The sequence below is a fragment of the Acipenser ruthenus genome, chromosome 4 (genome assembly GCF_902713425.1).
Source record: "Acipenser ruthenus chromosome 4, fAciRut3.2 maternal haplotype, whole genome shotgun sequence".
NCBI classification, from domain to species: domain Eukaryota; kingdom Metazoa; phylum Chordata; class Actinopteri; order Acipenseriformes; family Acipenseridae; genus Acipenser; species Acipenser ruthenus.
The window spans coordinates 102,157,224-102,301,402 of NC_081192.1; the positions used below are offsets into that span (position 1 = coordinate 102,157,224).

At 37.6% G+C, this 144,179-nt stretch overlaps 2 protein-coding genes across 13 annotated transcripts; one reads left to right on the plus strand and one right to left on the minus strand.

Moving 5' to 3' along the window:
• Positions 1 to 15,607: 15,607 nt before the first annotated feature.
• On the plus strand, positions 15,608 to 33,840 carry LOC117399777 (presequence protease, mitochondrial-like). Of its 2 annotated transcripts, none has more exons than XM_033999150.3 (27): positions 15,608 to 15,849; positions 16,161 to 16,263; positions 16,655 to 16,761; positions 16,993 to 17,144; positions 17,249 to 17,363; positions 17,617 to 17,713; positions 18,136 to 18,296; positions 18,664 to 18,790; positions 18,973 to 19,061; positions 19,802 to 19,930; positions 20,065 to 20,178; positions 20,375 to 20,471; positions 20,668 to 20,802; positions 20,948 to 21,086; positions 21,315 to 21,431; positions 22,178 to 22,307; positions 23,684 to 23,804; positions 23,892 to 23,968; positions 24,343 to 24,508; positions 24,688 to 24,788; positions 27,067 to 27,187; positions 28,068 to 28,136; positions 29,184 to 29,296; positions 29,824 to 29,949; positions 31,273 to 31,418; positions 31,669 to 31,771; positions 33,501 to 33,840. In XM_033999150.3, exons 1-27 carry the CDS (start codon positions 15,803 to 15,805, stop codon positions 33,592 to 33,594), a joined length of 3,096 nt encoding a protein of 1,031 aa, XP_033855041.3. In that variant the 5' UTR covers positions 15,608 to 15,802; the 3' UTR covers positions 33,595 to 33,840. The 2 variants fall into 2 exon arrangements, with proteins under 2 accessions (XP_033855041.3, XP_058879265.1); XM_059023282.1 differs by having other exon boundaries at positions 16,686 to 16,761.
• Positions 33,841 to 34,561: 721 nt separating this feature from the next.
• LOC117399558 (ATP-dependent 6-phosphofructokinase, platelet type-like) lies at positions 34,562 to 74,443 on the minus strand. 11 transcript variants are annotated; one of them, XM_033998822.3, is made up of 24 exons: positions 74,170 to 74,442; positions 62,469 to 62,542; positions 61,857 to 61,934; positions 60,620 to 60,809; positions 59,896 to 60,061; positions 59,437 to 59,481; positions 59,212 to 59,320; positions 58,773 to 58,868; positions 55,102 to 55,194; positions 54,397 to 54,522; positions 53,852 to 53,916; positions 53,236 to 53,305; positions 52,870 to 52,887; positions 48,791 to 48,937; positions 47,341 to 47,411; positions 46,285 to 46,372; positions 45,309 to 45,461; positions 42,893 to 43,057; positions 41,968 to 42,029; positions 39,677 to 39,788; positions 39,068 to 39,167; positions 38,610 to 38,615; positions 36,400 to 36,505; positions 34,562 to 35,303 (listed from the first exon to the last, which is right to left on the minus strand). In XM_033998822.3, the coding sequence occupies exons 1-24, from the start codon at positions 74,258 to 74,260 to the stop codon at positions 35,147 to 35,149; spliced, it is 2,388 nt and encodes a 795-aa protein (XP_033854713.1). In that variant the 5' UTR covers positions 74,261 to 74,442; the 3' UTR covers positions 34,562 to 35,146. The 11 variants fall into 11 exon arrangements, with proteins under 11 accessions (XP_033854713.1, XP_033854716.1, XP_033854719.1 ...); XM_033998825.3 differs by lacking the exons at positions 38,610 to 38,615; positions 45,309 to 45,461; positions 58,773 to 58,868 and adding exons at positions 43,711 to 43,863; positions 58,402 to 58,497 and having other exon boundaries at positions 74,170 to 74,443; XM_033998828.3 differs by lacking the exons at positions 45,309 to 45,461; positions 52,870 to 52,887; positions 58,773 to 58,868 and adding exons at positions 43,711 to 43,863; positions 58,402 to 58,497.
• Between the last annotated feature and the right edge of the window lie 69,736 nt (positions 74,444 to 144,179).

Below are 144,179 nucleotides of genomic sequence, written 5' to 3' on the forward strand. Positions count from 1 at the left end.
CTGAGGTGCCAGTGTTGGTAGTAGCACAGTTATTTCCATGTTATTACATACATGTAAATCACTATTGTTCAGAATATTATCTGCAGAATTGTCCACATCTGCAGCTTGTACACAATAACATGTTTATAATAACTCTCCCTGACATGTTTAGAAACATATTTGCAAATCTCCCAGTAAAGACAGTGTATTTGTATACATATCTAAATATTGACTCACAGGAAACTCATGCTAGCTGTGTGACTGTATATTGTTCTTCACCAATATACCACAGATACCATGTCCTGAATTTTAAGTACAGTATCAAATAAACAAAATCAAAAGCAATAAAAGCCAATGTGTCCCTAAGACATCTTTTGATTGAAATGGTTGGTTTGCTTCGGTAAAAAAAAAGGATTCTTGGGAGTTACACAATGAACATTTTAATTCCAAGGACAAGTTTACATGTACTTTTGAACTGACATGGTATCCAAGGCAACGGGATGCTCGCTATTGGAATCACTCCCTTTGTATGTGGCACTACAACTATGAACATTTCTCTACCATTTGCTTTTACATTCCCTGGTTCTGTGGAATAGCAGTTCAAATATTACAGCTTTGGGCTAGTGGCTACAACTGCTCTCATTCTGATCTCTTATCTAGTCTAATACATATATTCATATAGACCTCTACCAATGTTTTGTAATATTTGCAAAGATACTGTGTCTTGCATACCACTGATGATGGTGTAGTAAAGCATAGTGAACGTGTTATATAGGATTATACAAGCACGGTAAACTGGGAGAAATATTTATGAAAATAATTCGTAATAATATAGAACCCGCTTTTATTAGGAAATTGCTATGTGAGGATGAAAAATATATTTAGCAGAATCCCCATACACTATATTCAGCAAACCTGATTAAACATGAGTAACTATAACCATGGCAAAGGTCATTCAGGCATATTGCATTTTGCATTCAAGAATTTATGATCTTGAAGGACCAAGCGTGTATAGGACTGAGTGGCAGTAAATTTTAGAAACAGGAGGGCAGACAGCCTCCAGACACCGAAGGTGAAGAACATGAATACGCCTTTTCTTTAATCATTGGCAGTAATGCCATATAAATGCAGGGACATATTTTGACCTTTGACTTTTGTTGTGTTATCCATGTTTGTGTTTTGTATGCGCTGTTCAAGTTTGACACGTTTGACATATAAAAATATGACCGTTGATCCTATCTTGACCTGTGGGTCACTATAAACCTGTTTTATGCATACCTTTAATTTTTTTTATTGTGTTCCAAAAAACCTGAAAGAAAAAAATATATATATTTGTGAAGAAAGGAATTATTATTATTGTTATTATTATTATTATTATTATTATTATTATTATTATTATTATTATTATTTATTTCTTAGCAGACACCCTTACCCAGAGTGACTTACAGTTCTTGATAATACATTTCAAGAATCAAAACAACTTATACGACTAATCTTTTAAGCAGGTATTAATTAATGGGAATGATATATTTTACAAAGAAATAATCTGTAATAGTTTGGGGTTCTGATAAATACAAATACAATTATTAACACTGGCGGTCACAATTAATGATAAAGTGCAGTGGTACCCATAAATGTGGAGCGACAAAGGGTGGACTTTTTACTGACCATAAGCTCATGGTTTAGAGATGCAAAACAATGTATACACAGGTTGGTATTAGATGATGCAATCTCAAAAGACTGAATGGTACTATGGTTGTAGTGTGTACTAATTTACATTTCTGAAGTGCATGAGCCTATAAAAACACAGTATATTCAGCCTATTTGCTTTCCAATGTGCAGTCATTGTTCAAACAACATCTATGCACTGCTTTATTTTGCAATTAAAGCTACAGCCATCAAGAAATAGTTACCCCCAGTATGCAGAAATGACTCACCTACTGTAAATGTCTAAGAATTCCCGAAACTTACCTTTATATCATGTCAACATTTCATTGTGAAAGAGGCTTTGTAGCTGACCTGTGAACACCAGTGCACTGCATAACAGGGCAATTACATTCAGTCTCCAACACTCCTTTCCCTTCAGAAAGGCTTTGCAAGACACACGCATGGTGCGTGCCAAAACATACATGATTTAATTTAATTATGCATGATGCACATAAGATATTGAAACTTGCCCAAGGTTTTCCATGGCCGGACATGACCTGGACAAGGTTTTTGCAGGTAAGAATATAATTTGATAAATTACACACATAGTGGTTAACCCTACACAGCTGCCAGTAAACTAGTCTATCCCTCATATCTTAACCCTGTGAGCGCCCTTTGGGACAGGGGTTCATGTGTGCTCGATCACACCGGATCCCAGATCCGCTACCTTCAATTCAATTGAGAATTAAACGATTTTTAAGTGATGAACCGTATGAAGATTATGTTAAACATGGTGACGCAAAGGTCAGCTTGCAGCTACCAACACCAACAATAAGGCATGATCCGCAGGCAGACGAGAACTTGAAGCATATACAGGATCTGTGACACAGAGAAACTGCAGTTTAAGCACTTCAGCGAACTTTAATAAACAAAAGTAACATAAAATACAAAACAAAAAGGCACACAGGCCAAAATAAAGGTTTAAACAAACACAAAACTGTTTAGGCTGGGCAGAGCCTTCACTAATCTTTACAGGTACAAAAAATGGAGCCTCACTCACTCACTCACTCACCCACCCACCCACTCACTCACTCACTCACTCACCCACCCACTCACTCACCCACCCACCCACTCACCCACTCACCCACTCACTCACCCACTCACCCACTCACCCACTCACCCACTCATCAAAATCCTTCTTTACACACCATACCAAACTAAAGATTTCTTTCCCCTTATATCCCATGTGGCTGGAGCCTAATTAATCATCAATTATTCAAGAAAGGCTCCGGCCACATTCTCACATGTTTTTGGGAGGGATAGGAAATTAACCCTATCCCTGCCAACCACCACCAAAACACCACAAAACACTATTTACAAGCAAGGTCCTGCCCTGCCACAGGAGATTATGTAAATCAAGGTCAGTACATTAGGTCTAGAAATAAAAATGCTATCGCTCTTTCTTAATTTAAAATTTAAAAATGAACCCCAAATTGCGACCAAATCCTTGCTTACCCAATTAAAGCAGGCTGGTGAGACTCCAGACATGACCCCAGCCATCTCCCACTTGGACTGACTTGAAAAGCGATCTGAAATCAGGCTTGTTTATTTCCATCAGCAGCAGATCCATTTCAATTGGGACTCCTTCAGCCCCAGTTAGGATTGCTGGCTGGCAGAACCCAGCTGACGGTACCTGTAAGCCTCCAATGCACTGGACATGGGGGGGTGGGGGCAGATGGATCTGGTAGCAGCCCCAGTTTGATACTGGGAATGAGTTGAGAATGCATATGTATATGCATGTGGTTGCAAATCATTTTTCAGTATAATAAAAACAAAATTGCATTTTTAAAAAAACACCATAAGACAGCTGGGCAGCAGATAGACTGGCAAATAACTTTTTACATTTCTGGGATAAGGTTTTTTTAATGTACTGTATATACAGGGGTCATGTAAAGGTAAATTACTTTTGACTTTGAAGTATAGTTTAGTAAAAACTGCATATAAATCAGCATATTTTAACATATATTTAATAGTATATTCAGAGCTCCTAACCTCTTTTTTTTAAAATGCCCACATTCTTGTATTCCAGATATAAAAAGGGCTATTGTCACTGATGTATTTTTTCATACTAATTTATACTTCTATATATCAGGGCTACAACCACTGTTTTTATGTATGTATATATGCTTGTATATGTTTGATGTTAATACTGTTTACATGTAACTATGTTGTCCACTACTAATTGAAACAGATGGTTAACTAGATTATGTTTTCACAGTATTTAATCCACAATGTACAGTATTACATTAAATATGTATTTTAAATAAAACTGTGCCCTATTAAAGTTACTTGATTAGTTTCTTCATATTTAAATTATTTTAACTGCATACTAAAACCTCTTGGGGAATGTTTTTATTCTGGCATAAATTAATTGTGTGCAATATGTACCCTAGAGGCCCTTAAACATCACTCTTATTAAGAGCACAGCGACCACAAACGTTGAGGCTGATTCTGACATGACAGATAAACCTACGGGTTGCAGCCACTTGCATGAATGACTTAAAGGCATAGGTTGCTCCCCCATATAATTGCCTATTGGGAATTTTAATACCAGCCAATTAGTTAAGAGTTTTCATGCTAAGTAATTACCATATTATTGGAAGAGGCAGGAGTGTAAAATAAACACATCCTCACACATGAGTCACACTCCCTTAAAACATCTGTTGAATTTATGAAATCTGGTTTTACATAGTTCAGAAGGGGGGGGGGGACCTTCCTGTAAACATCTGTTAAAAGAGCATTAACAGATTTCCAAATATACTTTCTTGAACTAACCCCTAAGGAGCAGACAACTATGTAATGCTATCCAAGGTCTCTTACACATTCTCATTTGATTCATTTAAATTATTTTGTTTTAGATGTAAAATATTTTGAAAATGAATTGCAAGTGTGGTGCCAGATATAGTGCATTGATGAATGGCTCAGATTCAAATTATATTGCAGTGCTGCCTTCAAGGACAGTGAAATGTGGGGAGGGACACTCCACAATGCATGGCTCTCTATACAATATCCTGTCAGGTACCCCCCATCCCCAGGTTTAGGTTGGTTTCCATGGAAACCTAGACACCACCTGAAAGGCTAAGTGCCCTAGTTGTTTTTTTAAATAGACTAACTGTGTTCATTTTTGTTATACAGTACTGTGACAAGATTGGCAGAGGGTGAGGCTCAGAGACAGTTTGAAGTTCAAAAATAAAGTTTTTTAATAAACAAAAATAATCAAATAAATAGGCACAAGGGCCAAACAAAAAGGTTTTAAACATAAAATAAACACAAAACAAAACTTACAAAAATAAAGGTTTCCAGGCTGTGCGTTGCCTTCACTGGATTCAAACACAAACAAACAGAAAAACAGCGCACACAAAACACTGGCTACTTCTCCTTCCAGAACTCTCCCCTAATGGGAGGCTGAAGCCTCCTTTTATGCCAGGTGGCTCAGTCCTTAATTGAATAATTCATTAGTTGATTGCTCCCACCTGAAGCAATCAATCTGGGCAGGGAGGAGAATTTAACTCCTTCCCTGCCAGTATTTCTAAGGGCAGAGCCCTTCTCTGCCACAAGTACATACCAGTTATAGCAATTATTATTAAACACAAGTAACATGCATATTAGACAGTCTGTTTAATTCACAGGACTGCTGTTTTCTTATTAAGTTACTGTATGAAATAGAATACACATAATTAATATCTGTTTTAGCTTTCATAACGAATATATGGTTGTAAATACTTCACAGTGTTCATAATTTTAGACATGCGATTATTTCAAAACAACTCTATCCAACAGTCTCCAGCACGGTTACTAAATATATTATATTTTCTATGATAAATGGTGTTTACTCTTAATTATACTATCTGTAATACGGTATACTAAAACTATTTTTTATAAAATAGTGTGAGACGTCATTATAAAAACTGGGAATGTACTCCAAAGATGATAGAAGTATATTGTATAAATGTAGTTGATGCTATAAATATATAACTTGGTGTTCGGGTGCAAAGCCATCATTTTGTCCATGAGAATCACATGATCTATTGCAGATCATCTATTATGTTTATATCTTTAAATAAAGTTCTGTATTATTTATATTTTAAGACCAAATAGGTACCTTGGTTACATCATGTAATGTAAAGTGGAGGAGATCTGATATAATGGCCTGTGATCCTTTTCATTTCTTTGCACAAAATAAAATTCCCAATTAAAACAACTGTCAATGCTTTATTTGTTTTTATCACCAAAGGCTATCTGTCAAACAGTCTCTTAAACCTTTAAATACAAATGCAAAAATCTATTAATGGTAAATGTAAAGTGTGTTTACTACAGCACATAATTGATTGCAAAGAGATGACAAAAGACCAAGAGGGATAATGAGTTGGTTTCTTATGTTTAAAAAAAAGAATGATCTTGATTCGGATCTGAGGCACACCACTGAGTCTGGAGGTGGGACATGGGAGGGGGTAGTCCACTGACTCCATTGTGCATTGAACCACTATTTCAGTCCAAACTGATTATCACAGAGACTCAATACACTTTGCATGCAAATCCACCACTTCTAAATAAATGTATTTCCTTTAATTGACCTGGTTCTGCATCTCAGCAGTATCTACAGAGTGATGAGTCTATTCCAGCTTTAGAACAGGAAGACGAGGGTATTTTAACAGTATGCTCTGAATGACTTGTAGAAAACCACTGACAACAGAAATTAGTCTGGCTTCCATAGCAACCTGTTTACAGAACTATTGGACCATTATATTACTAGAAGTAATAATAATAAAAAAAAAACATTCTCATTAAAATGTTGGAATGCAGCTCAATATTCCCACATAAGCCATTTATCATGTAGCTAATAAATACATTCCAGCTACATACTATTCAACTCCGCTTCTCATTTTCCAAGTCACATTTATATTACTGTAGAAAAGAATAATGCCATTTTATAATGCAGTCAATGTTTTTCACTGCTGTAATACATGTCGACAGCTCCAGGCATATAAGCCTCTAAGGAATCTAACTACATAGCTTCACAATGCATGTCATGACGTTTTCTATTCCTATCTGTAGGGCTCAAAGCTGCACAGACCCTGAGCTTCATAAGTCTTTCTCAGTCTATCCTCTGCAGGCTTTTTAATGATACTTTGCACAGTTCTGTCTGCATGACAAAGAAATACTGACCAAAATTATTTTTTGTAGTTACAAGGGATGTATTGCCAGAACCCAGTAAAGTGCCTTACTCTACAGCATATACAAAGTATGAACATCCAACACTTTCATACATTATCTTGACATGTATCTAAATGTTGCTGTTCTGTTCTTGTTAAATAATGTTTTTCCACTCTGTGTGTAATTGCTACAGAGGGATGTTACAGATGGGTAGGCAGCTTAGGTATAGTGGCTTTTGATTAATGGTATTGATAATCCTGCATGGTCGTTAATTGTGCCTGTAGTTACTAGGCTTTCAGCAGAGGACATTGTGTATCTTTCAGTTGTCTCTTTGGTCTTCTTACAGTTTTTTTCTCACTCACCCTAAGAGAGGAGGAGAGGGAATGGGGGGAAGAGGAGTAGTGGGATTGAATGCTTAGAATCAAATTGTTGCCCTTTTAGTAATTTTTGTCTCTAATGTATGATTAGTTACAGTGGTGTACATGTTGGCCCTTATAATTAACATATCATCTAAAGAATACTTACTTCTTCATTGGCAATGCTGAGTTGCTCCAATGGTAATGGAATTGCCCTTTACTTAGGGGCAATGGCAATCATAAGAGCAGCTGCAATGGTATGAGCTATTTGTAGAACAGAGCCATAGTTGTAACATTTTTATATTTTGCGTCTTTTTATCCAGTGCATAGTGTGGCACAGTAGGGGAGAGAAGAAGCAAATGTAGTCCTGGCGAGTGGAAAAACTACATTCCCCAGAAGGACACGGGGCTGAAAAGCCTATAAGAACATAAAAACATAAGAAAGTTTACAAAAGAGAGGAGGCCATTCAGCCCATCTTGCTCATTTGGTTGTTAGTAGCTTATTGATCCCAGAATCTCATCAAGCAACTTCTTAAAGGATCCCAGGGTATCAGCTTCAACAACATTACTGGGGAATTGGTTCCAGACCCACAATTCTCTGTGTAAAAAAGTGCCTCCTATTTTCCGTTCTGAATGCCCCTTTATCTAATCTCCATTTGTGACCCCTGGTCCTTGTTTATTTTTTCAGGTCGAAAAAGTCCCTTGAGTCGACATTGTCAATACCGTTTAGAATTTTGAATGCTTGAATCAGATCGGCACGTAGTCTTCTTTGTTCAAGACTGAATAGATTAAATTTTTTTAGCCTGTCTGCATATGACATGCCTTTTAAACCCGGGATAATTCTGGTCGCTCTTCTTTGCACTCTTTCTCAGCAATATCCTTTTTGTAGCGAGGTGACCAGAACTGAACACAATATTCTAGATGAGGTCTTACTAATGCGTTGTAAAGTTTTAACATTACTTCACTTGATTTAAATTCAACACTTTTCATTATATATCCGAGCATTTTGTTGACCTTTTTTATAGCTTCCCCACATTGTCTAGATGAAGACATTTCTGAGTCAACATACCTTACACTTTTCTCTATTAAATGTCATTTGCCAAGTGTCTGCCCAGTTCTGAATGCTGACTAGATCATTTTGAATGACCTTTGCTGCTGCAAAGGTGTTTGCCACTCGTATTTTTGTGTCATCTGCAAATGTAACAAGTTTGCTTACTATACCAGAATCTAAGTCATTAATGTAGAATAGGAATAGCAGAGGACCTAATACTGATCCCAGTGGTACACCACTGGTTACCTCGCTCCATTTTGAGGTTTCTCATCCAATCAGTAATTTCTGTGTTCTACATGTTAACCACTCCTTAATCCATATGCATGCATTTCCTTGAATCCTTACAGCGTTCAGTTTGAGAATTAATCTTTTATGTGGGACTTTGTCAAAAGCTTTCTAGACATCTAAATAAACCATGTCATATGCTTTGCAATTATCCATTGTCGATGTTGCATCCTCAAAAAAATCAAAGCAGGTTAGTTAGACACGATCTCCCTTTCCGAAAACCATGCTGACTGTCTCCCAGGATACTGTTACCATATAGGTAATTTTCCATTTTGGATCTTATTATAGTTTCCATAAGTTTACATATAATAGAAGTCAGGCTTATTGGTCTCTAGTTACCTGGTTCGGTTTTGTCTCCCATTTTGTGGATTGGTATTATGTTTGCAATTCTCCAGTCTGTCGGTACAACCCCTGTGTCAAGAGACTGTTACATGATCTTGGTTAGTGGTTTGTAAATAACTCTTTTCATTTCTTTGAGTACTATTGGGAAGATCTCATCCGACCCAGGGGATTTGTTTATTTTAAGAGCTCCTAGTCCCTTTAACACTCCTTTGTAAAAACTTATGAAAAGTAATCATTTAATATATTTGCTATTTTTTTCTCTTCATCTATGTTTTTACCATTTGTATCTCTTAGACATTTTACCTCCTCCTTGAATGTTCTTTTGCTGTTATAATATTGGAAAAACATTTTGGAATTGGTTTTAGCCCCCTTAGCAATGTTCATTTCTATCTCTCGCTTGGCCTTTCTAACTTCCCTTTTGACTTGCATTTGCAGTTCCAAGTACTCTTTCTGTGTTCTTGGTCCCTTTTATACGCTCTGTAAAGTGCCTTTTTCCTCTGAATATTTTTTTTTAATTGATCTATTAAACCATTTTGGCCATTTTGTTTTAGATTTTGATTTGTCTACTGTTTCATTTGTTAATTGTGTATTCAGCGTTAATTATTATGACCAGCTGGCGATCATTGAAAATTAGAGCCAGCTACAGAGAATAAAAAGATAGTTTCTGTTGTGGGTGGCTGCAGAGTGAGAAGCCCGGTTGTGAGGGTGCAACTGTAAAGAAAGGAAGTAGGAAAACCTGGCTGTTTGTGTGAGAAAACTGTGTTTGTGAAGTGTATTTGTGAAACCGGTAAGCAGAGTAGCTGCCCGGTTTGAGAGGAAGGTTCCAGAAAAAAAAGTGTTTAGTTAGTGCTAGGTTTGTTTTTGTTTTGTTTTATTTTTGTGTTTTGTAAATAAAATAGTGCAACCCCTCTGTTAAAACAAGTTCCTGTGTGTTGGGTCAGTGTTTACGTGCTGGAAAAGAGAGAGTGTGAATCTTTCACAATAGCCAATTTTCATGTTCATTCCAAACATGTTTCAGCATTCATTTGGCATTAGAATAATCAAGAGACTAAGTGATTACAAGGAGAGCATGATAATATTGCCAGGCAGTGTATATTTCACTTTAATATTGTGATAGATAATTCATATACCCTATTTAACATGGGGTCTCGGTCTCCTGTTTTGGGGATGTGGTTTGTAATACAAGAAAATAATTATTTTTCATTACCAGTACATGCTGTGGAAATGTATGGAGATCTGATAACTTCCAGCTTTACGTTCACCCCTGAGATAAGACAGCTAACACTGACCTTTGCAAACAGTTTACATCTGCTTACCGTTGCATATTCACCTCTGATCATGGCTATGAATACTGATGGCAAGTTGTGTTTATGAATGGCGAGTGACTTCACGATAGCAGGTTCAATCTAGCTATTACTTCCTCTGATGAGCCTTTTGTTAGGAATGCCTGAACTCAGTTTGGCTTAATCAACATGAAGTCATATACTAGCATCTGGAATGTAATTAAGAAATACCAAATATAATTTCATTTGGTGAAAGAACATTGAATGGTGATTACTATGGATTGTCTTTGCTGATAAGGAATCCACAGGATGATTTGGAATTCACCCAAATTATTAGATTTGTTCATTTAGTTTCCTGGATTGCATTACAGTTCATAGAAATTGCCAATGTCTTAACTCTCGACAGGGAATTGGAAGTCCTTTGGGTAGCCAGCACACCCAACTCAATAATATCTATGAAATCTGCTGTTAGGTTTAGAAGCAGATAGAAATAATTGACACATTTAATACATCTAGTATTTGTTTCCAAACACAATATAAACACTTAAATTATCAACAGTGAAAATACCGAATCTCCCATAAATAAGGCTTCTGTTTTTCATTTTCATTCATTTCATTTTTCTGCTGCTTATTTTCAGCTATTTTTGAGTTATATGTAAATGTTTCTGGTTACTTTGTTTTTTTTTCTATCACAATATTCAGCAGGAGGCAGAAAACAGGAGAGACATTCTTTGTTCTTGGTTCCAATATTCACTTTTATTTTCTCTGGGCGCTCTCTCAGCACCCAAGCAAGAGTCCACTGCTCTGCCCGCTTCACAGCATAAACAGATTCGGTCACTATCTCAGCACCCGCCAGAGTCCACTGCTCTGCCCGCTTCACAGCATACACAGATTCGGACACTATCTCAGCGCCTGCCAGAGTCCACTGCTCTGCCCGCTTCACAGCATACACAGAGTCGGACACTATCTCAGCACCCGCCAGAGTCCACTGCTCTGCCCGCTTCACAGCATACACAGATTCGGACACTATCTCAGCGCCTGCCAGAGTCCACTGCTCTGCCCGCTTCACAGCATACACAGAGTCGGACACTATCTCAGCGCCCGCCAGAGTCCACTGCTCTGTCTGCTTCACAGCATGCAATACAGGAACACAAGAATCATGGCAACCAGAACAACAAAATGGGGGAGCAAAGCCTTTTTAGAACTTTAGCTCCGCCCCTTTATTCAAATAGGCTACCAGAGCTTACACACATCCTGTTGGTCCTCAGCCGCACAATAGGACCAATGGGCACAAACAAACAACAGCCAATAAGGACAGACAAACAACGACCAATTACAGGGGAGACGCAAAAGGCGCAACACACAGGCTAGACAGTGGTAAACACACCAGCGACAGGAAACACAGAGTGGAAGGGGAACACAATTACAGCGGGAATTACAGTACACAAACACAGTAGGCCAGATCGCTACAATATAGTAACTCGACAGTACTTGCACACTTTTTCAATTGTACCTTACTACCTTTGCTGTCTTCCATAACAAAATCCTTATGGTCACGGTCATATTCTTTTGGGGTTTCTGTGTGTTTAGGCATTTTTTTTTACATTTCACCAGAATTTTCAATTCTGTTTTAAATTCCATGAGCGTGTAAATATTCCCTATCAAACTGTAATATAGCTTTAAATCTTGTGAGCAAGAACAATCCTCAGTTTCTTGTTATCTCATTTTAAATCTTGCGAGCATGTTACAATCATAAGAACATAAGAACATAAGAAAGGTTACAAATGAGAGGAGGCCATTTGGCCTATCATGCTCGTTTGGTTGATAGTAGTTTATTGATCCCAGAATCTCATCAAGCAGCTTCTTGAAGGATCAGGGTGTCAGCTTCAACAGCATTACTGGGGAGTTGGTACCAGACTTCCACAATTCTCTGTGTAAAAAAGTGCCTCCTATTTTCTGTTCTGAATGTATCTTTATCTAATCTCCATTTGTGATCCCTAAGCCTTGTTTCTTGTTTCCTTTTCCTCCAATTGAAATGTAGGAATTTGCTGCCACTCAGTGGTTGGGGTGGGTTTAAGAATTCAGAACGAATCAAAGCGATATACAAGTCAGGAAAGAGGGACTTTGCCCAACTGCAATGTACAAAGTTTTTTTGCAGGTTATTTATATATATTTTCAATCAATCAATCACGCTTTATTATATAGTGCCTTTCATAGTGGACCAGCATCTTTACGCTTTATAAGATACAGTGTAAAAAAAATGCATAATACATGAAATAGAGTGAAAAAAAATGCATAATACATGAAATACAGTGAAAAACAATGCATAATACATTAAATACAAGGCTAGGGTGTAAAAAGAATTCTAAAACATTGTGGATGCGAGAAGAAAAAAGTAGCAACAACACAGCAGCTAATAGCAGATATCAGGCTTAAAGAGCATGGAAAGCAACAGAGAACAGATGGGTCTTGAGAGTTGATTTAAAGCGAGTGACGGTGGGAACATCACGCACCAAAGCTGGGAGAGAGTTCCATAGAGTCGAAGCCATGAAGCTAAACGAGCGTTCTCCAAGTGTGGTGCACTTTTGCTTGGGGATAACAAGCAGGCCAGAGTCGGAGGACCTGAGTTTGCAGGCAGAGACGTAGCGGGTCAGCGGGTCAGCAGGTTGAGGAGGGACAAAAGGAAAGGGGTCAAGTCACCATGAACTGAGTAACTATTTCCATTGTTTTTCCGTTGTTTATTGGCTATACACCGATTTCATTTATTTATTTATTTATTGTATCGGGGGTGTTTGTATCAGTTAAAACTGAAAATCAGAAGCCCTGATTATAAACAAACAGAATATAACAGATACTGAGTTTACGCTAAGCCTTTATCACATGTGTATCTGCACCTGGGGTATTGTTGGCATGAGGGTGTTGGGGTCAAAAACACACACAGTAAAACATTTCCCTCCACCCACACCCAAGAAATAGCATTTGCAAATAAGGTACCATTTTAATGCTGTATAACTGTATTTTACATAACATATTAAGACAGTCACTGTGTCTGTAATCATGCAATCAAAAAAACTACAAAATGATATTGCAAAAGTCTACCGGAAGCTATAATAGTAGGACAGTATTTAGATTTCGAAATATAAAATGTTTCTATTTGTCAGTTTTTCATTAAGTATATGGAAAACTACAAAGCGCTACGTAATTCAATATGTTAACGTAACATTATTCAGCTGGTTTCTTTCGACTTTATGAAGCAAAATTAGTTAATTCTATAGGGTGATGCAAAACTTTTAGCCGTAGCTGTAACACACATGCAAACATACTGTATTATATAATTCAATACAAAATAAAACTGTATTCATTACAATGATATTACTGACCACATTTTCTTTAGAACAATGTCACTGCATTTCAGCCTGTAGCTCTCTGCTACCCCCTAGTGTCCAATGATGAGTAAACACTTTTATTTTAACCACTATTTAAAACTAGCTCTTCTTCTTCTTCTTCTTCTTCTTCTTCTTCTTCTTCTTCTTCTTCTTCTTCTTCTTCTTCTTCTTCTTCTTCTCAGAAACTGAATCTACAGTGTGGAGGCAGAGAGAAAATAAACACAGAAAACGTTGCCACGCTGTTTCTTTTTTTTTTTTCTTCTCTGTTATTAAGTTGCATCCCATGGGCATGAGTCCGCTACACAAACACACCACACAATTCAGCACAATTAGTCAGTCCCTGATTTATTTGTTCTCAATGGCGGGATTTCCATGAAAATGAAAAATAAGGCGCACCTTTTTCGCACACTTTTTTGGTAGTACCTGTTGGGTGAGTTGGGTTCTGTCTGCGTTCCAGTTTGGCCTTGCTGATATAGTGCAGCTTTAGTAAACTGGGGTTCTGTTGAAGAACCGCAAGTGCAGCCTGCCTCATTTGACCACCACAAAAAAATATAATACAAAAAGCAAGGGAAACAAAACAATACCCTAGACATAGCGTTACACACATACAATAAATAAATACATAAATAAATAATAACCTGTCCTTCAACTTTAATGATCACCAAATGTACAGAAAAAAGTTTACATAGAAACTGCATACATCCCCCTTTCCCACAATAAAATCTCCCCTGAAAGAACAGCACTATTAGTGTTTGAATTCTGTAGTTTTTGTGTGTTGGTTTTGTGATCTAGACACTAACAGTACATGCTAAAATAATTTTTGTGAGGAATATGGTGGGGGAGAAATCTAAGTATGTTTTAATCCAATTTCATTATTTATAATATGTAGTGTATATAATGGAGTCCAATGTTTAACAATCCTTAGAATTAATTCACTGGAAACAGGCATTGTCTAAATGGTGAATATGAAAATAATTTAAAAGGCATACCAGTATCAATCACATAAGTACTTGACACTACAAGAGTTACTAGAGGTTGGTTTCATTGGTCATGCATCTATGCAGTCATGAATCCAAAATGTCATGTGACAGACAATCACTGTTTAACCCCACATGATGATACTACCAATAACTCGTGCTAAAGAACATCCCTGAGCAAGTTACATCACAACATTACATCATAAGTGGATCAGTGGTTCTCAAGATATGTAGTAACACTAAAACAATCTTAAATAATTCAATGGCAAACATTTTTGTCTATATGAGGTCCTCAATGTCTTCAATGTTGATATTAGTTTTGGTTCTCATTTTTTTATCCCACCAACAAATGATAGTTAAAATCTTGTATTGGTCGCATTAAGAGGATTGTGTGTATGTTGGTTATTGCACATACAGTAGACATTAGCCTTGCATCACTAGGGTTGTCAGGAGGCAGGGGAAAGTGAAATTATCACTAGGGTTGTCAGGAGGCAGGGGGAAGTGAGGTCAATCCAGTGTCAGGGTGAAGAGGGTAGAGGAAGCATAATCCAGTAAAGTTTTAAGGTTAAAAGGCAATAACAGTGATAACAGGGACAATGACGTCATTGTGTTTATTTCAAATGATCTCATTTTGAAATTGCGCAATTAATTGCCGCTCCTTTTCTTTTTTTCCGGCAGCAGTTTGGTAGGATATAGAAGTGATGTTGCTGTGTACTGTTTGAAGTACACAATTTTGATATACTTAAAGACTTATCGGAATAGGACAATAGGTTTTCCAGATGCAAAACTATAAAGTGTGACACATGTACAGACGGACGGACAGTCACAGATTCTGGGCTATACTATGGAGGAAAGTCTACTATATTTTGAAGCCATTTGTGAAAAGAGCTGCTTGTGAGGTCCTTGCTCAACAACCTCAAGAAAAGTCCGCGTTCACGGCTGTTGAGGACATTCAGGTCGATGGCATCATCACCTCACATAACTTTATTTATTTCCAATATTCACTTTCTGCCAGCAGAGGGCGATTTCAGATCAGATAAGATTACCGTTATGTGAGCAATAGCCAATGGGTTCCGTTGTACTAATCACATCTGGCCAATTGGAATTGAACATACTACGAGGTCTCTGTAAAGTGACAGCTGTAGAGAAGCATGCTGCAGTCCTCTATGTGTGTTACATATAGAGACAAATTAAGGGCAGTGAAGCGCAAACTTAAAAATGCGTATAATTAACTGAATTACATACCGTCTTCAGTATTTAACTGATATTGTTACGTCTCCACAATGTTTAGGCAAACGACGGGTTTGTTAAAAAAGCTTAGACATTTAAGGTGAGTGTGTACAGCACTTGAATTGCTACGTCTTACCAAACTGTAATTCACATCATCCTTTATGTACAACTAAGCGCTGGGACTTTGTTTGAATGAGAGAAATATGCACAATGAAACTCTGTCTAGCTTAAGTTCTACAAGTCACTGTATTAGAAATAGAATCGTGATTGCATTTCATACAGACAGTATTGTTTTGTGTTATGTTGTATCGTCTCGTATTGCATTTATCTGCCTGTGTATCTATATAATGTATGCACGCGCTGCTATGTTTGCTAATTAAATTTGAACACGTATGCTCCTTTTTTAAACAGTTTTGTAGGTCAGAAACCATGGAGGTTCAACAGCAGTTCTGCCAAAGAAAGAGCATTGCTGTACAAAGCTGGGGAGAAAATCCATGGGTTTACAGTGAATCAGGTATTTCATGTTCTATACTCTCTCTGTATGAGTGGTTGAAGGGAGCTGAATAATATAAAATGAGTAATGAATAAATAAATAAATAAATAAAAAGGCAGCGCGAGACCCAAAGGTCTTGGGCTCAGTGCTGCATCATTTGACAACCACATTTCTATTTTATGTAATGTTTACAAACCGTTCGATCCGATATGCCATACTCCATAGATTATGCGACTGGGCACACTTTGTTTTTCTTTTCCAAAACTCCCATTTTCTCAAATTTGCTGTTACCATAAGCCTTGATGTATTAGTATCCAAAGAAGATTGTATATGGTAATGGCCCAATCCTTGGGTTTTATTTGCATGGGTAGAACTTTAAAAAGGCTAACTTATTTAATTGTTTATCTTGCAGGTGACTGATGTTCCTGACTTGTTTCTTACAGCTGTAAAACTGACCCATGATAACACGGGAGCCCGGTATCTGCATGTTGCAAGAGATGATTCCAACAATCTGTTCAGGTAGAAATTCCAAATATTCCTGTGCCTACAAGAAAGCTCTGTTGCGCTGGAGTGACTGAAACCAGAAGGGTAAAGGTGTGGCAGGCTTACAACTGTAAATTTGTTTTAGCAAATATAAAATGGCAACTGTTAAAAGAAAAAAAAGAGAAGTGTGTTAGCAATGACAGGCTGCATGGAATGACTTTTATATTAGAAAGTTTCACATTCAGACCTTTAAAATGTGTTTTGCAGTGTGCAGTTCAGGACCACTCCAATGGACAGTACTGGAGTACCTCATATTCTCGAGCACACAGTATTGTGTGGCTCTGAGAAGTATCCCTGTAGGGACCCCTTCTTCAAAATGCTGAACAGATCCCTCTCTACCTTTATGAATGCATTTACAGGTTAGTATTCAGATTCTCACTCTGGTCAGGCACCATGTGGATGCCCAAAGTTTGGGATCCAATACATAGATGTCCTTTCTAATTATGTTTTCTTTTACTTGTAGCCAGCGACTACACAATGTATCCATTTTCTACACAAAATGGCAAGGATTTTCAAAACCTTCTCTCTGTGTATCTGGATGCTGTCTTTTTCCCTTGTCTCCGAGAACTAGATTTTTGGTAAGACTCTTGTAAAGATGTTTCTCCATTATTACAGAGGTAGCTGCACATATGTCACAATTTAGAGTTTCACATACATCTAGAGAGCCACTTTTGTAAGTGTGAGCTGAGTTGGTTAGGATACCTAAAGAATGTGTGCAGCAAACCTTAAATGTACATTGTGTGTGTCCTTTGGCTTAACCTTGGGGGTCTTGCATACATCCTGTGACATTATAATTGCTGTATTTTATGGAATATATTTTTGCTGTTCCAGGCAGGAAGGTTGGAGGCTAGAACATGAAAATCCTACAGATCCAAATGCACCTTTAGTGTTCAAAGGAGTGGTCTTTAATGAAATGAAGGGAGCATTTGTGAGTAACCCTTAAAGATATACAGCTTTCTTATTTGTTGCTTGGAATGCTTGTCAATAGTTAATCACTAATTTTGATGATGTGTGCTGTCACTGCTGTTTTGATAAGTTGTGTTTATGCTGTTTGACTTGGTGTCAGCTGCTCTTCGTTTCTCGTTGCCAGCAATAGACATGTGTGAAATAGGCTTGGTCAGTCAAAGTGTCTTTCAAGCACCACTGACATAGAATAGTGCACTGGAAACTGGAACTGAAGAGCAGCTTCTGAACTCCTTTCTAAGCACTTAGAGCACAACAGGAACCACATGATTTCAAACATCATAAAAGGAAAGTGACAGTGTATGAAAAGTATGAACATTCAATTTGAAACTAATTATTGATGTTAAAACAAAAAATAAACACCTGTTTTGTTTTTATTCATTGAAGACCGATAATGAGAGACTATATGCACAACACCTCCAAAATAAACTGTATCCTGACCATACTTACTCAGTGGTATCAGGTGGGGAGCCTCTTGACATCCCCGAGCTCTCCTGGGAACAGCTAAAACAGTTCCATGCCACACACTACCATCCCAGCAATGCCAGGTACTGTACAGTGTCAGAGCAACATGTTTACTTGTGTTCCATTTCGTATTAGTATTGCTAATACTTTTGATATGTATTTTGTTGTTGTTGTGGTCTTTTCAAGTATACATTTTGCATTTCACTTTATTTTTGTTGCCTTTGCAGTCTTTAAGAATTAAACATGTCATTATGTTTAAAATAACCTAATTTAATATCTCTTTTCATCAATAAAGCTTGCTATTTAGTGTTAAATACACAGCATGCATTTATAGTGAATTCTTTTAGGTAGTTTTCATTTAATTAACTGTATTTTTTTTTAGAGTTCAGGGGCGTTTGGGTGTATGTATAAAATTCCTTTCACTTTAAACAGCGATATTTCATTTCTCAGGTTCTTTACCTATGGGGATCTACCTCTAGAGCAGCACTTGAAGCAAATCCAAGAAGAAGCTCTGTCCAGATTTCAGCGCACAGAACCACAAACAGCTGTCCCACCACAGACGCATTGGAGCAACCCTGTACGTGAATGAGTCCACATCCGACATAGCATAACCTTGAACACACATTTTAGATGTATAGTTTGTGTATTAAGTTGCTATGACTAAGGTATATATTAGATACAAACACTTGCAATGTACATACTGTGAGCTAATTAAGTGTGTGTGATATATTGCTGTGCTGTGTTTAAAATGTTTTACAGAGGGAGCACCATGTGACCTGTGGGCCAGATTCACTGGCTCCTGATCCTTCCAAACAGAATACAGTCTGTGTCAGTTACCTGCTTGGAGAGTAAGTAAATACAGTGTAATGAGTCTACAGTGACCACCAAACAAACTAAAGGTCTCCCTGTATTAGGACCTGCTTTCTATTGAGACCGTTTTAGTTAATCTGCTTGATGTAATATTAAAAAAAAGTGATTTGAGTTTGTGATTTGTTTTACTTGACAAGCATGAAGTCAGATCTATAAAGTGTTGGTTATAACTGGTTCTTTATTGGCAGGGGTTCAAATGCAAATCATTGGGCATTCTCGCATGTGAACCATCAGAATGGTTTGGTCCACTTTGAGATCATAATAATAATAATAACAATGAGATAGAACTGCCCTGTTTAACGGGAGCTCTCAGGGGGCGGCTCACAATTGGCCGAGCACCGCCTGGAGGAGGGAGGGGGGGTCTTAGGTCGGCCAGGGTGTCCTCAGCTCACCGCGCACCAGCGACCCCTGTAGTCTGGCCGGGCGCCTGCAGGCTTGCCTGTAAGCTGCCCAGAGCTGCGTTGCCCTCCGATGCTGTAGCTCTGAGGTGGCTGCATGGTGAGTCAGCAGTGTGAAAAAAAGCTGACAGCACACGCTTCAGAGGACAGCGTGTGTTCGTCTTTGCCGCTTCCGAGCCAGCGCAAGGGTGGTAGTTTGTATTTTTTAACTTTGGCTTGCATGCGGGCCCCGTATTTGAATCCCTGTTTATTGTCCTTCGTGTGCTTGTTTAAGAGCCCTTGACAGAGAAGCAGTATGTTCATGATACTTTCTTGTTTAGTATTACAGATACCTTTGAAGCCTTCACATTAAATCTTTTGTCTTCCCTGATGGTTTCTGGACCCAACTCCCCATTTTACAAAGCCCTGATTGAGGCCAAGATTGGAACAGACTTCTCTTCCGTTGTTGGGTATGTGGCAAAAATGATGTTCAAAAGAGAGGACATAACACTCAAAAAAAAAAAGTAGCCCTTGCATTGCCTGGTGTGAATGATAACAGCAGCAGCTGAGAAAACAAATTACTGTTTCTTTTCCTTTCTTTTAGTTTTGATGGCAGCACCAAAGAGGCCTCCTTCAGTGTGGGCTTGCAGGGGATTGCAGAAAAAGACATCGAAACAGTTAAAGAAATAATCTTCCAAACTGTTAATGAAATTATTGCGTAAGTAATCTACATGGTAAAATCGTACTGTACACATTAAAAAACAGAATTACAATAACTTTCTTAAAAAAAAAAAAAAAAGTTTCTCTAAAATTATATTTCCTGTCTAATATCCTATTGTGTGTTCTGTGTGACTAATTATTGCTCTGTCTGTAATAAATTGAAATTAAATGCCTGTACCTGTGTTTTATCTAAGCAATGGATTTGAGGAGGAAAGGATAGAAGCACTTCTTCACAAGATTGAAATCCAGATGAAGCATCAGAGCACCAGTTTTGGTCTTTCCTTGGCCTCTGTAAGTTTCTTTCTTTTTTTTTCTTTTTTAATGATGTAAAAATAATGATAAACAGCACCCTCTCCTTCGATGTTATAGTAATAGGTTTCTGTAGCTTTAAATAAATGTGTTACATTCTCTACATAATGGTATTTTCCTCTAAGGTGATGTAATGGAATGGTGGAATGCTTCTTTTTTCATTTGCATACTTTTTTAGTATATTGCTACTTGCTGGAACCATGATGGGGACCCAGTGGAGGTTTTAAAGATCAGTGACAAAGTGACCAGGTTCAGGCAATGCCTTCAGGATAATCCACACTTTCTTCAAGAGAAGGTCAAACTGTACTTCAAGGTAAATGTACTATGTGTAGCTATACAGATCGTATAAAATGGGCATGCTCAATAGTGACAGGATATTACTATAGAGTATTCCAGTTTAACATGAAACACGTGGGCCAAGTAAAAATGTGTTCATGACGTATCTAATCTCTACCTAGGATAACCCTCATCGGCTGACCTTGTCAATGAGTCCAGATGAGTCTTACTTTGAGAAGCAAACTAAGGCAGAGGATGAAAAGCTCAAACAAAAAGTCAGTGCCTTGTCTGAAGAGGACAAAAAGCTAATCTACGAAAAAGGCAAGTCAAAGAAGCACAAAGTTAAAACTGCAAGGTTCTACCTGCTACAGACTTGGTCATTTCACGCTGATGGGGAAGTAGTGTATGGGATAACACAGTAGTGGGATATGTTTTCAGATGTAGCTAATTTAATGCAGCACTGCAGAATGTAGCTTATGACATGGTGAGACAAAGACCTTTGACGTTTGTGTTGCTGTGTACATTATGCTTGTTAATTGTGTCTCCCAGGTTTACAGTTGATGGCTGCTCAGAGTGCAACCCAAGATGCCTCTTGTCTGCCCGCACTGAAAGTGTCTGATATTCAGCCAACTATTCCATTTACACCTGTGGAAATGGGAAAAGCAGGTACATTTTAAAATAGTTTGGTAAAGGAGAAAACTGATTTCGAGCAGAAATATTTTGCAAGCAATGCACACTTAATAGTGCAGCTTTATAACCACTGGCCAAAGGGGAAGCTGTCAGAAAACTCGAAATTCCTGTCAAAACCAACACTAAAGGAATTAAATAACCTGAAATGAGAGCCACCAGCTAGCTACTGTTACCAGCACCTTTTGTTAGATTGATTTGGGGGTTACTGAGGGTCTTCTGTGATGGCACAAACTCCTTGTGGTGGCATTTGAAAAACACAGTTTTAGGGACATGGTCCATTCGTAATTCATGGACGAGGCACAGGCGATGCTAGAAGAGGAACACGGTTTGGTTTATTCCACACTTTAAATCTGTAAAGAATAACAAGTCATTCGATTTCTCAGGTAAAACAAACAGCTGGAACATATATATTGTACTAGTTTTTTTCCCAGTCATATCAAAAAGCACATTTCTCATTTCTAGTGGTTAGAAAAAGGTCCCTGATAAAAGCTTTGGGGTTAAAACCTGTGTCTACTACTTCACTTGTGTGATCATTTTTACCTGAGAAATGGAATGGCCTGTTACTCAAGCTCAATATTCCACAGCATATGTTTGGAGAAAAGGTGCTTTTGTTAAAAATCCTCAAAAAGACCAAGTTAAAAGATCAGGATGTAAGCGTGTATATTTAGTGCCAGTGGGGTTGTGCTTGGGTGTTTAATATAACTCCTCCTTCACATCTGCAGGTGAGGTCCCAGTACAGTACTGTGCCCAGCCCACCAATGGCATGGTTTATTTCAGGGCAATGTGCAGCCTGAACACACTTCCCGAGGATCTCAAAATATATGTTCCACTTTTCTGCAATGTCATAACTAAGTAAGTAGGTTAAGACCTTCAAGCACTCACGTTCTTAACTGATTAAAAAATAGCTATTCTTAACATAAATTTAAAAAGGTTTTTTCAAATGAATGCAGTGTTTCTCATCAGGGGTTTAATTAAATCTTATAGTGGGTTCAAGCTTAGCAACATAAATTAATCGCCACACCAATGAAACCACGAAATATGGGCATTGACTAAAGGCCAAAATTAGGCCAGTGTAAACCACAGCTGTTTGTACGAACCGCAGGTCCACATGTCTACTTCATCCTCCATTTCGGATCTTGGTATTTTGGAAAAGTGTTTTTAGACATAAAAACAAATACTTCATTAAAGAAGTCAGTGAGGAATGTTGAGTGGTTTGGCATGTAAGGCATTTTGCCGCCTGTGTCGCTGCCATTGCTTTCATGTGGTGTTGGACAGATCAGCGCGGGACGATACCGCGCGTCCCGCGGTGACGCTTAGCGGTAACGCTCATATCAAATCCAGAGCGATTTTTTTCTGGCTGCCACGCGGTACCGTCAGTGTATTAACCAATCACAGCCAAGTGCTGACAACACGTGCTTGCTAAGAAAAATCATGAATGAAACTGTTGTCTACGGGGGTGTCCAAGCACCCTGAAGTGTTTAATCCCTCCCACATTTCATAAAAGGACATACATCTGATAAGCATCCTTCCTGCCTTTTTTATATTTCTGTAGTTCACTACTATTTTTGTATGTTTCTTTGCTAAGCTCAGATCGCTCATTTCATACACCTGCATATAGATGACAGAAAAACAAAGTTGAAAAACAAACCAGTGCTTTTATTTAGTAGATTACATATATGGGGGGCATTACAGCTATGGCCAAAAGTTTTGTATCATGCCCTATAAAATTAAAAATGTTACGTTGACATATTAAAATTACATATCGCTTTGTAGTTTTCTAAAAATTGAAAAATGTGACAATTTGAAATCTAACATGAAATACTGTACTACTATTGTAGTTTCCGGTAGACTTGAGATACCATTTTGTAGTTTCTTAGATTGCATGATGTTAAATAAAATATCGAAATTATGTTCATAGAGTTGTTTTTTTTTTTTTTTTTTTTTTTTTAATATGTCTGCATCCTAATATTCTACTAGGTGATGCAAAACTTTTGGCCATATATGTAAATTATATTAGAGTACAATAGCCTATGGTGTCAACTACTGTACTGGACTATTACATTTTTCTATATTGTAAAAAGTCAGTCGCGCAGTGCATACCGCTCCTGTGTGTCCGGGTGCAGACTAGCAGTACCGTGAAAATGCCCAGCAGTGCCGCGCCACGCCTGACTGTTTCGGGCTTTAGTCGAAGTATAATACTCTGATGTTAAAAATGTTATTCATTTCAGGCTGGGATGTGGAGTCATGGACTACAGACAGCAGTCTCAGCAAATTGAGCTGAAGACTGGAGGAATGTCGGTTTCTCCACAAATTATTCCAGATGCTACTGACCTAGATATGTATGAACAGGTAATGTAATAGATACAACAGAAGCAAAACAATGTACTGTATCTTGTTTCTTTGAGTTGAACTGTATGTTACACTTTTCCCCAACAGGGGGTGCTACTCACTTCTTCTAGTCTGGAGAGGAATGTGCCTGATATGATGCGACTCTGGAGTGAGATTATTAACACGTGAGGTTCCTTTTTGTTTTATCTTTAGCAGGTTTCATAGTGTCAACAAAGTCCTTCTGGGGAATATTTTATTTTAATTGAATGAAGGGGACCAGATTAGCGTTGCACTAGTGCTAGAATTATTGTTTACCTTATGTAGAATGTTTTGTCAAGTTGCATTGTAGTGTATACTTGATTGTGGTCCCCAGTGCTTCTATTACTATTGTATGTATATTTTTATGTCATTTTTTAAATATGCATTTATTTATTCATGAATGTATGTATTTTCTTTTTCTTTTACATTTACATGTAAAGGTGTTTTTTTTTTTCTTGTAGTTAAATTAAAAAGATTCAACTTTAATTTCTCAGAAGACTTGCTGCTCTTTCTGTTGCAGTGCCTGTTTCGATGATGAGGAGCGGCTGCGAGTGCTGGTTATGATGTCAGCTCAGGAACTCGCCAATGGGATTCCAGATTCCGGACACACGTATGCAATGATTCGAGCTGCCAGAAACCTCACTCCAGCAGGAGACTTGCAAGAAACATTTGATGGCATGGACCAAGTAAGACGTCAACAGAATGCATTTCAAACACTGGCTTGGTCATTATTTACACCCGTAATTTTGAGTTTTGATGATCGAGAAGTACAGGTTGAGAGATGTCTTTTAAAGTCTGAATGTACGCTTGGCGACAGAACAGCAGAGATAATAACACAGTAAGTCTGCTTTTTTTTTCCTTTAAGGTGAAACTTATGAAGAGAATTGCAGAGATGTCCAATCTCACCCCAATACTGCGCAAGTTTCCGCGCATTAAGAAACATTTATTCAACCCAGAGAACATGAGGTAAGGACCATGTGATAGGGGGAGTGGCATCCCCCGTCTCATGTTATCTTGTTAGACTAGTGGTTGCAAAGCCAGACCATGTGCAACAGGCAGTATAAGTGTGTATGTGGCAGCAGGGTGCCTGCTCCCACACAGATACAGCTGGGCAGAGCTGTGTGACGGTGAGGAGGCAGAGAAAGCGGTAGTGTGTGGCAGAACAATAAACTCAACAGTGCAAAGATTTGTTACTGTCAATATTTTAGTAATTACAGATGTGACCCTGAATGTGACACAGACTGTCTTTCCCATGTCAGTCCAGTCCGGTAATTAGTGCCTGCGTGCACTGTGTTTTTGTTGTTATTATTATTGTTGCCATTGTTAATAATGTGGTACTGCTGTTATGATATTTATGTGTCTTCTGTTGTGTACCAGTATAGTAATTGCATTTAGTTGAAGCTCGCTATACAAGCCATGCATCAAAACTAAACAAAAGGGTTAGCTAACATCATCTGCGACACCTGGGGTTGTTCATAGGGATTACTGAGGAGCTGGTATCTCCTGTATCATCATGATCGGTCACATTTTAAATACTGGTATATATGAAAAATAGAACAGGTCTGTGTTTATAAGCATGTATATATGACTGGCTGTTTATTGGTGACAGAGGTTTGATGTGTATTTGAATGCTGGTTATTGTTATCGCTTCTGGAGTGTCCTACAGTAGTATAAGGGGTGGAATTAGAGCCCTAGGGATCAGCCCGTGGTCAGAGCAGGACCAGGCTGTGTTAAACGCAATCGGTGAAGAGGTCAGAGTGGGCTTGTCTGATACAGTTGAAATGGAGCCCTAGGGATCAGTGTTGATCAGCCCATGGTCAGAGCAGGACCAGGCTGTGTTAAACGCAATCGGTGAAGAGGTCAGAGTGGGCTTGTCTGATACAGTTGAAATGGAGCCCTAGGGATCAGTGTTGATCAGCCCGTGGTCAGAGCAGGACCAGGCTGTGTTAAACGCGATCGGTGAAGAGGTCAGAGTGGGCTTGTCTGATACAGTTGTAATGGAGCCCTAGGGATCAGTGTTGATCAGCCCATGGTCAGAGCAGGACCAGGCTGTGTTAAACGTGATCGGTGAAGAGGTCAGAGTGGGCTGGTCTGATACAGTTGTAATGGAGCCCTAGGGATCAGTGTTGATCAGCCCATGGTCAGAGCAGGACCAGGCTGTGTTAAACGTGATCGGTGAAGAGGTCAGAGTGGGCTTGTCTGATACAGTTGAAATGGAGCCTTAGGGATCAGTGTTGATCAGCCCGTGGTCAGAGCAGGACCAGGCTGTGTTAAACGCGATCGTGAAGAGGTCAGAGTGGGCTTGTCTGATACAGTTGTAATGGAGCCCTAGGGATCAGTGTTGATCAGCCCATGGTCAGAGCAGGACCAGGCTGTGTTAAACGTGATCGGTGAAGAGGTCAGAGTGGGCTGGTCTGATACAGTTGTAATGGAGCCCTAGGGATCAGTGTTGATCAGCCCATGGTCAGAGCAGGACCAGGCTGTGTTAAACGTGATCGGTGAAGAGGTCAGAGTGGGCTGGTCTGATACAGTTGTAATGGAGCCCTAGGGATCAGTGTTGATCAGCCCATGGTCAGAGCAGGACCAGGCTGTGTTAAACGCAATCGGTGAAGAGGTCAGAGTGGGCTTGTCTGATACAGTTGAAATGGAGCCCTAGGGATCAGTGTTGATCAGCCCATGGTCAGAGCAGGACCAGGCTGTGTTAAACGTGATCGGTGAAGAGGTCAGAGTGGGCTGGTCTGATACAGTTGCTGGGGCTAGCTTCACGCTGCATTCAATTTTGTTACTGCTGCAGTTTTAAACTTTTCTTTTTGTTAATTTTGTTTGTTGTTGATACTGTGCACATGGAATAAGATGAACGTCAATGGGCTTAAACTCTTTTTTATTTTTTTTAATTTTTTTTTTTTAAACCACCACACTACTGCGTTGTTCCCTAATTTACTATATGTTACGAAAAACCAGTAACCACCCGGCAAAAGGTTCCTGTGACAAAAGACCACAAAAATATGCTGTCAGTTTTTCTTTTCTTTTTTTTTTTAAAGCTGCAGTTCATGTATCATATGGCTTCATGAACTTCTGAATCAGAATTTGGTTTATCTTATGTAAAACATATTCATTACTTTTTTTTACTGTTAATATTAAAGTATTTATCATTGCTATTTTCAAATTGCTGAGTAAGACTAACTTGATGTTAATAATATTTGCATAAGCATATTATGAATTCTGTTCTGTTTTATTTTGACAGATGTGCTGTTAATGCCACTCCTCAGATGATGTCAGAAGCATCCTTGGAAGTGGAGAAGTTAATGAATTTAATTGCTAGGAAGAAAAAGGAAAGAAAACATGTTCGACCCAACATTATTGAGGTATCTGTTTTAAACCTACCTAAAGTATTGTATTACGTAACTTATCTGTCAATGCATATTTTATTTGTAAAAAGTATTTAACTAGCTAAAACATATATGATTTACAGAACTGTATACAATTTATTTTCTGAACCAGGTCTTGCTCCATATATATGTTATACATCTATTGCAGTAAAACTGAGGCCAATGAGATTATATGTATACTGTTCTTGTTGATAATTTAATAAACAGGAATTACCAGATAGAAGATGAAGCTTTTCCAACACAGAGGCAGCAATCTTGCAAAAGTTACTTTTATTGAAAGACCTGTTCATGTAATATTGAATGAGAAACTGCCACATCACAAGCAGACCAACTCGGTTCTTTCTTTTACTTTTTGTATACCTGCTCAGTCAATTGCAGTGATTTTATGTATAGTTGATGAAAGTCTATGTGATATGGAATAATAATAAACAATATATCTACAAAATATATTAAGGGACTTCATTATATCGTGTAACTTAACTAGCGTTATATACAGATGCTAGTTAACTAGGCCATTTCTGGATGAATGTGGGAAGCATGAACTGTAAGGTATACATTGCCCTTTGCTGTCAGCCTCTGTCCTGACGGATTCAGCCTCCAAGGCAGGAGAGGATGGGGCAATGCACCCTTAGGGAAACATTGTTGGAGAGGTTGCAGAAGTAAGGCTTTGAAGAAAAGCAATGCAGGCGGAAAACCAAGACATACCACAGGTTTAAATAAGGAGACTTGTTACAATGCCTTCAGAATCACACTAAAGTTAACACCAAAAGTAGTCACAGTCTGAATGATAAGGATGCACTATATAGAACAACCAATGTGAAACGTCCCTGTTTCCAGTAAACCTTTATTTTTACAGAAACCACTGGATCCACTGGTTGGAAGTAGTTTTAGTCCAGGATCAGGTCCTAGCAGGAAACTCATTTCTGTAAGTACTGGCAGAATAAGGATACTGCATTTACCCTAAACTAGCCAGTTCTTTCTTCCTACCTCATACAGTACTTTCAGGGTGATTATGAATTTAGTAGGCCACTCTGTTATAATGTTTGTCATTCTTTTAAAATGTGGATCACATTTTTAGAAATTGATTTTACTGTCATGAGTAAAGTTGATGAGATGGAATTGACACAGTCGACATATACAAGTCTAAAGGCTGGCACACATGAGACCCAATGCGATTTTTCATTAGGCGACGATACTTTCGCAGTGACATGACCATACACACCAGAAACGACACAGAGGTGATGCAACAGATTAGAAAACTGCCAGATCAATAAAACTATATAAAAAAAGACTGGTCCATATTCGTCTACATGATGTAGTAGTTATGAGTGCCTTCTCTGAAGGTATTTCAACATATGGCAATAAATCACACACACCAGGCTTCTCCAGTGCCTTCGAATGGACTCCCATATATTACCTTTCAAATCTGTGTCTTTATAATTGCGAAGTAATTCCGTCATTTTGGATACTGCTTCACCCTGCTGGACCACGTGCATTGAAGCTGTTCTCTGATTGGTCAATTCCGTAGTTGTCGCATGACTAATTGTAAGAAATAGGATTCGTTTGTGTATTTATTTCATGTCGCCCTGGTGTCGCCTTTCGTGTCGTGTGTGGTGTGAAAGATACTATTTAAAGGTTCTATTCATTTTGTCGCATCGCTGCAGTTTCGCTTGTCGCATTGTGTCTGGTGTGTAGCAGCCTTAAGGGTATAGGTCTATTGAAAAACATTTAGAATTATTGTACCTGCACCTCCACAACTACGATTTACTATTCTCTCATAAACCATTTCAGCTCCCAACTTCAGGTTCCATTACAGGTAGTTCCAGTAGAAATGTCACTGTACATGTCATTGTCGCTTCTTCATACATCCATTTTACTACATATTATAAACCATTTGATCTAAAGACATTCTCCTTAGTTTTTGTTTAATTGTCTTTTAACAGCATGATTTACATATTTCTTCACCTTTTAGGACCCAACTTTTAAACCCTGCCAGATGAAAACATATTTTCAGCTTCCTTTCCCTGTGAATTATGTGAGCGAATGTATTCGTGCTGTTCCTTTTGCAGACCAGGATTATGCCAGGTAACTGTTTTAATAAATAATAAGAATAATCTTTATTTTGTATAGCGCAATCATGCAGCACATCTCAAAGCGCTTTACAATCTAAAAACACACTAACACAATCGTAAATAATCACACAGACTATAAATATTAAAACATAGCATACAGAACAGACATACTATAGAAATTCATAAAAGCAGATCTACACAGGCTGATATGCCAATTTAAAAAGATGCATCTTTAAGTGACTTAAAAATATCAGCATTTTCTTTTCATCCTTAATTGTCTGTGGAAGGGCATTCCATAACCTGGATGCATAACAGCAAAATGCTCTATCTTCCACAGACCAGAGCCAAGTTTTTGGGACTCTTTAAGAGCCCAGCTTCAGCAGATCGCAGGTTTAGCACAGGAATATTTTCAATTAACATGTCGGAGATGTAGCTTGGTGCCACACTGTTCAAGGCCTTGAATGTCAGCAGTAATATTTTAAAATCATTTAGTTTTGTGAAAATGGTTTATCTCATTTTTTATTTTTTATTTTTTTTAAGTCTTCAAATACTTGCACGACTGATGACAGCAAAGTTCCTACATGGGGAAATCCGAGAGAAAGGCGGCGCTTATGGAGGAGGAGCAAGGATGGGTCAGGGTGGATTATTTGCTTTCTACTCTTACAGGTAATAAAACATTTGTGTGATAAAAAGCAACATATTATGCAGAGCAGTGTATACAATTCAAATTATAAACCATGACTGTTCTTTCTCTCTTACTGCCATTGCATAGTGAGGTCAGAGTCTTACTCTGAGTTTTAATGTAGCGTTTGAATAAACATGCTATACTTCCCAAGCAAAGTAGCATATTGGCTTCACAACTGTATTATGTAATTCTCTAGGTCAATTTTGATAGTGGTTTTTACACTAGAAGAATCAACTCAACCTGGTCAGTAATTTACAAACCTGCCACCACCACTGTCAAAGCATCATATCGCAGACATTCGCATAGATCCTGTATGCTAAATGTGTTGGTGACCTTGGACTTGACCTCTGACCTGTAATAGCTACCATAATGAGGTAATATAGTGCCACATGGTTTAACCCTTTGCGGTCCTATGTCGGACCTGGTCCGACATTGCAATTTTCCCTTTCCGGTCCAATGTCGGACCCTGTCCATCATCAAAAAGATGTAAAAAACAGGTCTGTAGTCGTTTTTTTCGCCAGAAAACCATTCAATGGCCGAGTGAGATCGATAGGAGCCGAGAGAAGCCGAAAAAAAAGGGGCGTATCTCATGAACACAGATAGCCCCGGCACCACATAGATAACACGGACATAAACAAGATAGCTGCTTCTGCATCCAGCGCTCAAAGAATATCGCAGACATTTTGCAGAGCTTTTTTTAGATGTTATAGTAATAAAATAATGACTTGGATCGCATTATTGAGGAGTTTGATGATAAAACGAGTGATCAAGAGATGATCGATCGGTATGCACTACTATGAAGAGTTATGTGAAAAATACAGCGAACAAGGGGTGGGCGGGGCTGGAGATGCAGTACTGAGTGTAGTGCCTTTTAAACCTGTTTTACTGTGAGAAAAATACTTTTAAACAGTGCGTCTAAAATAAACTGCGCGTTTGAAAATAAATTGGACCTGATGCGCCTGAAACACGCTGAATAAATGGACCGCTAAGGGTTAATCGTGGTCAGTTAATGATACAGATTTTTTTTACATATCCATTTCCTTTTATTTAAAAACAAAAAAAATCATTGGATCAGACATACACATTTTTTGTTGCTAGTATTAGTAAACTGTTTAAACAGATTTTAAATTTCAGCAGGTCTATAGAAGCAACAACTAAATAGTATGGTATTCAAGTTTATTAGTCCCTTCCAGTGCATGTAATACTGGATGTGTGTATTTAATATAATTACGATAGTGAAAAAAATATATAGTTTGTTAGTTGGTTTACCTTGAGACGTAACAAATGATTATATTTAAATGTAGGGACCCAAACTCTATAACAACACTGACTGCCTTCAGGAAGGGAGTAGAGTGGGCCAAAGCTGGAAAATTCACACAGCAGGACATTGATGAAGCCAAACTGTCCGTGTTTTCAGCTGTTGATGCACCTATAGCTCCTTCCAACAAAGGTACTGTATACACATTTTCTTCTCTCAGATCAGTTTGTCCTCTATATATATATATATATATATATATATATATATATATATATATATATAGTGTCCTAGGTGTTGCTTGTTTTTAAAACATGATATTTAGTTGCCCTGTATGAAGTGCAATGTAGTTTGTAAGACACTAAAGTACTACTATATATATAAATGACAGCTACAACAGCATGCTGTATGTATAACTGTGCTCTTGATTCTTTATGTATTGTAGGCATCAGCCAATTCCTGAATGGCATCCCTGATGAAATGAAGCAGAAACACAGAGAGCAACTTTTTGCAGTCACTCACAAGTCCCTGGTTGAAGTGGCAAACAAGTGAGTTTGTTTATTTTTCTGCTTAGGTTGCAGTTTTAAAGTCAAATACAGTGGCTCTCAAAAGTATTCACGCCCCTTGGACTTTTCCCACATTTTATTGTGTTACACCATGGAATCAAAGTGGATTTAATTAGGAATTGTTTCCACTGATCAACACAAAAAAAGTCCATAATGTCAAAGTGAAAAATAAAATCTACAAATTGTTCTAAATTAATTACAAATATAAAACAGAAAATAATTGATTTCAGGTTAAATACACCTGTCTCTGGGAGGTCCCACAGTTGGTTAGTACATTTCCTAACAAAAACTACATCATGAAGACGAAGGAACATTCAAAGCAAATCCAGAATAAGGTTCTTCAAAAGCACCAATCGGGTAGGATATAAAAACATTTCCAAGGCATTGAATATCCCCTGGAGCACAGTAAAGTCCATTATTAAGAAATGGAGAGAATATGGCACAACTGTGAATCTGTCTAGAACAGGTCGTCCTCAAAAACTCAGTAATGGGCAAGAAGGGCACTAGTCTGGGAGGCCACCAAGAGGCCTATGGCAACTCTAAAGAAGTTACAGTCTTCCACGGCTGAGGTGGGAGACACTGTGCATATGGCAACAATAGCCCGGGTGCTTCACAAAACTGGCCTTTATGGGAGAGTGGCAAAAAGAAAGCCATTGTTGAAAAAAACAAATCAAATCTCAGCTAACGTTTGCCAGAAGGCATGTGGGAGACTCTGAGACCAAGTGGAAGAAGATTCTATGGTCTGATGAGATAGAGTTTTGGCCTCAACGCTAAGCACAATGCACATCATCCTGAGAACACCATCCCTATCGTGAAGCATGGTGGTGGCAGCATCATGCTATGGGGATGCTTCTCTGCGTCAGGGCCTGGAAAGCTTGTGAAGATGGAGGGCAAAATGGATGCAGCAAAGTACAGAGAAATCCTGGAGGAAAACCTGCTGAAGTCTGCAAGAGACCTGGGACTTGGGAGAAGATTTTTCTTCCAGCAGGACAATGACCCCAAACCTACAGCCAAAGCCACACTGGAAAACAAAAAGGTCAATGTCCTGGAGTGGCCCAGTCAAAGCCCGGACCTCAATCTAATTGAGAATATGTGGAAAGAGTTGAACATTGCTGTTCACCAAAGGTCCCCATCCAACTTGACCGGAGCTTGAGCAATTTTGTAAAGAAGAATGGGCAAAAATTGCAGTGTCCAGATGTGCAAAGCTGGTAGAGACTTATCCAAATAGACTCATGGCTGTAATTGCTGCCAAAGGTGCCTCTACTAAATATTGACTCAAGGGGGTGAATACTTATGCAATCAATTATTTTTCTGTTTTGTATTTGTAATTAATTTAGAACAATTTGTAGATTTCATTTTTCACTTTGACATTATGGACTTTTTTTGTGTTGATCAGTGGCAAAAACTCCTAATTAAATCCATTTTGATTACATGTTGTAACACAATAAAATGTGGAAAAGTCCAAGGGGGGTGAATACTTTTGAGAGTCACTGTAGATGTTTTAATGCTATAGAAAATCGGAAAAAAACATTTCTGAAAGAAAATTGTGAAACCTGATTTGTACTTTGTTCCATGGGCATTTGTTATGAGATGATATTTATTTTTTTCACATGTTTTGGGTAAGTCCTAGTTACTGACACTGGTGAGGTGTTTTTGTCTTTTGCTGGGGATATGCCTGTTGCCTACATGCAGTTCCCTTTTATTTCAACAGGTACCTGGGAATTGGACAGAGTACGTGTGGATTAGCAATTCTGGGGCCACCAAATGAAAGCATTAACAAGAATCCTTCTTGGGTTGTCCGATAATTAAAAGATCTGCTGCTGCTACATTTGATACTGTTGTAGGCACTCCAGATTTAACCAGAAAACAAATTTCCTAGTATCTCTTCTGCCTGCAATATCTTATAACCCAAGTATGTTTTAGTTACCTGGTGGTTTTTTATACAAATGTGTTTTGTGTATGTATTGAACTATAGTGTATGTATTAACATAATTTAAAATGAAAGTAATCATCATGTTTAACATAGGCAAATAAAGATATTCTAGTTTGTGGTTGTTTTACAATCTCAACCTTATTGATTCTCGAATGTGAAGTTGGGTTAGTATCGAAACTCATGACTTTACTTTTATATAGTGTACAAGTGCTTTTTAATATTTCTAAAGAGTTTATGATCTGACAGGAAGCACCATTTGGCAGACTAAAATAAGTGTGTTTTATAAGGTGAATGATAGTTGGTGTCTGCCTTGTTGGTATATCAGTGTCTGTGATTTCAACTGCAACTGTGACATTGTGTAATACTGTATCCTGTGCCTGGAGGGGAAAACACTCAAAAAAAACAACTAACGAACAGTCTATATGTGATCGTAACCAGCTTCCAAGTCAGGACACAAGTTTGTACACAAAATAATTAGGCAGGATGACTGAGGGAACCTCTACAGAATTCAATATGTCTGTTTGCTTTCAATAGTGCAAAGTGCACTGTCAACAAAATTAACAATATGGTCATTAACATATTACAGAGGGTGGTTACGCTGTACATTATGTGCCGTGACATATTAATAAGGGTTGACCTTGGGAAAGTTTCTACAAGTGGATCATTATACTGTATGATCTTGTACAGTGTGACAAAATCAATGTGTGTAACTTCAACTTTAGCATCAGTAGCTGGATGAATCCAGACCAATTCCTTAAGGTAGCAATATTAAACGCATTTGAATGAAATACTATTGCAAGATACGTAGAAAATGGAACACATATACACTCAACACAAGATTTTGAACAAGTTTGCAGCTTTATTATTGTATTGGTGTCACTAACACATCACACAAACTAACACCTGGTACAAAGTGCAATTACATGGACATTCAAAACGACACAAGTGGAATAAAGCAAGTGCTTTTCTGCACTGGCAAGCAGTGAAGAACATCTTGTAAATGAAAGTTGATCAAACTAGTTCCTGGTATGTCTATATTTGTTTTATAACAGGACCCTTTGTTTCCCATATCCTCCTCAATCCCTGTATCAATGTAAGTAGAATTTTGAATTTTCAGTATAAATCAAAACAGGGTCAATTAAATAATTTGGGTCTGGTTAGAACAAAGTCCTGCAGTAGAATGGATAGGAAGAGCCAAGGTTACCTACGCCTGATTTAGTGACCTTTATCTTTCAACTCACCTACAGCTTAAGGTCAAGAAAATACAATTTATTTAAAAAAAAAAATAATTAACAGGACCCTTGGGTCTAAGGAGGATAAGTGCTGGTACATTAGCGTTAAAAGCTATTTAGTTTTTTTAAGTGCTCTTGCAAAGTTGATGCTAAAAGAGATCTAAAGTAACTAAATGCTTGTGGTCCGTCCATTTAGGCAGGTACACCTTCAGACTCTTCTGGCCGACGATGGCGTACCACATGTTCCAGCTGACCAGACTCCGAGACATCCAAGCTGGTCTTGTACTTCGCCAGGATCTTCATCAGTGGGCGGAGTTTCAGCCACCACTGCTCTTTTGGAATTCTGTGACTGGTGACAAAACAGAGAAGACTCTTACAAGTCTTATTTGCAAAAAAACCCCAGCATACTGTGCTTTGAAAATATAACAAGTCTAATTCTAGCACATGTATAACTTTCGATTTATATCATCTAAAGCTTAACATTTCTTCCTAAAGCCCGGGACAGACAGGCCTGTATTGCTACCACTGCTTTCATATGGTGTTGGACAGATCAGTGCGGGACGATACTTCTGCTGAGCACGCGGTACCGTCAGTGGATTAACCAATCGCAGCCAAGTGCTGATAATGTGCTTGCCAAGAAAAATCATGAAGGAAACCTTTGTCTACGGAGGTGTCCAAGCACCCTGAAGTGTTTGATCCCTCCCATGTTTCATAAAAGGCCAGGCAAGTCAGTATTTTATACATCACCCCTGATAACCATCCTTCCTGCCTTTTTTATTATTTCTGTAGTTCACTATTTTTACCAAATAACTGGCTGTAAAATGATATATTTTCTAACACTTTAGTAGTAGGCTACTTGCTGTTAGCAATATATTGTATGTTTCTTTGCTAAGCTCAGATCGCTCATTTCATACACCTGCATATAGACGACAGAAAAACAAACCAGTGTTTTTATTTAGTAGATTATATGGGGGGCATTACAGCTATGGCCAAAAGTTTTGCATCATGCCCTATAGAATTAATAATGTTACATTGACATATTGAAATTACATATCGCTTTGTAGTTTTCCAAAAATTGAAAAATGTGACATTTTGAAATCTAACATTAAATACTGTACTACTATTGTAGTTTCCGGTAGACCTGTGATACCATTTTGTAGTTTCTTAGATTGCATGATGTTAAATAAAATATCGAAATTATGTTCATAGAGGTTTTTTTTTTTAAATTATGTCTGCATCCTACTATTCTGCTAGATTATGCAAAACGTTTGGCCATATATGTAAATAATATTCAAGTACATAGCCTACGGTGTGGTACTGACAACTACTGTTCCACACAGTGCATACCGCTCCTGTGTGTCCGGGTGCAGACTAGCGGTACCGCACCGTGAAAATGCCCAGCGGTGCCGCGCCGTGTCTGTCTGTCTCGGGCTTAAGACACTTACACAAAATCTGTCTCATTCTTGAGCTCGACAACTGGTTGGAAGACAAGAGCACGACGGCGCATTCCCAACAGACAAGCCGTATCATCAGTATTAGCGAAAACTCTTCCTGCAAGGACACGGCACCATTAGTAAAACAAATACCCAAGACAGTACAGTTCAGCAAAGCACTTCAAGGCACTGTACAACTATTAAGTAAACCATGCAGGTTACCAGATACAGTGCAGTGCAACATGCTAACATTAACATTGAATCTATCTGTTGTGTAGAACTGGCAAACAAATGTATTCCTCCATTGATAGCAAGAAATTTAAAGACTTTCAACAGCCTGTTTAATCAGTTAACAACAAACATGAAACTGGCTATACTGATAAAGAACTCCATCTTAAATTGAGAGGCTACAATGCAGTCACATGTTGAACAGCTTGGAATGCAGCACTAACGCACCGAGATGGAATTTATTTATTTATTTATTTATTTATTTATTTATTTAGTTATAACAAATGCAGATCGAATGAAACAAATAAAAATACTTGTATATTGGCTGCTGTCAAACAGTGATTAACCTACTCATGTTAACACATTTAAAAATGGTCAATTACGCTGTAGATAGGGTTATTAGTAGGGGTGGGCAACAATATGATAATTGTGTATCAATATTGTGCACGTATTTCAATATCGATAATATCAAAGTCTTCCAAAACACAGAATGATATAATAACACAATTGCAATATCAAACCTATATACATATAGACGTGAACAGATATAAGAAAAGCAATAACTTACTTTGGTGCTTTGCTTCACAATATCCATGGAGAAAAACATGGTCTTGTTATATTGTTTTAGTATTCCTTCCATGCCGTAATCAGCCACCTCACACCCTTAATATTTCTATACTTCACTGTAACACAGACTAGCTAATTTGGAAGTAATGTAATCTTTTCTGCGTATATGCTGACACGACACCTCAAAAGGTATTAAGTACGGTGTCATGCTGAATGTTGTATTATTTTTTAGATGTGTTTTGCTGTTTTAATAGTACATCTCATTTATAATACCAAAAGTTCACATTTTAAAAATACATTAATAATAATGTATGTAATCACATGGACAAAATGCAATGAATCACTTACGCAAGTGCATATATCAAAATAATCCCAAGAGTGCTTAATGCAGCATGCAAATAGCATTTGGTATCTTGTAAGCATGTTCTGAATGGAAGAAATATATATATATATAAAAAAAATTATTTAAGATGATTTTCCTGTTTATTATGTTTTTTTGTGTTGATTGTTTTTAGGTGTGTATCCCTTTAAAAAAAGACAATCCTGTTTCTTAATTAGTTGATGCCGATGCACACACTTTTTGAAAACAGGACATAGTTTCCGGTAAGGACTGGCCGGTGAGAGGAAACAGATGAAGAAATGAGAGCAGAGCACACGAGAGGGTACACAGGTAGTGGATTTGTTGTTTTTCTTGATTTATAGCTATTGAATGTTGGAAATACATTTGTTATTCAGGTTCTTAGAATAAGAAAAAAAACGCCAATTAATGTAATAAAATGGTTAAATAATACTTTAATGTGTGGTGTTTGCCTATAAGACTAACAATGATTGGTATGTATAGGGTTTGTTGTACCTTAATATAAAATAAGCTTGATTATACTGCATTTGTATTTTTAGCAGTATTAGCAGTAAAAAGTATGTCTGTGCGAGCCTACCTGAATTTGTTACAAATCCCACAATATTGTGATATGGAAATTATTAGCGATATCGAACAATATCGATATCATATCAAAAAATCGATATTGGTGCCCACCCGTAGTTATTAGTTTAATACAAGGATGCTTACCGTTAACAGGATGTAATATCATTTCTAAATAATTTATATTAAAATGAATAAATACAGTAAGCAACTTTTTACACATATCATTAAACTGGATGAATACCGTAACTAATTATGTTATTATTATTAGGGCTGTATTTGTTTTATGGTAATAAATGTCACTGCATTTCCTGGTGTAAACATAGGTATTTCAAGATATTTCACGATTAAAAACATGGTAGAATATTTTGTTTTTATGTCCACCTTTTAAAGACATTCTATTTTCACCAACAGTGAATTATCAAATTTTGTCAATGATTTTGTCAAATCATTATTATTGGTAATATTTAATCCCTCAACCCCAGCAGCAATAAATGAAACAATTTACCTTCATCTAAGGCAATCCATGCAGACCGCAACGAAAACGAGACCAAATAAAAAGAAGGAAAAGCACATTTAACTACAGCCTCAGTTACAGTGGAAAACATCTACAAATTAATTTATGACAACGTGGGTTAAAACTTCTTCCTGGTAACTCCTAGTTAGTATAAGAAAGATACAGCAAATATATACAGTAGATAGCAAATAACAACACACACATAACATACAGTAAATCCAGCAAAGCACGTTATTAAGCATTTGCATGAATCAGATACATATATACATCATTTGACATGTCATAAAACTATTCCTTGGGTTTAATCATGTACACATCATGTAATGTGGCAAGTGTATATCCAGTCACTGAAACACAAGTGAGCAGTATTGCATGATAATAGCTTGCAGTGTTTAAAGTGTTGTGAAGTTGCAAGAATCTCCTCCTCTGAGTCAATACAAACACTGTACCTTTTCTGTAGGTCTCTTTGAGTTTCCGAGAAATCCATAGCATAGCTTTAGCTGCTATCTTTGTTCCAAAGTTTCTGTCAAATGGAGAAGGTGCACCGCCCTGTAAGAATAGGATTTACGGAATACATATTAAAAAAGAACAGACAGACACATTTAAGTCACAAGAGTAGCTTTGAGGTAATGACTAACTAGATTGTAGTCAAATAACGGTGTGACTTTTGTGATTCTCCAGTGTTGTTATACTGGCCCATCAGTAATCTCAGGATCAACAAGTATAGTATGGTTTGTTTAAATTTATTTTAGTTTGGTCAAAACAATAAATTACTATCTGAAGTAATATAGTACCAAAATTTAAGTTATTTAGCACATAAGCTATTGAATCTATTGGCCAACTGCACAAACGACTGAATGACATTGACCTTTGGAGTATCTGAAGGTATTTATTGATCTTTAATTACCACAAACATTATCAATTGAAACAATGAAATGATTTGTTTTCCATGACACCACCTTTAAGATTTTCACATATTTTTTCCTAATATGCACATGTGTAGTCTTCTTGATTTATAAAGTGTAATGCCTTAACGGGAATGGGAGATTCTTACATACCTGCTGCATGTGACCAAGAACATTCTTCCTGCAGTCAAACACACCCTTCCCTTCCTCAGAATAGAGCTGATAGATGAAGTCAGTTGTGTAGTTCTCATTGGAATTCTCGTTTCTGCAAAACAATTGGAAATACACGACTTAAACACGATAGCGTTTTTTAGGAATAAACTTGCCAAAATACTGTCAGACAAAACATTTTTGGATTGTTGTGTCAGAGTGGGTCATAATATAATTCTGGGTATGAAATTAACAGAATTGAAATATACAAAGGGGGGGTCTTAAGTCGTTCTCTATGTCTACTCGGTTTCTGCTCACAAATTCCCCCACTGACAAAGAATGCTTTTGGACAAGTGTTTTATCTTTTCCTGTCATTGAATGAATCGTTTAGGCACCAGCAGTATCTTGCAGAAGGCAAGCCAGACAGTTTTAAATATGCTTTGACATCTCGGACAAAGAACAGACAAATACAGCCGACAGGGGGCGAAGCCACGGACCAATTGAGAACAATGGGCTGTCTCTGAACGAGAACAACCAATAAAAACACCCCACATAAATAACCAAACACCAATCACAGGGTTAGTTTGGTTATTTATGTGGGGTGTTTTTTATTGGTTGTTCAGGGTAGTAAGGACAACAAAACCAGCCATGCGACTTTCAGAAGCGCTGGAGTTTCCCCATGAGAGAGCTTCCCATATGAGCTTTCCATGCTTGCTTCCCATGAGCTCCCCACACTAGAAGTGTGCCCCACAGAAGGAACAGCGCTCCAGGCAAGAAAGAAGAAGTGAGCTCCACCCACTAGAAGTGGCTTTGAGTTTAGAGGAATGAAATGGAAGCTAAGTTTCTGAATCATGGGCGCATGAGTGCTCGAATTCACGGAAGGCAAGGAAGAACCAATGTTCTGAAGAATGGCTAAAATCAAAGACTGAAACAGTAAATGGAAGCATAGCCAGCAGCTGGGCCCAAGGTCATGTACTAGCCGTACAGAAGAATTGCAATGAGAACACTTCTACGAACTACATAACTTTTCAATTGAAATTGAACTTACATGTGATCAACGGAACTATTTCCAGTTGGAAAACTGCCAACAACAACTATAATGTTGCAAGACTTGGAGATCAATGAGCTGATCTCCATTTGAAAATAACTATTTGTTTACTGTGAGCCTATGCAACAATGCGTACTTCAAGCAAAGTACCATTTTCTTTCATTGGGACTTCAGAACCAAAGAGCTGCAGTGTTCATCAACACAGATTGACTTCTTTATATGGAAATCGATAGGTATTCAACATATCTAATATTAAGTACTTTATGACTTGAGTAACTTAAGTAACTGAAGCAAATGCTATCAAGTTAAGTGGATAAACTCTTCTAGGAATAGAATATTAGTTCCTGCTTTAAAGTGTGTAAGAAATGTATTTTGTTTGTTGAAATGTGTAACTCAAAGGAGTTGCCTCGTTGATCATTTCTGAGTTAATTTGAATATATAATCAATTGAGGTTGATAACATATTAGTTTGGTACATCACGTTTAAACTAAATTAACACGGTAAAACTAATTTGCTGAATTAGGTACTGGAATGTTGGATTCCGTTCTGAATGGGAAGTTGAATTAATTCTTGTGCATATTGACATGATCGATTACAACGAGAAACAGGTATTGAAAATACTAATGCAAAGTAGACACTTTGTGTGATAAGCCATATTTAATATTAGTATATTAACCACGTATGCTAATTATGTTATGGTCGTTGTAATCGTTTGACTATGAGTTCAATGAACTGTATACTATTCATGCATATGGGCAGCAGTGTGGAGTAGTGGTTAGGGCTCTGGACTCTTCACCGGAGGGTCGTGGGTTCAATCCCAGGTGGGGGACGATGCTGCTGTATGCTTGAGCAAGGTACTTTACCTAGATTGCTCCAGTAAAAACCCAACTGTATAAATGGGTAATTGTATGTAAAAATAATGTGATATCTTGTAACAATTGTAAGTCGCCCTGGATAAGGGTGTCTGCTAAGAAATAAATAATAATATCTTTAACCAATAGCCTTTCCTATCTGTGCACCCCTTTTTATTCTTAAATAAAGTATTGTTTTATATTTCTGACACGCTGTGTGAATGTCCGTTATTGTCTAAGGGAATCTGAGTTCTATATGATCCCGAATTTAAATATGATATGTCTCATTTATTAACATTTGGACATTCTTAAACAGGGCGTCTAGAGGCTAATTTATATTTAAATAAATTGTATACCTAATTCACTACAGGATGATATGTAGTATATCTGCTCACCTCAGCACCAAACCTCGCTGGATGCTTGTTTTCATCTTCGCTGTCAAGTGCTCCACATTAGCCTGCAATACAAGTGTAAATATTGATTAATAAATTATTCTTGTTCCTTAACATCTACAACGTAGTATTGTGCAATGCTAAATAAATCCAGAACATATGCACACATCTGAATCTCCCTGTTGCTTTGATAGTAATGGAAAAGAATGAAAACGTAGAGATTGCATTAAACAGTTTGAGCATTAAATCCAAACCTAGGATTCACTACTGTTTAAATAACTTGGCCATTCAAAATTACATGCCTAGATTCTATTTTAGCTCCTAGTGTTCATTTATCTGAGCATTTGAACAATGATGATAATGGTGTCAAATTTAGGCTGGCGGAACAGACCTTGAACAGATTTTTTTTCTTTCTAATAATAACTTGTTGAATCCCAACAATTGGGTCAGCTATTTATTTTTCATACAAACTGAACAGTGAACATGATAACACACATGAAAAACCTTCCTTACTAGTACATACAGTTTGATACAAACACAAACTTTAGAGCTTGAATGAAAGGACTGTGTTGTTTCATTAACAAAAACTTTTGTAATATACATCAATTCAATCACTGAAAAAAACATCCTGATTGAGGTACTGTAGAAGAAAACTGCAGTAAATTGTGGGAGTCTGCATTCCCGGGCTACACCTCAACCATTATGACAAAAAAGTATTTTTTTCAAATACATATTTTTTCAAATGTTCTGGCGTGTCCCTGCATTCTACTTCAAAAGGTCCTTAACCCAGGAGCAAGACCTCTACCTGAAAGTGATATTGAGTCCCTCCACTGGTGATTGAGTCCCTCCACTGGTATTTGCTGGGAAATCGTTTTCATGTATTTTTATTAATGGTAAAAAAACAATAGGAATTTAGTCAAAAACATACCTGAAGGTCTCGAATATCAAAGGGCTCTTCAAATATATAGGCTGCATCAGCCCCTGCAGCCAGACCCCCCACACTGGCCAGGTAACCACAGTATCCGCCCATTGTCTCAATGATAAACACACGACGCTTCGTCCCACTGGCTGACTGCTTGATGCGGTCACAGGTCTAACACAGACACAGAGTGTCGTTAAAAGAAAAAGAGCATTTTCTCTAAACAAAACTGAAATCAATTCATATAAATACGTACAAATGTCTGGTATTTATGTTACCATTTCAGGTGCTTCTGGGTCTCAACTCAGGAAATAAAGCTATTAACTAGCAACATTTAAGGACATTGGGTTAAAGCAAAACGCACACCATTTGAAAAATGTAAACGATTACTGATGTGGCATACAATACCAGTATTTTGACTGCATAAGAATACCAGTATGATCAGTTACCAGTATAAGAATACCAGTATGATACTGGTACCTGGTTAAGTCAGTTCATTACCTAACTTGGTTGTTGTGTGCGAAACAAATTCTACGATTATTTATGATGCACTTAGTTAAGAAGAAAATGTTCACACACTCCCATGACTCCCTGTTGTATCTGTTCTATTTCAATACGGCATTTATTTACTAGCATTGTGTTTATCCAATCATATTTCTACTCCATGACGTTCCACTGCACATAAAACTTGTTTACTAATTTCCATATTGAAAATGCGGGTACTTCTAAAATAATGCAATGTTATCGCTTACAGTAAATAATACAACATTTACAGAAACATGTTTAGTATACAGAAAAATAGGTACTAGGTTAAAGGTCTGCCTTACCTGCACAATGGCATTGACTGAAGTGTCAGCACCAATAGTTAAATCGGTGCCTGGCACATTGTTACTAATGGTAGCAGGCAGCACACACATAGGGATGCAAAACTCCTCATAGCGGGAACGTGCCTCAGTTAACTGCAGCAAACACTCAAATGCCTGAAGCAGCAGTATACATGCATTAGATCCATTGGAAAGCATCACCTTATTGTGACACATACATATTATTTTGAATATGTACCCTGCTTGTGGCTCTTTCCGTGTGATAAGAGGTTTGGCTTCCCATTGGCAAAAAGGAGCTAAGAAAGGTGTTGGGCAAAGACATTTATGCAAGGCGTGCAATGTTTGAAGCAAAGCTTTGTCACATTGCACTGGGGGCTCACATTGGCACATTCGCATACTGCCGTGAAGACTATGACTGGTAAGCACAGGTACTGGTTAGTTAATGACATGCCCACACAACAAAGACAGGTGGGAAAGGCTAGAAGGTGGTCAAGCATAAGTTAAGGCAACAATTCACTGTACCCTGAATCTGTTATATGGCAGAAAACATGTACAAAAAAACCCACTGTATTACTTACCACAGAAGATGTGTTTCGCCTTACTGTCTTTTCTTTAGTGACCTCAAAGGGTTCTCACTAAGTGTGATCCTAAGCCAGTCATTAGCCAGTACAAACATGATTCTGGACTACACAATTCTAGATAAGGAGACTTATTTTGACACCTTTCAAGAGTTGATTAATTTTTTATAATAACTGAACAATCGTGCTTCCAATCACCGGGAATCACAACCAGCTGAGAAAGGAGACAACACCTTGGATCGCTAGAAAGACTAGAGATCACCCTTGATGGTGGTCACATACACACATTTGCAACAAAGATCCAAATTCTCTTCATCTTTGTTTAAAAAGATCCAAATTAAACTCCTGGCACTTAATGAGAATCCTAAACTTAAAAAGCACATATAATAACCAAACGAACGCTCTTAAGTATTCTTAAAATGCTGGATTTTTACAGAAAATCTGTACATTTCATTTGAATACATAAGAGTCACCCTTGTCCAGTCCTATTGTTAGTTGCAAGGCATGCATAATAAAGTTCTTAATTTGATTTCCCTTTCAAAAAGTTGCTGAAGTAAAAAGAATTCATGCAAAGTGTTAACAGTTGTAAACGAGCAGAGGAATATGTTGAGTTAAATCCTTATGCTGACCACAGATCTTTGTTATGAAACAAGTCAGGTGCAGGCAAGACAACATTGAGGAACAGAATGTGTGACTCCACTGCATGCCTCAATCGCAACTTACCTGACACTGACAGAGACCCTGACAACTGAACTTTTCTTTACCAGCTTCACCACGTCAATACATTAGCATACATTTCATAGATTTATTCTGACATCTTTGCTTTGCAACATTTGTGCTGAAATACTAGTGTATACAAGTTAAGCTCAATGACATCATTTTGGTCCCTGTCAGGCTGACTTGCACATGGTCTCAGGGATGAGAGAGCTGATAGTGATGCTGGTAGATAAAAGGGTGAGTTGCAGTGATCCCAGTCTGGTTTAGTGGCTGTGTCAGTACGCACACCTTCCCAGACAGACTTACATCAGTAATAGCGTTCAGAGCTGTATCTGCACCAATGCTGAAATCTGAACCCGGTACATTGTTGGAGACAGTAGCAGGAACCATAACGATGGGGACACAGAACTCGTCATATTTCCCACGTGCAGCTAACAATTCCACGAGTCCCAGGTAGGCCTGCAGGGCAGAGCCAGGTCAGTGACGTGAAAAATGACACTTTAAATGACTGGAGTTACTGGCAGAGACATTGCAGGAGCCAGAGGGAGAGCCATTTCTATCACAACAGACAGGATGACACAGAGAGGTACCACTCAACATTTACTAAAACAATTTAAAAAACAACAACAAAATACATGTATTCAAAAAATATGATAGGAAGTAAAACAAATACAAAATAATAATGATACCCTTCTACCAGCATTAACAGACATTTTCGTTAAGTATTTATATGTGAACACTGTAGTAGTTCATTCAGTTTGGAGTGTAATGCTACTTTAATTTCACTAGATTGTAGAAACAGAACTCAATCTTCGACTGTTGTCAGGAAACAATGCAATCCCCATAGACACTGTATTGAGCATTCTTTTTCTACATGTGTCAAATTCAATGGCATGGTTTCATTATCATTTATAATTGTGACATTAATGTAAAAATCTTAAACAGCAGAAGCAATTGAAAATACAGAACAATGATAAGGTATAGAAGTGAGGTGTAAGCAATGAAAAGGGTTAGCCATGTTTAACATTACTGTACTATACAACATTCATTTAAAGATGTCCAATGTCTATATATATATATAAAACAGAAGCATGCTGATTACAAGTATTTTGCTACAGTGGGCATTTTTTATGTTTGTTGGAAGAACACCCTAACGCCAACAAGTGTTGCTTAAATTTAAGTTCATATATTTTTTATCATTCTTACAATATTGTAATTATAATAATTTCCCTTACCTTACTCCAATCTTTACAACTACTGTAATAACATGGAAAACACATACCTCAAATCCGCCAATCACCAGCAATGCGTTTATTTGATTTGCTTTCATTTGCTCTGCGATTTTCTCCAGGTGCTTTGCTGGAAGCGTTCTAAAAATTGAAAGGGGGATTCCAGTAATATAAATAAGAATTAAATTACTGAAACATTTCTGGTGACCATCGCTTTATTATTATACACGATAGAAACTGACGAGACAAAAAAACAGACAAGGCTGATTTGTTTACACTGGTCTATAGAATTTTCAGAGGTGTAGAAACTAATAGTAATCCTTGGCTTCAACAAATATAAACTTGGGTTCAGTTAAATGTACCACTAAATGCAGGACCCCATGCTTAGTGTACAGTACAGCTATGGTCAGTTTTGCATCACCTAGACTTTTGGGATTGAGACTTCTTTTTTTTTTTAAACTGTATGAACATAATTTAGATATTTTATTTAACATCATGTAATCAAAGAAACTACAAAATGATATTGCAAATGTCTACCGGAAGCCATAATAGTAGTACAGTATTTTATGTTACATTTCAAAATGTCCCATTTTTCAATTTATGTCAGTTTTTCGTTAAGTATATTGAAAACTACAAAGCGGTATGTAATTCAATATGTTAACGGAACATTATTAACCAGGTTTCATTTGATTTTATGAAGCAAAAGTAGTTCATTCTATAGAGGGATGCTAAACTTTTGGTCCTAGCTGTGCAGTAGATGCAGCGTGTCAGTTTTAGGGCACGTCATATGCAATGCAGAAAGTGGTCAACATGGCTTTAGTTCCTTCCTTCAGTGTTACTTGTTACTTGCACTGTCCTTTATCCGGTTATGTGGGCAGTCTGTTGTATCACACCACATCTGCTTTAAGAAAAGAACATTATACTGCTACATCTAAGGTGTTGAGCTACACTGAAGCTAATTTGGGGTGCAAGTGTTTGAACAGAATCTATCATATTTTTGTACAAAGTTACATCACACAGCCTATGTGTTTGACTAGTATATCACTTCATGAAAGTGCAACTCTGTATATTATAATTATTTTAAAAAGTTATCACAAGTCAGACTTTACCGTTTTGTGCCCAAAAGGGAACCACCTTGGCCAGTCCAGCCACCAACATCCCCCCACTTGATCTCCTTAATCTATTGGATAAAAAAAGGAAACAATGTGGATTGTCTCAGTACTTCTTGTATGTTAATACTTACATATTGATAAGGTTTAACACAGTTAAAAAGATGGAAATTAGTTAGAATATACCTCGAATAAAAGAGAATATGAATTCCAAGCAGGTATTCTCACACTCTGCTGTATTCAATACAGACTCCTGGTAGATGTAATCTGCTGACAATTACAACATGACTCTGAACACACGACAGTAGACATTAGGCTTATGAATTTTACTGTTTTGAAAATCTCAAATCAGTTAATAAAGATATTAGTACAACAAAATGTCTCATTACACTCGATAATGTCACCACATTTTATTTTTCAATCTCTGATTTAATGTTTTGTTTCTTCCAGTATTTTGTACTGTCTCAATATAGAACACTCAACTCTCTTCATGGCTGCTATCATCTCTAAGATTTAAAGCAATCACCTGCTGCTGAATTCAGGATTTCAATCAATTAACTCAACTAAATGTTCATTCACCTTATAAAGCCTGGTGCTTGTACACAGCAGTAGATTACAGGAAGGTCAGTGAAGTATGTCACAGCTAGGACTGTGCTATAAAAGGAACTTGGTGACATGTAATTGGTTTGCAGTAATCTGTCAGTTACTTATGTTATGTGCTTATCGTCAAATACTTCCCGGTCTTACTGCAGTAAGAGCAACATGCCCAGTGTACTGTCGTCAGCATAGACAAGGTCACATTAATCTCCCCCCACTCTGATAATTTGCATATTATTATTATTATTATTATTTATTTCTTAGCAGACGCCCTTATCCAGGGCGATTTACAATCGTAAGCAAATACATTTCAAGTATTACAATACAAGTAATAATACAATTAAAAGCAAGATAAATACAATGACATAATACATTGCTTTAAGTCAGGTGGTTTTAGCTGATTTGTGTATGCGCTGAATGTTTAAAAAATAATCTCTTTGTCAGGACAATTATGTGTATATCTACCCTAGGTTTTAAAATCAAATGTCATGCTTCTTATTAGCACTCTTCTCTCTATTGAAGATCTTTTGGTTATTTTGCTTGAAGTATTTTATACTTCCATTTGGAATACACAGTGATTTCTAATACAATGCAATAGATGAAAAGCTGCTGCTGCTTCCAAGTGCTTAATCACTTCATGTGTTGTAGTTCTAACTTACTCTGATGGTTTAGCTGTAATTAGACCATGTGACCTACAGCAGAGGTACCAGGATGCAGCTGTTTTTCTATAGTGCTGTATTTGAAACATTTGTTATCATATATCATAACAATGTTAATAACGCAAACAAGAGGCAATACATTTTATTTTAAAGCACTGGTTTAAAAACACACACACACACAACTGAATACAAACCTGCCCCTTAGCGAATCCTTCAAACCCGTCATTCACAGCAAATATCTTGTGCCCCTCAGTGATGCCCACCCTCACAGCTGAGCGGACTGCAGCATTCATGCCCGCAGCTGGGGCTCCCACGTTCAAGACAGCCACATTAAAGCTACTCTGGAGGTACAAATCAAAGTAAATAGTTACAGCACATCCCTGAATCTGTTCTTTAAACATGCAATACTTGAGACAATAGAACAATGTTACATTTCATAATGTATTAGACAAAAAAAGCAAGGTTCTGGGCAGTCAAGATGTCAGGAGGCGTGAAAAAGAATATTTATTTTTAAAGTCGTAATAATTAAATCAGCTTTCAAATGCAGTGTGTCACAGACTCCACTGCACACAGTAATGAAGGGGTGGAAATGCTACTGTTCCATATTTATATTGCAAGTAAAAGTTTTCAGGTTGGTATACTGATGGAAAATGCTAGGGATTTACTAGTGCCAGGCATGAATCTGCTTGCAAGGGAATGAAAAACTAAAGCAAATATTTGGAGTGATTATAAAGTATGTAGGCAACTTTAGCATGTTATAGCTGCAAACATATTGATCATATGATTGTAGTGAAATCTGCTAGGTTGCACTAATGGTCAATTACAACTATTACTATTCATCTATTTACAGACATGTTCCAGTATATTTTTAAACAATCACTGAGATTGTATAAAAACATACAGGAGTAGATGTACTAAAGTGTTGCAGCTGTCACAATCATTGCAAACGAGTCAGAAGTCTAGGGTGAAATGTACGAAACAAGCGCAATGCTATTAGCGGCTTTTTAGGGACTGCTTTGCGGCAGCAGTTTTTCTTTTCGGTTCAACCATAGATGAATATGTAATTATGCATAAATTTGCAAAAATGGGGTCGAGATAGTGCAAATGAGGATTCTCAAATATTTTAATGAGATGTACTAAAGTTGCCGGCAATTGCGACACTTACAATTGCATCAATTTGTTAAGAACTTTTGAAAGCACAGTATAAATAGTCGCAATTAGCAAACCTTTAAAAGGCAGTATGAAAAACACTATCCCCTAATCATGGCTGCTGTGATTGCAGCAAGAAGGAGACATTGTCTTCAGCAAGAACAAGTGATTTGTAGGATTAAAACAGAAAGTGTATTACCCGCATTACCCTCTGTGATTTTAATGAAGACCAAATTAAGCACAGACAGGCTCGGCAGCCACATAATTCTTGAGCTGCTGTCTGTTTTAAAATATGACCTGGAGCCTGTCACCCAGAGAAGCCATCCTATCCCTGCAGTGGTCAAACTATTGTCCATCCTGCATTATCTTGACTCTGTGTCCTTTCAGGGGGCTGTGGCAGCTGTTGCTGGCATTTCCCAGTCCGCTTTTTCTTGGGCATTGCCAGTTGTGCTCAATGCATTTTTGAGGCAAAAAAAAGCCTTGAAAACATTTTGTGTTACCGGTAGCCTACAGGCTAAAGTAAAAAGAAAGTGTGCTAGGTATTCATTCGATTTTACTAGTGTATAGGCCTGCTATACAGATTTATATTTTTACATAATGTAATATGTAGCCTAGATCGATTTCCATTACATGAGAGTAGGTGTAAAAACTTCATGCTGATATTGGACTCAGCTCTCGTCAAGATAAGCACCAACTAAGACACAGCTTCTTTTACTGTAAACTAATGTGATCCATCTGCATTTCCTTCCATCTGATGATGTAGATATCCTTCTGCCTGGTGTTGATGGTTGAAGTGTAATGCTGGCTCCAGGGATCAGCCTATTCTGCCTCCTTGGCGCATCAGCACACATAACGGCTGCAATGCTGGCTCCAGGGATCAACCACAGTGCGGCCTCCCTATCGCATCAGCATGACAGCCGTCTGGACTGAGCTGAGTAGGGTACTTCTCTGGGGTCTTCAAGTGGGCACCTTCTATCCTTGGTGTTTCACCAACTAGCCCACGACACCTTAAGAGGGCTTGACAGTGATTCTGGTATCCTAGCATCACCCCCATCCGTCACCAACTCAGCTAGGCCCAGCTTACTTACCTTTCTTTACATCTATGTTGTTTTTTTTTTACTGTGGATGAGGTCCCCAACCAGAATCTTTTCATCTCAACCACAGCCAGTTGCTGCTCCTCTCTCCTGCTTCAGATAAGTTCTTCACTATGCATCGCAACTCTTGAACACTGAATCCAATGTCTGAGAAACCAGGTTGTGGAATGTGCCACAAATCCTCGACAACCCACCTCTACTGGGTAAAACCCGGACTCTCCATCCTCGCTGTTCCGCTTCAGCAGCTAGTTGAGCGTACCGAAGTTTCTTCCTTTCATGCGCCTCATCCACAGCATCCTCCCATGGCACTGTTAACTCTACCAGGTTAAAAAGGCGTACTGATCCAGACCACAAGACAATATCAGGTCGAAGGTTAACCCTTTGCGGTCCATTGTCGGACCCTGTCCGACATCATTATAGGAACGCAAAAAACGGGTTTCTAATCGTTTTTTGTCCGGAAAAAGCCGAGAAAACCATTCAATGGCCGAGTGGGAGCGACAGGATTCGAGACAAATCGAAAAAAAACAAAAAAAGAAAAACAAGGCGTATCTCATGATTAGTCATACATGGCCCTGGTATCAGATAATGGGGCGGTCATAAGTAAACAAGCTGGCTGATCAGTGCATCAGCGCACAGAGAACACAGATATTTGCAGAGCTTTTCTGAGATGTTATAGTAATAAAATAATGACTTGGATCGCATTATTGAGGTGTTTGGTGATAAAACGAATGATCAGGAGATGATCGATCGGTATGTACAACTATTATTATTATTTATTTCTTAGCATATGTGAAACCTATAGCGAACGAAAGGGTGGGGTGGGGCTGGAGATGCCTAGTGAGTGCTTTGTTGATATGCAGGGTCTTTTAAACCTGTTTGACTGTGAAAAAAAATACTTTTAAACAGCGCGTCTAAAATTAACTACGCGTGTGAAAATAAATTAGACCTGGCGTGCCTGATGCACATTTAATAAATGGACCGCAAAGGGTTAATGGTGGCAAACTCAGGTGGGAAAATAAGCTTTGTCCAACATCTGCCACTGAGCACAATAAATGTATGTGTGTGCAATTTTATTGTATTCTTTTAAACCTGACACCTCCTTATGTCGGACAAACATGTCCAGTTTAGCAATGGGCTACTGTATGATTATGAAACGTTTACGTAACGTAATGTTATGTTTTGATATTTTTTATTTGGGGGTGAAGGTGGGGGACCCACCATAGAATCTGATGGGATTAAACTGCCTTTCATTATTTATTCGAAAAAATGTCGCACGACTCTCAATGCTAAGAGATCTCGCTAAGATGACGCAACAAATATTTAACTTGGTATAATGCGGTTCTCTTCATTAACATACTTTCTCACAGTACATACGACAAAATTTATACTTTCCGGTATGTTTGCGCTGCGACTGGCCCATCTTAGTACATCTACCCCACAGTGCTTTAAAAATCTATGCAAAAAAATAAAAAAACAGGGCTTAAAAATCACGTAGCCAAGTTTCTAAGGTAGAAAAAAAATTGTTGAGGTGCAACATCAGTCCCTGTGGAGATCAGGTGCCATGCTGCTTTTTAAGTGACCTCTTCCACATCATGAATGGTGGCTATAACAATGCTTTATAGGGATCAGAAACAGTGCTCCCTGTGCCACATAATTAAGAATCTTGTTACTCGTCTTTCCCCTTAATATCTAACAGGATGTATTGGTCTGCAGTGAATGACTATTCCAAGTGACTAGACACCCTGTATACAGTATGTGTTTTTGTACATACATTTTTTTAAATACAATTGTCTTCTCACCTCAGTAAAGAGCAACACAGGGCAGTATACATGTGTTTATACTTATTGACACTTCAGTTTGTAATCAAGCTTATTCAGTATTTTGATGAAGGCTTGAAGCTGTATGAAAGCACAGCAGCAGTAGCAGTAGCAGGGTACTGTCATGCAGTGGGGATGCTAATGTCTTAAAACGTACTCTACTAATTCTATTTAGGTGCCTAAAGCTGAACCACTGTGCAAAGAATTACGTACTCTACATGAGGGATCGTCCTGTCAAGCAGAAAGAACAGAAACATTGCACTTCTATTAGTATCAGACAGACACAAAATGGGCACAAACATGATTTTTATGTGTGTAACACAAATACTGTAAACGTTTTTCATGTTAGGATCCAAAGATGTTTCTGTTTACCTTGTAAACAAAAACACACAAAAAAAGAGGAATAAATAAAAACTGAAATCATATAACTAATATTCATTGAATACATGCATGGGATACAATGAAAGCTTACATAAACAATACACCAATTAAAGCACATAAATCAAACATAAAATTCTAAACTTCCCATATGCTCAGATGCTGTGGACTTATCATATTCTCAAATTTCAATTAACTTACAATTGGAAGTTCTGATTGTGGTTTCCGGTGTGCCAATAGCTTGTAAGTGTTTAAATTGTTCTCAAAACTCCTGAGATAAAAGAAGAAAAAAAAACAACTTGAATCTTTAATAACTTATAATAATGTCAGTGTCATTCACTGTAAAGACACTTTGTACCCACTAATGTATGTCATGACATCCTTGCTTATGATTCTGATTTCTGTAATTGTAAAACTTGAAGCACCACAAGTATGACAGCAATTATAGCACATAATACTGCCTTCCTTCTACTGGCAGTTTCCCTTGGCTTCACAGCACTCTTCTACAGTATATAAAACTGTTAAAAGATTAATGGTCCGATTGGAGTGCACAGCCGAGAGCCATCAAATTATAATAGGACTGACAAACAGAATGTGACAACCAGAAAGGAAGCATCTAAAAATATATAAATTCTGTATTCTGTAATTAGAAACTCTTCTTATCACAAAGTTAATGATACGCCTGAGGTACTAACCTGCACTTGTTGAGGTCTTAAAAAAAAACTTTAAAGTGGGGCATCCAAGAGCCAAAATGGTTTCTCCAACTACATTTAATTTGCAAAAACGTGGTTTAATAGTAAATACTGGCAATACAAACCTCCCACGTAGCCGCACAGCTTCCTCAAACTTCCTTTCATCCATGGCTTTCTGCACTTCTTGAGTCTACATGAGTACAAATATATATTTAAGGTAGTCTGCATGAACATTTTTATTTTGTATTCTGTGTTACTACTGACGATACTTTCTGTAAATAAATCACAGAAATTAGGATACAAATTAGTCAATACAATTTGGTAATCCTTTATACTAAATCAGTATCATATTTAATACATTATTTAAAAAAATATGTTTAAGATTTAAACCTTTAATACTTAATGCAAATAAAACATGTATTTCAATTGATCTAAAATATTGAAAGGGATGCTGCCATTATTTTAATTATATTGCAAAAGCTTGTTCTAGCAAATGCCACAGTAACAAGTATTTTAATACAGTAATTAATTGATACAACACTTCACAAATGCTTGAAAAAAAACAATTCTTGAATTGGCAGTCTCCTCGAGTGGTGCAGCCTACACAGGCCTCATTATCATTAATTAATGAACACAGCCAAAGATAAACTGGTCGTCCTCCAAGACTTACCATCTGTACACACTCCATTAGGGGTAGTCTGACGGCTTGGTTTCCACAGAGAGAAACGACGCATGCTGGAGTGTCAGCTGATGCCTCCAGCAGGGCAAGTACAGCCTCCACGCCCATCCTACTGGCCTAGAACAAAAAACTCACTTTTATCTGCTGTATGATTATACAGGTTTATATCATGACATCAAACATCTGCTGCATGCACACTACAAGTGGAAAGATCTAAAAAAATAAAAATAAAAACACGCCACTTCAGACAGAGTGGGTATACTTTGTGGCTATTAAAAAACAACTTAGTTACATGGAAGGGGTTCATCTTAGCAAATGTCCCTTTGTCTTTGCACTTGATTCAAGGGGACCTTTTGTAAACACAGCACATTGTTTCAGCCACCATCCTTTGGTTTGGTACTGTATTTCTTTCAAACGGAAACACCAAAATATACATATGAAATAGGAAATCCAGGTCTTTCCTTTATCAGCCATGAATTACCATGGCAACTTAGGCGGGCTATGTCTGCCTAAACAACTAACGAAATAGAAAACCAGTAAACACACAACTCTTGTAATGTTAGGACAAGAAAATCATTCTCTGCTATGAATCCCCATTTGGCTATAAAGATCTATCTGAGACTGTGATGGGATGTACACTAATCATGTCACATACAGTGCACTGATGCAGTGGTGTAAGATGTTTATTCAACTCACCAGTATTCTGTCAAAAGCAGACGGTGTTCCTCCTCTCTGGACGTGGCCCAGTATTGTTACTCGTGTGTCGAATCCCAAACATTTAACAACAAGCTGGGGAAGAGGTTTTGGATCTAATGAATTGCTCAGTTATACTCTCAGACTTTGAGTTACATCGATGTCAGTTTCAGGAGTTAAGAAATCTGGTAAATTTGCAGCAAATAAGATTGGTTGCCTTAAGCTTAGATAAGTGTTCTCAGTTGCCCTTGTTTTAATAATACTTAAAAGAGTGATAACCAAGGATTCAGCACAGGTTTCATTAGCATTAGCAACTAGTCCCCTTAAACTGTTTTACATTTTTGGGGTCTGTGCAGATTTTTCAAGATCCACTCTATAGCACTGAAAGCTCAGACTGATCTTCCTAGTACCAGGGGATCTGGATATCGTTGCTAGTGCACACTGCCTGCGATGCAACGAGCGACACTGAAGCGACACAGAAGCGATGTGAATAAAAATAGGATTGGTGTCTATTTTTGTGATTTTGTCGTGCGGCAGCTGGGGAACTGACCAATGAGGAACAGCTTCCCTTTGTACCTTCAGTAAACAATGGAGGAAGAAAAGATCACTCTTGCAGTATCAAAATACCCAGAGCTGTACAATTAAGGACACAAAAATTTTAAAGACACGACAATGAGGGAGAACATCTGGCAGTCCATTTCCAGGGAAATTTGCAGCAGAAATTTCCAGGGAAAAGGACTCAAGACCTTTAATTATTTATGTCCCGCCTCCGCTCACTTATGATTGGACTGCCGCAGAGAAAATGCAGATATTCTATTGGTTGATTTTATTTTATATAAAAAAATAAAATTCTGCACGGTCTTCCTCAGCCTTCGGTATCGTAATTTATGACGTCACAGAAACCCTAGATGAAATTATTTTCCTGTAACTCACTAAAGCCCATCTATATATATATATATATATATATATATATATATATATATATATTTAGCTCAAAGAGCCAGCTGCCCAACGTTTCGATATGTTGTACATATCTTTCTCAAGGCAGCCTGTGTTTGAATCAAAACATTGGAGGTATTTATAGGTTTTTGACAGAATGACAACTACTTGTTATTGTTTATATTCAAATCCATGATTTATTCTTACATGATGTAATGGTGTTCTATATATTGTGACATCATTTTTACTTCTATCTTTGAATCTACATTAATTCTAATTAACATTACTTTATATAAACTTATATTTATATTATCATGCAATGTTGGCTTTGAGGATTAGTCTTGATTTGGCCTCCCCAGCGCATCAGCATGCACAACTTTTGAATGAATTTTGTTTATTTATTTAAATGTTATATATTTAATGGAGTTAATTAGTTTATTCTTTTCTGTTGAGTCATGCTGGCATAATCGTGTTCAGTCTATTTATCCATTTACTTTCTTTTATTCTTCTATATGTCGCATTGTCTAATTTTAGCTGTTCTAATACTACAAACTTTACATCATTTATGTCATGTCCTTGACTGGTGAAGTGCTGTACTATTGGTTCATTCATCTTTTATTTCTAATTAATGAAAGGTGGTTCTGAATTATTTTATATAAAGTTGTTCCAGTCTCTCCAACATATTTTATTTCATCACATTTTTCACAGGCTATTCCATAAACAACATTGCTATTTTTACAGTAGGTATTAGTTTTTAGTGGATATGCGGTGTTCTTATGTTTAATTATATTTTTACTTTTATCCATGTATTTACACACTTTACATGTACTAATGCATGTATTTGTATAACCTATTTTGTCAATTATTCTTTTATGTTTACTGTGAACTAAAATATCACCTAAATTAGCTTCTCTTTTGAATGCTACAACTGGGGCCTTAAGAAATATTTTTTTTAATTTTTCTGAATTATGTAGAATCCGCAAGTGTTTCCAAACTATCTTAGAAATATTGGGCAAAAGTTTAGAGTAAGTCATTACTAATGGGACTCTTATAATCTAGTCATCTCTTTTTAGTTTATCCACTTTTCTTAACTCTGTCTCTATAATTCTTTCTTTGTATCCTCTTTTATATATATATATAATCATAATTAAACAATAGATATGCATGTGTATGTTTATGTATTTACATTTGTAATATTACATTGAAAAACCCGAACCTAATTTGAATACAATAAATTAATATTGTCAATGGTGGCGCCACACCCTATTTGAGTAAGACACATCTTAGTATACTGAACTTCACTTCAGTATACTAAGATGTGTTTCATATTGGTAGTGAAGAGAAACATTATCAAGATGCAAGGTCTGGGAAAAGGAAACTATCCACATGCACAATTTAGAGCATGCATTCTTCTATATTGATAAATAAGAAACTGTATTACCAAGGGCCTTCACTTTACTGCATGCCTGATAAAGAACAAACGAAGCAGGCTGGACAAAAGTACTGTGCACATCACTAGTTCAACTCCTGCAAGACCAGCATGTATAATGAACATGATTATGATAATAATAAACATAGCAATAACATATGGCTAGCCAAGACTGATAATAAAAAAAGCATTGTAAAACCATGCAGTAAAGTAAATTTAATGAGGCATGTGTATAGCTTAAATTACACCAGCTTTTGCCACACACAAATAGCAAAAAGTAATCATATTGTAAGTTTGCTGTAAATAGCCAGACTAATGAAAGTGAAAGCCCCTTAAAAATTATGTATTTTGAAATTACATATATATATATATATATATATATATATATATATATATATATATATATATATATATATATATATATATATATAATGTGTTGTAAAACATCTTAATTAGTTCAGCATCTATCTTAACGAGGGCTTTTGACTGACAGGTAAAACCTTTACTGAAACAAACCTGCTACCATACAAGATGGATTAACGTAGTTAAGGTATTATAAGTCAGGCTGTAATAATTGAAAGAGGCCTTCCACAAAACAAACAAAAATGTAACAAATCTGATTGTTGTTCTTATTTAAAGCAATAACCAAAGAAGTTATGAAGTCTGCTACTGTCTATAAGGAAATTTCACATTCAATTGGTTCAACTTATATATCTTAAAAAGGTAATGATACTTTTCAGACTTTTCCTGTATAAGACAGTTGTATAGCTAGACAGTTGATGAAAGTAAATAATAAATGCAAGCTTGAAGCAACTGTGGCAAACTTCTTACCGTAGCACACATGAGCATTCCAGAGGTAAAAGTAAAATATGAAGCAGCTAAACTCAAGGCAGTGGTCAGTGCAGGAGCTGTACTACAAGGTGGTTAGTACTTACATCCTTTATGTGTTCTGACGTAATAGGTTTGTTGGAAGTATCAATCGCCCCTTCCGATACAATAATGATATTCAGCCTTTTTTTTCGTGCACGATTCTAAGAGGATAAAAAAACATCACAAGACAATAAATGTTTTGCATAGGCTTGTAAAGTTGGAACACCATTCTGCTAAAATAGTTTCATACCCCAGGATTTAATTGTCCTGAGACAATTCCACCTTGCCGTAACGACAACGTGAAACTGTCAGAAATTGGTGCTCATGTTTTTCTTCTTTTGACTGGCAGTTCTGGTGGACCAGGGGTGAAACTATTCTGCGATTCTGGGCCCCACTTTGTCTCACCTGATGCTCGTTAGCATGTTCAGGTACTCACATCCTTGACAATATTAGAAGTAATAACTTGTCCATGTCTGTCCATGGCTCCTTCTGCAACTATGATAATGTTCAACCTTGAACCACGGGATCGGGTCTAAATAGTGAGAAAAATACTGCAAAAATAAAATCCCTAAATCCCAGTGTGACTGTAAGACATATGGAACATTCTGGGTAACAGAAAGTAACATACAAAATGAAAATAAAAAACAGCACCTTCACAAACCTGAAAAAAGCAATGTATCAATTACATCTATAAATCAATAACAACATTTTAAATTTAAATTTAAATACCAAAAATAAAATTTCTAAACATTACATGTTTATCTCCATACAGTAGCTCTCACATAGCTGAGAGTCAGTTCTCCATGAACAAAGAAAACTACATTATAATTTACAAACTATTGTGCATTCCAATTTAAACCCCCTAAAACATTTACCTCCGAGAGTTTGGTGCACATCTGCTCCTCCCACCCATCTGCTGGGGGCATTTCAGGGATGAACATCCAGTCTGCTCCACAGGCTAAGGCACTCACTAGAGCCAGGTATCTAAACCACAGGACCAACAAGATCCATTTACAATTAATCAAACCACGTACCAGAAGCATGTTCCTATCACCTTACCCAGCTCAGAATTCTAAAAACTATAATACAAAAACACTTACCCGCAGTGTCTTCCCATGACCTCCAAAACAAATGTCCTTTGGTGACTACAAACAAAATAGAGCATAACAGTTTATTCCCCCAAGATAATAGTATATTGCTGTCTGATTCTTACAAGCAAGTACCAACAAGTTCTTAAATGAATGTTTTAAGTTGCAAATCCTGTGCCTCCAGATAGTAAATTTTCACACGCCCATTATTCACAGCAGTGACCTTATTCTGTAAAACAAGCAGGGCCTTGAGCCAGCTGGAGGCTTCATATTTACATTCCAATCCTCATGCTTCAGAAAGTGTGATGTAACACAAGGAGACAGCAGCTAAATAGTGATGAGTGTAAACAGCATCATAAACATACACCCCTGTCATGGCTGTAAATACAAAATTAAAACTAATAACTAAACAGACTTAAGAAAAAGGACATTTGTGAATAGCACTCACACTGTATGGTTGTGAACACCCACCTTTGTGCAGTAGTCACAATTGCATCCACAACTTCAATGATTCGATGCAGGGCAGAGTCTGTACCAATAGTCATATCAGTGCCACAAAAGTCATTGTCGATGGATCCTACCATCCCCACAATGTTCAGGTGGGAGTATTTCTCAGCAGATTCTTTGTCAATTTTTCCTGTATAAATGTTAATAGAAAACTACTAATGAAATATTCACAACTGAACAACTAACATCTAAGAATTATTATTTTTTTCTGTGAACTTTACAACAAAGCTCTTCTGTTCTATTCTGTTTGCAACTGGCAATGAAAGTCTATGCACTTTACAACCCAATACCATAGACTAGCCAGTTGGTATCGGACTTTAAGATTATTGATTTTTTAGTGATACATTTCAGAAATCATTAATTGCACTTTCAAGAAAAGTACTGAGACAGCTGTTTTGCACTGTCATGTGATTTTGAAGTTTAGTTTCTACGGTTTAGTTTCACAGCGTGCATTTATTGTGACAGCATTGTTCACACTACAGGTTAGTTCGAACTGCAGTGTTCAGATTAGCGCAAGTCTATTATAAAACTACTGCAATAGAATGTTGGATTAAGAAAAGTCTACTGCAGAACTACAGCTGCAGAATGTTTAGTTTTTGCAAATCATGTGGAAATCTGCTTAATCATGAAACACATGCAAAGTCTATCAGAGAATGCATCTTTTTTGACAATACAGATATTCTTTCACCTTGTTGAACAAGCTCGTCAAGCAGTCCGCTCCACTCCTCACGGAAAAGGTTTGCTCCAGTTAAACTTCCATCTCCTCCAATCACACATAGGTTTGTGATCCCACGCAGCACCAGGTTTAGGGCAGCCGCACGGCGCCCCTCATGGGTACGGAATTCCTTACAGCGGGCACTCCCAATGACAGTCCCACCCTTAAAAAAAGAAAATAAATGTTTAATCCCCTGCAGTCTTCTTGAGCAGGGCTCCCCACAGCGTACATTAACCCATTAAGTGCCATTTGAGGACAGGCTCCTTTGCAATTGTTTTGAGCATTTTTAACTGACATCTACTTGTTATTTGAATTTTCTCTTTAACTATATTGTTTAAGTATCCTTTAAGTACATTAACAGCCCATGCTGTTGTTTTTTTAGTGATTTTTCAATATTAGTTTTCTTCTATTTCATTTAGCTGTTCTTCATCTACTGTTATGTGTCTGCTCTTGACAGTTGTTGGTGCACTATTTTTTTTTTTTTTTTATCAGGTGGACTGCTGTCTTCACTCAGCAAGTTGGTCTTGTACCAGGTATCTGTTTTTATCCCCAAATATTTTAAAGGAAATAGGTGAAATGTCACTCATTTTTGGCAGTGGTTTTGTAACTAATAACAAATAAAATGGCAGTTTGTCATGGAATTTAGAATGTAACCAATCAGGTATTTATTTTTTTTGTTTTGTTTTTTAATCGAAACCTGATACACTGTAAGGTTCTGTACTGTTTCCTTGTGCCTTGCATTACAGTTTTTTTTTTTTTTTTTCAGTTGCTTTCTTAATCTTTCACCATAGTTATTGCTGTCAAAAGTGCAATCCATGTCCAGAATTCAGAATGAAGGGTTCCTTCACTGTACTTGTCATCAGTGTAAATGGTGTTACATGAAAAGTAGTTCCACCAACAACAATCAAGCACCAAACAGTGTATGTCCTGTGAACCCTGGCTGGCTTGTAAGGTCTCTTATAGTACTTTGCATGGTAATGTATCTTACCGTGGTTTGCTATGTTTTGTTCACATGCTTTATCATAACTCTCTGTATTACACTTTGCTATGCCTTCACCATGATACATTTAAAAGGGGTTACTTAAACACTCTTATTTTTTTATTTCGATTTTTTTAAACTATTTTGATAACTTATTCTATTTGAGACAGCAATTTCCAAAAAAATGAATACTGTCTACAACGGGCCAGACTGCAGTTTCTTGCTCCTCACCACTTGTAGCATGCTTGAGACACTTTCCCATTTGGCCTCTTCAATGTTTTCCCCACCGTCCACCAAACCCTGGTATCCCTGTAGACAAATACAGAAAAGCTAATGCAAGAAACTACAAGAAAAAATCAGTAGAGTAGAAAGGGCTCAGCTGTAACATTGCTGTCAAGTCTCTCAAACAGTTTATGGTGAATAGTAGAAATACAATACTATGCATTCAGCTCGAGTTCTCCAACAGTTAAAAAGCAACGCTTGTGATGTATTATTAGAAAGGCTTGCTGCACTTCTGACAGGAAACAATTTAGCTTGTGGTCACAGGACAGTTTAACCTTTGATAAGCCATTGTAACTTTCAAGGGTTTCAAACGCTCTTGAAAAAAGGTTAACTACAAAAGGAATCCTGCTGTGGGCCAGTTTTACTATAACAAAATGAAAATGGGAGTAACTTTACCAAATGCTTAAAAATAGGTGTTTGCTTCACATAAAACTGGGTTGGAGAAAACATTACACAAGCCTGTTATATGTAGTCTGGTACCCACGGTGTGTCCCTACATGGTATACTCAGTGTTGTAGCAGGTATTTTTGTAGCATTTGGAATATGATCAAATAAACATACCTCGTGAATAAAATATACTTTTGCTCCAACATAGATTCCCACACGCACAACAGCTCGAACAGCAGCATTCATACCTGAGGAAATAATAAGAAACATTAGCACTGGCACAGGGCTTTGCAGTGCATTCTTGGGAGAGTAAACTAGGTCATTAATAAGGATTGGTTTTGATGTTCTCATAACAGCAGTAGAACTGATGATGCAACGTGCAGGTAAGTACTGAGCTTGTCCCTTCCGACAGGTATGCTGGTTGTAGATTAGTGCATTCCTCATATCTGGTGTTTTGCAGTCTTTTTGAAATTCCTCTATTAAATATGCTCATATACAGTGCCTTGCGAAAGTATTCGGCCCCCTTGAACTTTGCGACCTTTTGCCACATTTCAGGCTTCAAACATAAAGATATGAAACTGTAATTTTTTGTGAAGAATCAACAAGTGGGACACAATCATGAAGTGGAACGAAATTTATTGGATATTTCAAACTTTTTTAACAAATAAAAAACTGAAAAATTGGGCGTGCAAAATTATTCAGCCCCCTTAAGTTAATACTTTGTAGCGCCACCTTTTGCTGCGATTACAGCTGTAAGTTGCTTGGGGTATGTCTCTATCAGTTTTGCACATCGAGAGACTGAAATTTTTGCCCATTCCTCCTTGCAAAACAGCTCGAGCTCAGTGAGGTTGGATGGAGAGCATATGTGAACAGCAGTTTTCAGTTCTTTCCACAGATTCTCGATTGGATTCACGTCTGGACTTTGACTTGGCCATTCTAACACCTGGATATGTTTATTTGTGAACCATTCCATTGTAGATTTTGCTTTATGTTTTGGATCATTGTCTTGTTGGAAGACAAATCTCCGTCCCAGTCTCAGGTCTTTTGCAGACTCCATCAGGTTTTCTTCCAGAATGGTCCTGTATTTGGCTCCATCCATCTTCCCATCAATTTTAACCATCTTCCCTGTCCCTGCTGAAGAAAAGCAGGCCCAAACCATGATGCTGCCACCACCATGTTTGACAGTGGGGATGGTGTGTTCAGGGTGAATTTTTCAGTTTTTTATTTGTTAAAAAAGTTTGAAATATCCAATAAATTTCGTTCCACTTCATGATTGTGTCCCACTTGTTGTTGATTCTTCACAAAAAATTACAGTTTCATATCTTTATGTTTGAAGCCTGAAATGTGGCAAAAGGTTGCAAAGTTCAAGGGGGCCGAATACTTTCGCAAGGCACTGTAAGTAAGGATTTAGATCAAAGTTTACTTCCATCTAAAATTAACATATTTTGTAATGATCAGCGTTTTGTAAACAGTGTTTTAAATGATGCCCAGTATGCTTTGAAATAGAATGTATTTGAGATGCAGTATGTTACAATGAAAAAAAAAAAGATCCAGTCACTAACTTTTCATGATATAACTAACTCTGGGGAATTTAGCCACATGAGTGGTATAAACCAGAATACATGGATGATTCTAGTTTTTTTTTTTTTTTTCAGTACCTTAATAATACTAAACGTTCCCTATTTAATCCATTTTAGCTTGGTAGTTTTCCACTGGCAAAGGAACATTATTGAATAGTTCACTGCATGCCACAGCTAGCTCTTTGTTTGTATTGCATTGCAAACTGCTGTTGTATTCATCCATGCAGTGGCAGTAACATTTCCTTGGCAATGTAGTTAAAACTTCAGTCTGGCTTCCAGAAATGTGACCCCTTTATTTTTACACAGACAGGGAAGAATTTTACATGGAGGATGTGTTTGTGAAATGAAAATAAAAGTGTTCATGTTATCTGCTGTACAGTTAAATTAACATTCCATGTTTCTTATTAGAAAGTGTAGCAACATTACCAGCTTTGTTTTAATTTCACAATAAAATGGAGCACATTGCACTTGAAATCCTTCATACATCTGTTCACTTTGAGGGAGTACTGTACATAATGTAGAACCGATGTTATGGTGATCTGCATTGGATATACTATTTCTAAGTTCATATCAAGGTTAAATAGTTACTATAGCAGGGCAGGCACCCAATGCATTCAAACAATAAATTAAAGCAGCTAAGGCTTTGCTTCAGTACATCTTTACAAAATATTTTGCAGTCTTTGTGAATTCACTGCCATATATGCTTTTCCAAAAGAAATCATGTTTGGTCACTGCTATATGTTTAGTAATCATAGATGGCTAAAAAAAAAAAAAAAAAATGCACCATTGAACCTCAATATGAAATGAACATAGTGGGGGGGAGCTGAGCTTCTAAGCTTTCCAACGATACCGCCCCTTTCAGTCTAGCTGCTACAATGACGGAGCAATAGACTCAAAACCTAGGACTATATAATGAAGGATAGGACAGTGTGATAGAGATCGAATGATTCTTGGTGTTAGATCTCCCTCTCGACCTGTGAGAGCACTGTGTAAAAGGAACAGAGTACCCTTAACTAAATGGCACGACAACTTATTCCTTAGGGTAGGTGGAAGTCGGTCATTTAGGAAAGGGACGGAGCTACGGTACCCAAACTCAATGACCCAGACGGTAAACAACGTGGCATCTGAGGATTGGAGGAGCGGATGCGCTCGTTAACCTAGGGGTCATGAGCGAGGGTATAAATAGAGGACATAGTGTAAGTGATCTGTTCCTTGGTAAATGGTTAGTGCTTTAAACCTACAAGGATGTGTTGCAGTATCGTGAACCATGGGTTTTGTCTTGTGCTTGTTAGTGTTTGTTAACTGTCGTCTGTTTTTTAATAGACTACCAGTAGCACGATCCGGAGCTGTAGCGAAAGCCAGCATAAACCCGGACATCACTTTCACCCCTGCATTTCACGGAGAACTGTAATACACCACTTGCACTTATTCACTATCACTAGGAACTGTATTTGTGTTTTGTGTTTAGTGTTGGTGTGTAAAACTGGACTTTTGGTTACGGGTCAAACCCGGGGATTTACAAACACCGAATGATACACACCACTGTATCACTCCATCATTATTATTTACAGGTGTTTTCCATAAGGCTCGGGACATTGTTAATTAAATCAATAAACACCCTTGCACCTGGAAATCATTGTCTGTCTGTTTTGTATCCACTCTGCACTGCAGGCACTTGTAATCAATCACCACTTTGCCACAGACAGTCAATCCTGTGATGCAGTTTGGTACTCAATTACAGGCACCATTTGTGGAGCCCACTCAGTACTCATTGCGGTGATGCTGTGTTGTAGCGCCAGGACATACCGGTATTTTTTAAATAACAATACAAAATATCATTAACCCTTAGCGGTCCACTTATTCAGCGTGTATCAGGCGTGTCCGGTCCAATTTATTTTCACACGCACAATTTATTTTAGACGCACTGCATATCAACAGGACACTCAGTACTGCATCTCCAGCCCCACCCCACTTCATAGCAGTGCATACTGATAAATCATCTCCTGATCACTCATTTTATCACCAAACTCCTCAATAATGCGATCCAAGTCATTATTTTATTATTATAACATCTAAAAAAAGCTCTGCAAATGTCTGTGATATTCTTTGACCGCTGGATGCAGAAGCAGCTATCTTGTTTGTTTATGTCCGTGTTATCTCTATGTGGTGCCGGGCTATCTGTGTTCATGAGATACACCCCTTTTTTATTTATTTTTTATCTCTCTCGGACACTGAATGGTTTTCTCTGCTTTTTCCGGAGAAAAAACGACTAGAGACCTGTTTTTTACGTCTTTTTGATGATGTCGGACCAGGTCCGACATAGGACCGCAAAGGGTTAATATAAATTGACTGACTGTTATTTATGCGAATGAATGCTTGATTATGTCAAGAAACATTATGCCAGAGCAAGCGTGAATATGTTAAAAGCATTGCAAGTGCGCTGCTGTACGGGCTCCAAAAATGGCTCCACTGTTTACTAACTCCGCCCACTTGTGACATCATTTTCATATCCTTCTTTATATAGTCCTAGCTCAAAACGAAACCTAAGCTGTGAAATCAGTCATATGATGAGAGGCTTAACTTCAGGCAGTCTTAGTTCCGGCTAGGAGCACCGGATACACACACTGAATATGTCTTTGGAAAGCCCAGAGGCTGTACTTTTAAACACAAACCAGTCCATGAACCAGATAGGTGGCTTTTACGGTGCCTGAGTAAATTGTGTGTAGCCTTCGGTGTGCTGGCGCCCCAAAATGAATGGGGCTGAGTTTTAAGAGTTGAAGCGAAAGTCACCGCTTGCAAAACAACACCTAGATAGACTTAATATTGTATTTTTATTTTTTTCCAAACCTGTTTACTTATACTGCAGTGTACTTAGTTTCTATAATGCTTAACCACTTCAACACCATGACGTACGCACGTATGTCAATTGAAAACCCACATACAGTACCATGCCGTATGTGCGTACGTCAAGTTTCCCATTCTATTCTATGATCGGTTTCTCAGTCTAGCGTTTCAGGTTTCATTCTCTAAAGCAGTGCTAGTACTGTGGAATGTGTAATGAAAGTTGGGGGAGGGTCAGGTGACATTTTTATCCAATTGCGTGTCATGTAGCAATTCCAGTCTGTAGCTGTGGGTGTTTAGAAGGCTGAGATATATTGCAGGAAGCCATTCAGCTTTTACAAGTATATATATATAAATATAGTGTTTTAAATTATTATTGTTTAAACAAATAATTTACTTGTTTAGTTATAGTTTATATAGTTTTTAGTGAAAGCTAAACATGGCAACGTACGTGGTCTTTCTATAATGAGCAACGGGAGTGAAGTTGGTTCGAAGGATTTCGATACCAGCGACAGTGATGCTAACTTATCACTCAGCGATTATAATGAAGAGGATGTGGAGCCAAGAACAGTACAAACAGAAGAGCATGCAGCTACTTTACAGGTAAGCCAGCAGCAAACGGGAAGCTGTTTGGTTTGAAATGGCAGTGCTGTGACTACTATCAAAACACAGCACTGTGTACAGGCAATGTGGCAGCCAGATCCATCACAATGCCTGCGCAAACTAGCTGTGTACACGCATTTGTGACTATCCCTCCAACACAAGCGAAGCAGACACCGTAAAAAAGGTACAGGGTCTGCTACGAAAATGAAAACAAAAGAAAACACGTAAGAAAAATGTGCAGTGGTTGCAAAGACTATCCCGGGTTCTGTTGTATTGAATATTTCAATAAATGGCACAGAGAAAGTCAATACTGGCACACATTTTGATGTTGTTTGATTTTTATTTGATAATTACTGTTTACTGATTATTATCTGTTAGCAGCGTTTTTGTTTACGTTGTTAAAAAAAAAACATTTTTATCTATATTAAATAAAAACAAAACAAAAAAAAAAAGTTTTTATCTCTATATTGAATATGGGTATGTAGTACACAGCAGCATAAAGGGTTAATGAAAACCACAGTTTAAGTCATTTATTTGTCTTTTATTTATCATATGTTAACATTTTATAGTAATTACAGGTTTGAAAACATTATTATTATTATTTTCTGGTACCTGGGAAGGGGGTTCATTTTTACATCTGGAGTTGAAGTGGTTAAAGATAGCGGCCGAGAATCATGTACGAGAGAATAAAGTCTTGCGGCACTTAAAATATCCAGCACTACTTTTTTTTATTTATTTACTTAACCAGAACTACTCAGTGCTTTTGTCACTGACAACCTCTTCTTTAGAGATTGTTGTAGCGTTTCAGGCATTCTAAATTGGGTGAAAAATATAGTAGCTTGGTGTCTTAAAATATCTCTGCAGGATATGCAGGAGCAACTTGGAAAATGCATGATTCCCATGACCCTGAGCTTAAATTCAAGCCCTTATACACACACATATATATATATATATATATATATATATATATATATATATATATATATATATATATATATATATATATTTTAAATCACTATGTATTCTTTTTCTTTTTATTTACTTTTACTTTTGGTACAGCATATACTGGGAATCATACCCTATATCACATACACAAGTGGAAAAATCTTATTCTTGTTCTCCTTGTTGAATGAAATTTGTCAACTCTGTAGCACTTGTATTATTTTTTATATATACTTTCCCATTTCCCTTGACCTATGTAACAATCTCATATGGCCACTAGAAGCTGTAGAATGCCTGAATCCCTAAAGCCAGTTTGTATATAACTAGGGCTTCTGTTTTTCGGTTTTTATTAATTTCATTTTTCAGTGCTTATTTTTAGCTATTTTCGAGTTTCATGTAAATGTTTTTTTTTAGCTTTTTATATACTGTATGAAATTATATTTCTGTCAAAATATGTATAGTAGTAACTTGACTGTACTTAAACACACAGCACACTTAAATTGTACCTTCTTTCCTTTGCTGTATTCCACAACAAAATCCTTATGGTCACGGCACATTCTTCTGGGTTTTTTGGGTGTAGGCATTTTTTTTACATTTTGCCACAATATGCAATTCTGTTTTAAATCCTCTGTATCTTAACTGTAATACAGATTTGAATCCTGCAAACAAGCCTCCATTCCTAACTGTAATCTCGTTTTAAATCTTGCAAGCAGTCTTCAATAGAAATGTAGGAATGTGCTGCCACTTGGTACTTGGGGTGGGTTTAAATTATTCAGAATGAATCAATTATATATACAAGTTAGGAAGGAGGGTCATTGTCCAGCTGCACTGGGAAAGATATATATATATATATATATATATATATATATATATATATATATATATATATATATATATATATATATATATATATATATATATACACACACACACATACATATATAATTTTATAGTAGTTTTTGTTTTTGTTTATGGGAAAGGGGTGAAGTCAATGTGAATTGAGTAACCATTTCCACTGTTTTTCCGGTGTTTATTGGCTCTATGCCAATTTCATTTTTGTTTTGTATTTGGGGTGTTTTATCTTTTTTTTATCAGTTAAAATAGAAAATCAGAAGCCCTATATATATATAACAGAAAAGACAGCATTGCTTGCAGTCTAAAGCACTGTTGCTGCTAGTTTCTAATGCAGTTATTAAAGTTACTATACCATACATACACATTGATGTCACAAATAAAACAAATAACATCATTAGATTTAAACATTGCACTTAAGACAAGACTCATGTAATGAAACGCATGTTGACAATGTTTAGACTTCAAAACAGCAATAGCCCTTCCCTTTTAATACCTAAGACATGTGTTCTACTACTGTAATTTGCCTTGCTTTTAAAATAATTTAAAACCCCTTTTGTGGGATATCAGTATTTACTATTAGAGACAGTGTTTTTCTGCCATAACACATGCTGTTGAGTTCACATTCCAACTTATACGTCTCAAGCTGTTTGCCAAGCTGTCAAGGACCACATTTCCAATTACAATTCCACACAGCTAATCAAATACTCTACTACTGTTACTTGGTTACCAACAGCACACAGAAATAGCCTATTGGGGTTGTATTTGGCAAGGTTGCTGCTACTGTAGCTAACATTCAAATACTGTATACAAAGTTGTTTAATAGTGTTCAATAGAAAAGCCACATATTACTTGCAATGAGTGCTAGGCTATATCCCAGGAAGCAGGCAACTTTTTCACCATGTTTCCTAAAGACTTATATTCACAGGCCAATGCAGTGGGGGGCAAGCTGCATATAATACATTTGTATTAATCAAACAAGCATTGTTGATATTAAATTCAAACAGGGATTTATCATTATACTTCATAATCTGTGTAGTGTACTGTAGAAGCAATCTTGTTAGTAATCCGCAGCCTTGACTACACCTATTCTACATGCAGTACTCCCAGGTATTTTTCATCTTGTCAAGGCACAGCTCGATGAGGACTAGTTGATGAGGACTAGTTGATGAGGACTAGTTGATGAGGACTAGTTGATGAGGACTAGTTGATGTCTCAGTAGCCCTCTAGGCAAGTACTTAAAACAAATGTACACATATACTCTCACGTTCAGTCTTGCATTAAAAAATGCAGGGAAGTCCATTTTCTAACGCGGTGTAGCAATGGTGAAAAAGCATTCACAAATAATGCTTTGAAAACAGTCACTCGAAACTGAAACCTCCCTTCACCTCCCCTGCAATGCCAACCCCACTTAGTGACGTTTGTGTTCTCCCTCTGTGCGGGATGCGAAGTTTATCGTTTGAATCCACTGAAACACGTTGCATCTTTTGAAGGAAGTGTAAAGTCATTTTACAAAAATGTGTTGATTTACAGTGGGTTACGATTAACTGAAGATGTCATTAGCAAAGGGGCCCGGTTGTACTAACGAAGTCAAACAATAGGCCGCATTTTACTAAACATTTTAAAATGAATAAACAAACAATTACCATAATGAACATAACACAATATATTCATAATAAAATTGAGTTCTAATCTATAAACAGTAACATGTTTATGGGACTAAATAATAAAGAATAAACAAGCTGGCTTTCAGCTGCACTTCACACCATGTGACCTGGCCATTGACAATCAATCTTTCAGTTAACGACTGGCCACATTTCCAGGGATGTGTTTTCAACCCAATCCCTGCCAAAATTAACACAAATATTAAAATATAACCAAATGCTATTTACAAAAAACAAACTAAAACAAAACTAACACACAGGAAGGTCTTTTTTTAACATTTACATTTTTTATAGAATGTAACGAGACACAAAAATGTAATTAGTTAACAAGAATTATTGGGAGTTCTCAAACCTGAAAACCAGTGGTCAGTAAGGTCTGTAAAAACTGACCAATACTTACAAACAAGTCTGTTGGATACATACAGTACAGTAGGCATCTAATGCCTCCAGTCTAAACCTTAGTTGCTTGAAGCTACTGCAAAGGTCTTCACAGGAACAAATGATTATTACAACATTGTCTAGCAACAGTCCAAATCGGTTGAAAAAGGTCTTGCAAATGACGGTGCAAATCAATATTTTACAGCTCTGCACCTTATTGAAATCTATACACAGTCCCATGATAAACCATAGAGATTACAGTAGCTCTGGCATTGTTCAGGTACATATTAAACATCCCTTTCTGACCACTGTACATGCACACAGTATACAGTAGTTTAACCACATTGCTGTTGTTGTTTTAAACCAACTATTTCTATATCTTCTTAAGAGACGATGAAAGCTATCATTGGTGATCACATTCCCTCTTCCCATGTGTTACGGAAAAATTAGTCCAATCTCAAGACATACTGTACAGAAGATGTATGTATGCATATTCATATACACAAACTACTCAAATTACAAATTATACAAAGACAAAACTGCAAAACAAAAAATGCACTACATACAAATGGCATTTTCTTAGAGGTCTGGTCATGCTTGGGTCTCACCTACATAAGATCACCTATAGTACTGTAAATACCTACTAAGCCATTGCCCTGATCTGTTTCAGTAGTAAAATTCTCATTTACAAAGTTGGAATACAGGGTGATCCTTGTTGGAGGGAAGTGTACTTGGAGTAACAATTCCAGACTAGACTCAAAAGGATAAAGCCCTTTGACTAATAGACTATAGAACTACAGTACTTCAGAAATGCCAACTATAGATGCCTATACTTTTTTTTTTTTTTTTTTAAATGCACAGTATTTTGTTTTCTTGAATTGAGAGAGCTACAGCTCAAGGCATTTTCTGCAGAACTGTCATTGAAATAACCTTTCAAACATTCTGAATGGCGGGGTGGCATCAAGACTGAGAAATGCCACTACCTTAATCAATACTGTCTCCTGGGGCTGCAGTCTGCACAATCAACACACCCCCTTCCCTTCCCCAAATGTGTCAAAACGGGATTAATAACGGGGCTATAATTATAAATCAAACAGGAGTATCATATTCTTTAGACAACCCCATTACAAAATGCTAACACTGGATATCCTGGACTCGAAGTACAGTGTAGATGTACAAACAATACAGTTATACAGTGATTCAGTAAAACATTTCCTTCTGCCCAGCTCAAGTCATTAAATCATGAAATAGTGTATTAATACCTTGCATAGTTTTAATAAGGCAGCTCGGGTTCTAAACATTATATCTGTATTTCTATTTGCTGTATAACATTATTGTGTAATTGGTTCAAGCCGTCCCTGTTACTAATCCAACATAACGTATTTACTCAGAGTCAGAAATCTTTTCGTCAGGAGTTGATACCAATACTTACACAATTTTCACTTTACCATTCTCTCTCGGAACCTATAGTTTTAATAGCTTAAGTGTAACATTGGTGGGGTTCCTACATAAGCATATTGCTTACTTGTGTACACATTCTAAAAAAATCATAAACATTGTACAAGACTTCCACCATGTCTTATTTTAGTTTAGACTTCAATCTATGTTAATTGCCGTGATGCAACAGGTTGCAGCTCGCTTTCACCATGCCTAATCCTACACCGTTCTGTACGCAATTCTGGTATCATTTTTCAGACCTTTTCCAAGTCTGGTAATGATTCAATTTTATATAAATTCGTCTTTTCAAATTAAATGCTGAACTTAGCTGAAGGAAATACTGCTAAGTAATACACTTCCATATCCAGTCATATTAAAATTTCACAAACTGTGATGCTGCTTTTCCGCATTCGTGACGCAGTGTCTGAATCATCCGCAATGACTTGCATCACGTACACACATCTCGCTGTTTTGTTTTACAGCAGCATCTCATCCACCATCCAGTAACATTTAATAACGAATACATTGAAATACTTTTCCTTGCTAAACAAAGAATAGGATTTCTCCGTTGTACGTACATACAAAACGACTGTGTGAAAAGCACCGATTACATCATTTTCATTGGAAGGTAGTTTATATTAATATTGGAATGTAAGTAGCGCGTTATTATTTGACACATAAAGTAAAATTACTACCATTTGTAACTGTTGGAATGCATTGTTTTACAATACTTCATGTTACCTAATTATACTCAAATCTTATTTTATCATAGACCGTTTTTATCTTCCTAGATTTTATAGCAAGAGACTTTTCTGTACAGTACAAAATATGGCAGAAAGTGGGAGGGATATATAAAAAAAAAAAAGCCGTCTGCACGTAATCACCAGATCAAGGCTAACAACTGCAATGCAGTCATCACACCTAAAGCAATTCTGTGAAGTTAAAATAAACTGAAGAACAATTCACCTATGAAACAAGAAATTATATATATATATATATATATATATATATATATATATATATATATATATATATATATATATATATATATAATAAACAACAACAGAAATTCCCACGCCGGTGGTCTACAAATGTCGTTAATTTCCATGTTACTGTCTTTATTTTAAGATCCGGGGGGTACTGAATCTCTGTAGTTATAATGATATTAAAACAATACACATAGTTTTTCATTGTGGTTAAAGAACAAAAAAAACCGTTAGAAAATAAGTTCGGCTTTCGATAACCTTGAGAATACCATACGTTATAATAACGACACGAAATAGAATTCTGTTGTGTTTTTTTTTTTTTAAACACAAATTCTATTAGGTTCGCTGTTATCAATCAATCACAAAACCTACCTACTGCACGGTACCAATTCTCTACAAACAATACAGGCCAACCTAAATGTCGTTTTTCGACTCTGATGTTATTAAACTACTGTCATCAGTCTTTCTTGGGGTTTCTTACTGGCAGTAGAATTGGTACTGGTATTGCCATTGGAACCCCTGAAGATGCTAGAAGATTTTTTTCAACTGTCACTCCGTTTAATTAAAAAAAAAAAAAAAAAAAAAAGATTACCTTGAGCATCTCCTCCACTTGTCAGCACCGCTATGGCTTTCCCTGCACCGGAGAGGTTTTCAAAAAACTTCTTCTGATCTGGCTGCGCCATTTCCTTTTATTTTCACACTAAAAAAAATAAATACTAAAATAAAATATACTGTATGTACTTAAAATATATATATATATAACTAATATATACGACGCATTTATACGCCTATTGGCAGACAGAAGTTTTTCTAACCGTCTCAGCTTCCCTTCCTGCCTCTTTCTCACTTGCTTTCCTCGTTTCACTTCGTGAGATTTCCTTGAACAAACTGTGACCGCCCCAAATTAAAGTGACAGCACCTAGAGCCAACTGAAAGAAAGAGCACGCGTGCCCTTGAAAAAGAACATCCAATCAGATATGAGGTAACTGGCATTCGGCGTGTAAGGTGACTCGAGGGATGGGTAAAGAAGTGTGTGCATTACATACATTACAGTTGGAGGATGACTGCCCTATGTTGCTAACACTTGAAATGTATTTGCTTACGATTGTAAGTCGCCCTGGATAAGGGCGTCTGCTAAGAAATAAATAATAATAATAATAATAATACTAGTTTACTAATAAGCATATATGTCAAATGATAGTATTACAATAAAAGTTACATTTACAGTGCTGCTTGCTATCATGAAAGGGTTGAAATGCATGCAAACTATACCACTTGTTGCTTCACATAAATAATTAAGCATTGATAATATTTTACTGATTACCACAAGGCCATAGCAGACTTTGCTTTTAATGGCAGGAGAGGTACAATTTTTTTGACAAATATTCACAGCAGCAGTAGGCTATCAACATATAATTCAACAGTATTTTGATAGGTGAATGGAAGCCATATCAGTCCAGAGATGATAGACAAAGAGAAGGAGAGGTGACCTTTTTATTATTAATGTATTCTATTATTAATCACAAGCTTTCAGGACCTCAAAGGTCTCTTCTTCAGGTGAAAGTAGAAAGAGAGAGTGACATTTACATTTAAAGGTGGCTTCAGCACTTTAGTAAATAGAACCCATTTTCCTTACAGTATTAGAATTGTAGCCGTTCAAAATGAGTTCTTTTTGTTAAAGTTCTGATGCCACCTTAAATGTAAACATCAATCTATTTTTTTTTTAATTCTTAAAAACAAACAACTCACTGGACTTTGTTTTTATCAATTATTCACATTTTTGTGTACCTACATTACCTTTTTCTTTTTGATTATTTATTTATTGTATTTATATAGCACTTTTTATACAAAAGTATTGCAAAGCACTGTACAGTACATAGCAGAAAAAAGAAGAAACCACCATACATTTGTATAGCATGTCATACATACAACTGCCACAGTCAGACCATTTAAATAACAGTCTACACATAATAATACAAAAGCAGCAATTTTAAAGTTACATTAAAACCAATGATAAGAAAGCCATTTTATAAAAGTGTTTTTTTAGTTTTGACTTGAAAACTGTAATTGAGGAGCTCTACAAGAAAAAGCCCTGCCTCCTCCCGTGTTGCTTTTGTTGACCCTAGGAATAACCAGCAGCCCCGCATCCTGTGATCTCAGAGTGCGCTTTGGAAGATATGGGGTCAGTAACTCCTGCAAATAACTGGGTGCTAATCCATTCAGGGCATTGTAAGTTAACAGTAAAATCTTAAAATCAATTCTACTGCATCGGGAGCCAGTGTAAAGAGGCCAAAACAGGGGTAACATGTTCACTTTTTCTGGTTTTAGTCAGAATTCTAGCAGTGGTATTCTGAACAAGCTGCAAGCGGGATACCACACGCCAGAAACACCAGAAAAAAAAGTGCATTACAATAATCAATTCTAGATGAAACAAAGGCATGTGTGCTAAGGGGTTAAGTTAAATCAAAAGGCAGTCAAGGGAATAAATTCTTTCTGAATATAAATAGTTATAAGCCTGACTATGCCAGTCTCACACTGGTTCTTTATATTTGGATAATTGGCCAGGGGGTTGCACAGACACAGTTTATCATCCCAAAAGAATACAAAACAGACCATGGTCACGTAATAATAATAATAATATTTATTAATACAGAAAAAAACAAGAATAAGGTTTAAAACAATAAAACTATTCAAAGGTGATGCACTAGGTTGCACTGACTCTAAACAGCCAGCACAAGACACCACCCATTCCCCTTTATAATAAGAAGGTGCCAATCCTCGACTATACTTTTGGCCTATATATTGTAAACTCCCAATTCACATCAGCAAGCTTAGCAAAGACCAGGTATAGTGTCCTAGCGTCCAGAAAACCCTGCTTCAGGAATGCTAGTCTGCTGTAACATTTCGTTAAAACAATTATTTAAAATCTGTACTTTGTTTCATACTTTCATACAATTCCTCCCCTCCCACGATATGCTTTGTTGTAAACAGCATAGCTGAGCGCCCTGCTGCCTTGCGTGTATTGGAGCCTGTCTTTTAAACCCAACCTGTCATTACATGCAAGTGTTTTTAATATCTCTATCTTGATAACGTAGCACCTCATTAGTACAGCAAATGGTAAACATCAACCTATAATTGACAAACCCAGGACTGGAAGACCCAAAAAGCTGTCTAACAAGGATGAGCAATACTTGAAGATAATATCCTTAAGGAATAGAAAGAAGACAAGCGTTAAATTGACAACAGAACTGGCAGAAGGCACAAGTGTCTTTGTCCATCAAACAGTGCGAAGGTCACTCTTGAAATCAGGACTTAAAGGATGCGTTGCAGTAAGAATACCTCTGTTAAGAAAGGGGATCAAGACTAAAATGCTAAAATATGCACAAGAACACAGAAATTGGACTTTGGAACAATGGTCAAAGGTGCTTTATGGCTTCCTTTATGTCAGCCTCACCCAGTCCAGTTATATCATTAATACATGTTCAAGTATTATTATCATATTCAGGGAATATGTCCCACAACTTGTTCATAAGAAAAGGGAAGAGAGGGTTAAGAGAGTACCATTATATATATACAGTGCCTTGCAAAAGTACTCAGACCCCTGACCAATTCTCTCATATTACTGAATTACAAATGGTACATTGAAATTTCGTTCTGTTTGATATTTTATTTTAAAACACTGAAACTCAAAATCAATTATTGTAAGGTGACATTGGTTTTATGTTGGGAAATATTTTTAAGAAAAATTAAAAAAACTGAAATATCTTGCTTGCATAAGTATTCAACCCCTATGCTGTGGAAGCTCCCAGTTTACACCGATGAAAGAAATTGCCCTAACAAGGACACAATTACCTTACCATTGGCCTCCACCTGTGAACCATTAAAGTTGCTGTCACATTTTCTGGATAAAAACCCCACTGTTGAAGGATCATTGGTCAGGCTGTAAATCTGAAGGAAAATGAAGACCAAAGAGCATTCTATAGAAGTTAGAGATAAAGTAATACAAATGCATAGATTAGGGAAAGAGTACAAAATAATATCCAAGTGTTTGGATATCCCAGTGAGCTCAGTTGGATCAATAATCAGGAAGTGGAAGCTGCATCACACCACCCAGGCACTGCCAAGAAAAGGCCGTCCCTCAAAACTCAACGCTCAAACAAGAAAGAACCTTGTGAGAGAAGCCACAGAGAGGCCAACAATCACTTTGAAGGAGCTACAGAGTTCAGTGGCTGGAAGTGGAGTAATGGTGCACCAGTCAACCATATCAAGAGCTCTGCATAACACTGGCCTGTATGGGAGGGAGGCAAGAAAGAAGCCGTTACTCAAAAAGTACCATCTGTAAGCACGTCTGGAGTTTGCCAGAAAGCATGAGAGTGACCCAGCTGCGATGTGGGAAAAGGTTTTGTGGTCAAATGAGACCAAGATAGAGATTTTTGGCCAAAACTCAAAGCGCTATGTGTGGCGCAAATCTAACACTGCCCATGCCTCAAGACACACCATCCCTAACAGTGAAGTATGGTGGTGGCAGCATCATGCTGTGGGGATGCTTCTCATCAGCAGGGACTGGGCATCTTGTTAAAATTGAAGGAAGAATGGATGGAGCAAAATACAGGGAAATACTGCAAGAGAACCTGCTTCAGTCCACTAAAAAACTGAAGCTTGGGAGGAAATTCACCTTTCAGCAGGACAATGATCCCAAGCACAAGGCCAAAGCAACATTGGAGTGGCTCAAGAACAAAAAGGTGAATGTCCTACAGTGGCCCAGTCAAAGTCCTGATCTCAATCCCATTGAGAATCTGTGGCACTATTTGAAAATTGCGGTCCACAAGTGTCGTCCAACCAACCTGAACAACCTGGAGCAAATCTGCCAAGAAGAATGGGCCAAAATCACTCCGACACTGTGTGCAAAGCTGGTACATACTTACCCCAAAAGACTTAAAGCTGTTATTGCAGCGAAAGGTGGCTCTACCAAATATTAATGTGTGGGGGTTGAATACTTATGCAAGCAAGATATTTCAGTTTTTTATTTTTCTTAATATTTCCCAACATAAAACCAATGTCACCTTACAATAATTGATTTTGATATGCAGTCCCTGGTGTTGATATGTTCTAAAATAAAATATCAAACAGAAATTTCAATGTACCATTTGTAATTCAGTAATATGAGAGAATTGGTCAGGGGTCTGAATACTTTTGCAAGGCACTGTGTATATATATATATATATATATATATGCGACGACTCCGCTACCCCAGTCCATTTTGTCTTAGGAATGGAGGCTTATTCACTGGATTTAAAGATGTATTACAGTTAAGATACAGAGTTGAAAATGTTGGCTAAATGTTAAAAATGCCCATACACGAAACCCCAGAAGAATGTGCCTATGACCATAAGGATTTAATTGTGGAAAATAGGAAAGGCGGCACAACTTAAGTGTGCAAGTACTGTCCAGTTGCTACTATACACATTTTGACAGAATAAAACACCCAAGCATTTTGGAAAGTTTCCAAAAACAATAATTTCATACAGTATGTAAAAAGCGAAAGCCCCGAAAAAACTGAAAAACAGTCTGTTATAATGAATAACTAAAATTCAAGTCAGGCATGATCAAGTCCAAGACATGCATAGAAGTAATCAGGGGTATTGAGCTAATTATATTATTGTAGCGATTGAGGGATTTTAGTTAGTTATGTGTATTGACAAACCCCTTGCCTTGTTCGGGACTTAATTAAACACACCTGATATGTTGCGCTCATCGCCCCGAGACTGCTATTTAAATCAGATGCTTTGTGCATACGAGAGAGAGGAGTGGAGAGCGCTGTTACCTGCCAGGTGTGTGCTGTGGATCGACAGAGAGAAGACTGTGCTTGTTCTGCTTGGTGACCGAGACGGTGCCCAGCTGGTTTTACAGTGCTGGACTTCAACAGTGGCGCGGGTTTGCTGTACCTGGAAGCTGGATAAAGGCTGCTGGAGCTGTGTCTGACGGTCGTGACTTTGTTTCTGAATTTGATTTACCCGCGCAAGAAACGGGCCTCTGACTAATTGTTTTAATGTGTGTCCGAGTGAATGACTGGATAGGAAACAGGGTTAGTTTGTTTGGTAGATGGGAGGTGTGTGTGGGCAGCTCCTGATTTGCTGATTGGCACAGACTGATTGTGGCCCTTGCCTGTTTTATGTTTTGGTGTTTTAGTTTATATAGAGGGATTTTAAATTTCACTGTTTGGCAATAAAGTATTTTCTTGTTCATTTATTTAATTATTTATGTTCTTTTAATTGAGTTACTTTATTACGCACATTTGGGTGGGGGACGTTGTTGGTCTGGACAGAGTGCTTCTGGGGCATCTGTGGCTGCCCCTCATACTCCCTCCCTGGGCTGTGCATGAATATGTGTGTGTGTTTTTTTTTTTTTTTTTTTTTAAATAAAGCCTGTGTCATAATTTTTAATACTGCTCTCTGGGGTCCCTTATTCCTTTTGCCTCACTCTGATCAACCTGTTTTTAGTCTCTACCTGTCTGTCTGCTATCTTCTCCTGGATGCACTTGCATCACCTCAAACTCAACCTCTCTAAATCTGACCTCCTTTTCTTTCCCTCTTCCCCCTCCTTTGATCTCTCTATCTCTGTTACTCTGGAATCTACCACACTCTCTCCCTCTTCCTCCGCTAAGAATCTCGGAGTCACCCTGGACCCCTGCCTCTCTTATTCCCAGCACGTCTCCACTCTGGCACGCACTTGCCGATTCTTCATGAGCAACATCAGAAGAATCCGACCCTTCCTCACCAACTATGCCACCCAGCTCCTGGTCCAGGCCTTGGTACTCTCCCGCCTAGACTACTGCAACTCCCTCCTGGCTGGCCTCCCTGCGTCCGCCACCCGTCCGCTCCAGCTCATCCAGAACTCTGCTGCCCGCCTGGTGTTCTCCCTGCCTCACTTCTCCCACGCTACTCCACTACTCCGCTCGCTCCACTGGCTCCCGATCACCGCTCGCATCCAGTTCAAGACTCTTGTACTAGCCTACAGATGCCTTGACCAGTCTGCACCCAGCTACCTCCAGACCCTCATCTCTCCCTACACCCCCACTCAACCTCTCCGCTCGGCCTACACTAGAAGACTGGCTCTACCTCCTTTACGCTCCCCTGCCTCCAGAGCCTGCTCCTTCTCCACCCTTGCCCCGCAGTGGTGGAATGACCTTCCTACAGATGTCAGGACTGCCCAGTGCCTGACCACATACCGGCGCCTCCTCAAGACTCACCTCTTCAGAAAGCACCTGTAGAACTCCTCTGTTTTTCCCCTGGGACACTTACCACCCTTCCTTAAATGTGCTTTACTTGCTCTTATCTCCCCCTTTTTTGACTGCATTTAATCCTGTTCTTTAGAGTACTGTAATCTGCCAAGTGTTATTTAATCTGTAGTATTTTGTATTTAATTATATCCTGATGTAACTATCACTGACACATATCTGCTGTATTATTGAATCGTATTTTGTCACACTTGTACTTGCTTGAACCAAAGTCATTGTATTTATCTTGCTCTTAATTGTATTATTACTTGCACTGTGCTTCTTGAAATTTATTTGTTTATGACTGTAAGTCGACCTGGATAAGGGTGTCTGCTAAGAAATAAATAATAATAAACAATAGTAAAGCTAACCCGAGATGTCTGCGTATTAAAGGGGGTGGCAGCTCCCACGCTACCGGGTTCACATACCCATACTCAAACCAGTGATATCTGAGGGTTAGTGTGACAGGCTGGCTAAGCGGTGACGTCAGACAGAAGCACAAACGTAAATAAACTGACACCAGGGACTGCAGTTAAAGTAAGAAAAGCGCGGCTGGCCGCCGTTTTTATTAACAAATAACAAAAAGAAATAAAATATTTTAACAAAAAGAAACTTGCTCACAGAGCAAAAACAAATATGTAAACAAAAACAAGTCTCGAACACAAAAGTAAATAATAATACAGGTCAGGCTGGGCTGTAGCCCTCACTGTTCCTGTATCTGGTTTTAATTTTAGTTTTCACTCTCTCGTTCCTGCCGCTTTCTCCGCTCCTAAAAACACCCACTGAGTGCCAAGAGCTGCAGGCTTTTATAGTGACTGAGGGATTACCTGTCTATTATTTAATAATCCCCCGGTCACATTCTGCACGGCTTTTCTAATTATTCCTGGCAGAGGACGAGCACCAATCTCGCCTCTGCCAGAATACGTTTACGTAAAACAAAACAACAAAACCCACAGAATACACAGCGCCTCGCTGTCATAAATAATAAATATATAAACAAACACAAAATAACACAGGGGCGGAGGGGAATCCCCCGTTCTGAAAATAAATAAACAAATGAATGTACAGGGCACCTCGCCCTGTTACGTTAGACTGAGCGCCCGCTCTCTATACTGTATTCAGTGGGGAGCCGGGTTCGCTACATTATTCAAAGGTGATTTGTTTGAATATTTGGACAGTGTTTAATGTGATGTTTCTAATTATTTTAATGGGTCAAAGACCTAGTCTAAATAACTGATAAAGGTTGTAGTAACCGAGTTGTATCTCCATACATATATGGAGGTTTGTGTGTTTACTCCCTCTATTCATTTCAATATCATCCTCTGTGTTGATTAATTGTATTTCTTTGGAGGTTGGCAGAGTTGACCCCAGGGCTCCAGCCAGATCTCTTCATGAAACATACTTTCACTCGGGACTCCATGGAAAATACAATGACACCCTGTAACAATATCACCAAAGAACAGCCTGTGCTTCAATACTCTTTGAATTATTTATACAGATATTTTCTTTATCAGCATTTGACACTGTTTGATCCATTTTTTTTCATTATTTGATTTGTATTTTGGTTTTTAAAAGGTTTGGTACCTCCTTATTTGATTGCTCTCATATAAAGGGCTAGCATTGGCTACAGTTTACACTCTTGAGATTCATTTGGCTGTTCCAAGGGTTCTAACACGTACGGGAGAATTCTTTTGCATATCAACTTCCGAAGACGTGGAGTTGTTTCCATCATAGTAGGAAGATGGAATTTGATAATCTGTCCTTATCTGATTTTAAAGATTGTATTAGGGATTGTTTAGAACCTCCTGCTGACTAAGTTTGAACCACACATGTTTTTATTGTGCTAGTCGTACATTGTAAACAAGGTGTCGGTCTCAGTGGTTAAATCTCCTGGTTAAATAAATAAACCCTGTAACAAAGTCATCAAAGAAGAATAGCCTGTGCTTTAATACTCATTGCATTACTGATAAAGAGCTATTTTCTTTATTCAAATTTGGCACTGCGTTTGATCAATCTTTTTCTCCTTCCTTGTACAACACATTTATTCCCTCATATTGGGCAGCAGTGTGGAGTAGTGGTTAGGGCTCTGGACTCTTGACCGGAAGGACTGTGGGTTCAATCCCAGGTGGGGGACACTGCTGCTGTACCCTTGAGCAAGGTACTTTACCTAGATTGCTCCAGTAAAAAACCCAACTGTATAAATGGGTAATTGTATGTAAAAATAATGTGATATCTTGTAACGATTGTAAGTCGCCCTGGATAAGGGCGTCTGCTAAGAAGTAAATAATAATAATAATACAGTAAATCATGTTGAATGAGTCTATTTCTGGCACAACTAGTTATGTTTGTTGGGATTATGGGGCTTTTTCACCCTTTTTAATTGCTTTATTATTATATCTAATGGCCTCCTTCTAATGCACTGCATGCATCACAAGAATAATAAATATCGCTTTGATTCACAGGGCTGTAAATTAGTCGGGTTAGGGGTTGATTGTGTGCAGGGATGTAGTTGAGATGGGAACATGCCGGAACACCATTCCAGTACTGTTTTCTATAGGTTGCAGTGGTGATCCTGGCTTGATGGTTAGCAGTGGTGTAGTTGAGCTGGAACACCGTTCCAGTTCTGTTTTCTATAGGCTGCAGTGGTGATCCTGGCTTGATGGTTAGCAGTGGTGTAGTTGAGCTGGAACACCGTTCCAGTTCTGTTTTCTATAGGCTGCAGTGGTGATCCTGGCTCGATGGTTAGCAGTGGTGTAGTTGAGCTGGAACACCGTTCCAGTTCTGTTTTCTATAGGCTGCAGTGGTGATCCTGGCTCGATGGTTAGCTGTGGTGTAGTTCAGCTGGAACACCGTTCCAGTTCTGTTTTCTATAGGCTGCAGTGGTGATCCTGGCTCGGTGGTTAGCTGTGGTGTAGTTGAGCTGGAACACCGTTCCAGTTCTGTTTTCTATAGGCAGCAGTGGTGATCCTGGCTCGGTGGTTAGTCGAGCCGCAACTCTCATAATAGGCAAGCTAAGTCACATGACTCACATCTCCCACACAACTATCTGATTCCAGTTGATGCAATGAAAAGAGCATTAGCAACTTCTATTATGCAGTAACAGTGTATCTACTGTGGCTGTGGAGACAAACAAAGCCACTGACATAGACACACAGTAAAGTATTCTGATTAGATGGACAAAGACACTTTGTGGAAATACTTGTAGAAATTAGATCAATTAATCACCTATTATATGTGTTACTAGAAGTTCAGTATACAAATAAAATGAGAATTTGTATAATAATACTTGTTTAAGAGCATCTATTTTAGTGGCGTTCCAGTACCTTCAGATTTAGGACTACACCGGTGATTGTGTGCTGCTATTAAATATTTTGTGCTGCCTCTACAATCCTTTACACAGATGATGTTATAGCAATATCAGAAGATCATGGAACAACCTGAAACTCGGCAACAAGTCAGATAGGCTGAACGTTCAGAGAGTAGTTGGATCGCAAGTTTCTATTGGGTCAGATTTAGACTAAGCAATGAGGGATGTCTTGAGCCCACTAAAGCATGCAAAAATTGTGGAGGATCCAAATTCTCAGTGAGCATTTCCACAACCAGAGGCCAGCTACTGAACATTCAACACAGTTTACAGAAGTTTAAAGGTAAATGATACTATGTAGTCATGGAAGCAACCAAGGAACCTCAGACAGCGTGTATGTACTGTATCTACAGTTCATGTATTTTCAGTAGTGCAGAAATAATCTTGTTTCAATTATTTCAACACTGTGGTCCACAAGTTAACTTTGTTTTCATTGTTTCTGTCAAGAAGGTAAACTACTTGTCATACTATCAGGGGGAGAGCTTGCAATGCAGCATAATTCACCATCCAATGCATTTCAGGTCGGCTCATGTCACAGGTGAAATGAGTCTGTTGGTCTCAGCTGAGCCCTCAATACAAATTAGTCTACTTTACAAAACCATCACACAATCAGACACAATTGTTAGTCTCTGCTTTACTCAGCAGATACCCTGTATGTTGGAATTTGAGGGCTCAGTTCAGCCCTTTGTTAAGGAACATTGAGCTACATACGCTAGACAGCACCCTTTATGCGTACCCTCCTAGCTATTGCCTACCTACCTATTAGTGCTAATATCACCATACCAACAGAGACAGACAGGGTACAAAGGTGACATCGGCAACAATGGAAATCACTGTGCGAGAAATTGTTCCTTTTTTTCCCCAAAACAAAAAAATAAAGTATATATAACAGTATATAAACTTGAAGCACTGGAAAGTTTATTGGAGGGAAGCAATTATGTTTTTGAGATCAAAATTCCCTGATGATTGCAATGTCTCTGTGTGACGCTAATGTCTCCACTGCTGCTGGCCAGTCACATTCATCCCCCACCACTTCTTTAAATTCAAAATTAGAAACATGAATAAAGTTGATCACTATGACCTACATACAGACGTACGAATAGGGAGCCTCCATTAACCAGTAGAATTTGATGCTCTAAATAACTTATCCTAAAGAACGGTGTCATGATTCTGAGAGTTCAGATTTCATACGTACTCTTTTTATTTGCTCAGCACACACTCTTAACTCGGGAGATGTTAGGAGGACAGAGATGTTATAACTCCTAGTGGTTTTTGTTTGTGTGCTGGACCCGCAATCCAGATGACTTTTAGCAATCAAGAAATTCACACAGACTCATGTATTTGAAGTTTTTTACGAATCAGAGTATGATCAGTACTCATTCGGTTTATTAACTGCTAAATATTGGGTTGAGTAGTTACAGTCTACATCACATCCCCAGCTGTCAGACTATCTGGGCAGTTCTGTGTCTTTAACAGATATCAAAGTTAACACTTCAGTACATTTATATGTATTTGCAAGGCCTGCGGGCAGGCCAAGAACACATCACCCAAAGCACCCAATGCTATATTTCAGCATATTCAACAGAATACTCTCTGAATTCTAAAACATAGTGTAAATCACTTATAGCAATACATTCAATACATGTGAGATAAAAATAATTGAATAAATGCTTACCCTTCAATATAAAAGAAGTGCAGCATAAATAAAAGAAAAGAACTGTCTTCACAAAGCAGATGAAACTGAGTTCAATCAGCTTAAATGTGTAAGTCTGCAGAGATTGGACCACCTTATTCTGCCAGGTATGGGTGTGGTACTCCATTATGATTACTTAAGGGTTTTATAGGTTTTTCTCCTCATTGAAATGCATGTGGAGCCTCAATTAAATCCAATCATTAATCTGTTTAGACAGTTCTTATTTTTATTTTATTTTTTTTCAAATAATAGTTTTCAAAAGATCCGGGCCAACTTTTCAGAATTAAGTGGAGTCATGTACCAATAAATTCAAGACTTCATATTTGTCCAACTCTGAAACATGATCTCATCCCCTGTTTTTCTCGACCCCCTCCTTTATCTGAAAAGTTAGGTGAATTAAGGTTCACAAGATCCTGGTCTATAATGCAATACAAAAAACACTACTGTTATATGTGCATGTAAACACTATTTTTTATATGTGTTATATATGAGAGATATTTTAATATGTGACATCATCTGTAATTGATTATATTTTGCTAAATTAAAAGTATGTGTTTCTCTTAACCTCATATTGTGTTTCAGTATGTTTTTAATGAGTCAGTTTTGATTCCATATACTAATGTCTAACAGAGTATTTGACAAAAGATTGCCTCATACAATATTCAAGTCAATTAGTTTCATTAAGTTTAACTGGTAATAATTTTCATTACAATTATTTATTTCTTAGCAGATGCCTTTTACCAGGCTCTGACTTGTATCTGACTCTGAGAATCTGCTGTTGCAAGCAGACTTTCACAGTCCCTCCGTGATTAATGTGAAACATTATTGCTAACACTTTTTTCAGATATATGACCTATCAATGTCTGTTATGCCATAATTGTTGCATATTATTTCAAGATATATATTTTATCTGTGTTAAACCATTAATTCCATAAACCTTAAATTCCAAATCCATAAGACTTGCAGCTGTACTGGAGTGGAATGCAAGAAGGCCCCTCCTTTCTTTCATAGCCTTTACATCTTGATAAGAAAAGAGGCCCCCTTCTTAATGCTGGGCAGAAGTTTCTACCAAAGAACCATGTTACAATGACTCCATATACCAGCATTAATAACCTTAATACAGTGGATTAATAACAAGGTACATTATAGTATATTATTACAAACTAACACAAAGCACATAGCATAATACCTTTATATTCTGTAATTTAATGGATATTATAATGTCTAATGGACTTTTTATTTAGTTGGAGCAATCCTTAAATTGATTAAAGTACATACTGCTCCGGCTTCTTCAGTCTTTTATCACTACAGTAAAGTCATGAACAAGCAATAACACTCGTTAGTTTAAATAATATGTTTTCTTATTAGACCAAAATACTTAAAACATATTATTAATCCTATGAAATCAAATAGATCTTTTTAGTTTCAAATATTGTTCTGTCTAAAAAAGGGATAATCATTTATTTTACTAATTTGCAATACCTGGCATTTGTGTCTAATTTCTATTTCCCTGACCATTATAAACTACAAACAGTGTCAGTTAGCACTGAACCTTTTTTTTTTTTAACTATAAATGCCATTATAAGATAGATTTTTAATTAATTTACTTCAGTTTAACAGTTGCTCCTAGAATTTATAATATCACTTTATTTCTTTGGTGATTCCCTCTAAGATTTGAATGGATGGTCCAGTTTATTTAAATCCAAATACAGGCCAGTATTAATACATTAAACCTTTATATTCTATAATGACTGAACTAAGTTTGACCCTGTCCTTTGTTCATACAAAATCCAGCCGAAACAGGTTTTTCTTAGGACCTTGGCTGTTATGTTTTAACGTTGATTAATATGTTGCAAAGAATCCCTTTCTAATCTTGTCTTTGGAAACATAAATTTATAGGTGGGATTGACGTCCACTTTTTTAGCTGAAATTGTGCCTTTTTATCAAGCATCATGCTTTCTGAAGATAAGACATGCAAGCAGTAAATTGTTATTCTATATTTTCTTAAAAACTCCAAGGTTGCCTAAATACTTAATTGATGTCTTGACAAAACAACAAGTGGACTGACCTATTTCATGGAGCAAGGGAGCCATCTAATGGTGATACAAGGATACTGTCTTTATCCTTCTTTCAAAAAACCCCTAACCCTTTATTTTTTATATCAGAAAGTACATTTCATATTTGAAATCGTCTAGTACATGTCCAGCATATCCGCACGTTCCCAGCAGGATTCAAATTCTGTGCCAGGTTCAGCTATATTTGGTTCTGCAAACACCACAACAGGTCCCTTGATCCAAAGTTTTTCATCACAGGTGTGGATTGCCATGGTCTGGACTTCATACCTACAAGATACTTAGACATGTTTAACTGTACAAATTATTCCTATACATTTCATTTTGTTCACATGGAGTCACTTTGCAAGGTATGCCCTCCATCCAGAATACTAAAGGAGGCCAAAACTCACTGTTGTTCATATTTTCAGACACCCAGTTACTGTTTTTCTCCACATCATCGGTTAGCAGACTTAACATAACTGAATCTGAATCAATTGATGAACCGTGAACCGTAGCTACTGAGATCCTCCACGTAAAGGGGTCCAATGTTTTACTGCACAGAATAACTAGTTCAGCATCACCTGCGACAACGGCCTTTCAGGTTTCATCAAACTAGGATAAGCGGTTCTCTAGCTACATGCAAAACTCTTAAAAGATATACAAAAATACATGGCTGGACAGACAAACAGACCCCATTTATCTTGCAATTTAGACACAACATCTGATCTGTTCTAAAGGTCCTTAGCAAGTTTCATGACAATTGGACACGCAGATATACGCCTTCCTCCACTATACCCCCCAGAACTAACAGTCTAGTTTGCTCTCTAGACAGGAGAGTATTAGTGCACTCTTTCATGAGCACTAATCTCACAAGCACCAATTAATTCAGTAGCATCAATAAAATGATTTACACAGTACTATAATGGCATTTACAATACAACATTCTTAACATACATTTATGTAATTGTGAATGTTCATATGTATATGTGAGGGAGTTACGAAAATACTAAACAGAAGAGTTTCATGACGATGGCGGATACCAATATGTACACAAGTCAAAGGCTGACTGTTTTTGTGTTGTATATGGTCTGGACCCATAAATCAATACTTCTTTAATAATGCTTGACTTGGCAGCAGTGGAGCACAGCAGCATGTATTTGCATGCTGTTCACACAGGTTAAAATTAGGTTAAACTACAGCATTTAAGAGGAATTGATTCATATTTGATCAATGAAGACCGAGAAACAAGAAACAGAAAATCAGTAAAGAATCTGTTACCTGTCGTCATCATTTCACATCCTGCAGGTACTTATCGCATACAGGGTTAGAAGTACAGTACAACTCCCTTATCAACACTGCTCTCTTATTTGGGCCCCTAAGATTTTCAAACTTTATTAACTCAGATGGCCATACCCAACTTCATCACAATCTCTATGTGTGCATAGTCCATGTTCCAATCCAATTTGTATAAAGAGGTTCTGCTGAGGTTTGTAGAGTAGCTTCAATGCCGATGGAGTTGCATGGCTAATATAACCCATGTCTGGTATATGCTGTCTTGTTTATACAGTATTTACAAACCGATTCAATTCAGCCAGTTATGTAAGCCTGGTTTTATCTTTTCACTACAGCCCATGGTCCAGCCTCAAATACTGTATGGTAGACACTGATTTACAATGAGAAAATGCGTCTGTGCACTTTGGCATATTCATTGTTTACATGCAGTATATCCCTTAGGGAAACACTTCCCACTTGTATATTTTACCATTGTATTGTATTTACAGTATTTTATACTACAAAATGAGAGAATCCTGGTATTTCAGACAGTGTTACAGTATTGCATGATGTAGCTTGGTGGTCTAGCTGCAATGCTAATAACTTATTCTTACATTCAAGAGCGCTATACGTTGTCACAATACTGTCATTTGTATTTGCGTAGATAGTCACAATTGCATAGATAACTGCAAGACATTTTTTTATCAACCTGCCCCAGTAATCCGTTACTGTGATGGATGAGCAGCCATCAATGAATGGAGTGTACATACAATCATATGTTGATAATGACAAACTTCAGTTTTTTACATCACCCAAACAGTGATGCTGGGGTTTGCTATATTTTGTGCAGGTCTGACTTGAAGAACATGTTTCATAGGAGAATATCAAATTATTTTAAGGAGATAACGGAAACACAAGCTTTAGATTAATTTGAGTAAATCAGACCTCCAAAGCTTTCAAATGTTATCTATATAGCCTTCCGTTAAACATGGGTCTGTTTAAGTATCTATTTCTGATGCTAAATTGTGATGCTGGGGTTTCCTAATGATAGAGTTGTGTTTTAGGTCATTGTGGTGTAGCAGTCTCGATCAAGGCTGGTGTGCGTTCTTGGAATAGTACAGACTCACAACTGCAGTACAAGCGCTTCTTGCTTACTTTAATCAAACAAACAAAGCAAACAAAATCATTTAAACAAAATCCCTCCTTACTATTCAGGCTGTGCAGTTGCCTTCACCTGAACCATCTCTCCAAAGCAAAGGGTTTGTATTGTATTTTTATAACATGTGACCATCAATTAATCAATCAAGACCCAGCCACATTCCACACGTGAATACTTGCATTAAAAAAACTTAAACTGTATTTACATCAAACACACCAAAACCACACTATTTACAGGTGCAGGGCTTACACTCTGCCACAGTCATGCAAGCACGTACACTCATGTCCACACTGCAGGACATCGCTCAGTAAGAGCGGTTGGTGCCAATGTGTTGTAATGACCTCTCTACAGTAACTGACTGATGTATTACAAAGAGACATCTGTCTGTTCCACAAATAGAGCCTCCATGTTTGTCATAGGGGATAGCATTTTGGTCTCGGAATCTGAAGCCAGGGTTGATGCTCAGTCCCTACTGTACCTCTCCTTAACTTCTAAAAAGCAACATTTTCAACATTTTCTTTCTGTTTTTGTTTTCCAGATTTTTTTTTCACTGTCCTTCATATGAAGTCATGTGTTACTGCCACAACAGTATTAGTTCACTGAGAGAAGTCTAAAATTTACTTCTTGTGTTGCAGGTATATTGAGACCACCCACGCGAGCTGCATTTTGCAGGTCAGACCTGCATTTTCACATTAAAACCTGCAGACCTGAGACAGTGATTGTACAATCCACAAAACCAAATGTATATATAAGATCACTGCTTGAGTGACGTAAGAAGTTTGTCATTATCAACATATGTACACTCCATTCATTGATGGGTGCTCATCCATCACAGTAACGGATTACTGGGTTCTTAATTCAAGTTGAAAATTATATCATTTTAATTTAATCAGTGTTTTTCTTTCATTGATTTGAAATGTATTTAATAATTTAGATCAGATAAATCATTGTCCAAAATGTTCACGAGGAAGGGGGATACTTCTTAAAAAGCATGTTATACACAATGCACTCTATCCAGCTTCTGGTCAATGCAGGCACCTGTGTGTGTCTAAAGAGAGGAGTGGAAACTAATACAAAGAGATCAATCCTTTTTTTAACGTCTGTTAAAGTAAGATTGTGGAACACAGAATGCAATTATATGTACTTGCAAAGTGCATGGATCCTCCTGCCACCTTGTGGTTGTAAGTATGAATGAAACAAAAAAGTACAGTACGTTTTATTAGAGGCTAAAATGCAGAAAGAGATTGCATTGTTTGCAGCTTACAGACCATTGTTTCAACATGACTCTTATCCTTACTAGAGAACTGCATACAACAGGTATTTTAGTATGACAGAACCTTGACATGGTCTGATTGCTTATGCCCGTTCCACACAGTGAATCACTGTCAATGTTCCAAACAATTCTTTATGGACTATCGCACTCATGAAAGCTTTCAAGACTTCAAAAGGTAAAGTCGAAATGTCGTGTTTCCATACTTTTAAAGTAGAAGTGGTCACTAGATTCTTCAAAAACAGTGTGGTCGGCAATAGATTGTAGCGTTCTTATAAGCAATGCATTCCCCTGTTGGAAACAGTTCTCCTTTAACTAACATTCCGTTTTATCAACTCTGAGAGAACAGCAGGTCCAAGTGTATCAATAGGCCACGTTACATGAGTGTTTGCTTTTCTCGAGACATATATTTCTTTTCTATGGGTAAATTCAGGACTTTCTTCCTATGCATCGGGACGCGGGACATTTGCTAGGAAATCGGGACTGTCCCGACCATATAGGGACTGTTGGCATGTATGCATGTGTAAGTGGGCATTGATTTCACGAGCTTTTCCTGGAATCTCACAAGAAATTGAGACTTTCACGGTAAAATACTGAGACCGTTTTTTGGGACACTTTCATGAGCTTTACCTGCCAAGTTTCACGTGTATTGTTGATTCACGTGAAATTATCACAGATGTAAACTGGCCTAAAGATGTTTGTATCAATCTACTTACGGTATTAATATAGTGTACTTTTCATTTATAGAAAATCCTGAGTCAACCGAGGATTTGGCTTATGGACCGTTTAGCATATGCATATAAATTATACCCATACACAGAGGAATTTGTCTTGATAATTTCTCTTTTTCTTTATTTAAAATGTGTTATTTTCCTATGTGCAGTGACTAGTCATGTTGAATCAGTACCATCATGCTGGACATCCATGACAGCCCTGCCTAAACCCTGTACATACTGCTAGTGACTGTACATACTGCTAGTGACTGTACATACTGCTAGTGACTGTAGAGACATCTAGTGGTAGAAACTGTAAGTATAAAGTTCTGCCGGCTGTTTAGTAACTCTTCAATTAAAGAAGCACAGCACTAAAACTGATCTATTAATCACACCTTAAATAAATTGCATAAATTGTTTTGGGGATTGTCATATTAGAAATAATAATTGTACTTCTGTTTACATTTTTCATACAAGCTAACGTAAACCACAACAAAATCACAAGATTTTACTACATTGCTCCCGTTAAGCATTTACTGCACCATGTCTTGAACTATATGTCAACTTGGTATATAAGTCACACTTCTGTGTAAGTCACTGCCACCCTTTTCAGGACATCTTGCCTAGAAAATAGACTTATAGTATACACCAAAGTGTACAGTGTGTGTACTAGGGATACAAAGGGCTGGGATACTGTCGTTTCTCAGTGTGCAGTTCTAGACTGCCATTGTATTATAATAACACAATGACACTGACTTGAAAGTTACTTTATATTTGTAATATTATGCTAGTTATTAAGTTTAAGCATTTTGAGGTTTGGATGTATTTCACTGTTCATTTCATTGCCATAGAAGTAATTGCAGGAAATACTCCCAAAGTAAAGCCTGTGTGTGTGTGTGTGTGTGTGTGTGTGTGTGTGTGTGTGTGCATGTGTGTGCATCATAGTACATTAAAGTTATCTACAGTAAGAGCAGAGCTGGGAAGGAATTAGTGAATTGTTACATTTAATTGTAAATTGTTGGAACATAACCCTTGAAAATTAACAGAACAAATTAACTGAATTGTGGAATAGCACTGGCAAATTAACAAGTGTTTTGCAAAGGCATAGCTTTAATATTAGTATTATTTATATATCCAATACAGCAAAATCTGAAAAAAGCTTACAAATATAATATTCAGTGTATAGAATATTTATTGATCTTATATTATGAAAATGTAGGCACATTTAACTAAATGTTTTTTCATCCATCCACACCTCTCTTACAAATAAAAAAGAAAGACTTTTTTTTTAAATTGATGTTTATTTTACAATTATAAAAACATATAAATACATATTTCTTGGTTTGATTAATTTAATAAATATATAAAGTCTCTTTAATTATTTTTAACCAAAAACAGTTACAATTACAAATAGTATACACAAATATTAGCTTTTAAAATATATGACATATTGAAATATAATTCACGTGATAAAAGTATTACAGTAATAAATCAGCGTCGGCCTCCTAGGCTGCATCGTTCAAGTCTCTGAAGCATCTCTCTGGTTGTTGCATGTACAATTTCCCAAGCACAGCGACTGTTAGCCTGCACAAAATAGGAAAAAACAAATGCTTTCAGTTTTTTATATGGAGGTAATTTATAATGTTGCTTTCTTTTTTAAAATGTGTGATATTGTGGTGTTACAAAAAATTACACTGAGGCCTTCATCAATGTTATTTGCTATCATAGTGTGTTTATTAATACATTTAACAGGTAAATATTACTATATGAATACAAGAAGATTCAACTAATTTCTTAAGAATACAGAAAGTTGTCACAAGCAGTGAAAATAATTAATTGATAGTTTATCATGTTTTGTAATAAATTGTCTGCATAATGGCCATAGTGCGGTTTTAAAAAACACACTGGGCCTGTATTTTATTTAGTAAGAATCAACAATGTCATTATGAGGACATTTACTGTAATGACACCTGATTTATATTTAATTTCAAAATTACATTTGTTTCCATACTACCTAAAGCCCCTAAAATGTCCCTACAGCTATGATATTTAACATAAATGAAGGAAAAATGTGCAGTATTGAACTTACCTTCATTGTTAGAAAGGTATCCATTTTGTTGAAGCATTTGGTCACTGGATCATGGCTGATTCGGGAAGGATGATTTCCCTAAGAATTCAAGAACAGTTATAATGTTAAGTGAAATCACGTAGAGTAACGGGACAATGCACTGCACAAACAGAGTGGTCTTTCTTGGGATATTAAACTCTCTTATAAAAGAGAAAACTAAAATAGTCCCTTTAGAATCAAGAACCGCATAACCCATCAAATTCTAATCAATTTAAAAGGTGTTTTTATCTTTCAAAAAAGGGCATTGTGAATTATAAACATGAATTAAATGTAATTATGGTTACACCTTTCTGCTTACATGTTAAAGTAAAGTGTAACAACATCGCAATATTATACTGAAAACTGCTGCCTTAAAGTATTTACATACATTAGACTACCCATTAGCGACTATCACAGGCAAATGAATACAACTGAAAACCATTGTACTTACACAGGGATGAAGCTTGATTCGTGCATTGACCACTCCATTGATGAACTTCATAGCAGAATCATAGGGGAAGGGATGTTCTTTCTTGCCATAAATCCAAGCAGTCTTATTCATGATTTCAGTAATCAATACTGTGTCATGTTTAACCTGTATAAAACAAGAATACAAAAACCTGTAACTCCAATGTTGCAATGCTTCACATTTCTATTGAGGCTTATATAGATTATATAGTATAAATATAAATTAGCTTACCATTTTTACCATTGCTTCGGGATCACATAGATGCTTCTTATCATAATCAAATATGCAGTGTGGAGAAATGATTCTATTCTGTTGAAAAAATCACCAAAAAACAGAAATTAGCTGAACCAATGTCAATCATACAATTACATCATTGCATCTCAGAATTCTGTTTGCAGGGTTTATTAATCTTAACTTCTATATATACAGTAATATATAAATACAGCACACAGTGCACTCTTATTAATTCATGGCAACAATATTTTTTAAAAGGTACAATTAAAAAGTCTAACGTCAAGTTAACATCTTCAGCAGTTTGCTGGTTTTATTTTAAGATTTCAAATGATCTATTTACAAGCTTCTCCAGGTCCTTCAAGAGATCCTTCCATGGAATCATTCCAATGCACTGTTTGTTAGCAGACAGAGCAGAAGCCGCCAGGCAGACGAGAGCAGCAGGAAGAGCAATGTGGACCCAGCTCATTTTTATGTCCCTGAAAAACATATAAGTTAAGTGAACAACTACGGCAACTTGGTTATGAGGTTTTATTTTCAAAGAACCATAGTGCTGTACAGACTGTGCTGTCCCTAACATTCTGTTTTGTACTGGTGCAGTGCATCACTAGATATGCATAGCACTTACTGAATTGTAAAACATTATGTACATTAATAACCTGTACATTTGCCTAGCATAGAGTAAAGTTGTAGAAAACAGTCTTTTGTATCAGCCTCAAACTCAGCTTGAAATGGGATGCAAGCTTAGTGGATTGCACCATATATTTCCTAAGAACAACATCAGAAATCTGTATTACCTTTCAGGTGGTGTTCTTCAAATGACTTGTCTTGAATGGCTTGTCTAAAGCTTGATCTCAAGATGTTTTTGCCCCTGTTGTCATGAGTCCTTTTATACATCTTACTCCTCCTTGGGGATAGTTCACACCTTCCAGGTTTACCTAAAGTGAAACACATTCTTTTTTTCCACCTGTGAATTATGCAGGTACAGTTATTTCCAGAAAGCAATCCCACACAGGAAATCTGTGTAGGTGGAGTAGGTGTTTACTCGTCCATAAAAAACTTTACATTTACAGTTACACCTGTATCTGCAAAAACATAACTTATGGATACCATTTCTTACTTATTTAATACATCCATCTAGTTTCAATACACAATGCTTATGTTTCTTTTTTTCTTTTGCACATATCATTGAAACAATTGTTTTAATAATAACACATGTGGAATATTAGTTTTATCATGTAAAATCTCTTGGAATTACAAGAAATGAGTAATCACTCCAAAGCAAATAATGACTTAATCCAGTCTGTAAATAAAGAAATGAACTAACTGAATAAATAAATATATACAGAGGTGGGAAGTTGAGATGCAAAAATATAAAGCTGCTGTGGGGGGAATAAAAAATCACCACAGAGTAACGATAACAAAAATGGTAAAACCAAATGATTAGTAACAAGATTATAAGACTACAACCGTGGCTCATAAAAGGCATTTTAGCTGACAGCTGCAAGTGTTATTGGCCTAATTAATTACTATTTGCACCGTTTGTCTTGCGGATTGGCAAGATTAAAAGCGGCAGCATATATAATTTTCACAGGAAACATTCACAGGTATATTCAATTATTTAAGTGTTTTAGGAATATTTTCTATTGCACTTCTATACACATCTAATAAACACATGTACTACATTCCTATCTAGTGGCTCCTCAGGAATTTACAGTTATGCTGTTTGAATCTCCTCAATATCCCTAATTCTAGTTGGATCCTCACAGCAGCCAAGGTCTCTTTGTCTGAACCCTTCTTAAACTCATCAGAATCTAAAATCCTGTAAGGGGGACATGTCAACAATAGCTGTGGTTGGCAATTCAACACGTACTGTAAACCTGTTACACAGGCATGTTAGCTTTTATTGTTATTAACTGTTATCATTAGGACAACCAACATCAAGATTGGAACATTTTACGTTAAAGAATATATTTTATTTGAACATTTCTTCTTAAGTAAATACTGTATATTACCAGTACATATATTACCACATCATCCTATAATGTTACTTTCCTCACAACTGGTCCAAAGATATGAAACATATCCTGTCCATCCGCTTTCATTGTGGTTATTACTGACACACTAGCGCTCTGCAGTCAGAATGAAACTGGAAGAATATTCCCTCGTATGTTGGCAGTGCTTGGCTACTAGCAAAGACCTGGCAGAGGCCCATGAAAGGAATTCTTGTAAATAGGATGGGGATGCGGGCAGAATTTGGGTTCAGGAGGAAATAACTGTTTGTAACCAGCACCATGGCAACTGATGTCACACCTAATTGAACACAATTATTACCTGCTCTTTCAGGCTAAAATAAGTGCTATTTAGTACCAGGTGGGTCAAAATGACCACCTCTAATAAGTTTTCAGCTTTATTTGACCCTATTTCACCCTAGTTGTTTAAGGTTAAATCGATCAGTTGTACATTATTGTAAAATGTTTTATAAACTGTGAAGGGCTGTTTTAAAAACACAAGCTGACTTGTAAGTAAAGATGTGCAGTAGAATTTAGCTAGCCATTTCAAAGCAATGAAAAGATGGTCAGAGGTGGCCCTTGATAGCAAATGTTGAACAGTAGTTTTGATACTGAAAGAAGTGCTGGACGGGTGAATAATGCAGTTAAAGGACAATCAGCAATGATTTTTTTTTTAATTAAATTGTGAACACTCAAGTTGATTTTTAACAACCTTATTATTACTCCTATATATTTAAGTAGCAATGTGTTAGTTGCTATGCCAGTTTCATGAATATGAACAAAATTCAAGCTTTTAAAAGAACAAAATATTAACATTGTGTGTAGGTTCTGTATAGCATGTATCACCCAGTTTCATTTCACTTTTCAACACTAATTCAAAACAAGACAGACTACTCTCTGCCCTGCATATAGCATTTACGATATGAGCTAATGCTAGCTGCTTGAACCTGGCAGTGACAAGGGGGGAAAGAGATACAAGTGAAAGACAGGCCAGGCTGCTTTTATTTTTACAGCAGCATGTAAGTAGAAATAAACAGGCTGTGAGTTGTTTTATAGTCAAGTTATAAAAAGTGAAATATAGCAATTTTCAGTCTTGCCAGTCAAAGTGTTGTGCTGGTGTTGCACTTCAGTGGCTTCGCTGGCCTCCCTTGACACTGCAGAGTCAGTTTCATTTTCTTGCTCCTCACAAGGAATTCCTCAACCTGACGTTTGCAGTTTATCCCCAGGGAACAAGACCTTGTTGGCACGGCAGGTGTGTTCTACTGTAAGTCGCTTCCACGCTTCCGTTACAACATGAAACCGCTGACTTTCACTTTCATTTTCCAGTCTCTACATGGCTTTCCTTGAAGCAGAGATTAGAGAAAGATGTTGTTAGAACTAGACTGAAAGTCTATCTCTCCTCCTAAAGCTTTCAGCCCTTAAAGGTGTGTTCCATTATGTAGTATGTGTGTGAGTGTGTTTTATTCTCTTTGTTTTAACTCTTTAGATTCCAATTTAATTTTCATAACGTTTTGGCAAATTGTGCAGGGGAGATGTACAAGCAACTTACCTCAACACATGCTTCATATATGGTCTCTAAAAGTATACTTAGGTTATACTGTACTGTTATCTATATCTATACTATTGTGTTGTTGTTGCTTGTATTGTATAGAACAGGTGCTTCTTAAAGGTATACAATGAAAGTAACCCAACACTGCTCAGTCATGCAATTTACATTCTTGGGTGTATATATATATATATATAGGGACAATGTGTCTTGCTTACCACCGTTTAGCAGGGTGAATACCAAAATTCTTTAAGTCAAAATGAAAAAAACACCTGCTAATCAACCACAGGTATCCTGGTTTCCCTGGAACTCGCAAAGCCTGCTGGGAAGTGTGGATTTTACCCTGTCTTTAAGGCTGTTGGAGTACCCTGTCTCACCCATTGGTTATAGAGGGGATAGGCTGTGGGCTATCCTAGTCATCTTCTCTTTCAGGGAACCAGGGTTACATCCATAACCTAACAACAACAGCGGAACATGGCTAATAGATGTTGCAAAGAATCCCGCAGCATGAAACGCATTTAACATGAATAACTATTAAAACTGAGATTATTATTATTATTTCAATGTTTCCAGTACTGAAACAGATTACACAAGTCTACAGATCTGAAGGGACTCAATGTATGTATACTATATAGTATTTAAATATGTATCATGCACTTAAAACATTAATATATGTGATTTATTTATTTTTTTTAATCATTACTCAGTATCCGGGTATTTAAGGCAGGTACCCGGTTCTGCATTTTCTACCCGTGCCGATCTCTAATATATACACGAGCCAGGATTTGAACTGGGGACATCCTGGTTACAAGCCCTTTTCTTTAACCACCGGACTACACAGCCTATATAAACTCCTATATACTATAATAAATTATATTATATATATAAAAAATATATTTATATATAATTTTGAAAAGACACCTTCAGCACACTAGACTATTGGTAGACATCGGTATTATATTTCTTACTGTGTAATTCATATTTAATAAACATATTTTTTGTAAATTTAAAAATACACAATATGGTAACTAAAAAAAAGATGCATTTTACACAATAATAAACAGACTTATGGAAAGAGGTGTTTTTAAATGTATGTAGAACTTCTGGGAAAGCTCACTGTGCCAGTATAACAGAATATATATTTTCACATTTCTTGAGGGCAAGTTGAGACATGGAAGATATCTGAATAAAGGATGTCTCTGTGTTGTAGTCGGTTGGGTTTATATATAGACTAGATTGTCCCTGCAAGAAACTGCTGCAGGGTAAAACGTGTACTGTATTTAGGCTTGCACCTGCATTCTGTTTAAACTTGCTCTCAAATAACCGCACTGTTTGTTTAAATCATTTAAATCACAATGTGTGCTTCTTTCATATATGAAAATGTGAGACCTACAAAGTTACAGTACAGTGCCTTGCATAAGTATTCACCCCTCTTGGACTTTTCCACATTTTGTAGTGTTACAACCTGGAATTAAAATGGATTTAATTAGGATTTTTTGTCACTGATCTACAGAAAATAGTCCATAATGTCGAAGTGGGGAAAAAAATCTACATATTTTTCAAAATGATTTACAAATAGAAAAACTGAAAAGTCTTGATTGCATAAGTATTCACCCCCTTTGCTGTGACACCCGTAAATAAGCTCTGGTGCAACCAATTGCCTTCAGAAGTCACATAATTTGTTGAATGGAGTCCATCTGAGTGTAATTAAAGTGTCACATGATCTCAGATTAAATACACCTGTTTCTGGAAGGCCCCAGAGTTTGTTAGAGAGCATATCTAAACAAACACCATCATGAAGACCAAGGAGCTATCAAAACAAGTCCGGGATAAAGTTCTGGAGAAGCACCAACCAGGGTTGGGTTATAAAAAATATCCCAAACTTTGAACATTCCCCGGAGCATCGTTAAATCCATTATTAAAAAATGGAAAGAATATGGCACAACCGCGACTCTGCCTAGAGAAGGCCGTCCACCAAAACTCAGTGACCTGGTAAGGAGGGCATTAGTCAGAGAAGCAACCAAGAGGCCAATGGTAACTCTGAAGGAGCTGGAGAGATCCACAGTTGAGATGGGAGAAACCGTCCATAGGACAACTATAACCCGGACGCTCCACAAAGCTGGGCTTTATGGAAGAGTGGCGAGAAGAAAGCCATTGCTGAAAAAAACCTATATCAAATCCCGTTTGGATTTGCCAAAAGGCATGTGGGAGACACAGCAAACATGTGGAAAACGGTTCTCTGGTCTGATCTGGTCTATATGTGGCGCAAAGCCAACACTGCTCATCACCCTGAGAACACCATCACCACGGTGAAGCATGGTGGTGGCAGCATCATGTTAAGGGGATGCTTTTCATCGGCAGGGACTGGGAAACTGGTCAGGATTGAGGGCAAGATGGATGGAGCCAAATACATGGAAATTCTAGAGGAAAACCTGTTTCAGTCTGCAAGAGACCTGGGACTGGGGCGGAGGTTCACCTGCCAGCAGGACAATGACCCTAAACACACAACCAAAGCTACACTGGAGTGGTTTAAAAACAAGAACCTGAATGTCTTAGAATGGCCCAGTCAAAGCCCAGACCGCAATCCGATTGAAAATCTGTGGCAAGACTTGAAAATTGCTGTTCACCAACGGTCCCCATCCAACTTGACAGAGCTTGAGCAATTTTGCCAAGAAGAATGGGCAAAAATTGCAGGATCCAGATGTGCAAAGCTGGTAGAGACTTACTCAAAAAGACTCACAGCTGTAATTGCTGCCAAAGGTGCTTCTACCAAGTATTGACTCAGGGGGTTGAATACTTATGCAACCAACAAATGTCTTTTTTTTTGTTTAAGTAACTTTTGTGTCACAATAAAACTTTTGCACCTTATTTTGCACCTTCAAAGTGTTAAGTATGCTGTGTAAATCAAATGGTAAAAATCCCAATTAAATCCATTTTAATTCCAGGTTGTAACACTACAAAATGTGGAAAAGTCCAAGGGGGGTGAATACTTATGCAAGGCACTGTAATTCATAGATACCATTTACTGGAAATTAGTGTAGCAGCTCTGTGTTAAATGTGTTTGTATTTTATATTTCTTTTTTTTTTTTTTTTTTTTTTTAACAATTTTTAGTATTTTATGTTTCTTTAATTCAATTTGATATGAGATTTATTTTCTAAGATTCTTGATCATTTGATCACTTCTCTTTTATCCATAATGAGAAATGTTCAGTTTCTTTTTGAATTGAATTGAATTGAATGCCTTTATTGTCACTATACACATGTACAATGAGATTAAAAACCACTCCTATTTTCAGTGCCAACATGTACATAAGATAAATAAGATAAATAAAATAAAATAAATAAATAAATATAACAACATAAAATAAAATAAGTAGTGCCCAGGGGGGGAAGTGAGGGGGGCTGTAAAGTGCACAGTTCTGAGACGCTATATACCTATACTGTAAGTCAATGCATGTGTAAGTTTAAAGTGGTTATGACTTTTGGGAAAAAACTGTTCTTGAATCTGTTAGTCCTTGTTCTGATGCACCTGTAACGTCTCCCTGAGGGCAACAGGTTAAACAGATCAGAACCAGGATGGGAGCTGTCCTTAATGATGGTTTTTCCTCTGCTGAGGCAGCGGGAGATGTAAATATCCATCAGGGAGGGGAGAGGGCAGCCAATGATCTTCTGTGCTGCTCTTATTACTCTCTGAAGCCTCTCCCTGTCTGCCACGGTGCAGCTGCCGTACCATACTGTGATACAGTATGTCAACAGGCTTTCAACGGACGAGCGGTAGAAGGTCAGCAGCAGATTGGAATCCAGGTTGTACTTCCTGAGGACCCTCAGGAAGTGTAGCCGCTGTTGAGCCTTCTTGATAATCGCTGTGATGTTGTCTGTCCAGGAGATGTCAGCGGAGATAAGGACGCCAAGAAACCGGAAGGTGTGGACCCTCTCCACACACTCACCATTGATGAAAAGGGGAGCTAGGTCGATGTTATTCTTCCTGAAGTCTACAATGATCTCCTTGGTTTTCTTAGTGTTTAGAGCCAAGTTATTCTCTGAACACCAGGCTGCCAAGTTCAGGACCTCCTCTCTGTAAGCTACCTCATCTCCCTTTGAGATGAGTCCGACCACTGTGGTGTCGTCAGCAAACTTGACGATAAGGTTGTTATTGTGGGCCGGACAACAGTCGTGGGTGTAGAGACAGTACAGGAGGGGGCTCAGCACACAGCCCTGTGGGGAGCCGGTGCTCAGCGTGCGAGTGGAGGAGAGGTAGGGTCCGAGTCTCACCGTCTGGGGCCGGTTAGTGAGAAAATCCTTTATCCAAGCACATGTGAGGGGGGGAAGGCCAAGAGTGACCAATTTGGTGATAAGAATATCCGGAATAATTGTGTTTTTCTTTTTCCAGTTTTCATGAGAGATGGAAATGTTTTTGCTGCGTGGGTGGAAAGTGGTCTATTACCAGCTAGAGCTTCTACATATTTCTAAACATTTTCTGGTCTGTGACTGTCATTCATTTTGGCAACAAGCAGCCAAGATGTTATCTATACTGAATATGCACACTATTGTATAGCGTAAGACCAAACAAAGAAATACCTGTATATTAGAGATCAGTTTACTGGCAAAAGGTTAATAAGCGCCCACGCTCTCCAAAGCACCCTTCCACCCCATGCATTTTTTTCAATATCTTAAAATATTATGTTATTACAAGTCAAACATGATTAAATTAATGCAGTATTACTGATGTATATTTTGTTTAGTGTCTATTTATAATAAAATAACATTTTAAATAGTATTATTCCACGGTGAATCGAGCCCACAAACAACCTTGGGCCTGTTTTTCATGACATTGCAAAGTAGTGGTGCTGGTGCAAAGATTGTTTGGGCAACAATTTTTGGAGCACAAAGTCAGGGCAAACTTTTTTGTTTTGATGTGGCGCAAAGCCAGCGCTGGGTGCTGCGTTTGCATTTTGAAAGACAGCTCAGGCAGGCTTATTCGGAGTAGAATCGTCGGCGCCAGGGGCAAAAGGAAGTGAAATGTTGAGGTACGTAAAGACAAAATGTAAGTATATATGTATGCAATAGGGCCCAACGCGTTGAATATACGGACGCCTCGGGGCGTTGTGTGGCACGAGATGAAGTTGAACCCCCGATAAGTCAGTATATTGGACATATACGGACACCCTGAAGGGCCTTATTGCATTTATAATCCAGGTCAAACAGTAGATTTAAAAGCCTAAATCATGTTTAGGACAAAATATGATTATTTTTTTTATTAAATATCCTTACGCCAATAAAGTAGCCCCATTTATAACTTTGAACTACACACTAAGTTAAGCTGAGTAAATTAATTTAATTGAAACATGCAAAAATAAGTAAATCTTTATTTTTGATATTGTGTTGAATTGTACATTGCCACAAAAGATACACCAGGGGGTGGACTTGAGACAGCATTTGGTTATTTTTTTTTCCTCTCAGCGCAAGAAACTGTTTAAGCAGAACAGAGGGACGGGAGGTCTAAAAATAAATTCAATGCCATCTCAGATTTCAATATTTTTTTAAGGTCTGTGTTTGAGGGGTGGATAATGTGAAGACATGTCTTTTTGTGTTTTTCTGTAGCATTTACAAAGTGGTAAAAATACATTATTTGAAGTGACGAAGTCGGGGTTAAACAGTGGTTTATTTCAGCTAGGAGACCAATATAGCTTGAAATTTGATATTTTTCTTCTTGGGCACTTGTTACATTTCTATAGAAATCCCTTAGTATTTTATAAAGATTTTCTTAAGATGTGCATTTTCTACAGTCAAGCCAATTTGTTTTTTGTTTCAGCCAGTCCTGAAAGACAGCATTTTTTTTCCATTTTGCTATCTTCCAGTTAATTTAATTGTTCTTCATCCAAATCAGCATGTCTACTTACTACTTTTGGGAATTTTTTTCTGGTAATTGGTCACTCAGTTTTATAGTTACTGTACATCTGTAACTGTAAACAAGATGGCTACTAGTACTTTAAATTCTGTGAGGCAACAAGTCTCCAACTGTCCGTATCCATCCAATATATAGACAGCTGGAACCTTGCTCGACCAATCACATTGCTTGTTTCACGTTCCATTGCCAGACCTGGATTATAAACATATCTATATGTATATTTTATAAATCGAATATTTATACAAGCAAATTATAGCTGATATTTGCCAGTTACTGCAGGCAGATCTGGAAAGAGATACGGGAAGACATAACGCACTGCCTATTGCATTAAAGCTCATGGCTGCACTACCTGCCAGGTTCCTTTGAGAGGACTGAGGGTGCAGTTACTGCAGCTTTAGTGAAGTGTGCAGGGTAATGTATTCATGTCTATTATGACACTGTTTGCAACCCAAATACTCCTGCTGAACACAGGTATAATCAAGCCATCATCTCTGCTCGATCTATCATTGAGCGTACATTTGGAATGTTAAAAATGCATTTCAGATGTTTGGCTCAGTAAGGTAGTACACTACAATACAGTCCTCAGGTCAGCGATTTCTTCGCAGCATGTTGTGTTTTTATTATTATTATTGTTATTATTTATTTCTTACACAGGGCGACTTACAGTTGTATACCAAAAATACATATCAAGAATTACATTACAATTAAGAGCAAGATACAAAATACAGTGACTTCAGTCCTAATAAGAGCAAATACAAAACACAGTACGATTTTATATCGGGGCAGTTCAAGAGCAGATAACAGTGTTGATAGTTACATCAGGGTTAGATACGAGTGCAAGTGAAATACAAAATACTACAGATTGGGTTAAGTGCAGGATCAAATACAGTAAAATAGGGAGCAGGTAAGTGCAAGTTAAAGTGCATTAAAGGCAGAGTGCTATATAGACCAGAAGGGAAGAGTTGAGTTTTACAGATGTTGTCTGACGAGGTGTGTCTTGAGGAGGCACTGGAAGGTGGTCAGGGACTGGGCAGTCCGGACATCCATAGGAAGGGCGAGGGTGGAGAAGGAGTGGGCTCTGGAGGCAAGGGAGCGTAGAGGAGGTACAGCCAGTCTTCTAGTGCAGGCGGAGCAGAGAGGTCGGGTGGGAGTGTAAGGAGAGGTGAGGGTCTGGAGGTAGCTGGGTGCAGTCTGGTCAAGGCATTGGTAGACGAGTACAAGAGTCTTGAACTGGATACGAGCGGTGATCGGGAGCCAGTGGAGTGAGCGGAGCAGTGGAGTAGCCTGGGAGAAGCGAGGCAGAGAGAACACCAGGCGATCAGCGGAGTTCTGGATGAGCTGGAGCGGACGGATGGCGGACGCAGGGAGGCCAGCCAGGAGGGAGTTGCAGTAGTCTAGGCGGGAGAGTACCAGGGCCTGGACGAGGAGTTGTGTGGAGCAGTTGGTGAGGAAGGGTCGGATTCTTCGTATGTTGCTCAGGAAGAAACGGCAGGTGCATGCTAGAGTGGAGATGTACTGTAACTAGGAGAGGCAGGGGTCCAGGGTTACTCCTAGGTTATTGGCTGAGGTGGAGCGAGAGAGTGTGGTAGATTTCAGAGGAATGGAGATGGAGAGGTCAGAGGAGGGAGAAGATGAGGAGGGGAAGAAAAGGAGGTCAGATTTAGAAAGGTTGAGTTCATCCAGGTGGAGATAGCAGACATAAAGGTAGAGATACGGGAGGGGATGGTGGGGTCAGAGGGAGGGCGAGGAGAGGAAGATCTGAGCATCATCAGCATAGAAATGGTATGAGAAGCCTTAGGATGCAATGAGGGGGCCCAGGGAGCGGGTGTAGAGAGAGAACAGGAGAGGACTCAAGACTGATCCTTGGGGGACTCCTGTTGAGAGAGGGTGAGGTGTGGAGGTTGGGCCGTGCCAGGCTAACTGGTAGGTGTGGTCGGAGAGGTAGGAGGAGAACAAGTTTTTCACAATATTGCCATACGAAATGGATGTCGTATTGACCTTCCAGAGGCAACAAGCTTTTAGGGAACATAAGGTTTTTAGCCTAGGGGACACTGGGAGACGCTCCAGTTACAGTGGCAGAGGAAGAGAAAAATGAGCCCCGATGCAGGACCTTATTGTGGGCCCGACCTTTATGTAATACTTTTATAAACATAAAACATGCCAAGTTAAGTGTTCAATATTTAACAATGTTTTATTCTCAGAATGTTACCATGTATGAAACACTATACGACTACATGTAATAAGAAGCTTTTCTAGTCACCTACTTGAATTGCATTTTGCGTGCATCTTTAATTACAGTACTACACTCTTTTAAATCACAAGCTAAGCAGTTTAATCAACAGTCCCTCCAGGATTCAGCAGAAATTCACAGAATATTTCTCACACAGAAAATCTTTTTTTTTTCAATCCGAAATGCAGGCATGTTAATTTGCTTTCATTTATTTTGGTACCCAGCAGCACCCGTTAACAGCTTCTCCCTCAACTATTGTACCGTTGCCCCCATGTTATCAAAATCGGGCCCTTCTACAGTATGTAAAAAAAAAAGTCCATGTTTCAACATTCCTGTTTCATGGCTGAACACAACAGGTGCAAGAGGGTTTAAGCTCAGAAGAAAGAGCTTTTGGGGAATGCATATACATATATATATATATATATATTGTAATGATGGCATACAGTTTGACAAAACACAAGCAAACTGTTAGTTGTTTCGTGACACAGCATTACAAAAACAGTTTTCTATTCAATTATCTCTGTTATTCCCCCACTGCCACTTCGTTTGCAGCTCACAGACAAGCCTTTAGCAATGTCCTTTATTGTACCAGTACGACAGTGCTTCATTTTAACCATGCCAGTGTAACGGGAAGTGTTGTGTGATACACTGCTCTTACGGATTCTGTACCAGTCCCCTGTCGGTGAGATGAGGTTGAAAGGTCTAAAACCACAGATGCAGATGAGTCCGGCTCTCTTGAATTATGGTTAAGATGCTCGCTTGGGGTGCACAGGGTAACCGATTCACGCCCAGCCTCTGTCTCGTCGCACCTTGTAATACCTCATTTATTTAAAACGCATAAAAAGCTTTTGGGGGGGGGAAAATCTATTTCAATAATTGACTTAGTTGAATGAGAGCAAGGAGCGAGTCACCTCACTTGTCTTCAGTCGGGCAGTTTTTCTGCCACTTCTGTTAAGATGTACTACTGCTGGATACTGCTGGATTATGCAGGTTGTACTTTTTTTTTCTAGTCACATTTAATTCAGACATGGCCAATGATTTCAACAATATTTTGCTAGATATTACACAATATAAATCACCAAGTTTAAAGTCTACAACAGGGGTGTCCAGTTGGCCCGTCCAATCCCAGTCTTTGTCCCAACCCTGTTCTAAATTGTTTCATTGAACCAATTAAACCTCCATCCAGACCCTGAAGTAGTTAATTATCTGATTTTACCAGGACCGTGATTGGACACTCCTGGTCTAGAAACTAGTGATAGCAAGTCAAGTGATAGCAAGTGATTAAAAAGACTTCCAGGAGATGGTGCTAGATAGCCATGATAAAATTACTATCCAGGTCATACTGAAACATGAGACTGGACATCCCAAGCTGGTCTTCAGCAGTATGGTTTTAAAAATATCAAACAAAGGTAGCTGTGCGAAAAAAAAATAAGTACAACGTAGATGTTTGTGATTTATATCGTAATGAATTGTAAGGATTGTAGCTATGTTTAATTAACCCCCAGACCGTATCATCATGTCTGTTGTGGCTGAATTTAAATGACAATTTAATCAAGTGCTTATTTAGTCTGTCAAACAAAGGATTATGGGGCACTCTGTGAATAAACACTTTTAACACTGGGTGAGGTATGTTGCCCAGGTTGGTATTGTACTACATTATTGATCTGATCATCAGAACCAGCATACCCTAAATATAATCTAATCAGAAATGATATAAAAATGACATGCATATGTAATACAAAATAAAATGAGTACTATACACTGTTATTATTATTATTATTTATTTCTTAGCAGACGCCCTTATCTAGGGCGACTTACAATTGTTACAAGATAGCACATTATACATTATTTCACATTATACAGATATCACATTATTTTTACATACAATTACCCATTTATACAGTTGGGTTTTTACTGGAGCAATCTAGGTAAAGTACCTTGCTCAAGGGTACAACAGCAGTGTCCCCCACTGGGGATTGAACCCACAACCCTCCGGTCAAGAGTCCAGAGCCCTAACCACTACTCCACACTGCTGCCCTGTTAGTGTTTAATAAACAATAACACAGCATAAAAATGGAATATGAAATGGGCATTATATTATACCAAAGTACACCAAACACTACAGACTACGGTGTAAACGGCACAAAGCATTTCAAAAAATACATTGTTTGTTGTACTTCTTAGTGCATGTTAATTATAAGAGTAAGCAAATACTGTAAAACATCCTGTTATATACGGGCAGCAGTGTGGAGTAGTGGTTAGGGTTCTGGACTCTTGACCGGAGGGTCGTGGGTTCAATCCCAGGTGGGGGACACTGCTGCTGTACCCTTGAGCAAGGTACTTTACCTAGATTGTTCCAGTAAAAACCCAACTGCCTAAATGGGTAATTGTATGTAAAAATAATGTGGTATCTTGTAACAATTGTATGTCACCATGGATAAGGGTGTCTGCTAAGAAATAAATAATAATATATATATATATATATATACATACACACATGTATATGTATTTACTGAAATTAATGTATTAGCTCTATGTTAAACATGTTAGTATTTTACATTTCTTTAATTCACTTTGACATAGATTCTTGACAATTTGTTCACTTCTCTTTTATCCATAATGAGAAACTGTTTCAGTTTCTTTTTCTTGACACTTTTTCCAATCTCACACTTCAGGCTTGGTTCAGAAAACCACACTGTGCCAGGCTGCGTAAGTCTATCCTTGTCAAACGGTGCGCTTGTCTTACTTTAAGTGCTCTCTTTCAATCACAGAAACGAGGACCAGAGGACTCAGTTGGAAATTAACTGGAGATAGACTTTGGACAGAGGGAAGGATAAACCTTTTCCTATAGAGAGTGGTGAGGGTATGGCATGGGTTACCTAGTCATATTGTTGAGGCAGAATCACTTGGATCCTTTAAGACACAACTTGACAAAGTTTTGAGATCAATCAATTACTAGGAACTGGAACAGCATTCCTACTTCCTAAATCAAATGCAATTAATGCCACTAGATGAGCATCCAATTCATCATTCAATTTCCAATACCAACAATTAAACAACAATGTGGCGATATCAGCATCACCTCAAACTCTTCTCGGCTGTTTAGTAGCTAAGAAAGCTTAACTGGATAATGCATCATTCTGGACTTGGCCATATGTCCTCAAAGCTGAAGGTAATTTTGGTGCACATGTGGTTTGGGCCATACCCAAGAAGAAAAGGCATCCAACCTTTTTATATCCTATGGGCTGCATAAGCATCATCAATTTAAATGTGATAATCTAATACGTCAAGTGTCCCTATATTGATTGTCCTGATTTTTTACTGTCATGTGTCCCATTGCAGGTAGACAAAATCCATCATTATTGAATTCATCACAAGTCGTTTCTCCTACAATCAGCAGCAGAGAATCAGTAATGCACATCCAAGCCTGCCGTGCACTGACAAGATTGTACCTGCTTACAGGACAAGTCCTCATGTTACTGACAAACATTGATCAGACACAATTACATTAGAGAAGAATAGAGTTTTGCCTCCGCTGGTTCAATGTGATGTGTAGCATGTCTGAAGTCATTTTATTTTGTATCTTGCTCTTAATTGTACTGTAATTCTTTATGTATTTTTTGTATACAACTGTAACCGTCTGCTAATAAATAAATGAATAAATTAATAATAATAATAATAATAATAATAATAATAATAATAATAATAATAATAATAATAATAATAATAATAGTCAGTAAACGCAGCAGACGCTGTATAATGCTACTTTGTAGTAAAGTTAATAAAAAAAAGAAATATAAACTGAGTTGGTGTGTTTTAGTACAATACTACAATAAGTTGATATATTCTGTCAGGGAACCAATATGTTAACTGGTGCTGGAGTTCACAGAAAAGCAGAACGCATTGATTGAAGGTCCTCTGTGGAACATGGTTTTTATAAGCAGGACACATGATGGCAGTGTATTGTTATGTGTCCCATCAAGTCATTTTAAAATGTTAGAAATTAGGTAATTTGTGCTGATGTCAAAGAGAGTTAGAGGCATTAGAAAAAGTAGTGTAATATATTAAAGTAAATGGCATTCAAAAACAAGATTGGGTCTTCTTGCGTCTGAAAGGCATTATAATAATAATAACGGCAATAACCTTTTTTTTAATGTGCATTAAAGTGAGTGACAGCACAAAATTGAACATGTGATTCCCATACTCCCAAGGTGATTAGTATCATGTTTCAGGTGAAGGACAAAAGCTTTGTGTTTAACACCAATCCTGCTTGCTTATTCCCTTGTCTTTGATAAAGTCTTCTGATGCTCACAGCTCTTTACATGGGAGCTATAGAAATAGATTACACACTTTCTGTTCTGTCAAGCGTTTCTGTTTTTAGAATCACATTTGCACTGTTATTTTTTTTCTGTTGGTGCACTGGCCTCTAATAACTCTACATGATCCATCTAGGTCACTTAAATGATTGCCTCATTATTATTTAGATGATTATGCGTTGCCAGTCATTTAGCATGCTCAACGATTCATGTTTCATTTAGTTTTGAGCTGATACCCAAATGACCAATGCTCAGGGTTTACAAAATGTACATGATATATTGTTGTTTTGCAGATGTGATGAACTTGGCTAGTGTATTTCGCATCTTACGAACCAGGCAGCTTTTATGTAGTTTAATTGAATGCTGTTTCTGCTAATGAAACTGCCTAGGATGACTGTTTGTCCCTCAGTAATTCATGGGCTTATTTGCCAACATATTAGTTTGAGACGAGGAAGATCAGATTTATGTGATAAGGGCACCTGGCACAAGAAATAAAGATGGATGCAACCCGTCTGGGGACATTAGTCATAAAGGTGGGAGTTTAATGTGTTTTTTTTTTTTTTTTTTTGTTATCAACTGGTTTAATTACGATTGTAATTATTTTTTATTGTATTTTAATTGTTTCTCTGGTCCCTATAATGGACGTTTTAATAAACAATATTAAAAGTATGTTGAATTCGTTACACAGGGATTTTAGTTTGGAAAACCCAAGCAGGAAGAACAGAGACTTGTGACGGCATTGAGATCAGCTCCCGGTAAAGAAAAAGAAGTGGCTCAGCTGCATATGATTGCTTTACTGGTCCACTGATGAAGAAAATCACCTACATCAAAGTGTTGTTTACCAATTATTCTCAAATAATACTTTGCAGTATTTTTTTCTTTGTGGATTGTGTGACTTTTTTATATTGGCCCTTACTTTACATTCTTCTTTAAAATGTTTGGTAGTAAACACACACACACACACACACACACACACACACACACACACACACACACACACACACACAAATACACACATGTCTATATATCTATATATCTAAATCTATATAGATAGATATAGATAGATATAGATATATATAGATAGATATAGATATGTGTGTGATTAGTGTTATTTATTTAATTAAAGTAGTCAAACTGTTATAACTTATTAATTTTTTTTTTGACAGTTCAGCCTCTTCATTGACTGTTCATTCATTTACTGTATATTTGCATGTACACCGCCAGCTCTCTGCTTTCCTGTCCAACCACTCTCTGCTCGACCATCTCCAATCTGGCTTCCTCTCTGCTGACTCCACTGAAACCGCCCTCCTGTCTGTCACCAACTCACTAAAGTCTGCCCGAGCTGCCTCTCTCTCCTTTGTCCTAATTCTCCTCGACCTCTCTGCTGCCTTTGGCACTGTTGATCACTCTATTCTACTATCATCTCTTGCTGACCTGGGGATCTCTGGCACTGCTCTGGCCTGGTTCTCCTCCTACCTCTCCAACCGCACTTACCAGGTAACCTGGCGTGGAGCAACCTCCACACCTCACCCTCTCTTAACAGGAGTCCCCCAAGGGTCAGTCTTGGGTCCTCTCCTGTTCTCTCTCTACACCCGCTCCCTGGGCCCCCTCATCGCATCCTATGGTTTCTCATACCATTTCTATGCTGATGATGCTCAGATTTTCCTCTCCTTCCCCACCTCTGACTCCACCATCCTCTCCCGTATCTCTACCTGTCTGTCTGCTATTTCCTCCTGGATCCACTTGCATCACCTCAAACTCAACCTCTCTAAATCTGACCTCCTTTTCTTTCCCTCCTCCTCCTCCCCCTCCTCTGATCTCTTTATCTCTGTTCCTCTGGAATCTACCACACTCTCTCCCTCTTCCTCCGCTAAGAACCTCAGAGTCACCCTCGACCCCTGCCTCTCTTATTCCCAGCACATCTCCACTCTGGCACGCACTTGCCGATTCTTCCTGAGCAACATCAGAAGAATCCGACCCTTCCTCACCAACTATGCCACCCAGCTCCTGGTCCAGGCCTTGGTACTCTCCCGCCTAGACTACTGCAACTCCATCCTAGCTGGCCTCCCTGCGTCCGCCACCCGTCTGCTCCAGCTCATCCAGATCTCGCCTGGTGTTCTCTCTGCCTCGCTTCTCCCACGCAACTCCACTACTCCGCTCACTCCACTGGCTCCCGATCATCGCTCGCATCCAGTTCAAGACTCTTGTACTAGCCTACAGATGCCTTGACCAGACTGCACCCAGCTACCTCAAGACCCTCATCTCTCCCTACACCCCCACTCGACCTCTCCACTCCGCCTGCACTAGAAGACTGGCTCTACCTCCTCTACGCTCCCCTGCCTCCAGAGCCCGCTCCTTCTCCACCCTCGCTCCGCAGTGGTGGAATGACCTTCCTACAGATGTCAGGACTGCCCAGTCCCTGACCACATTCCGGCGCCTCCTTAAAACTCACCTCTTCAGACAGCACCTGTAGAACTCCTCTGTTTTTCCCCTGGGACACTTATCACCCTTCCTTAAATGCGCTTTTATTTGCTCTTATCTGTCCCCTATTTTACTGCATTTAATCCTGTACTTCAGAGTACTGTAATCTGCCAAGTGTTTAATCTGTAGTATTTTGTTTTTTAATCATATCCTGATGTAACTATCACTGACACTGTTATCTGCTGTATTATTGAATTGTATTTTGTCACACTTGTACTTGCTTGAACCAAAGTCATTGTATTTATTTTGCTCTTAATTGTATTATTACTTGTACTGTGATACTTGAAATGTATTTGCTTACGATTGTAAGTCGCCCTGGATAAGGGCGTCTGCTAAGAAATAAATAATAATAATAATAATGTACTCTTATAAAGCAACATGTTTAGTTTATGTTCAATGGAGACCATGTCTGTCGTGTGCCGCCTCATCTCGCAAACACTTCCAGGTTTAATAAGGCATCCATTATTTGGAGGTCTGGGAAAAGATTAACTGTCTCTAATCACAGTTGAATATACAGGGGGACTGTGGTAAAGACTGTCAGTTATTTAAAGTTTATTTCAAGTCTCCTTGTCTTATTGATAGATCATGGATGCCTAGAGATCTGTTTATTCTCCAAAGCTAAGGGAATTGCAGCTGTAACATATCATACAACTCCAGAATGGATCAGCATTGTCCTAGACTCATCCGAACAGATGTTCATGAAGAAGCAAACATTAAATCCTACTGCTAGCAGTTATCTGTACAGTACAGTTTGTCGGAGGATTTTTAACATTAAAGGCAGCCGTACCACAATGAAATGTGATGTCAACATTAGAATTCCAGTTCTTGTTTTTTCATGCGGTTTTATTTCAATGTGAAAGCCCAATCTTAATGCTGCTGACCTAGGTCACGTACAGTACATGTCCTTTGTATTCTGTTCTCTATGTTACTAAAGCTTGACAGGTGCATGCCAGTCATTCTACAGTTATGATGCATTGAGGGCTACTAAAAATATTTTTTAGTAACCCTCAATGTGTCATTGTTATGTCAGAAAACTGTTATATACTCCAGATATAAAATGCTTTTAGGAGACAGCTGGATTTGTAGGGGTTTGGGTACTCTTAACAACACTTTTAGTAGTGCCTTTTTTAACCAGTAGAGGGCACTCCAATCATACTAACAATATGTTTTACAAAAGTTTTTGTTTTTCTCTTAGTGAGGTGAGGAAAGTTCATGACTTGTATATACAACTGCTTACATTGATGACACAGGATTTGAAGATCTTACCACCCTGTACAGATGTATATACGGCACAGCTTTATACCGTAGTATTTTTGAAGTAGTCACTTTGCATTAGTTTTGCAAAATACCCACAATGCTTCTGCAGTATAACGGCATTGTGCTTAATTGAACCGTTTTAGGTGACAATTTTAAACATTTGTAGAGACAAACTAATTATTTTAAACTAGTAAGTCTAATTCTCCCCACAAATAAGGGGAATTCAGTCTTCTCATGCTGCGTTATTTCTCATTGCAAAATTGGCAAGCAATCAAACCTTTAAGTTTACATTTGCATGAAATCATTTTCACATTTTCCCTAATGCAGGGGTATGCTGGGAATCTGTGAGCCTGCATTCACACGCACAGCTCCCTGATGATTTCTTACTCAAAAAGATCTTAAAGCTTTACTGTTCTCATGTAAGTTAATACATTGTGTGTTGGGTGTCCCTTGTTTTATAATGAGTGTCATCTTGTTCAGTTTGGATTCTGGCTGCTCAAACTGTTAAATGACTTCTCTTACAATAAGAGACATCCAACACACCATTGGTACACTATTTGATGGGATGACATCTGTACAAAAACAATGTGCATGTGGTGGAAGCGCTAAGATTTAAATTTATTTTCCTTATAAAAGTTAAATTAAAAATATTTTTTATGTATTGTAGTTTTAATTGCTGTCATGATAAGGTGCAACTACTGATACTGTGTATGTCAGTGCACTATTTCAATGACCTCCGTGACTGAGGATGTGAGATACAGAGCACGAGAGACAGACGGACAGGTGGATGGAAGGCATCTTTATACTGGGCCTAGCTTTGTGTGGCTACAAAAAAACTTTTCTGTGTGGCCTTATAAAGCATGAAATATTTAGTAAGTTGTTTCGTTTTGTGTTAATTTTACCGTTTACAACTGTTTTATTCCTTTCAGAATTGCAGAATGCAAATGGCATCTAATTGGAAAGCATATAGATCTGATTAACTTTGTTAAAGGGCTGCTAGTAGATGTTTCTGCATCCAAGACTGCAGAAATTACTGATATTTTCATAGAGAACAAATGTGATTCTAGGGAACAGATCACTGGATGTTTCCTTCCCTAACTGTTATAATCATTCTGCCGTTATTAACACAATTATATTAGGTAACTATTGCAGGATGGTAATACATCCCACCAGAGCAATTGAAACACATTGCAGAATTGTCACAACAGTTGACCATGGTGGCCTTCTGCCCTGTATAGTTACAGAAGAAACTTTGGATTTCAGGGATCCATCAGTGAAGAATTATTAACTTACTGATAAACATTTCCTTTCACAAATACTGAAACAAAGCTAATAACAATTTACCCTGAAGCCTAGTGGTAAAATGGTCTCTGTGGAATAACACCAGAGAGGCAGACATTGAAAGATCAAATAGATACGACAGCACATGGGAGACTCTAAATTTGTCTAACTGTCTAGGCATATTATATATAAATAAATAAACATCTGAACAGACATCGGTTTACAACATACATATTTATAAAATTGAAACGATAGAAATACATTTTTAACTTTTCAACAGTAATTGGTTTATTATCAGATGTGCAAAAGCAACTGAACAACGTAGATAAATAAACTTAGAAGAAAACATTTTACAGAAGCACACAGCACAAGAAGTTAAAAAAAAAAATCTAATTTATTTTTCTTTTTTTTGAGAAAAGGGTATTCCTTTACCTTGAGTCTAAGGCTGTTCACAATCAACACAGATAATGCGCTTCTCTATGCCACCTTTCTGCACAGGGCTGTCCGAAGTTTTGTTTTTATTACACTTGCCAACCTGGCACTGGCGTCTCTTGTGGCTCTCAGCGGGGGTTGCCAGCTTCAGCTGTTGGTACACGCTTGGCAATCTCTCTCTGTTCCAAATGCTTCTTGTGAAGTTCCTGTGCTAACTATAAAATATATTCTCTCCTTGATATCTTCTTCTCCATGCATTCTTTGTAAACTACCCAGGAGTTGATGGCTGCTAGGTTCAACACCTGAACAGGCCACCGTCGGGAGCCAGCTTTCACGGAATACTTCCGTGCCATCTGATCCAAAACATCAACTCCATATTTTGATGCGTTTTAAAACTCCACTGTCTCTGGTATTTATTTTCACTAGTCCCAATGCTAATTGACTGGCCAAAGCAACGCAGCTGGCAAGCAGGTGCCAGCCTTTCAAAAGGCTGATTGAAAAACAATAGACTGTCAGTCATTCACTCAGGCAGATAGTAGAGACTAATCTTTACAGCTAAACACAAAGCGGACTGGTAAATAAAAATAATAAAGTAGAATACCATTCTGTATAATCACAATACACTTGTTTTCTGTGTGGCCGTCAATGTGACTGCTCCCGGGGCTTTTAGGTATAATGTAATATATCTCCTTTATTTCTGCACTACCGCATTTCATGCTTTGTGAGAATTTTTAATACATACAAACAGAAAGGAAAATGAACGCACAGCCCCATATGTGTTACACGACTGGCTAAAATGACAACCAAAAACTGCCAAAAATGACTGCCGCAGGGCTTCTAGTGTTCGTCTGGTTTTTAATAGGACATTTGGCATTATTCAGTTTGTAAATTAAATACAAATGTAAGAAACTCAACACCCCAAAACTGCTTTAGAAGCAGCCAAAAGGTTAAATTAATAACAAACTTTATTTAATCTTTCGGTGATTGCTGTTATTTCTGTGTTATGTCATTTCTTGATGTGAACTCATCCCTTGAGTGTGAAGATCCATGAGGTGAGCTTTTTGTAACATACAGGGGGAACAGCATGTTCCTACCACTGCACCACTGATCACAGCGTGCCGCATGGCACCACAGTGTCGCATGGCCGCATTTGTGAATTTTCTGAAAAACTTTGAATCGGCAACACTTCATTACTCCTGCCACCAGGTGGCAGAAGAAAATTGAAATGAGATTAAAATAACAGCAAAGGCTGCTGTTGTCTTCCATTAAATGCTTTTGACAAAACCCTAAACAAGGGTCAGCTACACAATGTAAATAGGAAGTTAGGATTGTTTTTTGTTTGTTTGTTTGTTTGTTTGTTTTTTGTTTTTAACACAGGTAAAGTTTAACCCTTTACAGTCCTATGTTGGACGAGGTCCGACATTACAATTTTTCCTTTCCGGTCCGATGTCGGACCCTGTCTGACATCATCCAAAAAATGTCAAGCACAGGTCTCTAGTCGTTTTTACTCTGGAAAAAGCAGAGACAACCTTCAATGGCCGAGTGAGACCGATAGGAGCTGAGAGAAGCTGAAAAAAAGGGGTGGATCTGAGCAATAACATAGTCCCTGCACCATAGACATAAACAAACAAGATAGCTGCTTCTGCATCCAGCGCTCAAAGAATATCACAGACATTTGCCAAGCTTTTTGAGATGTTATAGTAATAAAATAATGACTTGGATTGCATCATTGAGGAATTTGGTGATAAAAGGAGTGATCAGGAGATGATTTATCAGTATGCATGACTATGAAGAGGTATGTGATAAATACAGCGAACAAGTGGTGGGGCGGGGCTGGAGATGCAGTACTGAGTGTCCTGTTGATATGCAAATTAATTTGACCTGACGCGGCTGACAGGCGCTGAATAAATGGACCGCAAAGGGTTAATATGGGTTCCACATTTGCAACCCACCAGTCAGCTGGGACATCTCCTGCCTTGGTTGATTTGTCAAACATCATTGCCAGTGGCTTGGTGATGACCTCCCTTGTTTCTTTGAGCATTCTTGGTTTTATGCCACCCAGTCCAGGGGATCTGTTAGTCTTCAAGCCCCCAGTTCTTTGGTTTATTTATACTAAATGTGTCTAGAATTGTTTTGAGGACTGTCTGTGTCAGGAGGCATGATGCTGACGTACTCACTGGTGAAAAGTTGTCCTTTTTTGTTTTGCTGTGCTGTTGTCTTTTTTGCATGTTTTGCTTGATGGATTAATTAACAGTGTTTTGTAACTGTTTAGTTTGGAATTCTTAGTCTGTGGGATGAATTGGTCCTGAATTTCCCGCATGATGTCTCTGAACTTTGTCCATTCTCTTTCCACGGATTTCCCTTTGTTTTCTCCCAGTCTATGTTGTGCAGGTTGTGTAAAAGTCTGTACCAGACTGACACACAGTGTAAATGTGAAACTGCATTCAAAGGCAATAATCAGGGGCCCACTTCTCTATACCAATACAATGTCGTAAAAAAAAATAAAATTTCATTACAAATTGCATCGGTGTGGAGTTGAGAATCATAAGTATTTTAATTTAGCTTCAAGAAGTTTGTGTTTATATCATGTGTATTACAGAGCGCCTGTGGGACACTGATCGCTGGTGAGCACATCGGCTGGATACAGAGACTGTAAGGTCTTGGAGTGTTCACAGGTTATGAGCTTTTTTTAAAGTAAATGCAAATGCTATTTTTTGGAAATTGTAATATTATAAAACTAGCAATAAAAAAAAAAAAAAAAACTCAGTTGCAAGAAGGATCAGTTGTTGTTCGGAGTGACTTTTAGCTATTTTCCATACTGCCAAAACAATTCTATTCCTCTCCTCCTCTCCTTTTGCACTTCAAAATAGGACTCTGTGTTTTGGCTGTCGGGTTTGCTATAAGAATTACTGTGCCCTTGAAATGAGAAATATTTGGCAGCTGTGTTTGGATCACGCTTGCTTGATCCAATTGATAGTTGCCTCTTAGGGTGAGGTTATTAGATTTGACTCTGGTATATTGATGCTCTTATTGTATTAGTATTCTACACATGGAGTAGATAGATTATTTTGTTTTACTCAAACAATGATAACAGCTACTTTAGTGCTCTACAGTTGTGAAAGGGGTTTAAAAGGCTTCCCTATACACATATTTTAAAGCCAAATGAAAAAAAAATCCTACTTATTATCCCTGACAAACCTATAGTTTTCATAAGCACCTCATTGGCAGATCAAAAAGCCTGCTGCTCAATAGTAAGTGCACTCCAGCTTTACACTTTTATGACTTGGACAGTCGGCTTAATGGACTGTAAGATTCTTCCCATTTACTCTGCACAGAAATAAAAGAAATGTGGTTGGCACTCAGAAAAATGGCAAGTTCCAGTTAAATCCCTGAATGAATGGGAAATTAGATAATTATAAGGGAGGTCATCAGTCTTTTTGAATGTTCTGAGATGAAATGCTCCAGTATTCCAATAGATAGGTTGTAGTAGGAAGGCAATGATTTGACCTCTCATCATAAAATAATTACCTTGCATCATCGCCTGTCTCATTTAGTTAAGTAAGGGCAAACAGAATTTTCAGTTTCAAATGGGGAAATACAGTGCTGTACTTGTATTCAGTAATAGGGCGTAAATGTTTGTGCAAATGGTAAAGATCATTGTCTTATGTTTATACAGAAATAAAAGCTTACGATCTTTTAAAGATAACTATTGTTTTGTCAACAATCAAAACGATTGACAATATGGGCCTGTATCAGCACTTCATAGGGTGTGTGTGTGTTCACTGATAGATGGGGGATTAGAGAGACACTGGAGGGTTTCCTTGACCACGCCGCTCCAGTTCCCAGGTTTTATTTTCAGTATTTACAAGCAGAAAGCAGCAATGGTAGCTAACGGAGGGCATGCAACAGAGTGTAGAAAAAGGCAAAAATAAAACACTACCATGCTGAGGGGGCTCTAAATCCCTAAGTAATCCCTGTTCCTATCCACTTTCACCAAACCCCAACCCTAGTTACACACATGGTCTTCAGAGGAGTTGACTTAATTCCAGAACTCCGATCCCGGTTAAGACACGCTTTTCAAGATCTTACCGAGCAGCTCAGTCCTATGGCCTTGCAGCAGCCCCGAGGTGTATACCCGGGGATCTTCTGTACATGACGCTCCGCTGGGACACACCCACCTGCTGGGACATGCCCACCTGCTGGTTAGGGAATCGGCAGCTGGCCAATCACTAGCTGCTTTTCCCACACAACCAAACACAGCAGGTAGACAGTCCCAGACGGAGCGTCCGGGTCTCTAAGAAGTATTTACAAAATTAAACACAAAACTATTTACAAAAATAACCACAGAAACACACTTTTCATCTGTAACACTTTAGGAGTGTTTTGTTAATATATATATATATATATATATATATATATATATATATATATATATATATATATATATATATACAGACGTGCTCAAATTTGTTGGTACCCCTCCACAAAAAACGAAGAATGCACAATTTTCTCTGAAATAACTCGAAACTGATAAAAGTAATTGGCATCCACCATTGTTTATTCCATATTTAATAGAAATCAGACTTTACTTTTGATTTTTTATTCAACATAATATTGTAAATAATAAAACAAATGAAAATGGCATGGACAAAAATGATGGGACCGCTAACCTAATATTTTGTTGCACAACCTTTAGAGGCAATCACTGCAATCAAACGTTTTCTGTAGCTCTCAATGAGACTTCTGCACCTGTTAACAGGTAGTTTAGCCCACTCTTCCTGAGTAAACTGCTCCAGCTGTCTCAGGTTTGATGGGTGCCTTCTCCAGACTGCAAGTTTCAGCTCTTTCCATAGATGTTCGATAGGATTCAGATCAGGACTCATAGAAGGCCACTTCAGAATAGTCCAATGTTTTGTTCTTTTCCATTCTTGGGTGCTTTTAGCTGTGTGTTTTGGGTCATTATCCTGTTGGAGGACCCATGACCTGCGACTGAGACAGAGCTTTCTGACACTGGGCAGTACGTTTCACTCCAGAATGCCTTGATAGTCTTGAGATTTCATTGTGCCCTGCACAGATTCAAGGCACCCTGTGCCAGGCGCAGCAAAGCAGCCCCAAAACATAACCGAGCCTCCTCCATGTTTCACTGTAGGTATGGTGTTCTTTTCTTTGAAAGCTTCATTTTTTCGTCTGTGAACACAGAGCTGATGTGACTTGCCAAAAAGCTCCAGTTTTGACTCATCTGTCCAAAGGACATTCACCCAGAAGGATTGTGGCTTGTCAATATGCATTTTAGCAAATTCCAGTCTGGCTTTTTTATGTTTTTCTTTCAAAAGTGGAGTCCTCCTGGGTCTTCTTCCATGGAGCCCACTTTCGCTCAAAAAGCGACGGATGGTGCGATCAGAAACTGACGCACCTTCACCTTGGAGTTCAGCTTGTATCTCTTTGGCAGTTATCCTTGGTTCTTTTTCTACCATTCGCACTATCCTTCTGTTCAATCTGGGGTCGATTTTCCTCTTGCGGCCGCGCCCAGGGAGGCTGGCTACAGTTCCATGGACCATCAACTTCTTAATAATATTTGCAACTGTTGTCACAGGAACATCAAGCTGCTTGGAGATGGTCTTGTAGCCTTTACCTTTACCATGCTTGTCTATTATTTTCTTTCTGATCTCCTCAGACAACTCTCTCCTTTGCTTTCTCTGGTCCATGTTCAGTGTGGTGCACACAATGATACCAAACAGCACAGTGACTACTTTTCTCCATTTAAATAGGCTGAATGACTGATTACAAGATTGGAGACATGTGTGATACTAATTAAAGAAACTAATTAGTTTGAAATATCACTATAATCCAATTATGTATTATCTTTTCTAAGGGGTACCTTAGAAGTACCAACAAATGTGTCCAGGCCATTTTAGAATATCTTTGTAGAATAAGCAATAATTCATCTCTTTTCACAGCTTCTTTGCTTTATTCTAGGACATACCAAAGGCATGCAAGTATACATGATAAAATAGCTTTTAATTTCATCACTTTTCAGGAGGAATGAAGCATTATTTCAATGAGCTGTAAGGGTACCAACAAATTTGAGCACGTCTGTATATATATATATATATATATATATATATATATATATATATATATATATATATATATATATATATATAGATAAGACATGTTTTAAGCACAGTAACACCTTTCAGGATGTGAATCAGCTCAATCAATGCCCGCCTCCTGTTTTACAATGCACCCTGGGAATGCATTGATTAAGTGTATTGCTTACTCAACTAAAATGTATTGTATTGATTTTGTATACAGCAGTGTAAGTAATCTGTAAATAAAATGCATTATGTGAGACTTGTATACTTGTTGAATGTATTTAAAATAATAACATTTGTTATTGTTATATTGTTGTACTGACCATCTTTAGCTATGCTTTATTACACTTGCATATTTAACGCTAGCACCGGCATAGACGCTTTTTGAACAGCTTTTGCAATTAAAATTTAAATATCTCTGTGTATGTGAATATCTCGTGCATGTCCGTTCTTAAGTTTTACTAAATATTTGAATTAAATACCCATACAGCGTTTCAGCTGCAGAATCGTAAAAATGAATAAGTTATAAGCACTTGCTTCTTCAACCACCAGACCCGCAGTTTATGAGGCATATTGAAATCAATACAATATAGCCAACAGTTTAGTCTGGCTTTGTAATAAAATCAAAATCAATTTGAAATAACTTTTGGGACTGATGCTAAACGAAAGCCAGAGACTTGTATTTTACAACGCAACTAAGTACGATGTGGACATACTGGATCAAATGGCACGGCTGTATTCTGTCAAAGGTGGTATTCGCAGGTGGTCTGTGTCTGTTTTTTATAATATTTTGGACCTGGCAGCCATCAATTCTTTGGTTTTGTACAAGGAGTGCACCGGCAACGCAATCACTCGGAGGGACTTCAGCTAGCCTTGGAGCTATGGCAGAAACATTTTGATAAGAGACACTAAAGCTGGCTGGTAAATGCCCCTCAGCCTTCAGCCAGCACTGCGCCCACTTGCATATGGAATAAAAGACAATGCCAGGTTGCTAAATGCAATAAAAACAGAACTTTTGATGTCTGCACCCGTTGTGAAAAGACTGTAGCAAATGCACTGGCACAGTTGAAAAGCGTGTTTTCTGCGTAGATTGTACTTACAAGGCTGTAATAGAACTCTGAACAGACAGATAGAGCCTTTGAACTCTGTCACTCAAAGCATTTTCACGTTGCATAAGTTATGTTATATTTTTGTTTTATGCTATTTTTATAACTAGTTATTTATGTTTTATAATTTTTATATGTGCATACAGCTTTCTACACCTGTTTTCACAGAAGTTTAGTGCGTAAAGTTTATTTTATTACAGTTTTTCATGTTTATGTGTATGTGCTCTTTTTGAAAAAAATAAGAACATTTAATTTTATGTTCATAAATAAAAATATTAAGTTGTATCCGATTGTTTGTCTTTAATTTTCATATCGAAGCCGTTTTTATTATTTATTTCTTAGCAGACGCCCTTATCCAAGACGACTTACAATCGTAAGCAAATACATTTCAAGTATCACAGTACAAGGAATAATACAATTAAGAGCAAGATAAATACAATGACTTTGGTTCAAGCAAGTACAAATGTGACAAAATACAATTCAATAATACAGCAGATAACAGTGTCAGTGATAGTTACATCAGGATATGATTAAATACAAAATACTACAGGTTAAACACTTGGCAGATTACAGTACTCTGAAGTACAGGATTAAATGCAGTAAAATAAGGGGCAGATAAGAGCAAGTAAAGTGAATTTAAGGAAGGGTGATAAGTGTCCCAGGGGAAAAACAGAGGAGTTCTACAGGTGCTGTCTGAAGAGGAATGGGCAGTCCTGACATCTGTAGGAAGGTCATTCCACCACTGCGGAGCGAGGGTGGGGAAGGAGTGGGCTCTGGAGGCAGGGGAGCGTAGAGGAGGTAGAGCCAGTCTTCTAGTGCAGGCGGAGCGGAGAGGTCGAGTGGGAGTAGAGTGAGCGGAGTAGTGGAGTTGCGTGGGAGAAGCGAGACAGAGAGAACACCAGAGGTAGATTCCAGAGGAAGAGAGATAGAGAGATCAGAGGAGGGGGAGGGGAGGGAAAGAAAAGGACGAGTGCATCCAGGAGGAAATAGCAGACAGACAGGTAGAGATACGGGAGGGGATGGTGGAGCCGCACATTTTGTGGGTGTGATGGTTGTATGTAGTCCGAAATCTCGGCGGTTCTCGGTGTTAAAGGCCAATGAATCTATAAAAGTAATAAAAACACACATAGTGTGAAGATGTACTGGAAGTGAGTAGATACATTGTATTGAAGGAGATAGTACCTCGTGGTCCTAAGCACTTTGTAGATACATTGTATTGAAGGAGATAGTACCTTGTGGTCCTAAGCACTTTGTAGATACATTGTATTGAAGGAGATAGTACCTCGTGGTCCTAAGCATTTTGTAGATACATTGTATTGAAGGAGATAGTACCTCGTGGTCCTAAGCACTTTCTAGATACATTGTATTGAAGGAGATATTACCCTGTGGTCCTAAGCACTTTCACTACTGGTGTACAAATGATTATGGATGCATTTTTTTTCTTCTATTTTATCTATTTTTTAAAGATATATATGAATAATGCATGAAACCAGATAAAACTATGTTCCATCTGGGCTATTACTGTAGGAACTAAATGCTTTGTTTTTATACAAATAAAGAACAAAACAGCATTAAATGAGGTCACAGCGCATAACTATGCAAAAACCCATTAAGTATTCAAAGATTGGCTGGGCAGCTGATTATCTTTCATCAAGGCACCTAAGTAATACCACTCTAATAATGAACTATTACATTTCCAGGGCTGCCTGAGACACAAGTTCAGACTGAGGCAAGTTAAAGCTAATCAAGTACAACAGGCTTAGATTAGTGCATTTAAATTCAAGTGACAGAAGTGTTAAACTGTGCTGCAGTCCGTTTACTGCGGTGCTGGCTGGTGGAATGGAATTGCACTGGAAGTATCTAACTCTTTTGGGACTTCCCGCTTCAGTACTTTACCAACCATGCATATGGAGACACTAATGACAAAGAGGCTACCCACCAGGGAATGCAATTCCGCACAGGCATTCTTACTGGAATGGATTATTTCAGCCTCGTTGGTCACAGATTCTGGAGTTTTCCAGCGATTCATCTTACTATTAATAATGTCAGAGAATTTTAGGCCTCTGAATTAAATAATGATAAATAGGAGCTGCTGAGTGAGCTAGGCCGAGGCAGTGCTGTTTATTTCTGTGTGAAGTTCTGTCAGGCCTGATAAATCGGATCCCTGAAATAGTTTATAAAGGACTGAATTGATGTGGCGGTGGGCGAGAGAGATAATTAATGTTACGAAATGTGCCTGCTACCTGGGTTAGATGAAAGCTAGGAGAAGTATTTTATATAAATTGTCTTGTGTAGGAAATGGTGTAAATGGGAGGTGAGGGAAACACAAAGCAAAATAATGGTCACCAAAGCCTTGTGCGGGATGGAGGTCAGAGAGGGAGAGATGCTCTACAAAGACCCAGAGTGGTGGGCATGTGCTGATCACTCATAATGGCAAGAAAAAGGCTGTCCTGTACAGAAAAAAAATGAAAACTATTAAAGGCACTCTGTGCAGTGCTGGCTTTAGTGAGTCAGCAATTATTACTCAGAGATTCTCTCAGACTCAGGCAAAATAAAAGTGAATGGCTTGTCTTCTTCCTTCTTTTGTGTGCTGGACATTTGTTCTGAAAATGATATTTTTTCAAAAACATGTTGAATTTATTGATGCACAAATGCAGTGGCGGCTCATGCCCTTAGATTAGCTTCTTAAAGTGGGGCTGTTTTACTGCATACACTCACCAATTATGTTTTTAGTAAACAAAAGACCAGAGAAAAGTACAAATATTAGTTAGCTTCACATATAATAGCACATACATGTATAAGACTGTATATCATGTTCCACAAAACAAATAGCCTTTTTTATTACTTTCATCTAATGAGATTTTGGAGGTTTTTATTGTACAACTAACAATCCAGTTGGCACTGGAAATTCCTATTTCTTTCCCAGCATAGTACAAGAAGCCTGCCTCGGAGTGCTGACTTACTCTGACAACAAGCCTTTCACACATAATCTGTATGTTTAGTAGGGGTGTGCAGAGAACCCGTTACTCATACTTGTAATCAGACTGCACTCGGAAACCAATACTCATAGGAACACTGATACTCAGAGTTTACTCCACCACTGGAAGTGGGTAATTGTAATTATTTATTATCAAATTGTATGGGACGTCCGTGATGGGGTAGTGATTAATGTACACAGTTGAAGCGGAGACCACTTAGACCAGATAGCAAATCTGCAAGATGGATTTATTTACTAGTTATTTTGGGGATTATTGTGAAATTGTGGGTGTTTGTGAACAGTACATAGTAAAGTATGATAAGATCAAGAGACAAGACAATAAATCTGCAAAACAGACTCTTTATTATTTGACTTATTTGTGGGGGGGTGTAGGTATTTATTGTGATGGAGGTGCTTGTGTACAAAAAAAAGATTATTTTTCAATATTAGGCTAATGGCTGTTTACTGAGTCTAAAGCCTCAAAATGCACTGTGATAGAGTCCTGGTATACTTGCCTCAGGTAGCCGAGGAGAACACAGACGAGACTGAGGTAGAGATTGACGTTGATACGCCGACACAGGCGCACGGGATTTACTCAATAAACATAAACAAAAAGTAAACAATAATGTCATGTGACGCTACCAGCGATGGTAGCGCACAGAGGACGATACATGACTGTACAAACACTCAAAATAAAACACAATACAACAAACTCTAAATCAAAGGTGTCGTGAAAACGGCAGGCCTTGCAGCAGCCCCGATCACAGCGATCTCTATGTTTTTATACTGACGCTCTGCCGAGACACGCCCACCTGCCTGCTGGAACAGCTCATTGCTTTCAGCTGCTGCTCCACACAGACAGGTAATCGTCCACGGCGGAGCGCAACATCAATTAAACAGTTAATTCAATCACAGTATACAATAAAACTACATATTTCCCATGTGTAGGGGCTTCCGCCCTGCCACATGCACAAACACATATTTTCAAAAAACCTTTGAAAGTGATATTTGATGTATCTCCACTGAAAAAATACAATGCATTTGCATTGTCCTTTACACAAAGCACACAACTTGTTGGGAAAAAACAACTCAAGGAACGTATTCTGCCATAAAAATAAATGGTCTTCTTAAAAGCTAATGCAAAAGAGACAATGCCTTGTGTATGAAAAGTATATTACAAGCGGAATTATTAGTTTGTTTACAGGCATGTAGCTTATTAAATGTGTTTGTGTGTACTGCTGTACAACATTAAATAATACTAAACTCTTTAATAGGTTCTTTATTTGCAAATATAGCAGACTAAAGTGTTTATGAGACACACAGAATAGATGTTGACTGTATGTGCATTTTAACAGGAAGACACTCAAAAATAGCATACCTTTATTAAGATGAAATCGCTGTCCTCTTACAGATGGACACAATATACAATTGCTTTGCTTTTAACACATTGCATTCAAAGCACACAGTAGTAGTTGGGTTTTTGCAGCAATGGATGGACAACAGTACATGTTGAAAAAAAAAAAAAGTGCTACTGTTAAATATATATTTACTTTCTGTACCTTATGTTGACTTTAACTTGAGTTTATATTTGATTGTCCAGCTTTGTATGCTATGATTATAATGATTTATTTAAAAATTACATTTTGTTCCTATTCTGGGTGTAATAAGCAATTATCTGTCAACTTCTTAAATTTACAACTAAAAATGAGTGATTATTGCTCTGTTTTACATAATCGCTAAGCATGCCAGCAGTAGACATCTGTCAGTTTGCAAGAAAGCAAGTTAATGATGCCCAGTTGTAATCAGTTATTCAGCGTGCGTCCTGCTTGTGCTGTGCATTGATCGCACAGCTTTGTTTAGTGCACCCCCTTTAAAAGTTTCAATCCTGCTGCATCAGCAAGGCTGGCACGCTGTTTTCTTTTATGCTGAGTAGGAACATGTTTTTATAAAATCTTCAAACAAATGGATCAGTTCAGAGGTTACAGGGAACAACTTTGACTCGTTTTTCTTAATACTGCTGACCTAAAACAAGTAAACATGCTTTATCGTGGACCAGTGTATTATTATTGTATTTAGTAATGTCGATTCAGTGGTCAATAAACCACCCCTGGGGTAAAACACCAGTGGTATTAATGCAGTGTTTAACAGTATTTAAATCTGCTGCTGTTTAGGTCAATACCTAGGGCATATTTGTGTTCTGCTTGCACCACTTTCCTCTTTTTTAGACCAGGGGAAAAACAGATGGGTAAAAGCTATAAACAAATTAAACAATTCTGAAAACTCTGAACTACTTCTACCTAAAGTTGTTTCTTCTGAGTTTTTTTTTTTTTTAACATATGTTTTTTACTTGGTTTTTGATTGGTTCTTCCCATCCACCACATTGCTTTACCCTGCTCTCCCTGGTTCATATGAAATCTTTTGCGAGCCCCTGCCATGCAATGTGTATCAATATTGTGACCCCCACACGGCATTACAATTCCACACATAGGAAAAAAAAACATATACATTTATATGGCTGTTTGTCTCTGGGGTTGTGAGTTGTTCATGTAACCTAAGAAGAAAGGTTGATGTTGTGGACGTTTGTCTCCAATGCCCTCAAGATATGTCGCACATCTCCTGCAGTGGAAAAAAAAAATCTTTATACTAGATGCCAGTTTCTGTGAAACATCAATTCTTATTACTTGGCTGAAGTGCTAATATTTTGAATGACATTTAATGCCTAATCCTCTTACCTTAATCGCTTTCTTCATTTCCTCCGGATACCTATAGAGATCTTTGCCCTAATGTTCACACAGTAGATGTCATGGAACATTCTCCTGACAGGAATGGGTTATTTTTGGAGAAATTTAAATTCATTGATACCTTTTATCAATATCATCAAAGTGACTTAAAAAAAAAAAATAAGTACAATTTTAGTATATTTTGTTTCATTCTTTGTACATTTCCATTTTCCATTATGTTTGTGTCTTACTCTCACCACTGTTGTTGAATGCTAAGGGGCAAGGCAACTGTCTTTGTTTTTTGTTTTCTTAATTCCAGTCATATTAAGCTGTAACCTTTCAAAACTGTTAGGTCCACCTAACCTAAACTAAGAGCTCTTTCTTTGTGGTGTTCACTTATGAGGAGTTTTCAAAATGATACATCACTTACCTTTTAGAGAAAAGTATTTATTTCGAGCTTTTGTTTCTTCACTGAAACATCATTAAAATCTGTGAATTGTGCAACAGCTACTTGATACAATCAATTCAGTTCCTTTGCAGCTAAAAAAAGGAGTCCTGCATGTAGGCTGAATAGAGGTGTTGAAGGCAAGCTGGATGGCCCTGTAGATCGCAGGCGAATGTCTTAACCACAAGCCTAAATATGTTAAACTGGACTAATTATTAAAGAGACTAGAACAAATTACCAAATAAATCCAACAGTTCTAGTTGGATAGACAGTTATCAAGTGGAGGTCTGTGAGTGGACCGGGTGAGAAGCTTTGTTTATTTACTATGTGTCTCTAACTACGGCAATATGTCAGCTAACTGCATGGACAGATGTTGTGGCTCTTCACCTTGCTTTGATTGACGTGTAATCACATTGAAGAATAGTCCTAATCTGTGTTTCCAGCCTGAGCAGCGCGGGCTGTAGGCTGTCAGCATTATTATTAATGAATGAATGAATTCTTCTTCTTATTATTATTATCTATCTCAAATTGTTTTTTTGATAGTACTTTTAAGACAAAATGTTAAAGTCGCAGAAAGCTTAGCTGTGGCCAGGCAGGGATGATTGGCTTGCTTGTAGAGAGGGGGGCGGGTTTTCCAGGAGCCGGGGAAATCCAGGATAACAGCAGTGGAGTTACTGTAAAGCAAAAATAAGCAATGGTTGTTGCAAGCAGTTGGGGTGGGAACTTCATCATTTAAAGGGGGCTTTGAGTAGTTTATCAGTGAGCCATTCTTAGAAGAGACATTCAGGAGGTGTATCATCAGACAGCTTTCTTTTTTTTCTTTTGATCAGTGGATATGGGCTACATCAGAGGCCAGAACTTGTGATTCAGCAGTGGCATCTGAAGTTGATGGTTGTGGTTGTGTTTTGTGGAAAGCTGCTAAGCTGGAGGGAGAAGGCCTTGCTCCTGCTCTTTGAACCATACCAAGGTTCCAAAAGTATAGACACATTCAGACTTATCAGCCTTTGTAATTAGAGTAACTTTATTATTAAAGCAATTGGACAAAGTAAGCCCTTAGTGCTTCATTACATTGCAATGGATTTTATTTGTTAAGACTTAGTAAATATATATTTGTTTTCCAAATGTCAAGAATAATGTGATTTATTAACAACTGCACATGTTTGCAACAGTACAAGTTCACACTGAGCACCTCCATCTGCGTGACAGGGCTCAATGAGGAGGCTAGAACAAGCAGAGGACCTCAGGTGTGATTCTTGCACATTCTAATGTTGTTCTTCAGATCCCCAATTGTCTGGGGGACTGGGTTAGTTGGAATATTTCAAGTCAAATGCCTTTGCTAGCGGCCTGATTCTGTCTGGCATACATCATGATGAGCGCCACAAATCCATCTCTTGAATATTTACACATCATTGTTTAGTCTATCCTGCAAACACAAAGACTATCCTTTAGGTAGTGTTATTCCTGGCGTTTAAAAAAAAAACCTGTACACAGCCGTTCACATGTAATGGTATTGTTTCTGTCTGAATGTTTTCTATTTTATCAAAAGCATTTTAATTGGGTGCTATTGATATTTCCCTCGAAAACCTTACCCCCAAATTATTTCCATTTTGTAAAGCATATGTGTCTATGCTTGTTTGTCAACAGATTTAAGCCAAAGGGATTCCCAGCTATCTGAAGGACAAACCAGACACAGCATATCTTAAATGGATATTGTGGTGTCTCTAGCTGTTCGTATTAAATGTAAACAAAACCTGTGTGTATTCAATGTGTCCTGTGTCACATTAAAAATAATAGAAACCTCACTTTTTTAGCACTGTCTGCGAGGAGACGGCAATGCATTTGAATATGTTTTCCAGAGATATGTGAATTACTTAAGATAGCTTGTATATTTCATACCTATACCCAGCCTCCACCTGTGCATCAGGTTGTCTTTTATTAAGCCCCACGACTGTGGATGAAAAACATACACTAACTGGACCAATTCTGTATTGTTGTTCTTTTACTATTTCATTGGCATGTATTCTTTCAGTATTCCATTGGAATATTTTCAAAACTTTTCCTCATTAACATTTTAGATTAGCTTTACATCTTTTTTTACCCCATTTTTCTAATTCTGCACAACATATGTTAAACATTGAAGACAGAGCCAAAAGGAAAGGCTTCATTCAGAATGTATTTCTTATTTATTTATTGTATTTATATAGCACTTTTTATATAAAAGTATCACAAAGCACTGCGCAGTACATAGCAAAAAAAAAAAGACCCAACCACAATATATTTGTATAGCATGTCACACATACAACAGCCACAATCAGATCTTTTAAATAACAGATGTAAATAACAGTACAGTACAACAGCGCATATCTGACCCCCTGTGGACTCGGGTATAGGCAGATATGTGAAAGTCAGATTTGCGAACATCTATAGAAAATGACATTTACACATCCATAAATAGGTTAGTGAACAAAAACAACACTCAAACTGCTTTAAACATGGGGAAATCCTTTGCTTTAAAAGTAAGCAAAGAATTATACTATAGTGTTATTTTACTATAAGCCATCGCCACATAAAGCTTTAAAAAAAAATACAAAATAAATGGTAAATGTACAGTAACCTGCAAATGATGGCTTCTTTCTTAACTCTAGAAGTCTCTGCCTCCCTGGTTCTGCTTTCTTAATACCTCCATCACGGTACTTTGCGCTCTTTCTTGCTATTGCCAACAGCCGATAAGAAGCTTGGTTTAAATATTGCTTCATCTATTTTAAACAAGCTCATGTAATCCCACATTTCCTTTTAGTTGGTTCTGTGAGCTCACTAGCATAACCTCTGTTTTATCTGAATTCAACATTAGAACATTCTGTGACATCCAATGCTTGATGTCTGTAAGGCAAGTAGCTAATAACACCCAGGCAGAAGAAATTCCTGGTTTAACTTTAATCTTTATATATTACTACTAGAAATGTTGCACAATTATAATTAGCATTCATAATGCATTCCAGTGATCAAAAATGTCCTCTGAGAAGACGATTTAAGACATTATTAGTGCACTAGTTCACTAATCATGTATGTGACAGCTGTGTTTTATGTCTCTGATCTAGTCTGTCTTGTCTGTTTTGTCAGTGTCACTCAGTGTGTGATATTTTCCCTCCTCACACAGACAGCTTGTCCCACAGCTCCTATTGATGTCCACCTTTGCTCACAGTTATCATCTGCACACAGCCAGGCTTCGTTTTTAATCAGGGCAGCAGGGATAAATAAAACTGGATGGCTTTCAGTTCCAATCACATCCTGTTTCACCATGCTTCAGCCAACAGGTTCACGAGAAATAATGGATTTTTATCTGTGAAAGCAGAAGCTGAGATTTCATATTTTGGATGGCTTTTTTTTTTTTGCTTATGCAGTCTTGACTGCAATTTTTTTGCAAAGAATATCTTGAAAACATTTGTTTGGGGTACTGTATTGGCAGATGTATTTGTTTTATATCACATATTACGGTTATGATGTAGTAGTAGTAATAATAATAATAATAATAATAATAATAATAATAATAATAATAATAATAATAATAATAATGCATATGTTGCTAAATTGCCCCTGATTTTCTACACAATTTTAAATAGCCAGTTTGAATGTCACCACACCACTTACTGATACAGAGGAATGAAGGTTAACTGGTCAGTAAACCATGGAGGCAAGGGACCAGCCTGGGAACTTTACATTAAATTTCTCTAATTACTGTGTGTTTACACAGTAGTTACATCGTAAATGCATATGTTAGGATTAGGGTTAGGATTAGGGTTATTTCATGCAAAACATTACACATCAATTGCTTTGTAACTATGCATAATAACATTGTAATTATGGGTAAGTACACATGTATTTACTAAGTAACTCCTATGTAAATACATTGTAATTAGATACACTTAATGTGAAGTTTTACCATCTCTTGCCTGACTAAAAGTGGACTATCCACAGCAGATTTTCCTTCCTAACCCCACGGGACCACAATGACCAATGCAGTGCTCCCTATGGGTCTCCAGCCATGACTGGCAACATGCAGCTCATGGGATTCTTCCCATACTTGCATGACTAAAATGGTAAATACAGCAGTTTTAATTAGTAAACGTATGCTTTTAAAAATACATGGCATTACAGCAAATACTACAATAATGGGTGTCATTTTGGGCAGGATGATAATTATATTGCTTGAATTGTGTAACAGTAGCATATGAAATGTGTGTAAAATCCATGTATACATTAAACTGTCATTCATAGACATTTTAAACACTGAGTAACCATGTTTAGCAGTGTCAGCAAGTTCATGGAAACAAATTACACCAGAATGCACCACCAGATCTGTCAGCAGTTGAAACGCATTTTCAGGATACCCATGTTTCTTCATGTGACAGGACCTAGTGTTGTGAGAGTGTGTATTTTTTGCAGCCTTGATCTACATGGATATTCACGATCGTCTGAAAATGAATAGCTAACATTAAAAGAAAGACACAGGGTGTAATGGTTTGATACGTCCCAGTGCCTTTATTGATTAATAGAGGTTTACATGGATCTATTAACCAGATATATTCTCCACCATCATCTTTCTGCAATGTAGCATTTTTTAAGGGCACGTGTGTTGAGCAGGGTTTTTATTTTTCATGTTTTCAGTTGCATTTCTTATTTCTTATTTTTTTCTAGATGTTCCTGAGGTTTGTAAAGTTATATTTCGTATACTATAGACAGTAGAGTAATTTTGAAAGTGTAATAAATCAATGAATAGAGAATAAAGTCTTTCTCTAAAAAATAAGCATGTACTTTGCTATTGTTAGGTATTTTGAAGCAATCTATCAGACAATAAATGTTAAATGTTAAAACATTACTCTTTGAACATCGATATGATTTGCTGTAAATACTGTACTTATGTCACATAAGATTACATGTCGAGCAGCTGAAATCCTAAAATATTGAGATTTTAAAACCTACTGTCAATTATGTGAATAATAGTGTGTCAAAAAACTGATTAACGTAAGAACACTGAAAAAGAATAATTCATTAACCAACAAGTTTGTCAACTTCACTTAGTTGCTACCACACTGGTAGCAAGTGGATCATATTTGTGGTACCACAAAACTTGTGGGAGAGACTGTTCATTAAAATCTCTTGCATATTTTTAAAGAGGAGATGATTTTCAATTCAGGGAGAAAGTAGTCTGAGTGAAGTTATCAGGCAACAAACTCCCCATCCCCAGTGGTACTGCTTTCCTAGAAAAAGGAGAACAATTTCGGGTACCTTACTACCTGCAGGGATACCAAAATATTTAGTAAGTAAAGGGTTTGAGTGAGGAAAAATGGGCAATGCAATCCTCACCCATAGTCTTGCTGTAAATCATTTGTTGTTGCCATAAATTATATATGTAAATTAGAGGTCAGCACGGGTACCTGAAAACCCAGGTACATGTCGGGTTTTAAATGACCCAATCCGAACCGGGTCTCTTTTTACTACCTGGGTATTTATTAATTTGAGAAATTAAAGAAAATGTAGAAAATATGACAATGCAGTTGTAAGCACAGGTCTCTGGCTGGTGTAACAAAGACAGCATTAAAACAAGCTTTGCATTAGCGGCAAGTACATCTCAGTAATAATAACTGCGGCGACTATTCTTCTCAGGAACTAAATCGGAAACAAAACAACATAACAACATCCTTTATGTCAGTGATAGCTCTTAATTACCTATTAATAATAACCGTGTGGCTTCCAATACAGAATGCTTTATCTACAGTTATTGTGCAGATATAGCTTCTTACCAAAAAGATAAAATAAGTAGCCTTTATTTAAAAATAAATAAACAAATAACTAAAGTATTGTGAGCAGTGCACCCCAGAAAACAGTAAACATTTTTTTTATTTTTTTAGTTTAATGAAGTAGATTTACTAAGAAAAAGCATACAGACTCCAAAATGCGTAAGGTGCAAAGTACAAAATTAAATCAGTACTGTATGAGAAAAACATTAATCACAATGCTTTGCTTGGATGCCATGATAATGTAAAATATTTACGTTTATCAGTTCGAATTTGGAGAACTGCACCTTTAAGTTTTATTTTGGACTAATATGTTTACCAAGGAGAGACCAGTGAACAATAAAGTTAGAAAAAACGGATGTGACAAAAGGGATTGTGACAGAGACAGAATGATTCTTGCTGATAAATCTCCCACCCGACCTGTGAGGACGCAGTGCAAAAGGAACAGAGTGTCCTGGATTGGATGGCTTGACAATTCATTCCCAGGGTTAGGTGGAAGTCAGCCATCTAGAAAGGGGGCTCAGCTGCGGTACATTAAGTCATCGCTGGGAAAACGATGTGGCAACCGTGGATTGGAGGAGAAACAGTTGCACTCGCTAAACAAGGGGGTTAAAAGAACGCTAAAGGATGAGCGAAATATTACCGTGTCTAGTGCTTGTTTGTTTTGTCGATTCTAATTGTACTGTTTGTTATTATTATATGACTAACACGATCCGGAGATGTCGCTACAGGCCAGCACTAAACCCGGACAAACACTGCACCTTGTTCACAAATAAACTGTAAATCACCATGACCACAATAACAATCACTCTGGACTTGTGAATGTGTGCGTTTGTGTGTGTTCTACTGGGTTTATTATTTACAAACCGTCTCTTATTATTTCGGAACCGCAACCCGTTGTTTTGGAACAGTGCAATACACATTGCTGTGTATTGTCTGGGATTATTCTTTGTGGTCGCCAGACCAGGATTATAAAAATAAAACCTGTTTGGATCGTGAACTTTGTTGTCTGTCTTCTGTTTCACAATAACATCATCACTAGGGGCAGCAGTGTGGAATAGAGGTTAGGGCTCTGGACTCTTGCCTGGAGGGTCATGGGTTCAATCCCAGGTGGGCGAAACTGCTGCAGTACCCTTGAGCAAGGTACTTTACCTAGATTGCTCCAGTAAAAACCCAACTGTATAAATGGATAATTGTATGTAAAAATAATGTGTAAAAAATATTTTAATTGTATGTAAAAATAATGTGATATCTTGTAACAATTGTAAGTTGACCTGGATAAGGGTGTCTGCTAAGAAATAAATAAATAATAATCACTACACCTGCGCACTGCAAACCCCTTTGCCACAGGGATAAACAGGAAAAGCGAAAGAAAGAGAAAGAGCAGTAAGATATACTCCTTGCAGTACTAAAAAAGGTTACACAAGTCTACTGATCTGAAGGTATTACATTTCTATTTGGTATTTAAATATGTATCATGCACTTAAAACATTAATGTATGTGTTTTCTTATCTTTGTTAATCATTACCCAAAAAGATCTGGGTATTTTTCACGGCGGGTACACGATTCCGGATTTTCTACCCGTGCTGACCTATAATATAAATTATATAAATTTTACTGTCATGGAGGCAGTGTGGTCCAGTGGTTAAAATCCAGGGCTTGTAACCAGAAGGTCACTGTTTCAAATCCCACCTCTGCCACACACTCACTGTGTGGCCCTGAGCAAGTCACTTAACCTCCTTGTGCTCCATCCTGTGGATGAGATGTTAAATCAATGTCTTATTGTAAGCGACTCTGCATATAGTTCACAACCTACTTCTGTAAAGTGCGTTGTGGTGGTGGTCAACTATGAAATGTGCTATATAAAAATAAAGATATATATAATTTACCTAGTAATTTTTTTCTATCTATCTATCTATCTATCTATCTATCTATCTATCTATCTATCTATATATATATATATATATATATAATTTTTTAATTAAACAGCAATTGCATGAACAAATACATACACTTAAGACCATTTATGGCACATAAATAATAGCCTTCATTGGCTGCTTTTAGTTTCACACTTTGATTAGACTGCTGTACAGCTTGAATTTTTAGTCTGGCTTTACTGAAGCACAAGCATCTATCATACTACTGTACCATGACACTGTGTTACACCAGCTTTATCACTTGAGACCCACCAGAGGGCCCGGTCCAATGAGCAGGAGAAACACATCCCAAAGCACTGGAACAGTCTAACAGTAAGTCTGGGTTTCCTTTTAGGGAGTTACAGTTGCAAGTATGTGGCACATGTATTTATAAATACAATTCAAAGAAAGAGAGAAAATGTGTCCCAGGCTTTAGTAAGTAACACTCTCCCCAAGAGATTATTTCTACTGGGGGTGGGAACATGTGTTCAAGTTTACTAAACCAGGTGAGGGCAGAATTAACCATTCCAGTCCATGGGCTATGCTACAAAAACATTCTAAATTGTTTAATTGACCTAACTGCCTTCTACAGTAGATACTTCAAGTAGTTAAAGAGACTGCGGTACCCTGGTCTCTTTTGTTCATTCCTCATGTCTCCCACATAACCGGTAATAATAAAAATAGCAGCTAAAACATAACTATAATAGAACTCACTAGACATATCAGGGGAAAATATAAAAACGCTGCAACGAGCAGAAGAAAAGTTAGGTAAAGATTAGGCATGTGCCAGAGTGCGAGCACAAACAAGTATTTGTAATGAATATGTCAATTTTTCCCCCAAGAACAAGTAATATATACACCTGGAGGACTAAGCTTTTAATAAAAAAAATTAAAACTACACACCAAGAATCAAACCTACAATCTCAGTTTTTTATATTCCTTTAAATTCAGCATTCTTTTTTATTCATGATTCAACATTTTTCTAGGGTTTTAGTGCTAACAATCCATCTCCTCCTTCACAGCAGTGCTGCCATGACCTCTTGTCATGACTCAGAAAGCAGCATGGCAATCGGCTCAACCAATACCTCAGCGCTATACTCGTCATCTTTTTCTTTAGCCTTTTGAAATGTTATAGCAATATTTGATATTATTTTCTTCAAAGAGTTTTAAAAAAGAAATGTGCTGCATAAGCTATTTTCCAGAACCAGACTGCTGCTTTGATGTGATTCACGCTACTGTATTCTGAAGGCTGTGAGTATATTTTAATCACCTAATCTTTAATTATCCAAGAAGGTCCTAGTAATACTTACAGAGTACAGAGTAAGCTGTGCATACATGGTAATTTAAAAATGTTGAAAAATTAAGAAATATTAAGTATAGCTGTTTTTTTTTTTAAGAATGGTTCACAAAATGTTTGTGCACAGGGTTTTTTTTTTAAAGAACTTTCAACATAAATCATACTATACAGAAATACCTAAAAGAAGACTGTAGACAAAAAACTGACATGACACCTCTAAAAGTCATCTTTATTTATAGAATGACCAAGGATGTGACAAAACCAGACGACCTGCACTAATGATTCTTGCATTGTGTTTTCTGCTACTGATGTGGCATGTTTGATTAGGTATCGTGTCTGATTAACTTGTGTCGGCCACGCTTCTGTCTGCCACAGGGATTGACATGAACACGATTTGAAATCAGACTCCTTCATGTCCATCAGCAGCAGGAAATGGATGATTGAAAGCAATTTGAACTGGGACTCTGCAGCTCCAGTTAGGATTGTGGGCTGGCAAAACTGGATCTGTCCAACTTGATGGTGGAAGTTACCTAATGAGCATCCAATGAGAAAGACATAAGAGGCAGGTTTAAATCTCGGACTAAAAAAAATACATGGGCTGAAATGAAAATACATTGGGTGAAACAATTTACATGCAGGAGACTTTTGTGGGTAACGCTACATAAATGTCTCTAATTACTGTGTTACAATGTTATTCTGTATAGTTACAATGTACTTAACCTCTTGTGTGCTATGGATATACCTGGTACGTCCAAAAAATCGCTTCCCCAGTGCTAAGAATGTACGTGGTACGTCCAATTGAAATACATGGTAAAAATAAATAAATAAATAAATATGGCTTGCCGTTTTTTCGGGGTCACTCATTGAGGAGTTATTACATAACATATTCAGTTGTTGGCTTTAATTTCACTATATTTTACCAACAAAATATATTTGATGTGACGCAGGCTGTAAATGTAATTTACAGCCTATTTGAATGCAAGCATTGCTATCTTTGGTTTGTACTGTGAAACATCCAGAATTAATTTAAAACAATGTGTGTGTAACTTGTTTTCTTTTCAATGAGGATTGATAATAAAAAAAAAGTTTACCTTTGATTAGTAGCTGTTTTATTGAGCTGTGCTTCATGAAATCAGCTTTGAAGTAACATCAGACTATTTGTCTACATCTTGTTTTGTTGATGTTGACGGTAGATACAGGAAGTATGTTGATACTTCCTGCTCCTGACTGATCACATGACACCACTGTAACATATCGAGTATGTGGGTTGCAACTTTTTTTTTTTTCAGTGGCATAAATTCAGCGATCAGAGGGTAAAATTAAAAGGAACCACATGTTTTTTGTATATTGTTACTGTGTGTGACACCTTGTATCTCAGACTTGTTGGATAGAGAAATAAAGGTGCACATATTTGGTATTTTTGAATGCAGGACACCCAGGGCAATTCAGAACCACAGTCCTTTTAACAGTGGAACAAAAGCTGTCAGATTCACAGGTCCAAATATAAGGTAAAACAAGTGATTTTTGCTATATACAGTAGCATTACCTCAAATTGCAGAAGGATTATGGGTAACACGCCTTTGACATGCTAGGTTATGTTACCCATTTCTAAAATCCTTATTTTGTGCAGTTTCAAAAAATGTATACTTATGCCAGGGTATCTCATTCTTTAGTGGTGTACTGGGCACATGAAATTGGGGTGGGTGCTATGGACTGTCGGCTGCATATTTCAAAGTGGAAAGGTCAACATGGCCTTGTGTCTGTTTAGAGCATGTAAACCCCCCAAAACCAATGCAGATAGTTCCACATAGGCACAGGCACATCAAGCAGCTTAAAAGTTTCTACATTTTCCATCAAACATTTGCATTATAGTGACTAAATGTGATGCAGGTATAATACATTTTATAAAAAAGCAACATTTTTTTTTTACAATAATATATGTATTTTGTGGCCACATGACCAAATAAAGCACAAAAATGTGGCACCAAACAGAAACCTCAGAGTCTGACAAATATAACAATATATGGCTTGCCAGGGTATCTGAAAAGGAAAATAGAATAATTTTGATGTAAAACAAGTGAGTCCCAAAATCACAAAATGCCTGTAGCACAGGGCGTCACCAGGGCCTCAGCAGAGAAGGGGTTAATGTGCAATTGTACCTGAAACAGTACATACTACAATACAGTCTAACAGTAGTTGAAAAATAAAAAAAACATATTTTTGTTCTTGGTTACCTTCCCCTCATACAAAACCATACATGCGAACAGTCCCTATATGGTCGGGACAGTCCTGATTTTATAGCAAATGTCCCGCGCCCCGATGCATAGAAAGAAAGTCCTGATATTTACACATAGAAAAAAATTAATTTATTCTGCACAGCAGAGTTAGTGAAAACCACAAGCTGTGCTCTTCGTGCGGCTGACACATCTGTTGATACAAAGGGAAGAACGCTTCATTGTGTCTGTTTACTGTCATGTGGTGTTGAGTTTAGGGGATACATCTATTATTATATGATAGAGTGTTTTTTTGCATATGACCCCTCCCATGTGTATAATGCGTATAATCCCCCTGCACCCCGGGACAAGCGTCCCGCTGAACAGTTTCCAAATGTTGGCAAGTATGCAAAAATGTCACTTGGACTCTTTTCCATTTTACACTCAGATAAAAATAATAATAATATCACATTAAAGCAACTATCCCAGACACAAGTGACTGTAGTTTCTGGATTTCAGCACTTTTGCCACTTTGAAACTTAGAGCACATAATATCCTTCTCAGATGGTAAATCTTGTAACAAATTCTATGATGTGTGTATGAGTTTCATGCCCAGCTCATCCCTGTTTTTGGAGATACATATATTTTTTTAAGGTTCCAACTAGATGACTCAAACATCGTTGGTTCAGGGTGCTCACTTACCACATTGAACCAAACTTGCAGCTCTAGTTATAATATAAAACCAAGGCTAACCAATATTTAGAAGTATAGATGGAGCATATCAACATGGTCCTTAGTTACAGGTAGCCCTCTCTCAGCTTTCTTGACGAATGTCTTTTTTTCTGCACTCTAACACTTGACACTCATCTTTATTCCTCTACAACAGCCATTTGGAGAGACATATTTCTGCTTGCCAGTCGTCCTAATATAGCTAGTGTTAAGTCGTTGGTTACATCCCTTGTATAACACATGCCTGCTGTATAAAGCAAATCTCTAAATACTGTTCTAGTACAAAACATACTTGGGTACTATATAGAATACAATAACATATTCTGAACACCTTGTATATAGCACATAGATTTAAAAAAAAAAAGTGCATTCAACTATGAAATTCTAACTTGACATTCAGTTAAAACTAATTAATTTGATGACAAGGGATTTACTTCATTAATAATCAAACTGAATACTAACCAGTCTCACAAAAATCCATCAAAAATGCACCTGGTATCCAAATACAAATAACAAAGCTAGTTGTAGTAAAGAGTTTTCAGTAGTTGCCTAGCAAGTAGTTACTGTAGGTGATTAGGAATTGAAAATAATTCAAAATATTTAGATAATACCAAGTTTGATTAATGGGTTTAGAATTTTCCCTAATAAAACAGTAATATGAAATTCACTGAAGCTCCATGCATTTGTCTTGAAAATGTGAGTAGACAGCTCTCCCCCTCTAAGATAACATTTTGTATTGTCTGTAAAAAGTATAGTCCCTAGTGCAAGATGTAAAAAAAAAAACAACAACAAAAACTTGATGTAGTAAATTCAGTTTGGTTCAATGCAGCGCCATGTAGAGAATAGCAAATAACTGACTTAAAAGGAGAATCCATCATACAAGCGGGGTGTAAAATTCACTGTGGGTAGATAATATTTAGTAAGTAAATCAATACAGTTCATTTCAGGGAGAATTAAGTATAGATCATCTCCATGAAGGATCATATAACACAATCAAATGTTCAGCTTCCAAATTGATGAGCCATTCTGGATAATGCAGTGTACTGCAGTATTGGGAAGTACAATATAAAAAATAAAAAAGAAATGTGAAATGCAGCTCATAACAAGGGGCAACATTTTTCATCTGGTGTTACAGACCCTGATTCGAACTAATAGTGGACTACCTGGTAACATCTTACATGAAGTGTCTCTATTACTGTGTATTTACATAGTAGTTACATAAATACATGTGCACTTACACATCATTATAATGTTATTATGCACAGTTACAGTGTACTTAATGGGTTTGGTTTATATAATGCAAAGAAATGTACACATTAAGTGCAGGCTCATTGCATTTGTGGTTTTAGAGCTTTTAACCTCATCTCATAGGAGGCTGTGTGGTCCAAGAAAAGGGCTTGTAACCAGGAGGATCCTGGTTCAAATCCCACCTCAGCCACTGACTCATTGTGTGACTCTGAGCAAGTCACTTAACCTCCTTGTGCTCCTTCTTTCGGGTGAGACGTAGTTGTAAGTGACTCTGCAGCTGATGCATAGTTCACACACCCTTCTCTGTAAGTCGCCTTGGATAAAGGCGTCTGCTAAATAAACTAATAATAAAAATAATAAACTCAGCGACGGGACAGGACAAAATCTGTAACAGCAGTGTATCACACAACACTGTCCGTTACACTGATAATCATGTAACATGAGCTATGTTTTGTTTAAATGTTGACTACATCTAGGATTTAATATCACAGAGACTGTTAGATTGTCATGATAAAGGCTGGGAGAAACAGCCCTGAAAAGAAAGGTACAGGTGTAACAATAAAAGAGATATCATGTTCTTACACAACACAACCCAGTGAAGGCATTCCCATAGGGGACTATGGAGTTAGGTGGAACCCGATATTACTGTACCTGTAATACAAGGGAATGGGGAAAGGATCCCAATAAGGACAAACAGACAGACCGATTTTGAGAATGTTGTTATTCTAATGGAAGGTAAGATTTCTTTTTTTTCAAAGATTTGGTTATTATTAAATGACACTTTTTTTAATGTTCCATCCGCACTAGAAGTGCTTGGGTATGTTTCCTACCTAATAATTTAGTGGTAATTATTCATGTGAAGATGTCATTAGGTTTCAGACAGCCTATAGTTATGCTGTACAGTGTTCAATAAGAGAAACCTGAAAGGTTTAATTACCGCACATTGAACATGCAATGTTGTCCTTTCTGTTTAGCTGGTGGGCTGTATAA

Excerpts from the sequence above, each read along its gene's own strand:
- LOC117399777 (XM_033999150.3), top strand. The coding sequence starts at position 15,803 with ATGTTTAGGCAAACGACGGGTTTGTTAAAAAAGCTTAGACATTTAAG. Across the intron at positions 24,509-24,687 it reads CATTTGATGGCATGGACCAA|GTGAAACTTATGAAGAGAAT; the intron begins GTAAGACGTCAA and ends TTTTCCTTTAAG. Across the intron at positions 29,297-29,823 it reads GCAGACCAGGATTATGCCAG|TCTTCAAATACTTGCACGAC; the intron begins GTAACTGTTTTA and ends ATTTTTTTTAAG.
- LOC117399558 (XM_059023283.1), bottom strand. The coding sequence starts at position 74,260 with ATGGCGCAGCCAGATCAGAAGAAGTTTTTTGAAAACCTCTCCGGTGCA. Across the intron at positions 59,482-59,895 it reads ATTGTGACTACTGCACAAAG|TCACCAAAGGACATTTGTTT; the intron begins GTGGGTGTTCAC and ends TTTTGTTTGTAG. Across the intron at positions 53,306-53,851 it reads GCTGTGCGGCTACGTGGGAG|GAGTTTTGAGAACAATTTAA; the intron begins GTTTGTATTGCC and ends CTTTTATCTCAG.